The sequence below is a fragment of the Neolamprologus brichardi genome, chromosome 20, assembly GCF_056152115.1.
Source record: "Neolamprologus brichardi isolate AB-2024 chromosome 20, ASM5615211v1, whole genome shotgun sequence".
Taxonomy (NCBI): domain Eukaryota; kingdom Metazoa; phylum Chordata; class Actinopteri; order Cichliformes; family Cichlidae; genus Neolamprologus; species Neolamprologus brichardi.
Genome location: NC_142123.1, coordinates 32,321,394 through 32,465,572, shown reverse-complemented (window position 1 = coordinate 32,465,572; position 144,179 = coordinate 32,321,394). Strand labels below are relative to the sequence as shown.

Genomic DNA, 144,179 nt, shown 5'->3' with positions numbered 1-144,179 from the left:
TATCATGGGCTACGTATATAACAAATTGATCTCAAGGGGACCAAATCAGTAAAACAATGTTGCTATAAGCTATTTTTAAACTTCACACTCAACTCTCACATTTAATGAAGCAAAGTTTTACCAAACATGATAAATAGCCTGAGGAAGAAAAATAAGTATCATTTATGTATTATGAGAGTATGTGCACTTAGTTTGGTAACTTTGTGGAAAGAAAACTGTCATTATTTCTCAGCCTAACATCTTTCAGTTTGGAATAGATTATTGTCTGAATCATTAAAAGCTCATAAACCTGCAGATGATTTAGACCTCTGGCTTGGATGAAGTTAAACGTTTGGAAAACCATTCGGATCAATCCGTCTTTTCTTAATGATTGTGACAAAATCCCAAAAAGCCTGCTTTATTTATCTGCAAGTTTCTTTGAAAATTCCTCCAGTGGGACGGGTTAACCCCTCGGTGGGCCCACCACAGTGACTGTGATCACACCACATCCCCAACAAACTGAGTAAACTGTGAGACTTGGATAAAGTTATGGGACTAAATGGCAAAAGGCAAAAATAATCAACAGATTTTTCTTAAACTTTCTGCTTTGTGAAAAGTCACCTCATGATATCTTCATGCTGACAGTAGCAAAAATGCACATGCGACTCTTCCGTCTGTGATACGCCGTGTTTGGCTGCTGTCTGATCAAACGTGTGCTGTTTGTCAGCGTTGCTGTACAAGTGTGAGGCTCAGCGCTCCAGCTGTGGTCAGTGCCTCAAAGCTCCAACTGCCTTCGAGTGCGGGTGGTGCACCGAAAGCAGGAAGTGCCTCCTCCGACAGCACTGCCCGTCCCCCGAACAGAACTGGATGCACTACACCCGACACAACCTGCGCTGCAGCCACCCACGCATCACCAAGGTAGGGAATCAAACCTGCGACTTGCATGCTGCAGGGTTGAGACTGTAATCAGTGCTGGAAGCCCTCTTCGAATGATCGCAAACAACCAATAATAAAATAATTTACCCATTTTGGCCTGATTTTACATTTCTGCCATTACATACAGTTGTGTGGTAGAACAAGGCCTTTGCACAATACTACACAATAGGGATGCAATGATACCAATTTTTTCAAACCGATACGATACCGATACTTGGATCTGAGTACTTGCCGATACTGAGTCCAAAAACCGATACTTCTACCACACACACACACAACTGCAATGAATTGGAAGACAGGTTTTATTTTATTCTCTGCCGATAAAAAATAAAATCGTAATAAAAATGACCACAAAAAAATGTCAAGTGAAAAATAAGCACTTCTGTTAAATTATTGCAGAGTCTCCACATTGTAATTTAACAAAATATCACTGAACTATTGGCACTGTCTCGAGCTTTCAGAATAATAAATAAACACTTCTGTTTGGAATAAAATAAATACAAATTAGGTTTGAGAATAAAATTAACTTTTAAATTATTGCAGAGTGTCCAATTTCATATCGCGGCTCGAGTATGCTGAGAAGACGGTTCAATCCTATGCTTTCCACGGCTGGCATTGGCTGGTCATCCAGAGCGATAAAATGAGTCAGAGCCTCTGTTATTTAAACTGCTCGTGGATTTTCTCTTGACATTTTTCATCGCTTTTCCAAAACCTGAGTTAAAGTTGGCTGTTCCACACTGCTGACATTTTGTTTAGCCTAGCTACAGCAGCCTCCAGTTTCTCTTTTTTATCTGGAGCCGCCAGTCTCACTCGCCTAACCCTGTGCCTGTTTAGTGCAGGGTGTCCCCCTAGTGGCCAATATAAAAAACTACAACAGAAATGACAAGCCACCCTCTGATTAATGAAATAAGTTAGTATCGGTTCATGGTATCGGTTAACTTTTACGAGTATGAGTACACACACATTTTACAGTATCGGCCCTGATACCAGTATCGGTATCGGTGCATCCCTACTACACAATGCTGTTTGTCCCAACGAGTCACCAGAACACTAATACATAAACAGTCTAATAATGTTGGCTTTTTGCATGTTTTGAGTCCAATATGTTTTAGAAGATATTAAGTCATGTGTGTTGCTTTGCTAACAGATGTTCACAATATTTTGTCTTCCTTGTTTATGTCAAGGAAAGTAACACAACGCAACACAAATGATCCTAAAATTAAAACAACTCCCTAAAATGACCTTAAAAAGACCCTGAGGGTGTACGCTACCATCCCATAGAAACCTGTAGATGTATTGTTTAAGTTTGTGCTGTTTATTAAAGGATAATCACTGCACAGACATTTTTTATCATTTGTGTCTTTCTCTGTTTTGAAACCTATTTAAATATAACTTATTGAGACAACAAGAAAACATGGACAGACAGTAAGTGGCAGCTGCAGCAAATCAAGAAACAGATGTCATGTGATCTCTAAGAAAGGATTGATCTGCTCTGCCCCTCCCCCACAGATCAGTCCTGTGACAGGACCCCGGGAAGGCGGGACTCGGGTGACAATCGAGGGGGAGAACCTGGGTCTTCAGGTGAAGGAGATCGCCCATGTTCAGGTGGCGGGAGTCCGCTGTAACCCCATCCCCTCGCAATACATCAGCGCAGAGAGGTCAGTGGTGTCAGCATGTTGGTGTGAGGACACGTTGGAGTGAGTGAGTGAGTCTGACCGTCTCTCTGTCTGCAGGATCGTCTGTGACATGGCCGAGGCTCTTCTGCCTCACTCTCCAGGCGGTCGGGTAGAGGTCTGCATCGGCTTGTGCAACGAAGAATATCGAGCTTTCTCCAGTGACACGTACGCCTTCGTGGTGAGTGCTTCAGCATCCTGTTACTAAAGTTACCTTTTCGCACTATTAGTGATGGAAACTGAAAGGTTGAGTTATCAGGATTAGATTTCGTGGAATTTCAGACTTTCTTAAATTTAAATCTTCAGGTCTGCCGTGTCTTAACAGCGCATGGAGGCGGCCGAGTTAATTATAATGGACTATAAATGATCATACAGTGGAAAAACTCCTGTATGATACTTGGTGTTTTTTATTCTTTCATGTACCACTGCTGTCTTTTGTGTTTTATTCTCCAGAGCCCGACTTTCAGCCGTGTCCATCCAGAGAAGGGACCTGTTTCTGGGGGAACCAGACTGACGGTGATGGGTCGACACTTGAATGCCGGCAGCTCTGTCACTGTCTACATAAACAAGGAGGAGTGTCTGTTTGTCAAGTTAGTTGGGATCTCTTGACTCTGACATGCACCCAGTAATATATCTGTTGGTAAATAATAACCAGATGCAATGATATATCTCTCTTCCTCCACCAGACGAACTGATCGGGAGATAGTTTGCATAACTCCCAGCTCCACGTCAGGCACGGGCGAAGCCCCCATCCGTCTGAAGATTGATAGGGCCGAGGTTACAAGCACAGATACCAAGTACACATACACGGATGACCCAACCATCACCAGCATTGAACCAAACTGGACCATCCTCAAGTAAATCCTCCACATTCTCCTCATCACTAATCAAATAATCAATCACGATAATGGATCTGTAACCTGTGCGTCTCTTATCTGCGCAGTGGCAGTACGCTGATAACGGTGACGGGAACCAACCTGCACACCATCCAGGAGCCCAAAGTCAGAGCCAAATATGGAGGAGTGGAAACTAACAATGTAAGAACAAAACTCTGACCTCGGTTATTCCCAAGTTCAGGATCGGGACCTGAAACTGTACCGCAGCACTTATTGGTTTTATGCTCTGAAATACAATAAAGGTTATTGGAGTTTTGAGGAGATGAAGTTTGTTTGTGAAATGTTTTAAAGCTCACAATATTCTGAAGTTTTAAACCAGTTTCTGCTGCGACCTTAGCCGTCAGCACTCTGCAGTCACCCTGCATTCTTCGTCCTAACCAGACTTCATGGTTTTCTCTCCAGTACTGCACTGTAGTCAATGACAGCACAATGACATGCTTGGCTCCTGGTCTGGTCTACACTAAACCCGACCCACCAGAGGGGGCGCTGCGGCCCGATGAGTTTGGCTTCATCTTCGACCAGGTATCGCTCACCCACAGCAAGCAGCAGCTTCTACTTTATGACACGCACAAAAGAAAAACCTGAATCACACAGATCAGAGATAAAAACACACGCGGAGCATTTTTTCTCTAAATGACATGTTAACATTACATTAATATTTTCATCCTGTGCAGGTGTCCTCTTTGCTGGTGCTTAACTCCACCCCCTTTACACACTACCCGAACCCAACCTTTGACTCCTTGGGGAACTCTGGGATCCTCGAGGTTAAACCAGGGTCACCCATCATCCTCAAGGTCTGACTTCTCAAACTTGATGCAATCCATATTCAAAGTTTATGTGTGAATGATCCAGCTAAACTTGTCTGTGTGTTTCAGGGTAAAAATTTGATCCCTCCTGCCCCCGGTAACAACCGCCTGAACTACACAGTCCTGATTGGAGAGTCGCCCTGCCTCCTAACCGTGTCAGAGAACCAGCTGCTTTGTGATTCACCGGATATCACCGGAGAAAAGAGAGTCGTGGTGAGTAATCTCCTCTTCATTCTTACCTTAACCTCAGTGATTCATAGAAAACAGCAAGAAATAATCAAGAAAGATTACAGGACACAGGAAAGGGAAGTTCGTTACATTTTGTTTTTAAAGTGAACAAAACTGTAAAATACAAAGAGGAAACACACAACTACAAAGCAAGAAAAGAGAGACAAGAGACCATAACATACAAAAATGAGACAAAACAGTTGCTGAAACCAGAAAAAACAGACAACAAAGATACAAAAAACATTATAAGGATGCTTCAGACTTATAATGACAGACACAGAGATTTAAAAAATGGCCAAAACAAAAAACCACAAAGAGCAAAAACAATCAAAGACACCAAAAAGGATTCAAAAAATGACCATAGAGCCAATAAAAGGGACAAAAACAGGTAAAAACCTCTGCAAACATCAACTTTATATAACAGAAAATGAACCAACCATGAAGCAGGAAATCAATAGATCAACTTATTACAAACAAATATTTTGTGTTGGTGTATGTAAGTTTTTTTTATGCTGAATTTATTTCCTGACTGAGCTTCCGAAAAGCTTTCTGTCAGCTTTTTCCAGACCTTTTAAGAGTTAATGTCTAATGTGCTTATGTCACCACAGAAACGCCACCTATTTATTGTTTATGCCTTTTGTTTGCGAGGGGCAGCCAATGAGAAGAAAGTTGGCTTACAGGGAGAAATGAAAGACACCTAAAATGGCTTGTTTTAGCTAGTAGGTGAACTCAGTATGTGAAAAATAAGGATTATTTTGAACTGTGAATAATAGAAAGCTACTTTAGTACAGTGGAATTATAAAGCTGGATATGAGAATAATAGGTCTCACTCATATTTTGAAGGTTTTTTGAATACCTGTAAGTGGATTTGGCTTTTCTCCTCCATCTACCAGGATTCACTAAAGTATCTCATGAAAAACAAGCCTAAAATAGCTTTGATGTGACTTTGTCTAAGTCATAGACACTGACTGTGTTTACATGGACTGGAGTATCCTGGCTGTGAACTACTTTTTGAAGGGAGAACAGAGACAGGAAGAGGGGGAGTAGGAGGATAAGGAGGAAAAGGAGGGGGTCTTTATAAAGGTGAAAGTCATTAAGTGCAGCCGCAGGGAGTCATGGGTAATTGGTTCAACATCACATATCATAGAGTGACACACACACGCACACAGAGTAATGTTTCCCTGACTTCAGAGGACATTGCACTGCCTTACACTCATTTCCTGAAGACTAAATTTAGCCCAAGCTTAACCATACATAACCGAGAAATACGAAACAAACAAAAGCAAGAACATTTTCAGATATATGAGAAAAAAATGTAATTAATAATAAGAAATAATCATTTCTTTACACATGAATGAGATATACACAGCTCAGCCTGTGGAAGAAATAAATAAGCTGTTATCACTTATATGATTTACCTTATGGGGACTTTTTTGTCCCCACGTAGTGGTTTTGTACATTCATGTCCTCACAACACCATATATACAAACACACACACACACACACACACAGAGCTCTTCAAAGTGAAGTTGGTATCAATGAACAGAACCTCCTACGAGACAAACTATTGATATATTATTAAAAGTATCGATTATCATTTCAGAATGCCTCCCTCCCCTCCGGCGTCTGTTCATATCTTCTTTATCATTTATTTATCAGTTTGTTCATAGTACCTTCATCTGTTGTAGAATCGATATTAAAAGGCTGTAAAGAGGAAACACTTTAATGAAACATTAATACAAGAGACAACAAAGGTAATGAAACACGTGTAACATGAAGATCTATCTGTGTGTGTGTTTATACATTAACTGTATAACTTGTTACAATTGTGTCTCTTTAAAAGACTGAAAATCTGTCTTCTCATGCAACAAAGTATCATTACCAAAGTTACTGTGTAACATCTGCACAGTGGATGGCAGCATTTAAAACTACAGTTTTTCTTTAACCAAAGCTAAACTGTGTTAGTTATGAAGGATTTAACAGAGGGAGGAATTGTACTTAAAGCAGCAAAATGCCTCAATTCAGATAATTCCATACAGTTTTATTCATATTGTGCCAGTTCACAACAGCTTTATATTATAAACTGAATATTAGTGAATCACAACTGTCGGACGGGTATAATCAAGCACATTAGCGTCACAGTTATGGGATCATTCGGGGTCTTCTGATCCAGCCGTAAATATAAGATATAAGATGTGCCTGTCTCCTGGACCCAAATTGGGAGCTGTTTCACAGGAGAGAGGCCTGATAGCTGACGACTGTGTCTCCCATTCGACTTTTGGAAACTCTAGTATAATAGTATGATATCATGAGGTCTTTAAGACATGATGATCATCCAGGGCATTGAGAGCTAAAGGGTTTTAAATGTAACTCTGGATTTAACAGTTAAAAGAGGCTAATATAAGAAAAATATGTAACTTTTTGATCAGAGTCCATTTCATGAAGCTTTCATGACAATATGAGTCTTTATGGCACTTTGAAATAAGGTATGACAGCTGTGAGATAATCAAAAGTAGATAAAAAGTTATGAAATTGATCAAAAGAAAAAAAAAACTTTGATGTTGGGAGGTAACCGTGTCATAAACACGTTTTTGTTCTGTCTTCTGTAGATCTTGGTGGGTGGTCTGGAGTACTCCCCGGGCATGCTCCACATCTACTCCGACAGTGCCTTGACGCTGCCTGCCATCATCGGGATCGGAGCAGGCGGAGGCGTGCTGCTCATCGCGATCATCGCAGTGTTGATCGCTTACAAGAGGAAGACCCGTGATGCCGACCGCACGCTCAAACGCCTCCAGCTGCAGATGGACAACCTGGAGAGCCGGGTGGCGCTAGAGTGCAAAGAGGGTGCGTTCTGCCTTCCTTCCTGACCTCCAGTCCTTCCTTCTGTGCTGATTTGTTTTAATGTTCTTCTTCCTCTCGCAGCCTTTGCGGAGCTGCAGACAGACATCCAAGAACTTACCAATGACATGGATGGAGTGAAGATTCCCTTCTTGGAATATCGGACATACACCATGAGGGTCATGTTCCCAGGGATAGAAGAACACCCCGTCCTCAAAGAGCTTGACGTATGTACAATACGGCAGGATGTTCGGATCTTTGAGTCTCTGGATCCACAGCTGCAATTTTTCCCTGATCATAATAACAGGGTGTGGCAGCAACTCAGCCCACAGGTGGAAAGATTTTCCTAAACTTAGTGAACTATAATTTCCAGAGATTAGTTTTTCTTCCCTCATCGTGGATTTATATTTAAATTATTTCTGTAGATTATTACTGTTTTTTTTAAGGTTTATTCCTATTTATTTCTATTTTTAAAAAAAGACAAACTCTCCTTCTTTCAGGCTTAAACATTTATATTTGTGATCTTTTATTTATATTTATTCTAATTTTATTTGGTTTAACCAGGTTTATTCAAACATTTTATGTTCATTCATATTTATTTCCCCTTTAGGTTTATTGAAATTAGTTTAGTTCTGTTTTCAGGTTTTGTTTTTGACCTTTGTCGGTTTTATTGAAGGTTATTCTCATTCATGTCTTTAGGTTTATTGTCTGTTGTACAGATTTGTTCATCTTTTATTTTTTCCTATTTCAGTTTGGTTCTTTGTTCAGGGTTACTTACATTTATTATATTTGTTCAGGGTTACTTACATTTATTATATTTGTTCAGGGTTACTTACATTTATTATATTTGTTCAGGGTTACTTACATTTATTCCTCATCTGTCAGGTTTGTTCATGTTTATTCAGGTTCATTCTGCTTTTGTCATCTGGTTGAGTTTATTGGTCTTTCCTTCTTTCATCCTTCGGGGCTTATTTATTAAATCCATTTAAATTTCTGATGGTTTTTCAGATTAATAACCACTCGTACAAATTTAGTCTTTTTTCAGTCCTAGCTTGGTTAACTTGCCTTGCTTAGGTTTTGGGGGGTTTGTTTAGGATTTTTCTAGTTTATTTAGATTTATCAACTAAATAATGAATTTATATTTATATCACTGTGGATTTGTTGATGTTTATTTGGTTTACTGATGTTATCTTTAACCTCTGACCTCTTGGTGAGACGACTCTCTGTTTGTGTTTAAATAACTAAGTGCACATGCATGTGTTTAGTCTCCAGCCAATGTGGAGAAAGCTCTGCGTCTCTTCAGCCAGCTGCTGAACAACAAGATGTTCCTGCTGACCTTCATCCACACGCTGGAGGCTCAGAGGTCGTTCTCCATGAGAGACAGGGGGAACGTCGCCTCCCTGCTCATGGCTGCTCTGCAGGTATCTGTCACAGCGCTACAGCCTGCTAATTATGCTGGTTACTACACCTGTAGTGATAGCAGTAGAGGCTTGTAAACCTATTATGAGTTAAAATAATTTAAATAATGGTCTTTGTCTTTGCCTCTTCAGGGTCGGATGGAATATGCTACAGTGGTGTTAAAACAGCTGCTGGCCGACCTGATTGAGAAAAACCTGGAGAACAGAAACCATCCCAAACTGCTGCTGAGGAGGTGCGTTCCCTACCGTTCACTTTACGTTTGACTGTTTTCAGTGTGAGTGGGTGGTCACACGTGAAATATTAAAGCTGATCTGCTGAATGAATCCACGTCTGGCTGAGTAACAGCCTGCACTGAATGTGTCCGATCCCATTTCTAAGAGCTACTTCAGAATAAAAGTCTTGTTTATGAAGCCGGTGTAGCAGCCCTGTCTTTCCTCCTTCAGCCCCCAAATCCCCGCCTCCTGCTCTCTAACTGACCTCATTAAGCTCCTCCTGTCCAATTTGATGTGACCAATCAGGAAAGAGCAGGAGTTAATGTTTTCACTAATGACCTCCGACCTGTATATATGTGTTTAGGACCGAGTCTGTTGCTGAGAAGATGCTGACGAACTGGTTCACTTTCCTCCTCCATCGATTCCTCAAGGTACACCATCCGCTCTGCTTTTTCCTTCCTTCCTTCCTACCTTTCCTCCTGCTCCCCCTAATTGACCTCATTAAAGTCTGCCTCTCAACTCTGAGCGTGACCAATCAGATCAGAGCTGCAGCTAATTTATTCATAGGGAATGAAGGGGATTGGCTTAAATCCCCCGATGAGTTTTGAGGATTAAACTGTAGTAATGAACCTGGCTATCCTCCTTCTCTTCTTTCCTCCTTTTAAAAAAAATCTCCCCTCCTTCCCTTCATTCCCTCCCCTCTTCCTGTCCTTCAGGAGTGTGCGGGCGAGCCTCTCTTCATGCTGTATTGTGCCATAAAGCAGCAGATGGAGAAGGGACCGATTGACGCCATCACCGGAGAAGCTCGTTATTCTCTCAGTGAAGACAAACTCATCCGACAGCAGATCGACTACAAACAGCTGGTAACGCACACGCGCACCCACACCAACTAAAATTAAATACAGCAGTTTGAGCTGTGACTGAGTGCAGCTGTGGTGAGAATAGACTGCTGGTTTCACCGTGTTTTGGTAGTTTTGTTTATTAGTTATAAACCACATTTCCAGCCTTAGCTTTGTCAAGTCATTCCTGGAGAAATATGATGAAATAAAGCACACGGCCGTTTAAAAAAGACAAAAAACACTACATATTTATTCACATTACTTTCCAGTGTAAAGATTTGCAGCTAAGGACATGTAAGCTTCAATCATACATCAGCTTCACTGCAGTAACCCAAGTCCTCGTGGCCCATTGACGGCTAAATGCTAAACATAACAGCGTCCATAATAACATATTATCCTGGAGACAAACTGGGTAATTGATTTTTGACTTGACCTAAAATAACTTCCCAAAAAAAGCCGTCTATTAAAAATTCGCAATGACAAATGGAAATAATTAAATTTGTTAAAAAATCTTATGATTTTTTAAATGAATTCATTAATTTAGATGCCATGAATAATGAAGTGAAGCTCTAATGTGATGTTTCCTCCATTAAATCTTTGTTTTATTGACAGGCACCTTTTGTATCATCACCCAACAGACAGATTTTAAATGACAGCACGCCACGTCGGGGGTTTTTCAGTGAATAGCAGTGTTGAAATATGCAGTATAAGTTTACGCTATAGCAGCACGTTTAACCCAGAGCTCTCAGTCTGTCAGCTGTCTTGTTTGTTTGTTCCCTCCACGTTTACCCAAGGTCAATAATTTGTGTTAATTTAACTAATTTAGACTTAATCTGTTAATAAAAATCAATTTCATAGAAAACAAATGCGATTTTTGTAATTAATAACCTCAAAACAAACATTTATATCACTAAATGAGGGAGTGCTTTCCAGAACAGTCTACGTTAGTCTTTAATTGCGTGCTATACGATATAGCTGAGTAGTGTGTGGGTGTATGAGTGCAATATGTTTCTTATTGTATTTGAAATACACAGCTGGCTACTGACTTGTTCCCCGTAATTGTGCAGCAGGAACCAGCAGTGTTTTATTGGTACCTGATTCATACAATAAACTCACCCTGTAAATTGCAGGCTCCCTTATAACGTGTTACAGATGAGTCCTTTAACTCACCACAAAGTGGATTTTGTTGCGTTCACTGTATCCATAGCAACAAGCATCATTGAAGCACAGAAGCAGGATGTTTACGACCACTCGGTGTTGTTTTCTGTCGGGGGTCTGCGGCGAATGAAAGTTCAGTGTTTGACACACCAGCTGGGGATTATTAGAAATTATGTAAAGAGCGTGTTTGTGTGTGTGTGTGTGTGTGTGTGTGTGTGGGGGGGAGCATGTTAAGTCAGTGAGGGTCCTCGAAAAGACTGTGTGTGTGTGTGTGTGTGTGTGTGTGTGTGTGTGTGTGTGTGTGTGTGTGTGTGTGTGTGTGCGTGTGTGTGTGTGTGGTTAAAAACATCCAATTTAACAGCCAGTGACGTTTCCCTCGCTGTGACAACACTGTGGTAAACACACGAGCAGCAGCTTAATAAAGTTTGGTGCAGACAGATGAGTCTCTGCTTTCTCTCTCGCCGTCTCAGACGCTGATGTGCATCCCCCCTGAGGGTGAAGTTGGGACTGAGGTGCCGGTGAAGGTGCTGAACTGCGACACAGTCACTCAGGTCAAAGACAAACTGCTGGACGCTGTTTACAAAGGAATCCCATACTCGCAGAGACCTCAGGCAGATGACATGGACTTGGGTAACTACTGACAGATATCCTACTTCAAGAAAAGGCGTAGACCATAGGTGTCAAACTCTGGCCCGCGGGCCAAATTTGGCCCGCAAAGCCATACCAAATTACTATCAGAGCTGGCCTACTGGTATTATCCAGCTAATATATATATTGTTTAGTATTAAGCTTTGCTTGTTCCATATTCAGTTTTTCAGCAAAACTTGTTTGAGTCAATAAGAAGAGATTCATTCTTATATCTAGAGGAAGATTTTTTTTTCCAATAAATATTAATATTAGCTCGCAACTTTGTTCCAGTTTTGAATTTTGGCCCACTGTGTATTTGAGTTAGACACCCCTGGCATAGACAGTATAAAACATGGATGTAGCTTTTCATCTGCAAAGTGCATTCTTTCTAATAGCCTGCAGGGGGCGACTCCACTGGATGCAGAAAGAAGTATTGCTGTTTCAAAGTTGTCACTCAGTGTATGGCCTCCGTTGCTGTTTCAAAGCCTAGTTAAATAGAACATGAGATTATTTTGGTAAAAATGGTCGTTACCGGAGTCACAAAGGTGGCTACAGTCGGGTACGTTCACTGGTTTATAACTTATGAAAGGACTTTGCTAACCAATGGATGACATCTCTGTGGCTGTGATGTGATTTTTACATAAACTTTGGATTAGCTCAGAAAATATTTTCTTGTTTAACAGCATAGCATCTACAAATCAATGTTGTTTTTCTCATTTTTGAGACATAATTGCAATTGCTATATGTAAGACGCTACTATTACTCAGTGAGTTTAACGTCACCATCACCAGTCAGGTCCTGTCTTCAGCGTGATGGGGTTTAATGTCCCCAACAACCCGCCAGCTGCTAGTTAGTCCCCAGTTACACAGGACTAAAGACCAGTTGGCAACTCCCTGGCAACCACTGTGGCTAGATAAAAATGTGTTTCCTTAACTGGTTGGCAAGCGGTGGGAGTTGCTGGTAGTAAACAGGCAAAACTGGTGGCAACCGCAATGCAAACCAGAAAGAGGAAGCGTTAGCCTTCAAAGTAAAAGTTCCATCTTTTAAAATGGACTGTTAGTTACACAGCACTACTTTTACTTCAGTTCCAGTTTGTATTGCACCTTTCACAGTTTTGCTGCATCTCAGCAAGTAGTTGACCGATAATTCTATACAAGTTGCAGCAATTGCGAGAAACAACAGCCACTGTGGCTGATTTTACCCAGAGACAGCAGCAAACTCAGCACTGCTTACAAACCAGTCAGGGGATGCTAATTTATCCCTAGTGGGGGAAAAATAAAACACCCTGTACCACCGAGTAAACAGTCACTACGCATGTGAGTTCTTGGTAAATGCATCTTCTGAGACACACGATACCTGCAAAATATACTTGTGTATCTAATAATTGTATTAAATTAGGTGAATACATGAATGAATGACAAAATGAGGAGAATAGGTCCCCATTAATCAGAATTTCAGTAAATAATAAAATGTCAGTAAAAATAAATCAGCAGAGAGTCCTCAAACTTAAACCCAGTTCATTTAAAACATGACTGCAGTTCGGGGTTGGGTGGACAGTTCTCTGATGCTTTGTCTGTGCTCGTGATGTCAGAGTGGCGTCAAGGTCGGCTCACGAGGATCATCCTGCAGGACGAAGACGTGACAACTAAGATAGAGAGCGACTGGAAGAGACTCAACACGCTGGCGCACTACCAGGTACAAACGTGTATTTACTGCAGACATCACTGAAAGTTTGTTTGTTAGCAGTTTCATCCACATGAAACCTTTTAGTAAGAATATAATATTTTCTCCACATTTGAAACATTTTCAGTAAAGAAACTTTTAACTGTTTATCTTATCTAGTTAACATAAATACCATTTATTATTCCTTTCTTTGTTCTTGTCCCACAGTGCTTTAATTCACTCCTTGTATGTATTTAGTCTGTGTTTCTGTCCTCGGTCTGTCGGCTGATTCGGATTTCTGTACAGCCGACACCGTAACCTGCACAAGTGGCTGATGCTGCTGCCGCCAGTCACTTGTGTGCACGATGGAGACAAATAAAATGTTAGGAGAGTGGTATTCACACGTTTTTCCCAAACACTCCAGCAAAAAGTATCCTGAACATCACAGCTGGAATCAATGGTGCTTAACAGACCAATCACAATTGTCGAGAGCTTTAAAAGTGCAGTTACATTTCTACCAGCAGCAGGTCGGGTTATGTTTCCACTATACAGTAAAAAGGAAGGTAGTGTTCATATTTCCACTGATTTTAGCACCATTGTGTTAATAACTGAAGACCTTATAAGTCTTTCATTAATAGCTTAGTGGAATTCCTGACTTTTGCACACTAATGGGAAACATTACTTTGTTACAGAAACCAGCCGAACGTGTTATTTGGTGAAAAGAACAGATGTTTTACTTGAATAAGTCAATAAATCTTCTCAGTTTTCTTTCACAAATACAAGAAAGAATTGAAAATTAGACAGTTTGAAACTACTGACAACCATAAGCCAAACCTTTGAACCCAGACAGCACCAAAGCTTTCATTTACGTGACATTATCCAGGAAAACTCTTATATTTAACATAATGTAATGGAACATATTATATAGTATAAGGCAACATAAAATTCTATTGCATAAAGTATTGTGATATAGTGTAGCTTACTTAAAATATAATGTAATCTAATATACATACAGTATAAGCTCATTTTGAGGATTAAGAAGACTGTTGAAGATGTAATAGAATGAAAGAATGGTCTAATGTAAGTATACAGTCAGTCCACTTCATAATACTTAAACAGCACTCGTAAAATGACTGTGCAGCTGCAGATTGAAAACATTTCCTCTTGCCGATTTATTAAAATCTCAGCGGCCTGTGCACCCTCGCTCGCTGTTTGAGCTCCAAGCGAGTTCGTGTTCTTCATCAGCTCCTGCAGCGGCACGTGTGGATTTTATCAAGATTGTGGACGGGATAAGAATCGACTGGCTGGACGGATAATTAGTCAGCTGATTGATGGAGCGATTGGCTGACTAACTGATGTTTCACTGTGCATTGCTAGGTAACAGACGGCTCCGTGGTGGCGCTCGTCCAGAAGCAGGTTTCTGCCTACAACATCGCCAACTCCTTCACCTTCACCAGATCGCTGAGCAGATACGGTACTGAGCGCGCTCACACACACACACACAGTTAGGTTTTCTTGCTGGCCACTTCTGCATCATGTTTTATTAGCAGGGTTAATGGTTTCCAGACTTTCATATATCAAATGCATCATTCTGGTTTATTTCACCTGACTGTATTTCCTGTTTCTATTACCTCCTCGTAGGTCATGCAAACTTTTCATTCTCTACCACATTGCACATATATCAAGAAATGGAGGAAAGTTTCATTTAGCAACAGTCCAAACATTTTTTTAACTGCAATTTAAAATTTGCTGTACTGCCTGTACACGCTGCAGAAATGCCAGCATATCTGTTTTTCACAAACCTGAGGTAGCCTGGAGTCCTTCAAGTTTCAAGGTTATCATGACTGCCAATGGCATCGCCCATTGGACCGAATCGAGTGCTGGCTCTAAAAGCAGCTCAGTGCATCCATTCAACTTGCTTATAAATCAAAGTAATGAGGGTTTGAAACGTCTTCACAAACTTAAAGAATGCTTTATGCTTCCTCCTTCTTCTGGTTTTTAAACTCGTACCATGATCTGGATTACTGGTAACCTGTACGGGCAACCCAACCTCTACAGGAAGTCTCTCTCTTTTGTGTTTGAGCACAGCAGGAACAAGCAACTATCAAAGTTAGGAGAACAGCATTTTTAGTCTTTAGTCCTTTGATGTGAGTATACGGTGATTGATTCAGACAGTGTGGCAACACCATCAATCACCATCTTCAAACATCTTTTTAGGAAACAGTTGGCTCCAAAACTGGAAGCAAACACAGAGGATTGGACCGACAGAGAAAATCTAACACGATATTCACTCGTCAAAATGAATTTTTTGTTCTCATGTCTTCTCAGCTCGCTACCTTCAGTGTCTGCCCACAGCTAGTTAACGTGAAGAGGAAATAAATGTATTTAACACGTCGGAGAGTCGCAATAACTTTGGAGGTGGAAAGTAAAAGTTAGCACAACTCACTGAGACGCTACAGACGGATTAAAGGGGAACACAGCAGTCAGAAATAATAATAATCTGAGATTGATTTAATCCATAACACTTGCAAGATTACAGCGTTTACATTCCGGTGGTGAAAATAAATTTTACACAGATGTATTTTTGAGGGCGTTACAAGTTATACAGATGTGGTTTGTTGGAAGTTGTGCACAATGACTGTTTACCTTTATAGCTATAGCAGCTGTGTGGAAAACAGTGAAAGTTTAGTTTTTATCCAGGCCAGATGTTGTTGTTCAGTCACCATTAAAGCAAATCAGTGTTCAGCCTCTTCTTTTCTAACCAGATGACTAATCAGGACCATCTTTCTCTGTTTGTGCCATCAGAGTCTTTACTGAGAACATCCAGCAGTCCCGACAGCCTGAGATCCAGAGCTCCGATGATCACCCCAGACCAGGAAACAGGTAATATGGCAGCAGATATACTCAGTTATAGTAGCTTTCTTTACATTAGGATACATCTGTGGTGTTTTCATGTGTTAGACCTTTAACCCTTTAAAACCTACCATAGAACCAAGTCCGCCAGAGCTTATATTATATGTTTACATGCTGTGGAGCCATTTTTGGGAGCATTTCAAGTTGCTATACATCAATACAACCATTATAGCCCAGATTTTAATAATATGTCTGCATTAAGTGCATAGTAATTACATAAATTGCAAAAAAGTGCAATAAACTACAAAAAAATTGAAAATCGTTTTTGTTTTTTTAACATATATTTCTAGTTAGAGAAATTTAAGAGGCGTATCCCTCAAAACTGTAAATACAAAAAAGTTGCACAAAATAGTTTCCTACCACAGGAAATTTATTTTGAGTGTCTTCATAGTTTTATTTTTGAAATACACCAATTTTTATACACTGCAGGAAAAACGAAAATAAATATTATTGTACAAATTTGCCAAAAAAAGCAGCATATGCATCAAAATAAACTCTTTCCAGCAGTGCAATATGAGTCCTAAGCATCCCAGAAACGACACAGAAAGTCATAAAGTCAAACATAACTTTTAAAAACACCAGTATAGGCTCATGAGGCCCTGATGGTTAAAAAAATGACATTTCCGCGAAAATGATGTCACTTCCGGTTTCGGGCAGGTAATGGCGGACATGCAAAAGTTCGTGCTGACGTCTATTCCAATGTAGGAAGTGTTATGAACAGCTGATTGGATCGGCAAAGCGTGTTTCTGGAATATTATGTTTTTGTTGCTGCAAGTGGTTTTTATACAGTTTTTGCAAAGCTATATGTGGAAGGAAACTGTGACCGAGGACAAGCTGATGGCATAAGATGTAAGTACAACTCCTCTGGTTTCATATGCAAAAAAAATTATTGCGCTAGCTTACGTGGTTGCAGAGCTACCAGGATTTAAAAATAGTTACGCAAAACAGAGCGTGCCCGCTCCGACCGGCTTTAAAGGGTTAAGTTTGTTTCAGGTACATCAAAGATGCTGTGAAAGATGAGCAGGATTCATTGCTTGTGTTGAGACAGCATTACATTTAACTTCTGTGACAGCACAGTCATGATCTTTGATATCCTTGGACGTTTTGGATCTCAGACAAAAACTCTGCCAAGAAAAAGGAAATTATATTATCTAGATACCAAAAATGATAATATTAGAGTTCTATAGTTAATGAATAACACCTGAAATAGAGTTTGACACAGGGTACCTACAGAGTGATGCCAGTTTTTGGCAAATTTGCAGGTAATTGCTTCAAATAAATTGATAATAAACCAAAGAAAGGAGTAAAACTGAGACTTCTGTGGCTTCTGGAAAACTGGGATTGGTAATCGAGCCTTCGTGTCTTTCCAGGAACTAAACTGTGGCACCTGGTGAAAAATCATGAGCACAGCGACCAGAGAGAAGGAGACCGTGGCAGCAAGATGGTTTCTGAAATCTACCTGACCAGACTTCTAGCAACCAAGGTACCTCAAACAAAACAGCACAAGCCTTCACAGATGTCAGTGTGGGGCTTAAGATTAAAGTTACAGTAATGCCTTAAAGTATTGCTCTAATAATCATCTTCATTATACGCAGAGACTGTATTATAATCTAGTTTAAGCAAAATAAGTAAAATGTTAATTTTAACCTTCTGAATTTGTCCAATGTTTCTGGTTAATGATCTTTTTTTTCTATTATCTAATTTTTAAATATTTAAACCTTTGTTTTGGTCCTCGCACCAACAGGGGACGCTGCAGAAGTTTGTGGATGACCTGTTTGAGACTGTGTTCAGCACCGCCCATCGTGGCTCTGCACTCCCATTGGCCATAAAATACATGTTCGACTTCTTAGACGAGCAGGCCGACAAACGACAGATAACTGACCCAGACGTCCGACACACCTGGAAGAGCAACTGGTGAGAGAAAGTTGCTCAAGAATGTGGATTTTAAAATAAATTATAAGGTAAAGTCACAGCTGTTTAAATGTTTTTTTAAAACATCTCTTTTCTCTGTTCTTGCAGCCTTCCTCTCAGGTTCTGGGTGAATGTTATTAAGAATCCTCAGTTTGTGTTCGACATCCACAAGAGCAGCATCACCGACGCTTGCTTGTCAGTCGTTGCTCAGACCTTCATGGATTCTTGCTCGACGTCTGAACATCGGCTCGGCAAAGACTCTCCATCCAACAAACTGCTCTACGCGAAGGACATCCCCAACTACAAGAGCTGGGTGGAAAGGTAGATAGCACGCTAACTTATTAACTAATACGTCCTGTGTAAAGCAACTATCTAACATGCTAATTAATTTATATATTTAAGAACAATAAATGAGTGAGCTGGGTTTAGGTGTAAATAACCAGTTAACTAACCTGCTGATATTAGCTGATGCCATGTGACAAGAAAATGACTGATCAATATAACCTGTCAGAATTAATATGTTAAAGTAGTTACTACAGCTTAATTTACATTCTGAAGAGCAGAACTGTAGAAAGAAAGAAAGAAAGAAGAAAGGCTTGCAGAGACTGAGACTCTTGCCTTATTAGAATAATAGTATGGGGTCATAATCACATTAATTAGTGCTGATGATTAATAAGGCCTGCTCATGCAAAATGTAAAAATATTACACCATTAGAGCTGGTGACTTGGGTAATTATCCTGGTAAATTAACCCAAAAGCTACACATTAACTTGCTGATGCAGTTAAAGTCTGAAGTTAGTCACCACAGCTAACTTTGTCTGTGTCCTTCAGGTATTACAGGGATATAGCCAAGATGCCTAGCATCAGCGATCAGGACATGGACGCATACCTGGTGGAGCAGTCCCGACTCCACGGAAATGAGTTCAACACACTGAGTGCGCTCAGCGAGCTCTACTTCTACATCAACAAGTACAAGGAAGAGGTGAGTGAGTTAGTAACTTTGAGGTTTGACATTGGAGTTCGCTACATGACTGATGTTGTAAAAGCAGCTACCGCGACCTTCCAGCTCTTTGGTTCCCCTTAAGACTTGCCTCATCAACTTACCTTACATGGCAGTAAAATAATAAATCAGCTAGTCATCCAACCCTGACCTTGAGCTAGACGATCCTTTCCCAGATCCTCTGAACCACTCGTAGCACCTCTATCAAAATAACATTTTCACTGATGCACGAACAAGTTTGTTTATATCAGGGACATGAAGCAATACCCTTAGCTGATATCATTTCTTCTGTTTTTCCCGCATGTGCAGATCCTAACAGCACTGGACCGGGATGGGTACTGTCGCAAACACAAACTGAGGCACAAACTGGAGCAAGCCATCAATCTGATGTCTGGAAGCAGCTGAGAGAAGGGGAAGGATGAATGGACTGATGGATTGATGGATGGGGGGGGGGAGGGCGTGGGAAGAAGAATGGGGGAGGGGGAAATGAGGGCATTTGGTTTTTCTGAACTGTTTAAACAGTCAGCCGAACTGCTCCATGTTGGACCGAACTGACAGCCGCAGCTCCAGTTGCATTAGCAATCAATCTATCAGTAATTTATTTGTCAGTTGATGGATTGATTGACTTGAAGATCGACTGGCTGGGTGGGACCCCAACTACCTCCATTTGGTGGATTTTTGGGGTGGAAAATTGATTTCCAAACCGATGCGGATACATTTACTACGGAACTTTGAGTCATTTGGGGGCAAAAAATAACCCTTCTAGATGCATCTGTCGGTTTGGATTTGATTTTACTGCAAGCAGGGATCAAACAAAGGGGATGTAGCTGTGGGCTAAAGACTGTGTCACGTTTCTCCGAACAGTGGATGTGACGGGAGAACAAAGTGACCTGACTTCAGCTTGCTTCGGAACTTAACAGGCGCTTGGTTGAAAGGTCGGATCAAGTTTCCATGAAAGCCACAGACTACACTTTGAAAAGCTTGTTCTGTCTGAAGGATCAAGAAACTACGCCTATGGTCAGACAGTCACAGGAAAAACACAACAGGCTGGATTGAACTTTAAGAGCCTCATCATAATCTGAACAAGTCCAGGGCTAAGTCAAGGCCTACCACAGAGGTTCAAAGCCTCTTTACTGATGTCGTAACTTTGGACCACTTATCCTCAACCATACCCTTAGCATTGTCTGGAAGAATCCACTGTAAGGAAGTCAGGTCAGAACTTGAGGCTGGAAGCGACAAAGTCAAGTCACCGATTTGGAATATCTGACCCTACCGTGGACTTTTTTGGATTCAGTAGGTTGTTTTAAGCTTTAATGAAGAAGAAGAAAGCAAATAAACTAAATGTCCAATAAACTGATGGCTTGGCCTAAACTTGAAATCACTGGACGCTAAGAGGATTTGGACATAGAGTAATAAGGACTCTGAAGCGAGATGATATAACTTGACCTTGGACTTGTTCGGCCAAGCCTCATCAGGATCTAAATGTTTCTAAGTTGCTGTTTAAATAACCACTCGATTCTCTGGACAATCACTCTATACCACAGCACACTGAGCCCGATGCCTACTGACAGACCAGTACCTGTGTCCATAACCTTATCCCGTCCTCCCTCTTTTCTTCACCGTCCATCAGAAGTTTACCTCCTAATTCTCCTCGTCCTACTCCTTCTCTACCTTCCTTTTCTTTCCTTCTTCGCTCTTTCTCCCCACCTTTGATTCCTGCTCGTCCTCGACCCTCGACCCTCCATCATTGGTCAGTCATGCTGGCCTCTGGCCATCCTACTGGCCAAGAAGACTCTTTAGTAATGTACTGCCCGACCAATCAAGACTGTGGAATTCGCCAGAATTGTGAATAATTTACTAGAAGTGAATATAAACGAATATAGCATTACGTTTTGAATACATTCCAGCACAGGCACACAGGCAAGGTCTGTAAATAAGTAGGTTGACTGTAGAATTTTTCAACAGAAAAAATCTCCAAAAGTGGAGTAACAGGCATTTTTCAGGACCACAAGAACCTAGACGCTGGGGTCCTGGAGTCAACACCTGAATACAAACTTTGACATTTATTGGTGCAGCGCTTTATCGACAGACCTTGCACATACATATACAGCCATGCTTTACAGCACCATGCTAAACATGCCCAGGGGGAAATACTGTGCAGAGCTACAAGCCCAGTGCCATGTAAAGACCGGACCGGATCACATCAGAACTGGACCGGACTTGGACCAAATCCGGACTGAAAACAACCCGGAATAGAATTTTAGCCGGACCGGACTCAAGAACTCTTAAGACTTGTGGCCATAATTGTAAACAACAAAAAAAGAAAGATAATAATGATGACAAAGTATAAAAAAAGAATACAAAAGAAAGGAAAAAAATATTGAAATGTTAACATGTAATAAGAACTTTGTGGATTTGACGGTATGGATTTTAAAGAGCTGAACTTGTATACTGAACGTTATGCTACATCAGAATCTGGAGGAAGAGCAAGAGCCAGGAGGCAGAGCGACGGTTCAGGCCAAACCAAGACCGTCCCCTCACCATCGGATCAGGCCCAGACCCAACCAAGCTGGATTCAACTGGAGTCTGTTGTGTTAGAAGCTCTGTATGTGGAAGATGAGGAAACAAACTGAAATTTTTTGGTGCTTTTATTTGCCAAACTGGTTGTTTGTTTGAACAGATTTCCAGAGCGGCATTGGATGGAGGTTTGTCCTGAAGGTTTGGGTAGCGTTTTAGGCAGCGTTTCAGATGGAGTCTGAGCTTTTGTTGCCTCATCCAGGGCTTTCACACGCCTATGTTCTAAAACCTTACAAGTAAAAATTATGCTCATGAAGAAGTTTGGAACTACCGCAACTCAGAAAAGCTTTGTGTGAAAAGCTCTTATTCTCTGTGAACGACGGCCTTTCCAACATGGCAACAATGCACCCTTCAACCTCCCAGTCCCACCTGTGTGGTAGAACATTTTCACATCATGAAACTGGCTTGTAAATATTGCCCAAAGGTCAGTTTGGGATGTAGTTTGATTGCATAGGTATTTGGCCTTTTGAGAACTAAAAACACAAACTAACCTCTACTCAACAATGATTTAAAGCATATGACATCCAGCAAACAACTTGCACCAGAACTGTTCGGTCAAAACTAATGTTGTGTAAATGTGTGCCAGTGGAAGACTGGTATGTGTTTTTTTGCTTTCCCCTTTTAAATAAGATGCAAACTGCTTCAGGGCCTTTCACGTTTCAAGCTTCTAATTGGAACAAGATTTTAGGTCCCCAACTTTTTTGGTGTGTTTAAATATAGTTCAAAAACCAGAAAAGTTCAAATTGGCAATCAGTTGTCACTTGCAAATTTCTGCCAACTTACAACTGATTGCCAGAAAATGTCATTAATGTTAATATATAAAAAAAAATGTTTGATGAGAGGTTTGATTGAATGTAGACCATTTTTATACACAAGAGGAAAACTAATAGGTAAAAAAAAGTTGTACACACACATAGTGTTTGAAGATTTAAATTGAGAATGAGAAATAACCCAGAAAGCATATCTTTAGCGTAAGATTATGTCCAGGTTATTAACCTGCAGGTTAGTCCTATATGCAAACCACAGAAAACCTGAAACATCAATGGTTTTACCAAGCTGTGAAAAAAAACTCAACGGGGTTGTCAAAACTTAAAGCCATTTTTTTGCGTGAAAATGTTCTACCACCATGAAGCATCTGTCTTTTGGCTCTCTGCGATGCCATAGAGCAACCAAGCACCTTTTGTTTTTTCTTTCTTGCTGATGTTTCACTGTCGTTTGAATCTTTGGGGCCAAAAGGACCTGAGTGAGGGAGGATTGAGGAAAAGGAGGAAAGGGTCCTGATAAAAGACTGCCTTTAAGATGATTAATTGTAGAACAGGGAGGGAAGCCACTACCATACCAATACCACTGTTCACCAACCTATATGTGTGTGTGTGTGTGTGTGTGTTTTCCTGCTGCTGCTGCAGTGGAAACTCAGCCATTAAATCACTGATCGTATCTGCAGCTCAATTAAAAATCTTTTTCTTTGTAGTTGCACCGTTTAAATCACCTGATCTGTATCTTTGATGCGTTTGAAATCTCAAATCAGATCTCCAGTCTTTTTGTAAAAAATAATGAAAATCTCAGCTCGCCCTTTAAACTCAAAGTCATCAAGAACAGATAAATCGGATATAATTCAGCGCATCGTGTTTGATCAGGCTTCACCTTTCTGTTGATGCGATGAGGTGGAGGAAAGAAGAAAACCAGCGAATACTGGGGAAAAAAAAGGTGCTGGGCGATGCATATAAACTGTAGGGCAGGAGTGAACTCCCTCTGCATGCTGAAAAGTGAGGAAGAGGAGAAATTACTGTTGAACTGCAGAGAGAAGGGGTATTTTTGTGCCAAAAGGTGAAAAAGAAAACCTGAATTCCTTCAAATGTAAATAGGAGAAATAAATGTTAGAGTAACACGGGAGGTTGAGGATGAAAGCGGGAGGTCAGATTCTCTTTTTGCATGCTAAAGTGTGAGGAGGAAGGATGGAGGGAGATGCTGCCGGAATACTGAGAGGGAGGAGAGAGGGAGAATACTGATCAGGCCGAAAAAAGATGGAGGCAACGTCATCCATCAAACCGACTGGGGAAGGAAAGGTCTCTGAGAAGAAGAGGAGGCAAAAATGCTCCATGCTCATTTCAGTTACTCGTGCAAACGTAAAATTCATTCTAGAGAGAAATCAGAGGATGGAAGGAAAAAGTTTTAGGGGCAGGAATGACTAAAGGTGTGCAGGTGCAAATACTAAAGACAGTTTCTGTTATACCTGCACTCCTAGTGTCATGGCAATAGTTAGTAACATGAATCTGTTATTAGCATTGGTGCCAATGTAGCTTTTTTATGTTAGCATGAACACTAAACAGCACAAGATGTGACTTTAAAATTTTAGTTTTATGCTGTTTAGTGAGATGCCCTCAAATTACCAGAACTGACCAGACCATCATCTCAGCAGCTCAGCCCCCCTCTGCTGATCATACTTACATGTGGATAAACAAATTAGCGATCGCTAGCTAGCATGTCAAGAGCTAGCAGTTTGTAGCACGCTAATTACATGTTGCATTTTTGTCTGGGCAGGACTGGTTTGTGGCAGAAACATAACAAGAAATCTCCTGCAAAGAGTCCTGAAAAGATCAGCTGTTGATTGGCTCATTGATCCAAAAGTGCCAATCAACAGCCACACTATGATAACTATGATAACTACTTACTGTAGCAGAAAGGATGGATCTACATACAGATTTTAGTCGTGGTTCCCTGCATGTAGTTTTTATGCTGTCATAGGAATTAATGGTGGGACTGTCTCCACGTTTAATTTAGGGGCTTCAACATAATTGCCTATTGGAGTTTCCAAGATGGCTGTCACAACTTGCTTCTAGAAGGAGTTTTCTTGTGGTTGAGTAGTTCACCAATTTGTATTTCTTTGTTATTTGTCCAGAAAAAACAATCCTCATGCTAATTGCAGCTATTAGGCTGAGTTGCTATGATTAAAAATTCCTACTGGTAGCCTTAAATTGTGGCAACGAAAATAACAGATTTATTTTACATCATGCATTCATGAATTGCCACGAGACTGAGCTCATGATTTTATTTCCAGATGTTCCATTTGCACCAAGGCCAATATTCCACTTTTCTTTGATACCTGAATCCTGCTTTTAGTTGGACAAACCAACGAATGGTAATGGAAGCATTTCGTCCATGAAGCTCGGTCTTGTCAGATGTAATGACACTCTTTCCTGGTGCAGCACTGAACGCATCTCACAAGCTCCTGAGAGGTTCCATCTGATGTCAGCCGCCAACAGATTTTGATACAACGAATAAGAGCAAATAAAGTGAATAGGAAAAGAAAACCTTTACAATCAAGTTTAAATTCAGCTGAGATAAAACGATGCTTGGGTGGGTTTCCACTGTGGTAGCAAGAGTGTGTGTGTGTGTGTGTGTACATTTTAACATCATGTCCATCCTCTGAACACACACGTGCACCTGGGAGGAGCCAACAGAGACTGAAGGAGAGCGAAGTTAAATTCCTGTGACAACAAAACAAAAAACAGATTGATTTACACCCTGTTTTACATCCATCCATACACACACACACACACACACCCAACTCAGCGTTTTTAACATTCTCCAGTAGTGAGATATTTATTATTTTGGTTTTAATTTATTTTTTACAATGGGTTATATTTATTGTTGGAGGATGTAGACAGTTTTATTAGTTTGTACAGCATTAAAGCAGAAGGAAGAGCCCAACAGCATCAGACGTTAATTGCCCACACACACACACACACACACACACACACACACACACACACACACACACACACACACACACACACACACACTTTAACAGGTCATAAAACAGTCCATGTGCAGCCTGGGAAACAGCCAGAACTGTTGGTCACACTTCATATTCATTCTTGCCATTTTAATTTTTTAACTCATTACTTGTTTCCTGCATTTATGTCCAATTTAAGAGCAGTCAGAAACAGGATGTGTCGAAAAACTTTGAGAAATGTGACAAATCGTTCTGGTTCAGTCGGTCATTTCCCATCGTGCTGATGTTCAATTCATCAAATCCATCCGTCTGTCTGTTTCCTCTCAGCCTGGAGTTATTAACCAAGAAGGAGGCAGAGAGACTGATCAATTTTATTGATCAGAATCGCCCATCAGACTCACTTCACTCACACGGCGAACCGTCTGAAGAGTTGTTGAATCGTTCGACTCCTTACCAGACGATGTTCTTAAGGAGTTTTAAAAGCAAAGAAGGGGTTGGGGAAAGACATCAGCAGGGAAATGGAGCTCTCCCACTGAAGATCAATTGGCAAAAATACATTTAGAATAATGGTGTTATTCTTATTTCTGACAGAAAATAAACAAGTTGATTTAATGTTTATCATTTTGTATTTTTTCTTAGGAATCTCTTATTTGAAACTAGTTGCTCCATTCATCGTATTCTTACTGTACACTAATCCCCCATTGGTGAAAAATGGATTTTTCTATTTTTCTGTTATATTTCCATCCATTGTGTTATTTCAAAGAATTGTATTTGAAATCAGTGCTAGAAACTACAAAAATGTCCCCTTCAAACCTAATGAAGAGTTTATCAATACCCAATGAAGAGTCCGACATATTTATCAGATTCTTTGGAAACAATCAGGTCACCATGGAGAACAAATCCACTTTCATGTTATGTATTGTTTATCATTTAGATGAATCTGACCATAATTCTTAACTTTCTGGGAAATCTCTCAACCAACCATTTGTCATTAATAGTATCTTAAGATGCAAGTCACATTGTAAAGCTTTCATTGATTTCATGTGGGAAAAAAAATCCATTTCATACTAATGGGAGATTAAACTCAATGGTATAACTGCCATTAATAATCTGCGGGAGGTTCAGTAATCAGCAGCAGAAGTAGGTCATAGAATTTCCCTACAGAAAACTTGCACTGACCTCCCATTGGAAATCAATGGGAGCTGGCTGACCCCACCTCATTAGGCCCCTCCCACCCCTGCAGACTCCAGACAGACAGTTGGGTGACTGACAGACGAGTTGAGCCAACAGCGGATCCCAGCGGGCTTCATTGTACCATAGCAACAGCGAATCACTGGACTCCCCTCTGAGCTCAAACGGGGGGGTCAGATGTCTTTATTGTACCATAATATGATTATTATTACTACAGTTATAATTATTATTAATATTCTGAGCGGAGGCTTCTTGGTTGCTGTGCCATCAGGATCCACAGCATTCAAATAAATTTTATCTTTAAGCACTTTCAGAATATAGTCCTGGATTTTAAACACACAGTCCAAAAGTCCTCGTCGGGGTCCCTGAACCACCAGTCGAGAAGCGCCGCTCACACTGGATCTTGTGTCTTAGTTCAGGATCTGATTGTTCATTCAGGCGGCGTTTGGGGTGCTGCGAGCGTTGGATCATGAGGCTTCGCCAAGCAAACTTTGATAAATCCCTGTCATCATTTATTAGGAAGCTGACGGTGAATCTAGTCTATGAATCACGGCCGGATGCCACATATTATTATGACAAAAATTTGGTGGAGCTGCAATTTTTGAAGTTCAATAGCAGCTGTCTCATGATAATTATAAAAAGATATAATCAAAAATGCAAGATGTTTATTGTACAGGGCATGGCTCTCAGCATGACTGTAGAAGTCATGTATATCTCTTTTTTAGATATAAAATAAATATATAACCTAAAAACACAGGTGACCATGCGCGACAGTCCAAAAATCACATTATTTCATTAGTAATTACACATAAATGTAAGATTTAAACATTTTACTTTTACAAAATAAAAACATTCCTTTTAACCATCTGCCACAAACAAATTAATAATTTTTGTCCTCCACCATTATACTCATTTTTTTTCAGTTTTGGCTGGAAATAACCTGTCACGAAAACAATGATAGGCTTCTTTCAGTATTTATGTGTTATGTTTTTAGATTTTCACAAACTGTCACAACTTTTAAGCAATCCTGAACTTTTCTGCTACTTTCTTACATGTTTACAACAGTCAGATTAACTGCTAATTGAGGCACCTCCTAAAAGTTACCTTTACTGTACAACTAAACGCCATGTCAGTCGTGTGCTGAGGGAAACTTATTTGTCCAATGAAACACCCTACATTTTAAAAATACAGGTGTAGTCGGCCAGTGTAGGTGGAGGCACAATCCACAAGACTTTAACCCAAGAAACTGGGGACAAACTGCAGTGAGATTGCAATATCTTCTCACTTAGTGTGCTGTTTTTTATAGCTTGAAGTTCCAGTTTTGGTCCACTGTGTGGTTAGGTTTAGAATAGGATCATGGTTTGGGTTTAATCCTGTCACGATGTTAAGCGCATTAAAAATGTCTCCATTTCTAAATTACCAAAATAACTGCCCAGTCAGCAACTGTAGAGCTCGTGAAACCCAATGAGGGCTTCTGCTTGGAGGTGGCTTAAAGCAAAATACAAGTTGTAGTGCGAGAAATGTAAAAAATGTAGTAAGAAGGATAGTTCGATGTCGTCTTTGTTGTGAAAATTAAAAGAAGACTCAAAAGGATTTATCATGTTGCCTTATCAGCATTTATCACCTGTTTAACAAACCTTCTGGTCAATCATTCCACACCAGTTTCCTTTAGAAATGTTTTCCCATCAAACACAAAGAAAATGGTATTGAAAGTATCCACACACAGTCTCGGTTGTAGCTTGACTGAATGAATTATTTCAAATGCAGGGATAAAATCCTGCAATGCAATTTTCAGAATAAATGAATAAAAACAGAAAAATAGAAGATATGAAACCAAATGTAACAAAACAAAATACTATAATATAAACATATCTCTTCAGCAGGTCTTTACATTTTCTCATAACCAGCCGACCTTCTTTTCATATGCAACGCAAAGAATGTGTGAAACCACGAAACCCACCATCGAAGCCTCCTGATCTGCCGCCAGCAGCTCTGCAGCGCTGCCGTTCATCTCTCTGCCTGGAAAAACTGTTTTTGTTCTGTTTGAAAACTAAAAACGCAGAAATACATGTCGCCTTGATGCAGCGCTTTCCAGGATGTAGTCAGGGCCCATTTTTTGAGACCATTCGCCATTGCCTTGTTTTTATTTGTCATTTTTGCTGAATTAAAATGTAATGATGACGATGATGATGAATCTTCATGTAATAGCCTGTGTCAGTTTTTATATCATTGCCATTGCCTTCTGCTGAGTTTGTATATTTGTGTGATTTCACTAAAGTGTAATGGAAAAGTTGGACTGAAGTTTGGTGTTTCTTCTGGTTCTGCTCGGGGGGACGGAGTGTATAAAGTGTGGAAACATCAAAAACAACGTCAAAATCCATAAAGTCGTGACAGAAACGGCGTTCAGTTTCTGTGAAGGTACAGTCGCATTTGTGTCGGTGCCAGTTCCTCACACATCAGACAATTTTCTGCTCGTTTGTGAGATGACTCCAGGGTCGCTCTCCCGCTGTGTCGGCGTCAACCCATCAAATACTGGCAAGGGTACAGGCTAATTAATGGAGAACAATGATCCAGGCTTTGCTGTGCTTATCAGCAGCAGCAAGAAAAGAGTCGTTATCGCAGGTTTTCATTATCAGGAACCATTCTTGATTAAAATCCGCCCGAGGCCGAGAGAGAGAATGAGAGAGATGGAGGGACGGAAAGAGAGCTGACAGCTCTGTCCAATGATTTCATGAGATTTGAAAAGGTCAGCTTTGAGAAACAAACAGAATCAAGGAGAAGAAATTACAGCTTGGTTATTGATTATTGTTGTTTGTTGAAGAGCAAAAAGAGATTTATCTTTACGAGAGCCCTCGTTGATCAAACATATTCCCCAGCAGTAGTGAAGAGAGAGCTGAGCCAGAAAGAAAGCTTTTAATTTCATTTAGTTGTGCCCAGGAGCTCTGGGAAGTGACCGACAAAGATCGCAGATACAAGTACCCAGAATTAGTTTCCTCCATAGGGTGGCTTGGGTCAAACAGATAGGCTGAGGAGCTCAGACATCCAGGGGGAAATCGGAGTGCGGTTGCTGCTCCTTGCTGTCGAAAGAAGCCAGATGAGGTGGTTCAGGCATCTAATCAGGATGCCTCCTGAGCACTTCCCCTTGGAGGTTTTCCCAACTCAGAGGAAACCCTTTGGTAGATGCAGGAGTCCCTGCCAAGAATATATATCTTATCTCTGAGGGAGCACCTCAGAAGAAATTAAAGTTGCAGAAACACTTAGTAGTATATACAAAAGCTTAGTTGATTGACTGATATAATTTGACCTGTGGCATCTGGATTCCAACAGGAGGAAGTGGAAAACAATGCTGGAGAAAAGGATGCCCTGCTTTGCCAGAACCAACTTCGGGTAAGCTTTGGATGGATGTTCCTAACTGGATTCTTTCCTGCACCATAAAACAGAGTCTAAACTCTCATTTCCTTGGTATATAAAAGTATTTGTTATAAGAGGACAAAGGTATTTAAACATTAAGTAGTTTCCATTTAAGAAGTGACATGAACAAGCAAATCAGGGAGTCAGAATGTACCTGAAAAATCTTAAAAAGCCCTGAATTCTGTTTGTTAAGGGACTTTGAAGTTATCACAGAAGTTCCTTGAGAAAGCTCAAGTTTACGTTTGATGCTTCGTCTCATGAACGTGGCCCGAGGACTTTATCTCTCAGGGTTGCTGCCCCTCACGTTCTCATGAATACGCATTCCCTCTCCAGGAATGAGAAAATGTTTAACTTCTGACACAAAACTACATTTGGACTCAGTCTAGGAGGATAAAATAACCACTCATTTAAAGATCCAACTCTGTTATAATTTCATGAATTTGTTCAACAAAATACAACTGGGGGGTTGGAGGGCTGTGATAGCAAGTACATTTTACGCTTTGTTTGGAACTGAATTGGTAACATTATGTTTTCGTGGCCAGCTATTATATTCCTTTAAAGTCTCCATTATGTCCAGGCTCAGATTTGCTGGAGGCAATAAGGGGATTTCCTTGTGGTCTACATGGCTTTGCCTCTGCCTCTGGTTATTTTTATCCCTTAATTTTGCCCCCTACAGTATCCCTTTCACCAAGTGACTTTTAGTGCTGAAACGTTAAACAGACTGCAGTGTAAACTATGAAGAAAAGCAACATCAATTATGGTCTTTTGACCAAAAGCCTGCTGTCTATCTCTGTAAATGGACCGAGGGTGGCCTTCTTTGCTGTCTGCAGATTTGTAAAGAGAAGTAACACACTTCAACTGATCGCCGAAAGAAATGGTAGGAACGCAGAAAAAGAGGCAGTCATAAAAGTAAACGGTCCTTTTATTTTGACAAGTGAAAAGACAGTTTATACCTCAGTAAAGATGAAAAACTATTCACAGATCTGGACTATCACTAATGACGTCCTACACAATTTATTTCCTCATTTATTTGGGTGAAAGCATGTTGTGCTGCTGCATCTTGAACTTACTTTAGATTAAATATTGAAGATGGCTCGCATGACCAAATGACACTAAGTGAAAGATGGATTCAATTCTGCAATGATGAAATAGCTTTTAACCTTTTGCATTATGCACGACTGCATCCTCTGTGTACATGCAAAGGAAACATCAGACTGAGAATATATATTTAATGTTATATATAGATATATAGATATAGACAGAGAGAGATAAAGTTCTGTAAATGCAGTGTTTAAGTTCCAGACTTAATATATTTGAAATTACTCTATAAACTTTGCATAGATATGGATTATTTTCATGAATGAAAGACATTTCATCCCATACCGGGTTTTAATTTTCAGAAATGTATCCTGATTATTTCAAGTCTGGACAAACTGTGGATGCAGTAATTCCAGTTCAACACTTTATTCATATTTGTTTTATTTATTCTTGGAGTTCATTTTAGGTCCTGCTGATACAAACACTTCTAATTTTGGAAACGTAACTTTTTCTGTGTTTTGACCTTTATAGACTTTGTATACGGTGAGGGTTAGGGTCATAATCCCATCTGTTAATAATCTCATTTGCTTTTCCACTGTCATGTGGACAGATTTTTTTTATATGAAAACAGGAAATACTTGCTTTAAAAGAAATACTCTGTACTTGTTGACAGATAAATAAAACTCACTACTTTTGTCCCCGTAAATCTACAACCAGTAACAAGATTATTATTATATCTAATATTTGTTTTAGTTGCTTTTTTAAGGGTTTTTTTGTAGTGGGTAAACAAGCAGAAGGCCATACAATTTGTGCCACTGCCAAAATCTTAGGCCATGACAGTATATGGGGTCAAAAAAGTCTTAAATCTCTTAACCCTCTCATTTGCAACAGTTAAAAACTAACAACCTGATTACCCCACATACATATTTTATGAGTTTTATTTTACTCAGAAGTACCACTGCAGGACTTGGTTGTGCATTAGCAACAAAAAGTTTAATTTGAGCCTGAGAGGAGAGAGAGAAAGAAAGAGGGAAAGAAAAACAGCGGGGAAGAGGAACAGTGATGAAGGGCAAAAACCAACAAAACAAACAGACAACAAATATATATATCAATCACCTGGATCACCTGTTGAGAAAGAAAAAAGAGAAAACAAGCAAAAAAAAGAGTAATACAATAAACAACATCATCGCGATGATCTATGTGAATATGACAGTAAATACTAAATATTAAACATTATTGTGCAGCACGTAAGATCGACAGCACAGTGTGCTTTGAGGTAGGAGCCAAAAAGGGTGTAGTTTGTGTGTGTGAGCACCCGTGTGTACACCTGTGAGCATGGACGCGCTTGTTTTTAAAAGGTTTCTTCATGTAATGATCTGCTAGAGGGTGTGGGGGGCCACAGCCCCGTCCTCCAGGCCATGAAGCAGGTATGGAGGAGATCAAAACTCCAGACATCCAGAGGCCCCCAGAACACAAGAGACCAAGGAAGACCAACAGAGGGGCAGCCACACCACTGTCCCAGAAAGAGCTGAGGAGAGTCCCAGATGAGGGGTCACTCAGCAGCCGCGGAGCAGAAGCCAGGGGGGGTTGCAGCTCTGCCGGCAGCCAGCTGTGCCAGAGTGACTGAGCCCCAGGCCAAGTGGCCGAGGGCACCCCATCTCTGAAGGGGCCCGAGCGAGCCCCAGGCTCCAGGCCCCGACAAGCAGCCACCAGGAGTGAGCCGGTGTGTACCTGGACGCCCATCCCTGGACACAAAAAACCACCAATGCACCGATGTCTGAGGGCGTCTGCCACTGGCAGAGGAAGTGGTGGGGGGAGATAGGCCTCCAAACCCTGGAGGGCCTGAGATGTCCCCAGAGAGGTGGCGTCTGATACCCAACCTGACATATAGACACAGACAAACAGGCACACACAGATACAAACATCCATTCCCTCCCTCATGCTCTCATATGCAATTATTCAACACTCACCCAACGTGGAGACAGACACAAAGAGACACTGTACACACAATCACACTCCCCAAGCGTACTCTAAGCCCCAGACCTAGGTACCCTTGTCCCTGGAGGGGGAAACTGCACCCAGACCCAGGTGGTGTTACCCTCTTCCCTGGGGTCGAGTGAAGCAGACCACCCCGACTCCGCAGCAGCAGGGAGGCCCCACATTCCAGACCCCAGTCGGACGGCCAACTCCTCCTCCTGGCCCCCTGCCCCACCAGGCAACAGAGAACGGGTGTGTGAAGACTCCTAACCTCCCTCCACCCACTCATATGTAGTGTTGATGCATGTGTGTTCTAAGGTGCATTTAAAACCCAGGAGGGCATGGAGCTACCTGCCAGAGAGCAGCAGGTAAGCGCATAGTCCCTCCTTTGACCCTGATTTTTACAATTAAGTATTTTTGTAAACTGCAAACTTACATCAATCACTTGCCTCTCTGCCAGTGACTGTGAGACTGATCGCTCCAGTGTTTTCATACGAAGTAGGCGGGGCCAAATGTCAGCCTCTGTCAGGGCTTCAGGCTCGTTATCATGACAAGCTGCAGTGGAGAAACAAATGAGCTTCAATAAAGCTTTGATTTGATTAAAGCTCAGTGTGTGTGTGTCTGTGTGTGTTTGTAAAGCCCTGAGTCAGATTGTGCTGCCAGTTAAGCAGCTGCTCAGTCAGCATCTACAGGTGTCACACACACACGTTGGTGCATATGTCTTTGTGAGGACCCTTGTTGACATAATGCATTCTTGGGTCCCCTGGTATTCCAAAATAAAAGTATCTTTACATTAAAAACTGTTGTCTGACAATATCCATGCATGTCAACTTTTTCCTAACCACATCTTAAAAAACACACACACACACACACACAAAAAAAAAAACCAACTCACGTTCAAGTCTGTTAACTTTGAAAACTGTCCTTACTTTTTTCTTTTTTTAAACAAATGTTCCCCTTTTTAAAAATGTCCTCTCGTTTTACAGACATCTCCTGTAACCACATATGTCCCCACAATGTCGTAAACTCCCATTGGTCCTCAGAAAGATAGTTGCACAGGCACATACACACCCACAGGGAGCCACTCTCCCAAATTAACCGTTAATCATAAATGGTAAAAAAACGTGCTGAGTCATGAGTTTCCCCTCTTCTTCTGCTGCTCCAAGCCTTGCACACACACACGCACACACACACACACACACACACACACACACACACACACACACACACACAGAGCATTGGTGGTCTAAGTAATCATTTCTTCCGTCAGTGTGTTTTCTTTTTCTGCTGATGTTTGTGGGAGTCCGCAGACGTTTAGATCAAAAAGTTGTATTGTGCAGCTTTTTTCCCTGATATATTGTGTGATTAAATTGTTGTATTTATTTTTTATTTCTTCCCGTCTGTGTAACATTCCAATACTTGTTTCTTTTTCTTTCCACAGAAGGACCACACGGATTGTGCTTGTTGTAAGACGTCTGATCCACTACTGCGGATGTTCATGTTTAACATGAAGCAGCTCAAAGTTTATTTCAAACAGGCTAAAATCAACACGCTTATATTCATGATGCACAATCCACAAACCATTTAAAAGTAAGAAAGTGGACTCATTCTGCCAGATGTTTGAAAGGAAGTTCTTCCATTTAAAGTGAAGCGCTTACTCGGACATTACAGTACCATCTGATCATTGGTGTTCACCAAATAAGAATGACCAAAGTGTTTACAGACTGGGAGGTGAAGGTGCTCCAGGTGGGATTGAGAGACATCATTCATAATTGTGTTGAAAATTTTCTTAAATTATTAGCTACAAAAAACTGAAAAACCTAATGAAATAACAGCATGGTATTTAAAATGTTTCTGTTTTTTTTTTTTTTATCTGATGCATGTGTAATCTCAATCTCGTGTAATTGCTCATTACTAGGGTAGCACGGTGGTGTGGTGATTAGCTGTTGCCTCAAAGCCAGAAGGTCCTGATTTCACCATGATAGCTGTGATAGGCTGTAGCCCCCCCTCTCCCCTGACAAGGATAAACAGAAGAGAATGGGTGGCTAGATGGCCAAAATTACTCAAATAAGTCAAAAACAGACATAAAATTACTTCCAAAAGATTTTTTTAAAGTGCCTGAAAAGAAAGGGAACTAAACTGGAGCAGTGAATGTCAGGTACTGGAAGGAGAGATGTTTCTTAGAAGTAATTTACCAGCTGACTATTCTACAAAACAGAAAACAATCACATATAAGTTAAGTATTAGCCAAAAACTATGTTGTGTGTATTTTTAATTCAGTTGAATTCCAATTCATTTTTATATTGCACCAAATCCCAACAACAGTTGCCTCAAAGCACTTTATGTTTTAAGGTAAAGACCCTACAATAATATAGAGAAAACCCCAACAATCAAACAACCCCCTATTAGCGAGCACTTGGCGACAGTGGGAAGGAAAAACACCCTTTTAACAGGAAGAACCTCCTGGCAGAATGAGGCTCAGGGACCAGCAGACATCTGCCATGACCGTTTGGGGTGAAGAGAGGAAGATATGACAAAACACACATATTTGCACCTACGTATCTCGTCTAACAGTTGCACACATTCCTAATTGGAAGCAAAACAAGAAAAACAAGGCTCAACAAGAAATAATCACCTTGAAGTGACAGTTGTTATAATTTAGTGCTATATAAATAACAGATATTTAAATGAAATTGAATTGGAGCTTATGACCATACCATCTCCACGCCTGATCTCGCCTGGTTATTACTTGAATGGAGACCATCTGGGAATACCAGGTGCTGTATACAGCACAGTGGAGCAGTGGTTAGCTTTGTTGGTTAGCTGGGTTCAAATCCACCATTTGTCTGGGAACTTTCTGTGTTTTCCCCTGTGCCTGCTTCGGTTCACTCCAGGTACTCTGGCTTCCTCCCACTGTAAAATTATAAAATTTGTGTGAATGTTAGCATAAATTATTGTCTCTCTGTGTTAGACCTGTGCCAGGCTGGCGACCTGCCCAGGATGTACCCCGCCTTCGCCTTATCGTAGATGGTTTAGGCTCCAGTCCCCACCAACAGACTGGCAGCTGCCACTAGTTGGAACCCTGCCTGGTGGCTGGTGACACCTTAGGGCAGCAGTCCCCAACCCCCGGGCCATGGACCGGTACTGGTCCGTGAGACGTTTGGTACCGGGCCTCGAGAGTTGAAGCTTTGTGGGGGGGGGGCACAAAGAAGTACTTTTCTTCTTATTCTCATTTAAAATATCTAGCTTTTAATAAATAATTATCTGAATCTTACAATAAACGATTGATAGATTGATACATATATACATCACTGTCACAACAGTGTTTGTTTTCATTCAAGGGCTTTATGATTTTTCCTATAATGGCGGCCGGTCAGCCAAAACGCCCGGGCCGATTTCTTTTGTCCCAGTCCAGCCCTGTATGCAGCTCATCTGCAGTCTGCTGTTACCTACATCTTCCTATTCAGAAGCCAGAATTTCTGAGTTCTGAGTACAATCAAAGCACCACGACTGCAGTTTTCGTGTTGGATGTAAAAAGCGCACATGACACTGTGATGTAGGCTAGAATCATGGCGGCGGTCAACGACGGTCCAGGCGTGGGATTTCTCTCATGGAAATATGCACATTTTCTTTTCCTTTCTGTTGGTAGGTGGCACAGTGTACTGTGGCAAGTAAGCAAGCTAGAAGACTGGCAAAGTTATGGAAGCATAACTTTGCCTAGTAACTAGTTACTTTGAAAGTAACGAGTAACTTGAAGTAACTGAGTTACTTTTGATAGAAGTAACTAGTAATGTAACTAACTAGGGATGGGTACCAGTAAACGGTAGTAACCAGACCGAAAAGCAGCGCACATTTCGGTGCTTTATTTCGGTGCTTTTTTTTCTGAGCTGTGATACACTTTAGATTCTAGCCAATCATTTTACGTTTCTGAGGATAGTAGGCGGGCCCAGGTACGTACGTTCTTTTAGAGCAGAGCTACAGATTAAAATTGCCCGAGGCGAAGCAGTCAAAAGTCTGGCTGTACTTCACAGCAAAAGATGCAAACTCAGCAGCTGCAACAAGTGCTTTAAGCTGATACTGTGATACTGTCAAAGGAGGTAACACCTCAAATCTGATGAAACACCTGGCGACACATAGCGTTTTTTTTAAAAGCCGAGAAATGCGCCGTATTTGATAGCTTGCTGCGAGACCTCACACCGAGCACATCTACTGCGGGTGTGGTGCCTGTTATCGGACCCGGAGTTAGCAACATCCCCCAAAAACCCGAAGAGGAGAGTCCTGGCCCCTAGCCCTGCCAGTGTAGCAGAAATGATGAGGATGATGATGCAGCAGCAGCCGTTCTTCTCTGCGTGAGTAGCTTAATGTTGTTCGTGTGTAATTTACGTTGAGTAGGCTAACCACGTTATTACATTAATGCATGTAAGGTGAACTAGCAAACACCATCATAGCTACATGCGGCTGTCTTCTTGTTTGATGGCAGATACTCCCTTCACCCTGGCCAAAAAGGCTAAAATGACCAAAGAAAAAGTGGAAAACAGTTAAACATGAGAGGTTTTTGGACAAAGTTTGTGTTTTTTCCATTGTTTAAACACTGCTTCCAGCCAAGAGTGATACCATATATGCCCCATAGCTGCAGAAAAGGCTAACATTGTTATCTTTTTACAAAAAAACAGCTGAACATGAGAGGTTTTTGGACCAATTTTGTGTTCTCCATTCTTTAAGCACCAGTTTGAGCACCGTTTAATCACCGGCACCGTTTCAAAAGTACCAGTTTGGCACCGGTATCGGATAAAACATAAACGATACCCATCCCTATAACTAACTTACCCAACACTGGCAGCAGACACACTCCAGGGCACCCATGAAATATCTGTTGTCTGAAGATCTTGAATGAATGAATGAATATATCTACGATTGGATAACTCTAATAAATGCGAGAGTTTTCATAAACCTGATCATTTCCCATCCAGGCTGTATTGTCTGCATCTTTGTCAGAACCTAACGAGCGTCATTGGTTCGTCTGTCTGTCACAGTTGAGGGAAATTCCTGGTTCATGTGCTCTGTTTGATCTCACAGATCATGTTAACGTTAACAATCACAGTGGCTCATTAACTCTTAACGACTGAAGTCACAGCGCCGTCCTCTGCTGAGAATCTTCATAACATAATTGTTTCATCATGAGTGTGTCTGATGTCAGCAGGTCAGATCTGTTTCTGTTAATTACACTGAAGATTTTCTCCCCCAGCAGCTTTAATTAGGTCCAACATTTAGAAACGGATTTAACGGTATCAGCAGGAATTGTTGCTTGTGGCTCGATTCTTATTTTCCAACCTGATGATGAACTTTATGAGCTGAGCTGAAACTCTTCGGGCTGTTTTTTCTCCTCCTGTTTGCACCTCCTCCTCCTCCTCCTCTACTTTCTTCTTCCAGCAGCAACGAAGCAGGTCAACTTTTCATAAGCATGCAGAAGTAAACTGACTTAAGAAGCTGTATAATATATGAGTGTAACTAGTTTGTGTTTGAAAAAGGGCTCAAAGAAGATTTTAGCAATTGAAATCACTAAAATTGTACATATTTCAGTAAGTTTATGTAGAAGTGAGAACCCTTTTCAACCTGATCTGACATCTGATTTATCTGTTTGTTGTGATGACTCTCCAAAAACGTCCAAAAACACTAATCAGTTGTCTTTGTCACACTCCACAGATTTTCATTAGCTCTATTTCTGGATAGTTCACTGCTAAGCTGAGCTTTTTAGGGGTTTTTCTTAACGGTTTCCTGAACATCAATATTTAGATGAATCGCTGTTGGCCTGAAGATGGTCCAGGGGGAGATTACGCTCTGTTGATCTGGTTGGCAAAATAATTCAAAGCGTGCAGCATTACCAGCCTCATATTTGGAAGGGCAGTGCGTTCGTATCCAAATACATATAATACTGCCTTGTCTGCTGCAGCTCTTCATTGCACGTGAGGTGTGCTTTAGTGTCGGTGTTCTGAGACCACTGACAGGTTCAATGGTCGTCCATAAAGTAGAGTAGTGTTCGCAGCCTGTTGGCATGTTTTGTGTCACTTTAGCAAAGACAATTTAACCGTCACAGTAAAACTTAAAAAAAAATGCAGGATCAAGTCCTAAAATTAGAATTTTTGAGCTTGAATTCAGCAGGGTTTAGTTTTTTGGGGGGCTTTGGTTTGATGCCTGGAATAAGACATGTGGTTAAAACAAGCTTTAATGTAACAATATGAAAAATGCAGTTAAATGCCAAATATATATATTTTTATGTGTCCCGGAAAACTTGTTTCCTGGAAGACTATAGTCTTTCTCATCACAGCACACAGTGGGTTATTGATAGTGACACCGGAGTTCTGTGAAGTACTTTTATTTGTTCATAGCCTAAAGTTTTAGCATTTTATTGTCACCCAATTGTGTTCATGTTTTTTTTTTTTTCAAAAACTGGCATTAGTTTGTAGATTGTGTAAAAATGATAAAAGAAAGAAAACAGCCTTTTTAAAATGATGTAAAATAAGCTCTCCTCTTATGTTTGAGGGCTGCGTATTCTCTCAAGCCCTTGTGTGATGATTCAGATCCAGTTAATATTCATGCTGCGTGGAGAGACGGACCTTTGCTGGTTATTCTCTGAAGGACTTTTACAAGCTTTTCCTTATAAAAGTAAACATAATCTGCTGACCTTTGTACAAGTCTGATAGAGACAAACATTAGGGTCATGTGTCGTGTTTACAGCTTTATTTGACGTGCTGCGGGGCATCCTCGACACAATGGTGCAACAGTATTACCTCAGCTGATTCTCATTTGGCCACCTCACAACTTAAATACAAGAATCACACGGTCATCAGCAAATCAATACTTTGATCTCTCAGATCTAAGATGTTTGCTTCCCACACTCATACGCACATGGTATCTCTAATGGCCGATCCAGGTCACAGGAGTCATTCGGGCCTTTCACTCTAGCAGGGTCCCTTCACTACCAGACATCAATATAATCGATGACTCAAAGCATAAAAACATTGAACAGCTGCTGCAAACTGACAGCGAACAAAGATTAAAGTCAGGTCACGTCAATACGGATTTATTTAGGCTAATCTCAGAAATTCCAAGTATGCACCGAGGGGGTTAAACCTATTGTTGGAATAAACATTCACTTTATTGCTAATCGACTGACGAGGCATCAGTTTGCTCATTTTTTTAATCAAAAAACATCACCTTCCTTTTTTTATAGCTCAACGCGATATTTGAGCACATGCAGTGTAATTTTGTTTATTTCTGTTCAGGCTGTCTTATGTTGTCAAGGCACATGACATTGTAGGATAAAACCATAGACCCAAACAATCAGATGATCTCCAGTGAGCAGCACTTGGCAATCGTGGGGAGATCTCCAACAGAACGTGGCTCGGGAGGGGTAGCCATCTGCTGCGACCAGTTGGAGGAGGAGACGGAAGAGAGAAAAAAGGGGGAGCTTGAAGAGACCATGATCAACAAACAGCAGAAAATGCGGTAAATGCTGATGATTTGCAGGAGCACCATGTAAAGAGATCGAGAGCGAAAAGAGCTGAATGAATGAAAAATCTCAAGTCAAGTCAGGTGGCATTTATCGTCATTTCAGCCATCTGCAGGAGACAACGTTCCTCCGAGATCCTGGTGCTACATATCACATATAACAGACGAACACAGGACTACGTGAAGTGCAATTTGCAAACATTGCACAAAACAAGACAAGACAGCGCAACACTAGACAGAACAGGACGATACAGCATTAACTATACACTTTATCAAAAAGTAAGTTTTAAGCCTAATCTTAAAAGTAGAGATAGTGTCTGTCTCCTGAATCCAAACTGGGAGCTGGTTCCCAGTTTGAAAGCTGAAGGCTCTGCCTCCCATTCTACTTTTAAATAGGAACAACAAGTAAACCTGCAGTCTGAGAGCCAAGGGTTTCATATGAAATAGATATGGGTTAATATAACACTGTGAGGTCTTTAAAGTATAATGGGGACCGTTTAATTAAAAACCTTGTATGTGAAAAAGAGGATTTTTAAAATTCAGTTCTTGATTTAACAGGAAGCCAGTTTGAGAAGGTGATATGGGATAAATAGGATCGCTGTTGTGGATCAGCTGAAGTCTTTAGAGAAACCTTTAAGAACAATAATGATAATAAGGACTCAAAGTCCAGTCCAGCCACGGGTAACAAACACATAAACAAGTTTTTAATCCTTAACAACACTGCACAGACGCTATCAAGACATTTAACAATCTAAAAATAGAACTATACTGTTTAAGCTAGAGCGCTTTAGAGTCCTATTCAATCTGAGCCATCGCACAAAAACCTCCCATGAATCATGAAGTTCTTCAGTATTTGGACGACCTTTATGTCTATCTGATTGATTTCTTCTTGCAGTCAGAAGAGCCGCCTTGTTGTAATAATAATTCAGGTTTAAGAAACTGCCCTTATAATATATAAAGTCAGTGTTTGATATAAAAAGACGTTTAGTGCTAACAGTAAATTGATCTAAAAGCCGTTGCTTTATGTTGAGGTGCAAAATGTGCTGACCAAAACTGCTGCACTTTCTGACCGGCTCTGACTTTTGTGTGTGTGTGTTTGTGTGTATTCCTGCACATTCAATCTGAGTGGGTCTGAGTTCATTATGATCGATATCAGTCAAAATATTCAAATACTTCTGGACCAAAACTGCAAAATAAGTCGGTTTGCAAAGCGAGTCCATCTGCAATGTTTGGACCCATGAGAACCTCTGAAAGCGACGGGACCCAGTCAGAGTGAAGGGAGTGGTCTGTGTGAATTATTGATAAATGATGGTCGTCATGGGAGGGCCCATTAACAGCACATTTTAGAGGGACGGAAGAAAAACACACACACAGTATTCAGACAGATAACGCTCACTCTCTCTGTCTCTAATGAATTCTTCTATCTAAGTTTCTTTGCTGTGTGTTTTGGGTCTGTGTGTTTTCCTGTTGATAAAACTTCTGGTTTCAAACTTTGTGTCTGATTAGGAAACTTCTTAAGACTCTTCTTTCTCGGTTACTTCTATTGTTCCTTGGATTTGGAGGAGAATTTATAGGCAGTACAAGATTTAAATAAATCTCTCTGTTTTTCTGTCAGTCCCTTCCTTATCACTATAAACAGACATCTGCACATAAATATTCAGAATCTGCACGACAAGATTTTCGGTAGCAGAAAGTTTCTGGTGTCTAGTGTGAATTCTATTGACCAATCACATCTGAGCACTCCTTGTTTAAATGCAGGTAAACAGTCCTTGTGAAGAGTCTCAGAGTAATATTCTTAGGCATAATGTAATGTTAAAGGCGCTGATTATTACGAATCAATTATTGATAGATGTCTGATAAGTTTTTTAAAATATATCTACATTTGTATTTCAATTCAAATGTATTTATACAGCGCCAAATCACAACACAATCTTTATATTGTAAGGTAGACCCTACAATAATACATACAAAGAAAAACCCAACAATCATATGATCCCCTGTGAGCAAGCACTTTGGCGACAGTGGGAAGGAAGAACTCCCTTTTAACAGGAAGAAACCTTCGTCAGAACCAGGCTCAGGGAGGGGCGGGGCCATCTGCTGCAACCAGTTGGGGTGACAGAAGGAAGACAGAATAAAAGAAATGCTGTGGACAAGGAGGTCTGCCCTGGCTACCCCACATGCCCCGAAATATCAGTCCAAGATGATAAGTTAAGCAACTTGCCAACAGGTTCCCAGACCGATAACTACCTAACATTTGGCTTGGAAACCAATTTTATGACAATACTGACAGGCCCGTTGAGTCATCTCAAGATATGACATCAGTGTAAGTGTTGTATAATAATACTGTGTTAGTAACAGTACTCTTGGTATTGAATTTACTGTTACCAATCAGTGGTATTATCAGAGGTACTGATTGTCCCCCCAGTAACAGACTAGAATAATCTCTCCATCCTTGGACGTAGAGGAAGCAGTTAAATCGCTTGAAGGAGTGGAAAATATATCCGCAGGATTAATAAATGAAGGAGGAGATTAGAGAATAACCAACACCATGGACACAATCCCTAATCATTATTCTACCCAAGAAAGGTAACTTACACCTCTGGAAAACTGTCCTACCATCAGTCTGATTAGTCAGCCAAGTTAAGGTAACGCTAAAGATACCGCTAAAGCAGGTTTCAGAGCACGTTACAGTCCTACCAAACAAATCTGAGGCCGCTATGGAAGAGATACCTCGAACAACTTGTGCAGAACTAGAAGAAAACAAAACAGGAATCCAAAATATAAAGTGCAGGAACTTAAATGATAAAAACCTAAATAGAACCAAAACACGGGATCAGGAAAAAATGAAAATTACTATGAATTCAAACCGTTCTTATAAAATAGTAACAAAAAAATCTATTTATTCAAGTCCATGAACAGGAGTTGTGACATTTATTCCATGTCAAGCATGAATTTGTGATTTCATTAGGAATTGAGAAGTGTATTAACCAGAAGTGCATATTTCTTCCAGAGAAAGCAGGGAGGCTTCTACAGAAAACAAAGCTTTAAAAAATGTGATCTTTGTATTTTAACCAATTTTTCCTAATTGCAACCAGGTTGCCACATTGGTTTTACCATAGTGTGACTAAGCACTATGTCAGTCAACTCACTCTCATTGGTAGTTGCTCCAATGACTTGGCTTAAAGTTAAGAGAAGTTTAACTTGGGAGTCACTCCGTTCAAGTTATTTCAATGACAGCTGCTTGAAGTCACAAAGGGTCATCAACCCTTTATGGTCTCTGGTTGCCACGTTGCTATTTCCTGTCTTGAAGCACCGTAATACTTAGTACTGAACATTTACATGTTGGGAAAGACACCTCAATCTTTGTAGGTCAAACTGAAACACATCCCTGATGTGTGTTTCAGACATTAGTTCACACGTCGATGAACTGAGAGTACCCATGACCACCGCCCATTATTTGGCATCAACACATTAAAGACGTGCAATTGTACACACCTGTGCACAGTTCAAATTTAGATCACACATTGAAAGTTTGCTCCCACTTATACCTTCTTCCTGTCACGTTGTGACTCATATCTGAATTTGGATGCATGGTTACACTCTTTGCATCGTCTGCACATTTTAAAGGTAACTGTTGATGTTTACTCACTTTGGATGAGCTGATCTGACGTCCATATAGCAGGAAAGAGAGTTGGCCAGGGATTATACTGCACTGCACCTTCTCTCCCCCCCTGAGCTGACGTTAATGAGGCTCTGAGTGTTTGTTGTTCAGATGAAAATACCCACAATCCCTCAGGAGAAAATTAACCACCTCCCTTCAGAGATTCAACCAAAAAAAAAAAAACCAGTGGGAAGCCGTTCACTGCAGAAGAATGTCATTTTTAATTATTATCCTCATCATTTAATGGCTTTATTACTTTCTTATTTACATTTTTTGATTTTTGTTTGAATGTAACAGACGCAGACGAATCCCACGTGGACTGGACTACTCTCCGAGCTTCTCAAAAACTAATAATATGCCCTCTCCGGAGAATAGACCAAATCGAGATGTGTTGTTCATCACTGATTTTTTTAGGTCGGGATCCACACATCCCTAAAGAACTCAAATAATGAATAATAGTCATCCAGACATTAGGCACTAACCAGAATTATCAATTCCTCTGAAACGTCTTTGGAGTGCATATTTAATTTAGCCTGTTTCCAGGTGATAGGCATGTCCCACTGGCCCAGTTTATTTACAGTTGATGTCTCTAATAGGAACTGGCAACAGTTGCCATGGAGCAGCGAATCAAAAGTGTCTGCTCTCCAGAGACAAAGCCAGACCAAAATATGCACACCTCCCTGAGGAAGCCTGAGTCCACCAGTGAATATTGTTTAGTTACAGACTAATCCCTGGGCAGACAGAGTTTGATCACTTAGCTTCATGATGTCAGCGCTAACATGTTGTTTAAGAAATAATAAATCCGTCTTAATCTGTGCTCTAAAGTTTGACGTAGAGCTAAAACAGGGGTGCATTCTCTAATCTAGATTTAACCAGGATTTAATCAGGGTTTAAATGGTTAGTTTTACAGCTAAATCCAGAACTACTTAAATATTTCTGCAATAATAGAGTTCAAACTCAAGCTTGCCATGTTGCTGGCATGCACATCCAACGCGTTTTTGTGGAAAATTAATCTTCAAAAAATACTCCAAAAAAAAGTTGCCATCAGGCCATGATGAGCTGGTCCGGATGTTTCCAACAATTCCCAGGAGACGACAGCAGCAGGGAGAATTTCATGATTGATCCACGAGTTTAAACAGCTTCTTTTGTGGATCTTTCAGGATGTCAGTGGGGCAGTTTGGCTCTTGTTGGCAGAGTAGGGCCCACATGTGAGAAGGCAGAGAAACCATTTCAGACTGCTGACTGACCCACGGCAGCCTCTAGCTGAGTGTCTGAGGTAAAATAGTATTATTTTACTATTTGCATATCATTAAGTATTTGGTACCTGTACGCGATTTGTGTAACGAGTGTGCCTGTTGCCAAATGCAGTGATCTGATTGGTCAGATCTGGTTTTTGGTTCAGAAAAATTGAGCTTGGTTTTAAAAAAAAGTAAATACCACAAATTCATCCAATGAAATTACACGGTTGTGAGGACAGGTGTATTAAGAATAGCTTGGTCCGAAAAATATTTTTAATGCATGAAATATTTGCACATCTGATGTGTAAAGGCCTTAACTCAGGAGTCATTTCTATCTGAAATGCTACAATACATGATTATTATATAATGTAAATACTCTGATCCAGTAATAATCTATTTTAAATATATATACTAATATATATATATATATATATATATATATATATATATATATATATATATATATATATAATGTATATATTTGTAATACTGTAAATCATCTTATGTTCAGTGTATTTAAACTTCCATCTTACTTACTGCCTGAATACTGTAATCCAGGACTAATTCCCAGCCTAAGTGCTAAATCCAAGAACTAAATTCTCTAATAAAGGATTTGCTCTAATCCAGAACGCCTGCAGAATTAAAATGCTGAAACATAGAACAAACTTACAGCATAATCGCTCTGATCCAGGATTATCTTCGTCCCCAGGACTCTAATAGTTCTCTAGTCTTGAACTAGTTGAAAGATAAATCACTCAAAGTCTGAATACTCTTAATACCCAAACCCAGGAAAGCAGGGTTAATCCAGAACCTAGCTATTATAATCCTGGATTATTTTAGTATTAATGACCTTTCACAAATCCATACCTAATAAACAGCATAAATATCTAATCCAAGTTTTAAAAAGGTCCTATTCATTATGTCTGACAGGTGTATGATGGGAAGTGAAGTACCTTCTATCTGCTCAACTCTTCACCCTCTCTATCTCCTTTCATTTTCCACTTTCTACTAATCAATTGACTTATTATTATTGATATCTGTAATAAAGGGAGTAAAAGAAACACACACACACACACACAGTCTTGTGTCAGTTCAGTCAAACACACACACACACACACAGAGTCCGGTCTTTAAAGCTCCAGCCAATTAGCTAATGGCTCGTTAAAGATGGCGTCCATTAGAGCTACTAATCAATCAGTTAAGCAGAACAGATGAGGATTTAATTGATCTGCTTCAACTTTCCTGACCACATGATGCAGTCGCCACGGCAACCACATGGGACAAAAATGATAATGAGGCTGAGTCAGCACGACTGTGTGAGTGTGTGCATGTAACACACGCTTTGTTATATAAATTATGTGTAGATATTAACTGTTGAGGACAGGTTAATGTCTCTTTTCCAGGAGAGGTTCACTTTGTTTAATGGAGACATGAAAGGACCACTAAAAGGCTTTAGTAGACACTGGTCCAGGAGTTTGGGGGCATTCGGTCTGTTTCTAGTTTTAGTTTAACACTGGATAGGAATTTATGAGCTATGCTGCAAAAACAAACACTAATGCTAAATGTGACCATAAATACCCATGAAACAGAGAAATCACTTGAAAAATAGCTGCACAAATGCCACAAAATTACAAACAGTTAGTTCAAAATGCAAAATTACTAAAACAGAAACAAGTGAAAATGTTGCTTTGAAGAGGGAAAGTCTTGATGCACCCTCAATCATCCAGGTAAGGAAATCCCAGAAGGTTGATTCTGTTCATCTGGACGTTTTCAGTGGGAGGAATTTCATCACTCGTCCAAGTGACTTCTTCAGTCTCAGCTGACTGCAGGTTTCCCCAACCTTATAAACAGGACATTTGCACAATAACTGACACTAGCACCACTGAATGAACAATGGGCTGGGAGGTCAGGTCCTTGATCATTAATATGCAAATTGTTATGACCATTGATCAACAACCACTGATCAAAGCACATTGATCAATGGCCATGAGTACCATTGAAGAAGAGAGGAAGTTACTACAAAGAAACACACATTTGCTACAAAGATTTATTAAACTGCTCAAGAAAGACAAAAGGTTGCCACAAAGAAACAAAATTAGTTCAAAAACAGAAAAAATAAAAACATACACATTTATAGCAAAAAATTCAGCAGAGTGACACAAAATTAATACAATTCCTTCATAGACACAGAAAATTACTACAAAGCAATATAAAATTACTACAGGCATGAAATTACTCCAAAAAACAAAACAAAACGCAAAATATACAGCAAATTAATCAAAAACTTTGAAAGGGGAAACTTACTCCCAAGAGACACAAAAATGCTACAAAGATTATATTAATTTGAAAAACAAACGTTTGCCACAGAGAAACACAAAAAGAACAAAAAGTTTCTACAAAAATACATAAAATTACTCCAAAAAAGACTAAAAGATGCTACAAGGAGACATAAAATTACTACAAAATGGAAAAATGTTTCTATAAAGAGATTCAAAATTCCTCCAAAAACACAGTTTGCGTGTTCTCCCCTGTTTCCTGGGTTCTCTCCGGGTACTCTGGCTTCCTCCCACAGTCCAAACACATTAGTGTTAGTGGGGTTAGGTTAACTGATAAGCCCTGCGTCAGATTGGTGACCTGTCCAGGGTGCACCGGGCCTCTCACCCTGCCGTAGCTGGGATGGGCTCCAGTCCCTGTGACCCTGACAAGGATAAGTGGAAGAGAATGGATGTCCAAAATTACTCCAACAAGTCAAAAACAGACACAAAATTACTCAGAAAATATATTTTTTAAAGTTCCTGAAAAGAAAGGGACACAAAATTTACTATATACACAAACTTTCCACAAAGAGACAGCAAATTAGTAGGAAAAGTTAGTTGTTTTTAAAGTTTCTACAAAGTGAGAGAACATTAGTGTAAACAGATATAAACAGACAGTGTCTACAGGGTCTGGACAGGACAACATAGTTTGGATAGCGCTTTACTTTAGCATTCTGCCCCGTCACACTGAAGCCTGGACCCCAGATATCTTCACAGTGGCAGTATGCTGTTTTCAGCATCAGTGAGCTGTAGTTTTATCAGCACGGACAGCAACAATACAACAATACAACACAGCCACACAATGAGAGCAACCACATGTGGAGGACGGGTTTGTGTGTACGTGTGCTTTGACTCTGGGACTGCTGCCCATGAAGTCTCATTAATTTCATGGCAACAGGCCCACTGGACTACAGACAGAGAGCTAAACCTTCTGCTGATGAAGCTGTGTTCAAACACCAGCAGACAAAACTGTTCCACTGTGCTTCTCTGGTGCTGGCTGCTTCCACGGTGTTTGTTGGTTTTTGTGAGGACCTGTTTTACACCAGTTTTTCCCCCAGCCATCATTTTTTTAAGTCTTCTTTTTTTTCTTTTTTCTATACACAAATCCCGTGTTCAGAGCCAAACTGGGCACCAACCAAAGAACATCACAATAGATTTTTAGGAGCACACAGAAGTGATTCAAGAACATGTCTAAAATTTTCTCAAAGTGAAACCAGACCTGTCAAAAAAAGTGCACATGCTGCTGCAAAATTGGTATCATTGTTTGTTTTTGCTTTATTTTCTGTCATATATAAACTGTTGCAGTGCTGGATATTAATATGAAACATGAACAAAGTTGCAGTGGCAATAATAAGATCATCTCAGGCACACAGCTGTAGCAGTGAGTGCAGAAGTCTTTGTTTGCAAGCAGCAGCCAATCAAACGAAAACTGGCTTAAAAGGGGAGGAACTAAAATAGTTTTTTCAGACTGAGGCGCTGCACCAAGGCCCAACATCTGCAAATCATGAAAAGCTACTCTAATGGAAATCCAATGAGAATATAAGGAGAAAAAAGCGAATCCGAGTATTTTGTAGAGTTGGTTACTCCAGGGTCTTCAACTGTGTGTTTAATTTTACGTCATAATTCACACTTCAAAGTTATCACTGAGCTATGACTGCGCCAAGGACTAAGTAATGTGACACCAGCCACAAAATCGTAACAAGCCTTAAAATGCAGGGGTAAAAAGGGCAGACCTGCTAATAAACGATGCTAATAGCAGACTAATAAAATACATTAATTTCACTCACCAAAACTGGAACATGGACGTCTTAGGCAATCAAATCACACAGCAAATCATTTTATTTGCCAATTAATTTAATTAAATTGTGCAAACAACACCAGCTGTCTGTGTCTGCATGTCCAGATGAGTGACTGAAAAAAAATCACCCACCATAAAAACAACAATGAAAAAAAACCGCCACAAACATATGTTATGAAGGTACTTTTTGTAAGTATGCTATACAAATTAAACCAGGATGTTTTCAGGTGAGTGGTCATCTCTGTAGTAAGAAATATGAAGCTGATTTGATTGGTTGGTTTGAGCTCCTCCAGTGTATGACTCCATTCTGTCCAAAATCTCTCAGTTAAAAGCCAACTTATTAGCAATGTCTTACTGGTGGGGAAGAAGATTCCAGATTATTCAAAAATTGTTCTAATTGCACATTCTTCCACTCACCAAAACTGAAGCACAACCTTCCTGTACCCAGTGTTGGGGAGTAACGGAATACATGTACCGCCGTTACGTATTTAAAATACAAAATATGAGTAACTGTATTCCGTTACAGTTACCATTTAAAAAGGTGGTATTTAGAATACAGTTACTTTGTTGAAATAAATGGATTACACGGCTGTATTTTCCTGTTTCATATTGTCGCGGGTCAGGACTGTTTGGGTTTTGTTTGACAGCTACGTTCTGTTGTTCCAGGCAGTGTTGCCAACTCCTCAGTAAGAAAAATCGCTATTGGTTGTCCTAAAAGTCGCTAGAAGTCGCCAAATGACGTCATCACCTAATTTGCATAATTGGTCATGCTAATGTAATTGTAACCTATGCTGCTGGAGAGAGAAATAACATCGTGGAAGAGACATAAAGTGAGCAAAAAACGTCCTAAATGCAGTTAGAATTTATTTAGAACTACAAATTAAATTTCTTTTAGCAATTATTGTTTTTTTTAATGTCACAATTCCAACCCTGCTCCTTTATCCGGGCTTGGACTGGCAAAAGTGACCTGAAATAGGCACTCTGGTGGAGTTACTTTGTGTGTGTGTGTGTTTATAAGTAGTTTTAAACCTTGTGATCCACAAAACAGCATAAGAGTAAAAGAAGAACTGACTGCGTTACAGCACCCGCTGCTTGTTGAGAGTAAAAGCGATATGCGCTTTCACGACTTTTTTTAGAAAAAAAAAGTCAATAGGGGGTCTGAAAACTCGCTAAATATAGCGACAAAGTCGCTAAGTTGGCAACACTGGTTCCAGGCAGCAGCGTTACGGTTGCCATGGTTACAAGGTGACGCTCTCTCTGCGACTGTGTGTTTCCTGGGTGAGAGAGCGCCTTTTTGTTGTTGTTGTTGTGGTAAGCTAAAATTCAGAATGCTACAGGCATAGCCCTAAAGAATGTAGCTTCATAGGCAGTGTAGTCCGTGCTGCAGGGAGAATGGACTGCCATACACGTTATGTGTCTGTGAGCGAGGGAGGGAGAAAAAGGAAAAGTACGAGCTGTCATTGAGCAGAAACGGGAGCTGGAAGCATGTAAATATAATAATAACCACTGCAGCCAAGAAGAGAGCCTGACGAGCCCAGTTGTAAGTAAGCTATTAAGACTCACTGTGTTCGTGTTTTCCTCCGAAACAATAAGTTCTGTTGGAGCAGCCTTTCAACGCCTCTCTCTGTCTCAAACTTGATCCAGACAACAAAGTAAAGCTATTTTTTGGCTACGAGCCTGACACGAACCCACCGTATTAGCCAGAGGTCCCTTTACTACGGTTCGGAGCCGCGGACCTTCAGTAACAGTAATAAATCACAGCAATAGTACATTCATGTAGTTGTAAAAAGCATGATAATATATTAAGTAATCCAAAATATTCAGAATACGTTACTCTCATTGAGTAACGTAACGGAATACGTTACAGAATACATTTTGGGGCATGTATTCTGTATTCTGTACTGGAATACATTTTAAAAGTAACCTTCCCAACACTGCCTGTACCTAACGAGCTTTAATATTAATGAGATAATTCCATTAAAAATGCTCCAAAAGGCACCATAAACATGTTGGACAGCTTTATCAGCTACAGCTGCCTGTGACGGGATACCTGCCAATGGATGTGGCCACAACCTGAAATATATTCAGCCGTCCTTGTTTTAAAAAAGAAGAATCTTTCTAAATCTGTGTGTACCAGCAGGTGTCACCAACGCTGAACCCTCTGATGCTTCAGTCCAATCTGGACACGTATGACTGAGCTCATGTTGTGTCTGAGCTTGAGAGGTGACATCATGGTGGTGGTGAGGTCATACAGTAGATATTACTGATGGCGGCAGTCACTGTGCCAACATAGAATATTCTATTACAGGGTGTGTGCGTGTCCACTCAGCTCTCTCATCTTTAATAGATGCCATCTCTTCCACTCGAAGAGTTCCTGCCGTCTCGCCTCCATCAGACACATCTGAGGACTCTAACCTGAAACGCTGCTTTCGTGAAATTTAAAAACATCTCTGAGGATTATTGTGTTTGTTGTTCAGTTCTGTGATCCTGAAGCTTTCACAGGGAATGTTGATGCCATTTCTCATTTGGTTTTAGTTAACTGAATATGAGTCATTCAAACACGAGCTTCTTCCTCAGCACTGTTTTAAGAGGTTCGAGGGTTCGATATCGTTACCTTCACGTTCTCTGTGTGTCTGCGTAGGGTTCCCTTAAAAGCTTCATCAAAGACATGGTAGCATAATTCTCAGAGGATTAACTGTATGTGGGCTTTTATTTTGAAGATTTGCTGGAGTCTGTGTTTTGTTCCTGTGTCTGACTTTCTGGGTTCCTCGGCTGCTTCTGCACAGCTTGGAACAACAAAAGTGATGGTTTGGTGTGGTATATGGGGTACAACGATAGTGGGTCCATTCTTCATCAATGGAAACCTCAAGGCCACTGGATATTTGAAATTGAATCTTTATGCACTGAAGCTGGCACGTTCCCTGAGTTTTTCCAGCAAGATGGTGCACCACCACATTATGGGTGCCAGGTCCGAGCATTCCTAGAAGAACAGTTTCCTGGAAAGTGGATTGGTGGTCGTGGGCCAGTTGAATGGCCCCCAAGGTCTCCCGATCTGACCCCCTTAGACTTTTATCTTTGGGGTCATCTGAAGGCAATTGTCTATGGTGTGAAGATACGAGATGTGCAGCACCTGAAACTACGGATACTGGATGCCTGTGCTGGCATTTCTCCTGCGGTGTTGCTATCAGTGTGTGAAGAGTGGGAGAAGAGGGTTGCATTGACAATCCAACACAATGGGCAGCACATTGAACACATTTTATAAGTGGTCAGAAACTTGTAAATAACTCATGAAAGAATAAAGTTACGTTGAAACCAAGCAGACCATTGTTTTTCTTGTGACATTACCAATAAGTCTGATGTGTCACATGGCCCTCTTCCTATTGAAAAAACAAAAGTTGTATCCAAGATGGCCGACTTCTAAATGGCCACCATGGTCACCACCCATCTTGAGGAGTTTGACCCCTCACATATACTAATGTGCCACAAACAGGACTTTAATATCACCAACCATTCCCATGTTATTACGGTGTATCCATATAAATGGCCCACCCTGTACTTTTAAGCCTGCAGCCTGAGTGGGAAGTGCTGTGTTGTGATTGTACTGTGAGGTCTTTAAGGTACAATGGGGCCTGGTCACTCGGGGCTTGTTGAGGCTCCGGACAGGAGCAGCTAGTTCACAGGAAAACAAGATCATTCGTCTCTTTGTGTTGCCCCGGAGCCACCTGTCAGCTTACAGAGAATCTTTCCTGTCAGATTTTGCTCCTGTAAATCAAAAACAGACTTGAGTCTAATCGGGTTTACAGCGAATGGCTGAACAGAGCGTCAGTTAACCACAGACCCAATTTAATTCCGTTATGGAAGCTAATAATGTGAGTGAAGTCATCCATAACAGCCAGCAGTGATATTTCTCAGATGTCTCTAGTGATGTTGAGGTCATTTATTGTTTGTTTTGTTTTTTATTTTGCTGTGTTATAAGTGAACGCCCTTCTCTGTGTCTGACGTGTTGTGACTTTTATTGTGAAATCCCAGAGAGGCTGCAAATAGTCCTAATGAGCCGCAGAGGTTAAACCACCTAGCAACAGCCGGGAAGCTTTTGCATCATTTATGATAGGTTCTGAGCTGGTCACATGATGCTACGTGTCATATTTAATGAATGAAGTCTGGCCATCATATTAAATCTTCACGTTTACAGCAGAAGGAACTCAGTCTAAAGTGTTTTTATATGGCCAGCTGTCTCGTGACCACTTCTTCTTTTGAAATATAAATGAAAGGCCTTAACACCTGAGCACCACAAAGATGCTCAGGTTTGCCTTTTTCCTTCTTATAGCTTGAAAAAAAAGATTATCTTGCATTTGATGAAAAGTTCACAAAATGATTTCTAACAATGTCGGGAAGATTAAACAAAATGTACCAAGAAAAGTCTTTAAAACCCTCAAAGGTACCGTCAGTTATTATATAGAAAAAAAATGTTGCTCTCATTAATGTACATTGATTAGAGTGTAGTTACATCTTCCAAAAAACTGATATGTTCTTATAAACTTAGGCGTTGGCACCAGTTTGTGGAAGTCGCCATGCTGAGCCGCCATCTTGAATACAGTGGCTGAAACGGGCTTCGCCCTTCCACCTAATCGCATTCATGTATGTAGTACAAGTATAAGTTACTTTTATTTTAAAGATCACAAAGAGCTCTTTTAATTTATAAATAAAAGTGTAACATTTGGACATTTGATTTTTACTTAATTTTGCTTTTTTATGAAGCCAGCAGGACAACGGCAGGATTCTCCGTGAGGTCTCCAGTCTGGTTATAAGATTCATGATCCAGTATCCATAAGCCAAAGTCCTGTCCAGGAAAACCAGGAATGAGAATTGTAAAACATTTTGCATATAAAGGAATAGATGGAATAGGGTCAAAGGTCATACTCAGCCAGTCAGTGCTGTTCCTTCACCTGTCACAGCAGTATAATCAGCCGTCTTCTCCTGTTAATCTGGAACATAAGGAGTTAATCTGTGACTCACAGCATCTCATTCATAACCGAGACCATCAAAGACTTTTCTTCATCCTGTAATCCCTCGCTGTTACTAATCCCTGTCTTCTCCGCTCTTCTCCATCTTCCTTTATTTCCAGTTTTCATCATTTATTCCTTTTCTGCTGGATCCTTAATCTGCTTCTCGCTCCGCTCACATCGCCGTATTCTCTCTCCTCGCTCTGCGTTGGCTTCTTTCGTCTTCTGTATTTTTATACCTCTCATTTCTGTGCGTCTCCATTTCCTTTATCTCGTCTCAGAGTGCTGAAAGTAACAAACCGTCAGGCTTTCAGAAAATGATCACAAAATTATTTGGGAGATGCTGGTTTGGACTGACATGTTTTCCCTGATGAAACCCACCTGCTTCTCTTGTCTTCCTGTCAGCAGTTGGTCTGCATCTCCACATGTACAGTAATTCTTTCTAATAGGGATGGATTATTTCCCCGTAGTCCTTCTGCAGAGCAGCAGGATTCACACAGTGAGAGCTAACCGTTCCTGACGTGCTGTTTGTGGTTGTTTCATGCTTTTGTGGCATGTTGAATTATATTTTGTTTTGCGAGTTTGTGGTAAGCAAACGACTGAAAAATTAAGCCAAAGCCTCAATGCCAAAAAGCTGCAGCTCCTCTAATGGCCACTAGAGGCTCTCTGGAAAGTGAATCAGCCATGAAACTACCTGCTGTAGAAATCACTTTTGATCTCTTACTACTAACATATTTGCAGGGATTTCCTTTAATAAGTATCTGAGTTTTTTTAAGGCTTAATGTTTCCGGTGTCGTTGACAGGTGTACCTACACTGACTTGAGTCACTGAACCTTTCCCCTTTTGGAGAATTTTTTATCAAATTATCTGACGAATTATGTGACTTGATGTAGGGTTCGAGAAGTCTGTGCTTCAGTTTTGGTGATAAAATTCTTGTATTTTATTAGTCTGTTGCTCAGCCCTGATTGGCAGATATCTATACAGTTTAGTTTATGGAAGCTGCTCTCAGTAGCAGAGCCAAACTATTTACTTATTTATGTATTTGATTTGCATATGGCTGTAGGCCAAATATTCTTGGTGTTTTTTCTTGCTCCTATGTGCAAAGCAAGGCTGAATTCTATAAGCATATATGAGGTTATATGATATATTATCTGATTAAACAAAAATCTGGAATCCTTTTGCTGAAAGCTAGTTGCAGTCTGAGCAGGCTGTTGTGCCCATGTGTAAAAATGCTTCTGCAAAATAAAGAAATAAAGAATGTGTGGTAGCTGCTGTGCCACACATTGAGCCATGGTCTTGGGGAGGTAGGCTGTTGTTTCTCTCTGTGTAGCTCTGGGCACTTTCATATCTGGCACCAGCTTTGAGTGGGTCAGCTCTGCGTTCACCCCCCACACACCTGCAGGTTGTTTCCAATTGTGTGGCTGTGTGTTTAGGAGCCAGCTCTGGTGATGGAGCTCCACCTGATCATTATTTCCACCACGGACAATTTGGCTCCGTTCTTCATCCTCGTTTCCCCAAAGTTGCTTGTCGTCAGGATGTTTGTATGTTTCACCTGTCAGTCCAACCGAACATAATATAAACCAATACAGAGGAATCTGAGGGGGATTTCTGAGAATCTAAAAAAGCCTAAAGAGCATCTGAAACTTGGCTCGCTGTGTCCGTAACATGAATGATCATGGAGTCTGTTCAGTGCTCTGATAGCAAAGATGAGGTACCGCTCGTGTCAGCACTGTGGACCGAGCCGTCATTGGAGTTGTAAAGTTGTGTTCAAATCATAATTTGGGGCAAAACCTTTATATTTTTTGAAGCACTGGCCTCTGAAAATGAAGTTGTTTCTTTGTCCCTCTCATTTCACTATGGGCTTCCAAATAAATGCCTGGATTTTTTCCAAGATGGCTGCCTAGCTGTGAGACTTGCTTCCAGCAGGACTTTGCTCTGGCTCCAACAGACCAACATGGCTGAGGCCAGAAGGCGAATGTTGAGGCTTCAAAATGTGGAGCCCAGAAAGCAGTGGGGCCATCATGTGTGGTTACATCATTATCTCCATCTTTATCTTTCAGATCATTTTCTAGAATATCTTCTCCTCCTTTCATCCTTTCACGCCCTCTCGTCTTATTTGCTACTTTCCTTTTCCTTCATCCTTCTCTCCTGTCCAGAGTCCATTTTTTCTTCCTCCTCTTGCCTATATTTCACTAATCGTTTTATCCATGCAGCATGACTCTCTCTCTCTCTCATGCACACACACATGCACACAGCAGAAGGACACATTACCCCCTGTATGAACCGACTCAGCTCTGCCAGGATCAGGGGGGCTGCACAGTGCTGATAACACTCTCTCTCTCTGGAGACTTCAGCCGTCTCTGGTTTCATGTTGCGGCCGATCGATGAGTCTGAAGAATATTTCTGTCAGAACGCAGGAAGACTTAAAGACAGAACCAACAATGAGATGGCGAATACGATGAAGCATGCGCGGCAGTTAGACGTGATGTGTGACGAGAGGGAGGCCGAAGCCTGAAAGACCTCAGAGCATCAGAGTCTGCTTCACGTCTGCTGGTGTCAGTTTATCAAACACAATCCAGCATCGTGGGAAGTGCTGCCAGCGCCCCCTGCAGGCTGAAGGCTTCAGCTCATCTGAAACTGGACACATCTCAGTCCCTTCAGCTGAACCTCACTCTGCTTTTTTTCATATAAACATTGTTCCAGATTATCTTCAACTGCTTTCTTAATATTGTTTCCATTTCATGCATCAGGCTGAGAGTTACAAAGAGAAAAAATGGTGTAAGCTCCCCTACAGTCTGCAAAAAACATAGCTTTTCACAGGTGTTTGTGTTGTTCTATAAAATCTATAAGTAGCAAGGTCCTAAATCTGTTAAAGTTGAGGCAACATTAGTATCTGAAACAGTAAATCCTGTCAGCAGTCATGCAGGGTTAACAGTTTGGATTGGTTTGCTATAGTTTGACTGAGATGAGACAGTAAGAGGTTTGCACCTTGCAGGACTTAAATACCGGAGTACCTGTTCAGCTCCTGCAGCCACGGTTGTGCAGACACAGACCACAGGAAGAGCTAAAAGGTTTATTAACAACACAGAGATTTTGCTGTAAAGATCATTTCAGGGCTCCTCTCAGAAGTGGAGAAGAGAGGGCTGCAAATTTAACAGGTGAGTGAGCAGGAAGCAGGTAAGTGATCTGGTTTTGAATGAAAGTCCAATTAATTCCAAACAGGTGCTGAGACAAGTCAACTGAGCTGTGAGAGAGCACACCAATAGCTTCTTGGAAAAGAAGACAAGCTGAATACCAAGAAACAAGACCAAGAGGAAGAACTAAGTGAGCCTGATGTAGCCGCTGACACGGCTGTATGATCAGGTAAAGCTGGAGACGACTAGTGCTGCAGGTGATCGGCAGATGTGTATCATTGAATTGCACAGCACCATGCGGAGACTGGCGCTCTCAGCGATCTCCATCATCAGGCCGGAGACTTTATTGCAATTTATAGTTTGTGCAGTTCACCTGGTAACAACCCTAACAGGGTTTAAGGTTAGGCTTTGCTTTTGCTTTAGCAACATGCTAAACAGGCTAATAACCTTTAAATTAAAGAAGAAGAAGAAGAAGAAGAAGAAGAAGCCATCTTTCATTTTTCCATTTCGTGTTCAAAACAGGACAAGACTCTTACCTTTATCTAAAAGTTATGCCCTTTACATTTTTACATAATATGGTGACATTTTTGGAGCATTTCAAATTGCTTTACATCAATACAACCATTAGATCCCATATTTCAATAATATTCATTGATTAACACCACAGTTACAACATAAACTGCTAAAATTCACTATAAAGGGGTAAAAGGGGGCTGATATGGACAGCTGAATGATCAATACCCCGCACGCCTATGGTGCATGAGTTCAGCAAAGGTCCTCACAAAGATATAAGCACAAACCTTTGTGTGTGTGTTCACTATAATGACTTATTAATCTGTCCATCGCTCATCCGCTCGCTTTAGCCACTTTTAAAATGCTGCACTTTCAGTCGGGTTTCAATTGGCTGTTTAGAAAAAGCCATCATCCAATGAAGCATGCTGCTGCCTCTGTGTGTTTCTGCTCCACCCGACGACTGAAGGAAACCTTTTAAAGAGTTTAATGTGTGATTTAGGATGTCTGAGCTGGGCTGAGGAGTAGAAGTAGGGAGGGGGAAGAAAACCAGAGCGAGAAGAAGAAGAAGAGAGAGTGGTGGAAAATTCTAAAAACAGACAGAGAGGGAGATAAACAGTCTTTATGAGCGCTGACATTTTTATGAAGCAGAGTGAGTGTGTGTGTATGTGGTCTTGTTTTTCTGTTTTTATGGAGTCTGAGATTGTGTGTGTGTGTGTGTGTGTGTGTGTGTGTGTGTGTGTGTGTGTGTGTGTGTGTGTGTGTGTGTGTGTGTGCTGCCCTCAACAGCTACTGGCTGGTACAGCAGCAGAGGTACTTTTTGTAAATTCCTGTTTAAAAATAAATAATAATTTCAAACTTTCCAAAAACAAGTAAAAATATCAACAGAATGTAACAACCAGTTAATATCATTTCATGTCCCAAATGTCTAGTATAGTTTCAATAGATCTGAATATGAATTAAAAACAGGCCCATGCTAGCTTTCATGCAATACCAATGTGTACCACAAGAGGGCGCAGCAAGTCAATGTAAGCATTATTTAATTAGTGAATTTATTATGAGCACATCTTCATTTATAATGTGGACCTGGCAAAGACGAAGCTGCTCAAACAAGTCACACATCCACTAGTAAAATTACAAAAACTGCGTAATTACGTCAAATCTTAGTGCAGCATATCCAGAAACATGTACAAAAAAATGTCTAGCAAGGTTTATATGTTGTTGTTGTTTTATTTTATTTATTATTTGTTAAGACAAGATAAGATAACTCTTTATTGTCATTGCACAGTCATACATAGTACAATGGTACAATGAAATTGGAAAACTGTCCCACGTCGGCAATACGTACAACACAACATGACACAACACAACATGACGCCGTAACTTAACTTAGTGGTGTGTACAGTCCCGTACAATGCTGCGTGCCCTCTTGAGACAGCGAGTGTTGTACAGGTCCTTCAAAGAGGGAAGAGGATGTCCGGTGATTTTTTGGGCCATATTAATGACCCTCTGAAGTGCAAAGGTGAAAAAATCTAATATATAAACAAAATTAAGAAAAATTCCTTCCTTTTCTGGGACTGATCTTTTAATTGACTGAAGTTAAAAACATGGCCTGTGGTCTGACTAATCAATATTTTAAAATCCTTTTGATAATCACGGATACAGCGTCCTCCAGGTTAAAGAGGAGAGGGACCACATAGCCTATTAGAGTCCATTTTTTCCTTTGGTATGGGTAATATGCACCTCTGTGAAGGCACCATTAATGCTGAATGTTAGTAAAATAACAAAAAACAAAAATGCGTGTTCCAAACTGGCCCAACTGTCCTCCAGACCCAATGAAGACATTTATTACATTATGAAATATGACAAAATGTTAAGCAGCTGTAATATCCCAACCATTTAAACCATTGTGATGACCTAAAGATCATGTTAGAATAAAATTAAAAACCCCAAAACAAAACAATAAAGTCCAGTATTTTCAAAGGTGTAATATTGTCTTTTAATGATTTCTAAATTATTCCATCCTATTTTTAGTTTTTTTAGTTTTTTTAATTCAGCTGTAATTTAGGCCTCATGGCATGAAAGTACTTTCATTTTGACTAAAGAAAGATCAGTAAGGATTATGAGAAAACATTTTTGCCATGGGACCCTCGGTTCATGCAGGTCTTTATCCAGTCACAGGCCAATGAAAACAAAAAAAACAAACAATACAATTAATGTGAATCTGATATACTTCAGACATAGTTGTTTGCATTTATATTATTTAATTTTTATTTATTTTTTTAAATACAAGTTCCACATGTAAATAATTACCTGTGGAAATAGAACAGCAGAGAGCAGGCTCTTGTCCTTGTTTTGAAGCAGGCCTGATTTTTATGGACAGTGTCTCCCTCTGTTGGATAGACAAAGGAACTACTAATTAAATGAGCGTTTAATCTGTATACTACATATTTTATATGTATATCGTATCTGATACAAATAAAATGTAACATGCTGCAAAACAGAGTGGTCTAAATTTAAGTTAAATTTTTTTCAGAGATTAAAATCTCATGTGCAGAGACTACACGCAGATCGTAGTATTTCATTAATTCGTGGCTTATGTGCATACACCTCCAACAATATGTTGTTATGAGGGTCATGTGTACCAAAAAATAAAATACAAATTTACACAATAAATGGTGAATTAATTGAAATGCAATTAATTATCACGTTAAAAAGCAATGTAAGCTACTAAAGGAATTTACTGGAATTATCGCATGGTATTTTTCATTCAACAAAAGATGTAATATCACGTGAGGTACAAAAAGATAATAATTATAAATTCATTAAATGATTACTATAGCACAATAAAGTGACGCAACGATAGGTCACGTGCCGCCGCCCTTCCGGCTCCGTGTCCAATCATATTTCAAGATGAGCTGGCACTAAAATACCCGGAAGTGTTTACAGCAGGAGGCTAAACTAACAGCTAACAGCAGAATCAGTGGAGAATTGAAGCTCCTGGAAGTGCAGTGCGGACACATCTCTTCCCCTGTGTGCGGTGCTTGTTAAGGTGAGTCCCACCTGTTCACTAACAATCAGCACCCCGATTATTTCCAGCTTACCGAGGCTAACTGCTCCTAGCAGCAACCAACAGTTAGCTTCAGCGAGTGGCGCGAAATAAGTGACTTGTTTTTGGAAACAAGCGCTTGGAATAGATGTGAATTTGAAACAGAATGCTCGGTTTTCCAGAAGATAGACTGAACCTTCAGTAATAACCTGGGTAATTCTAAAAAAAAAAACGTAACTAGTAAGGGGAAACTAGCTAGCATGCTAGTTAGCTAATGTAAAAAAACAAACAAGTTTAATTACTTACCAGCACATAGACATTTTATGGACTTTAGTTCCAGCAGATACACAGACCTGCAAATTTATCAGCTCACTGGAGAGTCTGCAAATTGGGAAGATGTGGAATGAGTGCTGGTAGGAGAGTAAAGTTTTTAGGTCAGACAGCTGAGAGTTTTCAGGACTTAATCTGTGTGTCGCAGCTGGTAAAAATGTACTGCCAGTGAATCTTTGTGGTTTGGTTTGGTTTGTTGGCTGAAGTGAGCTGTAACAGGGAGCACAGTGTTGTGGGATCGATGAGGGGCGTTATCGGTGTTTTAATGTTTAAGGAGGCGTGATGCTCCGCTGTGTTTCTGCAGTTTTTGCGGAGCCGCAATGACACAGCTGTTCTGAGCTGCCATATCTGAAGCAAATCAAACCCCTCACGAGTGCTCACACTGCACACAGCCAAAGAAAAAAAAAAAGAAAACACTCAAATGCTTTATTCAGTTTTTGTTTTAGCTTTTGTCTTTTTCACTTATTGTTGTCAGGGATCGTCTACAAAGACGTCAATCTCAGAATAAGGAGAAACCTCCGGCCTCCACACATCGGGTTACTCTAAAGTGGGCTGTGTTGCTTTTCAGTTTTGTGGAAGAAGTAAATGAGTTTATTAGATTTAATCTTAGAACAGGATTAGGAGTGCATTTTTAGAAAAATGTCATTAAGCTTCGCTGAAAGAAGCCATACACTGAAAATCCACTTTCATGGGGTTGTAACATTTTTTATAAAGTATGATCTGTGAAAATCTGGCTTCCACAACATCAGCAACATGACAGTTACCCATTTACATTTTTTCTTTTTTAAAATTTCATGCAGAACTATGTGAAAGTCTTGAGCCACTCCTCGCTTCCTTTTCTGTAGTTTCCAAAGAGTCAGAGTTTTTCAAAGTGGTGTTAAAGTAATAGTTTTCCAATCTTTCAAATGTTTTTCTTTGGATGTTTGTTCTGCCTTTTCACTCATTTTCAGTCCAGTTCATGTTCCATTTTCAAAGAATTTTATTTTGGTTTTCTAACCTGTGAACTATTCATTATAAAAAGGCACCTAATTCAAGGGGCGAGCCAGTGTTGTGGCTACACGTGGCTGACAATTCAATTTTATTTTATTTATATAGTGCCAAATAACGAAAACTGTTGCCTCAAGGTGCTTTATATTGTAAAATACAGACCCTACAATAATACAAGAAAACAGAGAAAACCCCAAAAATCAAATGACAATGTGCAGTGTGTCCTTAAAAAATGTGAGGAAACTGGGCAAAGTGTCGTGCCTAAAAAGCTATGTCTACCAGGTGAATTCAGAAATGGTCTCAATGAAAGGCTGGTTGTCAAGAAGCCATTCTTCAGGAAGGGAAACTGGGAGAAAGGTCAGAGGCAGATTACACAAGAACTCTTATGGAGCAATGGATCCAGATATGATTTTTTTTTGTCTGGAGGTTGGGAGAGCAGTACAACAGTGAGTGTCTACAGCCAGCTGTTAGACACAGTGGAGACTGTCATAGTTTGGAGCGTTTCAGCCAGCAGTGTGTGGTTCACCACTGGATTCATTTTTCAGTAAGACAAAGATCTCAAACACACCGTCAATACAATAAAATGCATCTAAAAGTAAAAATAAAATAGATGTCAGTTACTGACCTCTATACAGGCAATCACAAGAGACTCCACCCGTCCTGCGTCTCACCTGTTTGGCCTGCTGCCCTCAGGGTGACGCTACAGGTCTATCCAGACTCAGGAACAGTTTCTTTCCGCAAGCCGTCATACTGAGCACAGATACACACACGCCCCACCTCAAAACACACATCTCTCTCATGCATACACACAACAACATACATATTAGCACCCTTGCACATCTGTATAAACGTTTTGCATTTATGTTGTTTGTATTTTTATATTTGTTTCTATTGTTATTTGTTCTGAATTTAATGATTGACTCTAAATTGCCCACAGGTGTGAATGTGAGTGCGAGTGGTTGTCTGTCTCTGTGTGTTTGCTCTGTGGATGGATCTATTCTAAATGCTGCTCACAGGAAGTTGCTTCTGTATTTGTTAAATGTCTGATGTTTAATGACAATAAAGGGATTTGAATTCTGATTGGCCTCCCTGGAAAGCAAACTTCAACATTATTGAAGTGTGAGATCATCTTTATAGAGAGTGGAACAAACGGCAAGGCAAGTTTATTTATATAGCACAATTCAACAGCAAGGGGATTCAAAGTGCTTTACAAAGACTTTAAAAAACAGAAACAAATAAAAAGCATGATTTAAAATGGAGAAACAGGAAGGAACAGTAGATAAAATCAGTAGTTAAATGTAAGTTTTGAAATTTAAGCTTAAAAGTAAAACACTGTGGATTTGGTGCTTTATTCAAATGCAGCTGAGAACAGGTGAGTCTTCAACCTGGATTTAAATAAACTGAGTGTTTCAGCTGATCTGAGGCTTTCTGGGAGTTTGTTCCCAGAAACCAGCTAACATCCAGAACAGAGCTTTGAATTTCCTGGAGAGTCTTTCCTGAAGACCTGAATGACAAGAAAGCTGACTAAAAGAGGCTGTGTTTAACAATAAAGGCAGTTACAGCAAATATTGACTTTCAAGCTTATACAAATATGTTTTTTGCCTTAATATACTTATGTTTGCATGTGTTTTGTATCTATAGTATTTCCAATTTTCCTAGCAAATTATAAAGAAAGACGGTTGGCTTCACACTTTTCGGTACTGCTGCAAACCAGGAGGAGCTAAAATGCAATTGGTGCTAAGCAGAGGTGCTGTGAAGCTGCCACTTTCAGTTTAACTGTTGTATTTAAAGTTTTGTTAGGGTCTGAGTTTTACGTGCACACTGTTCCTGCCTCGGTCAGTTGGGTAGTTTGTGTGACTGGTATGTTATCACGTTAATTCTTAATCTGATGAAATGAATATATTAAACATCAGAGCAGCACATCAGCCAGAGGCAGCCAGAGCACTGATGGATGAACGTGTCTGATAACTGGGTGGATTAGAGTCATACAGTTTGTTCTAATGTGCACTAACTGCTGTACGTTCTGAATGGCAATAAAGTAGTTATTCTGTTCTTCTGCTTATTGAGAACGATTAACTGTAGATGTCATGATCAAGTGCCATGTGATGGTGTTTTTGACATGTGAACCTGCTCTGTGTTTCCTGTTCAGAAGTCAGGATGAGTCTGCAGTGGACTGCGGTGGCCACCTTCCTCTACGCTGAGATCTTCTTAGTTCTGCTGCTCTGCATTCCCTTCATCTCACCCAAGAGGTGGGTAACACCTGACTCACACACACCTGTCTTGGCATCAAGCTTTTTCCAGCTCAAATCTGATAGCTTACCTTGGCTTAAGATATCTGCCAGTACAAACTACTGCCTGGAAAGGTCAGTAGTTTGTAGTAAACTAGCAGCTGGAAAGAAATGACTTTCCATCCATTTCACTTTTAAATGAGAGAGATTATCGTCTAAGCTGTCAGTCAGCTGGGTTTGACCGCAGTTTACAGTCAATAAAAACATTTGCAAACATACAAACAAGGTGTTGGCGCACCAGTGTGGAATATCTCCAAACTGCTGGCACTTTTTTGTTCCACCCAGTTTATGCTTGCCGTTGTTTGAGTTGATGTATCAGCTGGAGCTCAGAGCGCCACTTTACAGAGAGGGAAAGGTGATAAGGCTGCGGTGATTTCACAGATGCACATGACACAACCAGTAATGTCGGCTCATTGTTGCCGAGCTTTTGGGCTGGTAGGGGACCAGTTTTGATGCATGCATCCCTACACCGATCCTTTTGTAGTTTAGTACACCTTGAAAACAAAACAAAGTATCACAATCACAAGAAAGTACCTCTATATAAATCTCTGCAGACATTTTAACAACCCTGCTGATGGACGTGTCTTTCATGGGAAAAATTACAGACAATTAGATAATTCTGGATATTGAATGTTTTCTCTGCCTTGCTGAAAACTTCCCCGATCATGGATTTTCGATACTGTCACACGACAAACAGACGGCGAGATAAATCTTGGCCCATCTGGGTTTAAAGCAGCCAATGCAAAGCATTTACAACATTGTGTCCGTGTGCTGTTGGCTCCATGAGAGGAAGCTTTGGCCGTTAATTTTTAGCTGGAGAAGCGTGAAGCTCGCTGATGGAAGCAGCAGAGTTCAGTTTGTCCTCAAACAGAGCAGCTCTGTGTGACTGTGATCACATTAAAAGACCTCCTGACTGCTGACTGATGAGCTCTGATTAACTCCGCACACACGGCACAGCGCTGATAGGAGCTGAAATCCAACAAAGAAAAAAGTCAATAAAAGTAGAGAAGTTTTAGCGCTTTTTAAAATTATTTTATCTGACTAGATATCAAGAATTAAAAATAGCTTTTGTTTTGTTATTTTCATATGTGAAAGAAAGTTTATCATTTTTATCTGATTGACTGTTTTTAGCAATGGTGTAACCTAACATAGATAAATGCAATAACATGACCTCTGCTTATGTAGGCTTTGAGCAACAGTTGCGTTTGTTGTTACATTAACCCAGAAACAATAAGGATAAGTAGTATTGTTGTTCCTTTTAGTCAGTTTGACACCGAAATATCATTGTTCTTGATTCATGACTCCACAGATGGAAGCAGGAAACAAAAACTAAACTTACTTAACACTTTTGTTGCTAAACATAATTAAAATTTAATAAAACAAGGTGTCGACATGTTTTTTGTTTGTTTGTTTTTTAGACAACAGAAATAAAAATAAAACAAAATGAAATTGTACTTAAACTGTGTAAAATGAAAATGTGCGATTTTATATAATAACGATGTGGTTATTCAGACTGAAACTTTGGTGTTTCCCACTTCCTCATATGGAAAAAAACCCCAAAATTGAAACTGTTAAAAGTTCTAAAAGTACTAAGAACTGACTCTAGAAAATGGCTCAAACTAAAGCAAATTAAAAAAAAAACATTCTATCTAATATAAACTAAAATAAATATAAAACTGTACTAACTATATTCTTAATAACCAGCTTCCTGCAGAGGTCACTGCACAGTTGAGCTCATGACTGTTTTTGTTTGGCCCCTAGAGGGGGCTAGAGCTCCAGGTTTAGTTGCTGTGTTGTAAAACATTAAGATCACCATTCATTCGTCCATCCTTTCTCTTTTCCATCACTTCAAGCACACTTGGATCACTTTTGGCTCCCAAAAGATGCGATAAGATGGATTTTAATTATCTCAGAAGTTCAGTTCCTGTCCTGCAGCACCAGTAGTGTCCAACACAACATTTAAAAATCAAATAATGGCTTCATAAAGTAACAAAAAGCTCATTCAGATTACTCCAAACAAAGAGTAAAAAAATAAATAAAGAAAAGTGACTCTAATGTCTCTATAATGTAAAAATGTATAAAAGTGAACCTGTCTTCTTCTTGTTGTTGCCGACTGATTTGTGTTTTATTCTCCTGGTTGTTGTTTTTTTTAGGTGGAACTGCATTTTCAAATCTCGCATCATAAAGGCCATCACTCTCTATGGAAACACCGCCTTCATGGTGGCCATCGCCATCCTCGTCTTTCTGCTCATCGGTACGTCTGCAGTGCTTTTGTTGATTGGTTGGGAGGTGGCCTTTAGCCAAAGTGTAGTCGATTGTCTGCATTCTTCCAGTCTGTGGAGGACGCTGCTGTAGCTCCATTTCAATCAAGTTTAATGAAGCCTGGGTAAACAACGGCACCATCAGTTCCTTACTTTGTAATAACAGCGTGTTCAGAGTCCAGCGGATGAAATGTTGCCAAACTCTTTATCAAAGGAGTGTTAGGCAGAAATAATGTGTGGCTTTTATAACATTTAAAACTAAATGAAAGTTCGGCATCAGTCTGTGATTTTGTAAAGCATCAAAGTAACTGCAAAATTTTCCCAGATACATAACATCTGTCGTAGTCGGATCACAGGGATTCGAGATGTTTCCATCTAAACATAGAAGCTACTCATTTGGTTGTGCAGAAAGACAGCTTTATTTTTTCATATGCTTAAATGTTGTTTAGGAAGTACAACTGTAATTACATGTTGTATTGTGACAGTGTATCCAGTGCTTCTCTGCTCAGTAGCCACATTTATCCGCCCAGGTTTACCACACATCGTGATTTGAACTAGCTTCTAACATAAACCAGGTTTTTCCTGCCAACGGCCTCACAGAGAGTTTACTTAGAGCAAGAGGTTTTCTACTAATAATAATTATTTTAAGCAGTTGTTTAAGTTCGGGTTTTAAAAACACCCGAACTTAAACATTAACAGTTCAGTACCTGTGCCAGAAATCAGTTCTGTTGTGTGCGTGTGTGGTAGGACAGTTTGCTCCCAGTAAGCACCGACTTTGTACCTCAGCCAGCAGGGAAGCAGCAGAGCTACAGTGCAGCTACAAAATAAGTTTACTGTGAATTAAAGATGCAGAAAGGTGACGTTTCCGTGTGTTTCCTGTACAGATGCTTTCCGTGAGGTGAGGAAGTACAGTGTGACGGAGAAGGTGGATCTGGCGAACCACCCGACAGCCATCGAGCACATCCACATGAAGCTGTTCAGAGCACAGAGGAACGAGTACATTGCTGGCTTCGCCCTGCTGCTCTGCCTGTAAGACACACACACACCCCTCACCTCAAGCTGTTTAAGTTTTAGGATCAGCCACAGTAGCCTCACTTCACTGGAAAGACTTTAAACCAAGGATACAGCTGTTAGCGTTCGTGCTAGCAATCGGATAGTTGCTCAGAGAACGACCTAAACGGTCGAACTAGATCGGCTTCATAGATCGGCACATCGCCACTAATATCTGATCGAACTTTCTGGATCAGGATGGGAACGATACATGATGCTGCCTCGTGCATCTGGAATACTCGACCTGGTTTCATCTTCTTTGCCCTCCCACTCCCACGTAAGAGTCTCTTTCTAAAGGGAAGGGTAAGATAAGGTGCTGTGAACTAGTTCCTAGGCAGTGTCCCATCCAGGTAGTAACCAGGCCGAGCTCTGCTTAGACTCAGAGATCACAAAAGATCAGCTGTGTTCAGGGTTTTTACAGAAGATGCAACATTTCTGAACTGCTGCAATTTTTAAAATTAAAGACACGGTCTTCTTATTCCTTGTTTTTTGTTAGATCATTAAAAAAGTATTAATTAAATTAAAACATATTTCAAAAATAGATCCAAAATAAAACAAACAATGTAAATAAACGTACTAAGTTTTAAAAGAGGGAAAGAGCTGCCTGATCCTGTGCTAAAATTGTCACAATACCGAAGTCTGTTTGTGTTGTTGGACACATGGTCACTTTTTTGTTACAGACTTTGACTCTGTTGTAATTCAGCAGTAATAGTTTTCGTGTCTGCAGCACGTATGTTGTCCACATTCTCCACCAAAGTCTGTCATCCTGCTGTAAAAGAAAACAGCAGTGAAACCAGGAGCTTTTTCTACACCTCGTCACCATCCTGTTAACCATTTATCTAATTAAGTGTCACATGGGGGGAAACTAGTGGTTTTTAATGCCTAAATCTAACAGTTTCAACACAATTAAAATCAGGAGCTGAAGTGTAAAATTGTTTCCAGCTGTGTGAGCGGTGAAATCATTCACCACAAACTCCGAAAAGAACTGCAAATTAAGAGATTTAATGCCATGAAGATTCCACAGACTCTTGAGTTTCCTCCATTTTTGACACAGAGCGGATGCTGCACTGTAAGAGTGTTTTTAATAAGCCTTCATCAGTGTTGGGACGACTTTATAGCTGACTTTCCCTTAAGGCTGATTGCTTGGGAGTGCTGAATCAGTCGAAGCCTCCACAGGAGCATGCAAACACAAACAGAGCGAAAGGGTCGTCAGTGCACTGAGGAGTGAGGAGACGACCACATATGGGAGTTAGGACCAGCGTGCAGCTCAACTTCTCTCTGAACTTCTGTCCTAAAGCGAGCTTGCAGTGGGATACTCAGTCGCACCAGAATAGACCCAACAGGCCGACTGATCTAAACTCAGAGGAATTTAAAGTCTGGCGGAAAGAATGAGCAGCTGACCGTGTGTGTGTCTGTCAGTGTGTGTTTCCACTGTACAGTGCAAATCCCCATCCAGATTGGACAGAGACCTCACAGGTGCGAAGCAGCCTGATTGGCTGACCCACTCAGAGTCAGGCGTGACTAACCTCAGACTTCAGCAACATGGCATGTTGTTACTGGTCTGACAGCCTGTTGTTGGGCTGAAAATCCATAAAGTTACCAGTGAAATCTGTCAAAGAAGAAGGCTTGTTTCATTCGCCATCCTCGAGATATATAAATAGATTTCCCTTTTTACAGAAGGAAAAACTGCAATTACCCATTCCTTCATTCCTGAGGTGAAATCCTCAGATCCATTGTCTTAGATCATTTCTGATATCGTGTCTTATTTGGGACAGGGTGAGGAGGGAGGTGTATGATCTGCTGTGACCCCTAAAAGGAACAGCTGGAAGTAGTATTTACTTTTTGTATGAATCACAGTTATTGTCAATACCTGAAATTTGTCTGCTGTGTTCATCAGAAAGTTGCAAAACAAAGTGTGACTTTGACCAGCCTGTCTGAATCCTGAGTTTTCACAGTATTCGAATGCATAAAAAGCCTGATCTGAATGCACTGATCTTACACTAAGACTGCGTCTTTTTACGGGAGGGTAAAATACAGCAAGCTCTCAAATCAACACCCTGTAGATAATTTGAGAGATTTATATTAGTTTTGCAGCTTTACTTGAACCTTAGAGGGTCTTACTTACGACGCAGCAGTTTGTGAAATTGATGCCATTTGCATGCGTATTTTGGGGGCTTTTATTGATAGCAATTATTTGCTGACGGTTCAGTTTACTTGAGTTGCTGCTGCTACAGTCAGCTGGCTTCTCGTGAGTGTTGTGTGAGATTTTATTTTGAATCTTTCTAAATATTTAGTTGAGCAGTCAGGGGTCATGTGACCCTGACGGATCCTGGTTGACCTGCAGCTGGTGGGTCTAAGGGACAATAAATCAGGACAGATCAGTTTGGTGCAGTTCTGATTGCAGAGTTGTTCTGTGCCCCCCGGTCGCCTGCAGGGGGCAGCAGCATGTCCTTCTTGTTGCTGCTCTTCTGGGGTACTTTTTGCTGTGCAGCAGCTGCTGCTCTGTGACTCACCGTGGCAGCGCAGCATGTGATGCGACAGCTGCTGTAACGCAGATGCCAGGAGGAAGTGCTCCAGCGTTTAGACCGTGCCCTCCGCTGCCAGGCCGCTGCGATCGGGAACTCCAGCTCAAGAATTTCCAGCCTGAGCCAAGAAGAAGACTGTGGAAAGGCTGAAGCTCTGGCAGCTGCCTGGTCAGATTATTTCAGGCCTGTGAAGTAACTGACGGCCATATTTGGAACAGACAGTCGCTCCTCCTGGAGACACTTGAGATGGAGAAATCTCTTTTATTCCTCGTGTAAACTACTCCACTTTTGGTCACCTTGAAGCAGTTTACACACCGATCCAAACAGGCTGCTGTGGTGTTGCAGAAGATAAATCAGACTTACAACCTGATGTATCTATTAAACCGCTAAAGACACCAAACTTAAACCTAGCTACACACACACACACACGCACATTCTCCTGCTGCAACAAATATGGCATCCAGTGACATGTGTGGAATAATCCACCGCCGTTCCTGACTAATGCACTGTTTTTTCAACATTTTCCGTGTTGCTATAGTAAACATTCAAGGCTGGGGAAAAAGCAGTGAGGGAATTTTAAACCATGAACAGTGATGTTGCTAAAACAATCACTTGGTGCCTTTGCAGAAGTAAAACATTGCTTATTAACTACTTAAGAAGTAATGTATCATCCTGCGTGTCCCGATACCTTTACAATACTCTGCACCATCAGCTGAGCTGTGTTGTGGTGTTATTAACAGTTAACAATATATTTTTCAGCCTTACTTATGCTAACACAGCAGCACAGATCAATAAGGAGAACATACTAATAGGTGTGGCTTTTCAGGCAAATTTCGTTTTCTCTCGTTGTTACAGTAGTGCATATTTGCCTCACCATAAATGCCCAGAGTCACCCAGTGTGATTCATCTTGAGCAAAACAAAGACTCTTTGGTCTAAGTGAATGTGTCCCGCTGAGTCTCTCACCTTGGTCCCCTTTCAGCACCATGTGATCAGGCTGTTGGTCTCCATTTGGCTACTTTGCAGATCTCCTCTATGAATCTGTCAGAAACCAACTGTTGCCCTTGCAGAGACAGCCTTTGTGGTTTAAATCGCCTGCTAGTTTTAAGTGTAATTCTCTACCAAAATCGACTATCAAAATCGTCGACGACGAATTTGATAGTCGACGCGTCGTTTGAAGCTTTGTAAGATCACAAAAGACGCAGGAATAAGTAGTAGGATTTAAGAGTGTAATACCAGACTGAAACAGAAGATGGCAGCACTGCATGTACAAGGATACCAGCTGCCGTTAAGCCCCGAAGAAGAAGAAGTAGCGTCCCAGAATCCATAGCGCGGCCCAGCTCAGTTTCCAACAATGGCGGCAGCTAGTTAGTTTTAATATTACTCTTATTATTCTTTCTGGGTCACAAAATAAACGTTTAACATATTTTCAGGCGAGAATGTAGCTGTTTAAACCTCAAATATCTGCTCAGTTTATCAAGACACCACATATTTTCAAAAGCGCTCCGACGTTTTCGGAGACGTCTGTTAGCCACTAGCTCGATAGCTAGCCGGGGTTCAAGCCTCAGTAGAGCCGAAGAGAACACCGGACTCCCGGCAAATCGTTTTCAAACCCACCGCCGTCTTTTGCTACTCAGGTTAAACATGATATATGAGTCACTTAGATAACTTAAAAATGTTATTGTTTGGCTTTTTCAGTATTTTATTTGTTCCTGAGTAAATCGGCTGAGTTTATTAAACTCCACCGAAACAATCTGCACATTTAATTAAAATTTAATAAACTACCATCTTGTCTTTATTTTTAGTTAGCACATACCTTAAACACTTAAAGCTGTAAGCTAATGATAGTTATATAGATGCATGCTGGTGCAATAAGCTGTAGTTTTATGTACAATGGATGCACGATCTGATTAGTCGACTAATCGCAAAAATAATCGGTGACTAGTCGACTATCAAAATAATCGTTTGTGGCAGCCCTAAATAATAGTGAGACTGGTTTTTGGGCATAATCGATCAGAGTGAATGTGTATTGGGTCACTTTTGCAGCTCACAGAAACTGGTCAGTGTGTATTTGACATTTTGTCAGCGCTGTGTGTTGCTGGGGAAGTTTTACACCCTGAAAATAGCTGCAGGTTGAGTGTGAGTCAAACTGCACAGACAGAACCTGCTGGTTTCTGCTGTTTGTCAGAATGTTCCTGAATGCATCACCAATGAGATATTTACAACTGGCACATGGCTTCAGCCTCACATGATGGTGAACCAGCAGCCATGAGGTAACTGCTCACCGAGGTGGTAAATTTACCCCGAGCAAGCTTCACATCTGCAGGTTTTTTACAGAGTGAAGTCAGCTTCTGTTTCAGCGTCCTGTTACTCATCTCTGCAGGAGAAGCCTGATTTTACATTCCTGTGTTTAATGCTTCATTCAAATAGGTTATTCATAACAAAAACACTGAAACTAGGCAAACTGTTGTGAAGACTTAAAAAAAATGAATTAAAAGCAAAAGTAGAAAATACTATTTCAATTCAAATCAAATGCTAAACTGTCTGCTTGTTAACCTACTGTATGTGCACTAAAAGCATCTCAATACGTGTCATTTTGTCCACAACCAAAGATGGAGCAGGTGGGGATCTTTTCACATCAAAAGTCTCCGAGTCTGGAGTCTGACGTGAGCTGAGAGGAAACGCACGGTTCATACTTTAATTTTATTTTTCTGTCTGATAACTATGTTGGCAGAAGTGCTCTGAAACTTTCCAGCCCACTCAGAATAAACTCTGGACTGCTCCTTTAATCCAAAGCTGCAGCTCAGTGATTCTCTCCCACAACTTACACGAATGGGGGCAGATATTCAGTGTACCTGCCCCGCCCTCCACCCACAGTGAGCTACAATTACATCACCGCCTGTCGACGCCACACACAGCACGAACGCCTCACACAGCACGTGGGGAAATGTCAGGGGTCACAGTGTGTTACTATGCATGTATCCATGCGTGAAGCGACTCCTGACTTTGTGATGTCATAATCCCGGACCTCTTTACTGGGAACGGATCTACCTCTGATCCTGATCTGATGATTTCAAAATCTCTTTACTGCGTTTTTGTTTCTGTTCAGAAGCTGCAGTCAGATGACCTCGTGCATGGTTTACTAACATTCAATCCTCTTTAAAAGATACCTGCAGATATACTAGACAACTCTGTTTTTAAGTAATTCAACGTTTATGTAATTTTTCTGTGGAAAATATCAATGAACCCCTGGAATCTGCTGCCCCTCTTTAGCAGGAATATCTTGTGATGTTTTGTAAAACTGATCACTAGTTTTGGATACTTCAAATTCAAAGCTCGTTCATTTGGAAGATATTTAATGGTTCTCCTGTGGGTACTGCCGACTCTCCAGGATGTTTACTGATGAGTTTCAGGTGATGCTGAAACATTTATCAAATTAAAGGAGGCTGATAAGCAGTCTGTTTAGTGTGATCACACACTGATGTTTTGTCTGTTGCAGGTTGCTGCGTCGCCTGGCCACTCTGCTCTCCCAGCAGGCTTCACTCATGGCCTCCAACGAAGCCTTCAAGAAGCAGGCGGAGGGCGCCAGCAATGCCGCCAAGAAATACATGGAGGACAACGAGACGTTGCAAGAGGTGAAAAAAAACACACACACGGAGTTTTGAGCTTTTCAAGTTCTGCTGGTAGAAAACCAGTCGTCAGAGGTCATGGGTCACACTGCCGTCATGGTGATATTTGGTAAAAATGAGGATTGGCTGTTTCTGGAAAAGATGTTTTTCACAATAAAACTCCATCCAGCTTCACTGTTCTGCAGAAACTCCAGACTGGAAGAAGCGGATTCCCGAGTTTCAGTCCTGAGTTTTAGAAGAACAGACACAGCATGTCAGGCACATTTTATACAGCAAGATATTCTAAAAGCAACTACAACAATTAAAAAAATTTGGGTGCCGCTCAGAGAGGGGAAAAGGCAGTATTTTTAGGTCTGTGTGATTGAGAGGCAGACCCCACAGGAGCCATAACTTAATAAAAATGACTCCCGGGTTTCTTGAAGTGGTTGCGGTGGAGCATTTTTGTGCAGGAGACTGTTCACTTCTCTTCTTTGGAGTTTAAACTTTGTCTTGTGAGCCAGTTATTGTTTTATACGGCTGAGAAGCTGCAGTTTGGCTCATCCCAGCTGCATCCCTGACAGTTCGATTTTATCCTGCATGTTAGTTTTAACGTGTTCTTGCTCTAGTGCATCCTCTTTGTGCTGATTTCTATAGTTGCACTCCTGTTTGATGCAAACACCACATGCTCATGACGGGAAGCATCATCCTTCATCTGGAAATTGATTCAGCACATTCAGAGTTCAGTTTGTTGAGTCATCACGCCGATTTGTACAAGGCACCGAATCTCTTTGCTTTTCTGCACCAACATGGCAGATTTTCTGCTGTAAATCTCAGAAATGAGCCCTGAATTTTGTTTTTTCTCCTTCCTGCTTCACAATAAGGCAACACGTATCCCTGCAGGCATTATGGAATTTATTTCCTGCTAGTGTGTCCTTAGGCCTCTCGGGCCACAACCTCAGTGGATGTAACACTCCCATTTAAAAAAAATTAAAAATTATCAGCAGTTACATTTTCCGCAAAATGAAACTAAAAGAACTCAGCAGGTTATTATCTGATTGTGATTGTACACCCGTCTGAGGAACAATAAATGGTTGTGGTCAGCAGAGTATACACAAAGTTGGGACTTTTCGTGAACCAGAATAAAGTAGTGAAGTAAATGTATTTTTCAGGGATTCTGACAGGATGGTAAATGGCCTGTATTTGTAAAGTGCTTTCCTAGTCCTTAAGGACCCTAAAGCACTTTACACACCCATTCACACACTGGTGATGGCAGCTACATTGTAGCCACAGCCACCCTGGGGCGCACTGACAGAGGCGAGGCTGCCGGACACTGGCGCCACCGGGCCCTCTGACCACCACCAGTAGGCAACGGGTGAAGTGTCTTGCCCAAGGACACAACGACCGAGACTGTCCAAGCCGGGGCTCGAACCGGCAACCTTCCAATTACAAGGCGAACTCCCAACTCTTGAGCCACGATCGCCCCAGGATACAGATTCTCTCAGTAAAACATCAGCTGCTGGCCTTCAGTTTCCTCTCTAGAGAAAGTGTAAAGTAGATCTGCTGCTCCTTGGTCACCTGACAAGGATGCCTACTAAGTGAGGCATTTTAGGCGTGTTCAGCCGGGAGGTGGCCCAGGACAAGCTGGAAGGCTCTGTGCCCCGACCCCAGAACAGCTGAGGTTATCGAAGTCTTTGCTAAAACTGCTGCTAAGACAGAAATGTTGACCCTGAAATGTTTTTAGCCTTTTTGCAGTGTCTCTTTTCTATCAGACGTTTATTTTTGATCACACGTTTAGTTTGAGATGTAGTTACAAGACAGGAACACTAGAGGGTGCTCAGCTAACAGTAACTGTGGTCACCCTCTACTGTTCAGTTAGTGCAGGGGTGGGGGGGACTCCAGGCCTCAAGTTCTGATGTCCTGCAGGTTTTAGATGTGTCCTTGATCCAGCACAGCTGATTTAAAGGCTAAATGACCTCCTCAACATGTCTTGAAGTTCTCCAGAAGCCTGTAATGAACTAATCATTTGATTCTGGTGTGTTGACCTGGGGTGAGATCTAAAACCTTGAGGCCTGGACTTCCCCCACCCCTGAGTTAGCAGCTTCACTTGCAGATTAACTAGCATGTAGTAGGTCTGCTGCACAGACGCTGTAGATGTTGTTCGTTAAAGAGAAATGTGCCGCTCACTGAGTGTCCTGCTCGAGTCATGATGATACACAGTAGAGCTGAATAATAACAAAAAATGTTAATCGCTAACATTGAATTTGACTCTTGTGTTAGTTTAATAAGATGTAACCAAGTTAAAGTTGTAGCTGTTAAGCATTTAAAGCAAAGGGTAAACCAGCTGTCTGGTTAAAGTAGTATATTCACATCGTTTTAATATTGTTTTAATTCTTGAAAAGTCTTTGAAAGACTAAATCTGAGTTTTGAAATAGTGCAGTGGTGCAGGGTTAGGTTTAGACAGGAGTTTGTTAGTTCTGGACAGATAGTGGTGCTACCTCACTTTGTGCATTATTAAATTGAATCCCATCCTGGTTCGCTATCACAGCAGCCGGTTCTAATAGTTTTCTGCCAGAAACCTCGATGATTGATAATAAGAGTTTATCAGGTGGCTGTTCGTGCTCATACTGTGTTGTGCTTCGTATCCCCCCCCTCCCACGCACACACACACACAGGATCCATGTTTGACATTGAACCCCACTTCAGCTCTGTTCCATGAATGTGTTTACACGTTCGACATTTCAGGAATATTTGGCGGCAGCGGGAATTTTTCTCAGTGACTCAACAAGGATTTTATAAACTGCCTTGAATGTTTCCCAACAACACGCTGATTGATCTCATCAACCAGAGAGGCAAAGTTCAGCTTTCTGGCAGCTGTGCAATAGGTAATAGTAAAATAAGAGAAAATACATATTTTAAGATTTTTTTTTTTAAAAAGTATTCCAATGTAAATTATTGAGTTTTTAAATGTATGACGTGGGCTGAGAATTGCCCTCATTGAGCATAAATGTTCTTTACAAGTGGCAAAGACTGCAGTTCCGTAAATGACCACTGGAGGCAGGCTGTAGAAGTAAGTCAGTCCTCCCCATACAGCCCTATATTAGAGATGTGCTACAGTCGGCTACAGACGCAGTTTTGGCCAAAGGGGACAGGTTTCTTCCTTCATAACTCTGTTTGTTTTAAATAAACCGTCATGTTGGAAGTGGTGAAACTGCTGTGAAGCCTCACTTCTGCTAATTGCAGTCGGAGTGTTGATGTTGAAGTGGTCCCACCTTTTGTCTTTTATGCCTTCTTTCTCAGTGACTGTGATCAGAAAGTGTCAGATGCTCGTCGGAGTGAAAACGAATTCATCTCATTTTCATTTCCAAAGTGTACTGTTGTAATGGGCTTAGGGAAGTCATTTATAATGTTAAAAACAATAAAACAGCCATGATATTTAAAAATGATATGTTATACTTTGATTCTGGCCTTTTCTTTTTTTAATCTTCAACTCATCTAAGAGTCAGTAATACAAAAAAAGTTTAAATGAATCGGTGACAACACTAATAAGTAAAAACTTGATGTTATGCTCATGTGCTCACAGGTTTGAGTAGGCCACAGGAGATTCTCAGATTTCATAACGAGCTGTGGCCGTCTTTTTTTTTTTTTGTTGTTAGGATGTTTTGCTCCGAGGAGTCTTCTCTTAAGACCGAGCGTTTGTGTAACTTTATGTATGAAACGTGTGTGTGCAGCCCCAAAGGTCAAACGTACACGAGGAGTTACAGGAAGTCGTGCAGCACTCACTGATTTGTCAGGATGGAGTCACTTTACTGCAAACACAGTTATACAGGTCACAGGTTACACTGAGGGTGTGTGTGTGTGTGTGTGTGTGTGTGCCTGTTTAGATGTCTTTGTGAGGACTGAAAACTGTAATGTTGCGTTACTTGTGGGGACCAACGTTCACTTATGAGGACAAAAGTGTCCGGCATTTTTGAAACTCAATGTGGTTTTAGTGACAGGGTTACAGTTAGGTTATGGTTAGGTAGGTCAGGCTAAGGGTTAGGTTTAGGTTGGTGGTTAGGGTAAGCGACTAAGGAAAGCATCAATGAGATGTCCTCACTAAGATATCAAAACAAGAGTGTGTGTGTGTGTGTGTGTGTGTGTGTTGCTGTAAAGGCCAGTAAGATGATCCTGGGCACCTGCTCTGCTCCATGTAATCACGCAGAGGGACTTCTAACTTCTAATGTCAAAATTGCAAATCTGAGATCATTTATTTGCTCTGTAAGATCTTTTTTTTCCCTGTGGGTCCACGAAGCAGGCAGAATTTTCTTTAAAAAAGAAACCTATTTTGAGTTATTTTGTCTTTGGTTTGGTGTAGACAAAGAATTAACTCAGCAAAGAGTTCAAGGTCGGTGTTTATCAAACACGAGAGGAAGAAATTGCCAAAAGTCCTCAGAGCGTTGCATTCCTGCTTTTGTTTGTAGCAGCAGATTAAAAGCTTTTATCCTTTCCCACTGACAGACTTTTTTAGAGGGAGTCCTGAGCTGAGAGGAGCTGCAGGAGGTCACATTCTTGTAGAGATAATCTATGAAGGCAAAGCCTGGCACAGAGACACAGAGGGCTGTAACACACTCCTGCCAGCAGCCTCAATGTTAATGTGCTGTACCCGAATACAGGAGAGAAAGGGCTGTTCCCACAGGCAGCGAGTGAAAGAATAAGCAACAAGCTGATTAGCTGCCAATAAATGTAGCTGTCGATGTGTCACAGCCGCCCCGAAAAACATTCAAAGCGCTTCTTTGGGCGCTGGTGGCTGCTGTGTTCGCTGTCAGAGTGATCCCACGCTGCTTCAATAATGTTGAAGTTCAGGCTCTGGGGAGGCCAGTCCCTGCCTGATGGTGTTTGTTGTGTGTTTTTGAATATCCCTGTGCTTTGTTTGGGATCGTTGTGAGGCTGAAAAATGAAGATTTGCCATTTAGAGACTTGCAGACGCTCACTGTTGCACCGCTCTCCTCTGTACATATTGATGAGCAAAAATGTAAAATGTGACTCATCACTCCATAAGATGTGTTTTTGCTGACTCTCAGTTCAGTGTTTGTGTAATTTGGAGTACCTCTCCCTTCTCTCCTGGTTTCCCCTTTCCTAAGAACGGCTCCTGAAAGCGTCCATCTACTGAGACGGTTTCAGATGAGGCGTTTCTTTTCTGTTTCTGTAAGACTCCCAGCTCCTCTCCATCTGCTCTGTATAGTTCAGTGTCTTTTAGGTTTGTCACTTCTTATTTTGTCCTCTACTTTTTTCCAGTTTTCACATTGATATTTATTTATTTATTGTAAGGACACAAATGAATGAAAAAAGCCAATTTCCTGAGACCATAATGTGAAAGGTCTTGAGAAAGCCAGGAGAGCTTTGCCTAATAGCACTTTAAAATATTACAAGATCGTCTGTCTCCTTTGCAGCAGAGTATAAAGAAATGGGGAGTTGGCTCAAGACTTCTGGAAAACACTGTATTTCCTTACAGTGATGTTGTGACATAAAGCTCTGCTCTGCACTGTTTGACCCTAAACTTACTCAAGCTGTGTGTCAATGACTCAAAAATACTTACTAGCAAAATTACAAGAGAGGAAATTAATTTAATTGAAGGGCACAAAACTAAATCAGTTCAATTAGATTTATAATAGCATCAAATCAGTTGCCTCAAAGCGCTTCATACTGTAAGGTCAAGACCCTACAATAATTATAATAATAATAATAATAATGATACAGTTAGAATTTTTTTTGTGTGTATTTTTAAAACTAAAATGTTTTGTCACAGCTAGTTTAGTTCACTGTAGTAACCTTGTTAACCTCCTATGATGCGTGCCTTTTTATGTTTACATCTGTTTCTGCATTTTAAAAAAGCAGTTTCACTTTTACTGTAAATTTATGGTTTTTGACTCGACCGCTCGCTGCTCTGTGATCTTTGGTGCGTCGGTCTGATGACCTCATGCCGTCGGGTTCAGTTCAGAGCAGTGAAACCAGGTTTTATGGCCTCGTCAGTTATAGGACTGAAGCTCAGCAGCTGTTTAACTCCGTCACACTGAGCGAACACGCCAACGCATCGGTCTGACAAACTTATTGATGCTCTGAATATTTCGCAATTAGGTTCTGTCTGTTTCCAGCTTACAGCGAGTCACAGAAGATTTTCCACCGTCTGCTTTTTTCCGATTTTCACATTGATATTTATTTATTTATTGTAAGGAAACAAATTAATGAAAAAAGCCAATTTCCTGAGACCATAATGTGAAAGGTCTTGAGAAAGCCAGGAGAGCTTTGCCTAATAGCACTTTAAAATATTACAAGATCGTCTGTCTCCTTTGAAGCAGATTATAAAGACATGGGGACGTGGCTCACCTCCCCATTTCTGCTTTTAAAATTTTTTTAAAATTCTGCTTTTAAAAAAATTACAAAACTGATCGAATGAATTATGAAATTAAATTAATCCAGTAATCCTCAGGACTCCAGTTCCTTCCTCAGCAGAAATGGAAACTGAAGATGTCACCACCACTTTGGTCACACACACACACCTACACACCGTTATGGTTTCATAATGCAGCGTGAATCAAATTTGAAAATGTTTAAACGAGCATGAACGCTGATTTTCCTCACGTCACCCTGCATGAATTATTGTTCTTGAGTAGTTTGGAGTAGGGCTGGGCGATATGGCCTAAAATGCATATCACGGTTTGAAGCATGCACGGTAACCATATATATCGCAATATATTCTTTTCTTCTGTATAACATATTTTACACACTATAAGGCACACTTAAAATCCTTTAATTTTCTCAAAAATCGACAGTGTGCCTTATGTAGGAATTCTGGTTGTGCTTACTGACCTCGAACCGACTTTATGTGGTACACAAAAAATATTTAGCACGACTTTGGTAAGCTATGAAGGCGCACCGCTTGATGGATTGCCGGAGCGTTACGGCTACCGTAGTCAGGAGGGTTGCGGAGTATTCCAAAACTGGGTCCAAAACTCCGTCTGCTTCAGGTCCCAAAGTCAAACGAACTCTGCGGCATCACTGAGAGTTAAAAACTGTCTAAATTCTTTCACCTTTAATAAAATGATCAGCGTTGCAGCTTTACCAGGTGTAACAATTAAGTTTAACATCCAGGCATCCATGAAAACAGAATTTATTAAATTTAATGGTGTTAGAAGTTAGCAGGAAGTTAGCCCGCTGGCTTCCAGCTAAACATGATATAGCATGTTCTGACTGAGAGATTTCTGAAAAAATTTAAACATACAGCTCTGCTGTCACTTCCAACATAAATGAAGACAGAAAACTAAACAGCAGTGACGTTTGCAGTGTTACTGAAGTTGGGCTAGCTGGTATATAATGTTGTGCTACGTAATCGCTAGCAACACAGCTATGTTAGCATAACAAACACAGTGAAGCTGGAGGATGAACGCTAACTTTTTCCCACGCGATAAAAGTTAACGTGAGGGATTCTGGTGGTCAGGGACAAATGCAATCACATGACAGGATGCTGTACACGGACCAAACTTCAGTCAGGAGAACAACTGAGATCATTCATCCACAATACGAAGTTAGTTATTAATATACTGCAACAACATGGGAACAGAGCAGCTGCGAGAGAATTCAACATTAATGAATCAATGTTACGTAAGTGGAGGAAGCGCAGTTTTTGCTTTCCCCATATTCCAGAACTGCTTATGTGTCACTGCCAAAACCTTCAGCCATGACCGAGCTCCTGATGAATGAAAAGGTCAGGTATGGACCAATGAGCACAGTTGTGGTATGAAGCAGCGGTGCACAGCCGGTGTGTTGCTGTAACGGTTCTCTGGACTCAAACTGGGTCAAAAGTTTGGAGTTATCTGTGTCAAACGGAAAGATTTCAAATATGCATCAGGCTTCTTTCAGCTCTCTGGAGACTTTCAGATCTGCACCAGAATCTAAATAGTTTTGTGAATTAGAGCAAACATCTGGCAGATGTTAAATGGCTCCTTTTTAAAAAAATATTTGTTTGTTTTTCTAGAAACTGCGTGAGGCTGGTCTTGAGCTGCCGGAGGCTGGGAAGAAAGGACCAGGACCACAGGAGGAGAACAAGACTCTGAAGGAGGAGGTGAAGAGCCTGAAGGAGGAGCTGGAAGCCACCAAGAAAGGTAAGGTGGAGGAAACGCAGTCAGTAGGTAAAATCCACAAGAGATGATGAGGAGAAGATGTTAAAGGATGAAGACTGAGACACAGAAGATGAGATCTGAGTGAAAATGAGAAATCTGTTTGTTTCACAGCTCTGCAGAAGTCGGACAACGACGTTCGTGCCATGAAGAAACAGTCTGCGAACCTGACGGTGGAGTACGACAGACTGCTGGACGAGCACAGCAAACTCCTGGTAACACACACACACACACACACACACACACTCACACACACTAAAATCTCCAAAACAAGAATTTAAAAAACAGGCAAAAGCAGCAGGAACCAAGGCACAGAGCTTTGACGGCCCTCGTTTAGAGTCATTGCTTAAACATGCATTCACTTCTATTATCCACCAGGGGGCGATACCTGGGGTTGCAAAAGGTTTCTGGTCCTGTAGAGGTTAATGGGAGCGATGGCGCTCCGCCCTGACCTCTGTAAACATTTACTGATGAGTTGATGAGCTCAGTCACTCACTGGAGGCCATAAATAAAATACTTAGTCCACTTTTCTTTAACGTTGGTCTTTCTAAGTGTGAAGACGAGGATTATCCAGGATACACTGAGCGGAGGGCACAGCGAGTTAAAGATATATTTAGCATGTGTGTGAGATCAGTTACAGCAGCTCGTCCAGCTTAAATCATATACAGCACAAACTCTGACAGCAGGTTTGTGTAACATACATGTAAAATCACGTGATTTAATCTCGAGTTTCGGTCTCAGCTGCTCGTGTTCTGGATCCAGTTCAGGCTGAGCTGACGATCTAACATGACGTTATATTTATACGTCCTAATAAGAGACAGTTTTAAATAAAGGATCAGACTCCTGCAACATTGTTTTCATATTTTCACATTAAATTTAGTCACAAGTTACACTCGGATTTAATCTGAAACACGGCGTATCGGCTTAAAGAGCTGACGCTCTGTGATGATGCTCATCGTGAATTTGTTTGTGATGTCTGTCTTTACCCGACACAGTTTGACGTGGTTTGGCTGCATGTTGTCATGGCGATCAGCTGTTTTTATGTTTTTTTTTTATCTGCAGGCGAAGAGCGACAAGAAATCAGACTGAGGAGGACATCGACGGTTCCCGGCTTCTTTCATCTTCATCACCGTCCTCAGCAAACTGTCTGCTGCCTCTGCTTCCACCTCCGCGCTGTGATGTCACCGACTTTTGGGCCAGCTGACATCACCGATGGCTGTGATTGGTTAATCAGACTGTCTGAGCTCCAACATAAGAATGTCGGTTTACTGTCAGACTTCCTGTGTCACTGTTTACGCCTCTGAAGTGTTTCTGTTTTCTCTCTTCTGTCCACTTTGCTGTTTAAAGGCCAGCTTTGGGGTTTTGTTGTCCTTTAAACAGCTGACCTTTTCCTTCACTTTCCATAAACTGTTTTCTTCTGAGGACATTCCCTGATTAACATTTTTGGAGCAAAGTAAATCCAAATAATGAATCCTGTTCCCTGCAGGAAAAGACCATCTTCATTCCAAAATAAAAGCATTTTGTCCTCTCTGCACATTCTGGGTTTAAATCAGGGTTAAAAAAGTCCAAAGGATGGCTGTGCTGTCAGATTTCCTTCTTTCTTAAACTGTAATTTCCATCGAGACTCTTGTGAATATGAATGTTTGGAGCTGCAGCAAAGATCACTTAGTACGAGCAAAACAAGACTCCGACGTCTCCTCTGGTTTCTTCTTCTGGTTTGCCTGAACTCTTCGTCACTCTTAGCCGTGTGCTGAACACACTTTAGATTTTGGAGCTGTTTGATGCTCCACTCTCGGTTATTCATTACAAAATGTTAAGTAAAGAAAAGAAAAGGCACCCGTGTCTGTTCTGCTTGTGTGGCGTCATCAGATTTTTGTTGTGTCTTTACTGACGTGTCACAATAAACATGGATGATTTCAACAACAGTAAGACCCCGTGTGGTGCAAAAGGGTTTCATATGTCAGGTTTTTATAGGCTTAAAAAAGGAAATTAGTGATGGGACGGGGGCTGATGATCAGCTGATCATGAAACCATTTTTTTCTTTGCTTGAAGGAAAAAGTGCTTTTATCTCTGAGGATGGATCAGAGTCACCACCTTATCCCTCTATAAAAACACGAGCAGGTTTTTCTGAAAAGGTTTAATCATTATTTTTCTTGTTTATGTGGAACTTCTGGTTTCTTGTTTTTTTTTTTGTTGGGGGAAGTGGACGCAGCTTTCACCTCAGTTTACCGTTTGGCTACATCGTTCTCATGTACGAGCGTCGCTTCACGTCTTTACTCGGGTTTTGTTTTCGTTTTAATTCTCATGAGGTTTATTCTGCAATTAATGGCACTTTTTTTTTTTTAAATCACAATTTTGATATTTTAATGCATTATTTTGTTCTTTCTTTAAAAAAAATAAAATAAACATCTCATTTTGCCACATTTCCACTTGGACTATTTTGAAGCCTTTTCTCCTTTAAACGCACTTTAATTGCAGTTAGTCTCCAAATCTCAAAGGCTGCGTGTCTGAGTGACGTCACAGAAGGAAAATATTTTCTGTTTGAATTCAACCATATTGTGACCGCTCTGTTGACATGGGTTAAGGAGCGATCCCCTAAATCAGGGGTGTCAAACTCCAGGCCTCGAGGGCCGGTGTCCTGCAGGTTTTAGATCTCACCCTGGGTCAACACACCTGAATCAAATGATCAGTTCATTACAGGCCTCTGGAGAACTTCAAGACATGTTGAGGAGGTAATTTAGCCATTTGAATCAGCTGTGATGGATCCAGGAAACATCTAAAACCTGCAGGACACCGGCCCTGGAGGCCTGGAGTTCGACACCTGTGCCCTAAATATTAATATGTAAAACAAACTGTGGTGATGGATGAAAGTGTTTTATTTAATCACCTACAATATATCTGGAGTTTTTCTTTCCCACAATGAACAAAATGTTCTTTAAGTTCTTATGAAAGCTTCTGTCGTCTATTTTATGAGTGAGGCTAACTTTTTTTTTTTCCTCCATTTGAAGAAGAATTTGAACTTTATATACTTTAATATCAATAATATTGAATCACTCGTGGGTTTTTTGATGCAGTGAAACGTTTCACTCGATCTTTCCTGTAAAAAATAGAATAAATTGTTTCTCCCAATGGAAAAAAAATCAAATTCAGGATCTTAGTAAAAATGGAAAACGTCAAAACTTTCTCTGATTCTGATTCTAAAAGAGTCGGAGGTTTTTCAGAAGCATATGTTTCATTTTTCAAATAAAATTTGAGGACTGTTTCCTGGAAGTGATCTGAAAGCAGACCCTGTAAGTTAAAGTGTTACCACCTCAATCAGTGGTTTAAGATCTCCTGCACGTGTTTCTGTTTCAGTCACAACCTTCAATAAACTGACAAACTCGGACAGAGCCCTTCATCAGGACGATTATCTTCAGATCAAACTTGGTGTCGATTCTTTTTCTTTCTCGTGGCTAAACTTGGTGTCGCATCTTCACCTCCTCTTCACACTTAAAAAGGCAGCTGTTGGTCTAAATGGGCGTTTGGCATTAGAAACTGGTTTGAGCCGCACGGCCGAGCCTTCCCACCGTCCCGCTGGCTCAGCTTTCTCCATAGACCCAAGCGCCGACTTTTTTTAAGCCTCCAGTATTTCTTGTCAGCTGCTTCCTGGAAGTTCAGACTGTGTTTGAGCCGTTCAGGCCTCAGTGAATATTTATAATGATCAACAGACCTGCTGCTTTCATGGCCACAGTGCATGCAGTACAGCAGTACAGTACATCTGATGTCCTGCTGGTTGAAGATCTGGTGTGTTTCGTTAAATATCGTCTGATTGAATCTCCTTTAACATGGACTGTAGCCTGCTTTACTTTTCTTAGATCACATCACATGACCACAGGAGGACAACAAGACTCTGATCACAGTCATAAAGTTACAGTTTGGAAACGAGGACAGCTATAAGGATATTCTGCCATAAGTGAAAAACTGATCAGAGTAAAAACATTTTCTTAAAAGTTTGTGTCTGTTTCAGGGTTTAGGTTTGATGGGACAGAATTAGGTTCAGGGTACAGGACTTGGCACGCAGTTGTGGTTGAAAGTAGAGTTAAGAAACAAATGTCCTCAAAGATTTGGGCTCCTCCTCAGACACAGGATTTTGCCTCATAACACTGAAACGTTGTGGGGTCTCTGTGAAAAAGTTCGAGAACCTAAATTAACCTAATAAGTGTGTATTTTGGACTGAGAGGTGAAACCTGAGTACCGGGACCCGAATACAAACAAATATACTACCAAAAGTTTGGACACAAACAATCATTGTAGATTCTTACTGAAGGCATCAAAACTATGAACGAACACATGCAAACGTACGGAGCAAACAAAAAAAATCCTACTAAATTAGTCTTAATATGTTTTATATTTTAGATTCCTGAAAGTAGCTGCCCTTTGTTGTGTTACCAGCTGCAAACCCTTGAATGTCTCTCAGGCAGCTTCATGATGAAGTCACCTGAGATGGTTTCACTTCACATCTGTGCTTTGTGCCTCATTTGTGGTATTTCTTGCCTTCTTAATGAGGTTGAGAGCATCGGTTGTGTTGTGCAAAAGTCCGGTTGGCAGACAGCTGACAGCCCTGTTTGACAACTGTTACAATTCAAGAACTGAAGTTCAGTCAGTCCAGAAAAATTCTTAAAACTTTGAACGAAGCGCAGTTTATGACCTCAGACACAAACTTAACTGAACTGAATGAAACATTTAGTCCTTTTTTTCTATGTTGGTCTCCAGGATACACTGAGTGGAGGGCACACCGACTTAAAGGTATATTTAGCAGCTGCTCGACTCGTGTGTGTGATCAGTTACAGTCAGGCTGAGCTTCTAAAAGCGTTTTCAGATATTTGATTTGACACTTGAAGCTCGACAGATGCAAAGTGTCATTTTATATCCACACAGGTCACAAGTTGCACTCTGTTGGCAGATTGAATTACAGATATGGCACACAATATCTGAGTAAGAAGAGCTCTGTGATGATCTGGAATAAATCTGGATAACAAAAGGAAAATAGATCAAAGTTTGTCCGAGTGATGTTTGTCACCCCCAAGTCAAAGTCCAACCAGTTTAACGCCGTGTCCCTCCTGAGAGTAAATGGATGACAGAGTTTGGCTGCAATTTACTGAAGCAATCAGCTTCAGAGGAGGACGCCGACGTTTCCCAGTTTTGTTCACCGTCATCACTGTTCATAACAGTCTTCTCTTTAAATAAAATAATTACACACTAAAAAATCTTCAAATCAGTGATCACTGAAGTCATTAGAAGTAGACCATGATTGATTTTAATGGATCACTGAGGCAAGCGTACGTACACCTAGAGTTCTAATATTTCATTACCTTAACTAAGCACAGTTTTTCTTTCTTCTGAAATTTAAAGGTCTGCTTCTCAAACTCATTCATGATTGGAGTGGCCATCATGGATCGGCTCGAGATAGTTTAAAATATATCAAGCTTCCAAAGCAATTGACAGTGCATGAGAGTGGGGAAGAAGAGAGCACAGACAGGGTGGAGTAGGTGGAGACAAGTGTCTGGAGCAATTTGTTACAGAAGGGTGGCAGCAAGAGTGGAGCAGAGGTTTACAAGGTGGTAGAGAGACCTGCTGTGATAAATGGTTTGGACATAGTGACACTGACAAAAAGACAGGACGTCGAGTAAGAGGACGGACGGGGCAGGAGGAAAAGAGGAAGACCGCAAACATTATGCATGGATATAGTGAAGAAGAGCAGCCAAAACAAGTCATTCTGCAAACGTTTATTTTCCCCACAGAAGTCGGATTCATAGAACATCATTCATTCTTAATTCTATATTTACTCTCCCCCACCTGTGGGGGCTGCATGACCCTCAGGTTTCATTTATTACACTAGTGGTCTTTAAACTATTTTATGTGAGAAATTGTTGAAAATGGAAGATTTCACAACATGATATGCTCTACCAGAAAGTGAGAGACTATGGAGCACGATGGGAGAAGAAGGAGACTTACAGGTGAGCTGTTCAGCACTGAAATGGGCCAATGACCAAACTCAGTACATAAAGCAGGGGTGGGCAACTCCAGGCCTCAAGTCCCGGTGTCCTGCAGGTTTTAAATATCACCCTGGGTCAACACATCTGAATCAAATGTCCAGTTCATTACCAGGCCTCTGGAGAACTTCAAGACATGTCGAGGAGGTCATTTAGCCTTTAAATCAGCTGTGTTGGATAAAGGACACATCTAAAACCTGTAGGGCACCGGCCCTCGAGGCCTGGAGTTCCCTCACCCCTGACATAAAACCATATCTCCCCTCCTCCATGTGGTGACAGCAGATGGTTTGGTCCAGCTCCGCCCCCTGCTTCCTGTTTTGTTCACCTGGAGCAGCACACAGGTAATGAAGTTTAGTGTAAACCAAATGTGACGGACTGAAATGCTGTCTAGTTCTTAACTGTTTTTTAAATTGTGTGCTCATGGATAAAGCCAAGGACATTTCAGTGCACGAGAGTGGCTTCAGTGTAAGCAACAACCTGCAGGGCTGAAAGATTAAGCTAGCATACAAGTACTCAAAGCTGCAGTTCCTCTAGTTACCACTTGAAGCTGCCTCCATTGGAGTTAATAGAGACAGACTCTTATTTTAAAATATATAAATTTAGAGATGAAAATAACATGTTTACATCCAGGTGCAAATGTTTCTTCTTTTAAATTGTTTTTGTTGTTCTTGTTTTTTTCTGGCTTATTTCTCCCATCATAGCAATTGTATATTGGGCTAGTTTTCTTAATAACTTATCCATATGGGTAATGTTAAGGTTTAAAGTTATAGTTTGGAACTGGACCCCTTCACTGTGCTGGTACTTTCTGCATCATTTTTATGGAATAATCTGACATACTGTCCAACAAGTCTGCCTCCCAGCGCTGCTGAGTGAAATGCTGCTACTTAGTTTGACTAATCTGATGCTTAGTATGGTAGATGTGGTTTGCTAACAAATTAGAAGTCAGTAGGTGACATAAAAATGGGTATTTCTACAGTCTGTGCTTCATCAAATACAAACAACCCCATCTACAGACAGATGCTACAGATGTTTTATAAATTTGTAATTTAACTGTCTTAGATGGGCTTGTGCATAAAGATACTTGGGTGTCATCTGCATAGTGAAGGAACTGTATGTAGTGTTTGGCTGTATTACAATTGTCAACAGTTTTTCAGAAGTCATCTACTTCCAAGATAACATTACTCTTTTTTTGAAGAGCTGAATCCAAAAATATAACATTGAAAATAGCCGATTCCAAACTATTTAATGTTTAGATGAGTTTTAGTCATAAATGATAAGCTTCTTGTCTTCTCACCTTTTAATTGTCGTTTGATATGTCACCTTTTTTGTAATTATTCATAAAAAGAATGTCATTATAGAGTAGACATCTTATAAAATATTAAATTATGAGAATTATCCCCTCTCAAAGGCTGCCAGGAAAGTCAAGGTGTGTGAGGTTAGGATGTTGTGACAAAGCATCAGTTTCAGCATTTACCCAGAATATTATACATGTAGATATGTTGGTTTCATCACTTGGCTACATGTCTGTGTATGGATGAAGACATCAATCCATCCAATTTATGCCACATATTCCCAAGTCCACCAAGTGATCTCTCAAGAACAGTACTTTCAAAAGCTTGTTGTGGAAGAAAAATAAAAACATTACATGACTGAAAAGTTATCATTTGTCAATTGTTATAGTAAAATTAATACAATCATAATTTCATTAAAATTGAATGAGTTGTTTAAGAAGACTGGCCATTTAAAATTAGCATCTAAGCTTTTCTAAAATTCAGGCGTTATGATGTATATGAAGTAGAGCTGCCACGATTAGTCGATTAGTCACGATTACATCGACTATCAAAATCGTCGACGCCTCGTTTGAAGCTTTGTAAGATCACAAAAGACGCAGGAATAAGTAGTAGGATTTAAGAGTGTAATACCGGACTGAAACAGAAGATGGCAGCACTGCATGTACAAGGATGCCAGCTGCCGTTAAACACCGAAGAAGAAGAAGCTCTGTCCCAGAATTCATAGCGCGGCCCAGCTCAGTTTCCAACAATGGCGGCAGCTAGTTAGTTTTAATATTACTCTTATTATTCTTTCTGGGTCACAAAATAAACGTTTAACATATTTTCAGGCGAGAATGTAGCTGTGTAAACCTCAAATATCTGCTCAGTTTATCAAGACACCACATATTTTCAAAAGCGCTCCGACGTTTTCGGAGACGTCTGTTACCCACTAGCTCGATAGCTAGCCGGGGGCAAAGCTCACTAGAGCCCGTGAGAACACCGGACTCCCGGCATGTCGTTTTCAAACCCCCCGCCGTCTTTCGCTACTCAGGTTAAACATACATAAGTCACTTAGATAACTTAAAAATGTTATTGTTTGGCTTTTTTTCAGTGTTTTATTTGTTCCTGAGTAAATCTGTTTGGCTGAGATTAAAGTTATAGTTTTTACACAGCTGAATAAATGTCAAGCAGACAGCTGATTATCAGAAGTGTGAGATGCTCGAGAATATACTCCGGTGTCCCGTTATATTCTAGCAAGGAGTTTATTAAACTTCACCGAAACAATCTGCAAATTTCATTAAAATTTAATAAACTATCATCTTGTCTTTATTTTTAGTTAGCACATACCTTAAACACTTAAAGCTGTAAGCTAATGATAGTTATATAAGAGCAGATGCTGCTGGTGCAATAAGCTGTACGTTTTAAGTCCAATGGATGATGATCTGATTAGTCGACTAATCACAAAAATAATCGGTGACTAGTCGACTATCAAAATAATCGTTTGTGGCAGCCCTAATATGAAGACATTTTCCCACTTTAAGTTAAGAACTTTCGCTTTCAGCACTGAAATAGCAGCATCCCATTAAAACTGGAGCTAAGTAATAGATTAAAGCATCAGTTTCAGTACCACAGTCACCAATGTTTGACTACATAAGTGGTAGAAGCATTGTGGCTGTAGAGCAGTGTTGTGTGAGGGAGTGTGATGGTGAAAAAGTATTGGCCCCAGCAAAGAACCTTGTGGAACTCCATCATTAACTTTTGTTTGTCTTTATGTAAACAAATGAAATGTTCTCCTCTTGGTCACAGAGAGACGTCCATTGACTGAATCGGTCTGTTTTTTGCTTTAGGTTCCTGAAAATCTGAGTCTGTAATTGACAAAATAAAAAAGTGTGAATAAAAGAAGTGAAGTTTTATTAATGTGAGCGTAAAACCAGTGGGATGTAACCAGTTAATAACTGTCCTTCAGTGGACCTTATATACTCCAATAACCACACAGATAGATCAGCTGTTTGTTGTGACATTAGTTTTATTGCTGTTAGTTTATTGGGTGGTTAATGAGCACAGTGATCACAGCAGCTGGCAGCATGGAGACCCTCGCAGGGGTCAAAGGTCGATGAAACACAGGTGACACCGACAGGGCTCAAAGTTAAGTCTTTAACATTGACTCTGCAAATTTTTGGCTGGTGACTCTTTAACTGAAGCCCCCGAGTTACGTTATTATCATTAGTACGGCTACTAGTTACTTCGTTAAGCTACTTAATCAAGAGTCTGCTCTACAGTTATGTATGGAAGACTGTGGTTCACACAAATCACAAAGACACAGTTACAACACTGAGGGCACCATGTAGCTGTGTCTGAGCTGGGACAGAGGCAGGACCTGTTGGCTGAAGTCTTTCCTGTCTGTTGCGTGTACACGTTCACTCAGAATCTGTTACAGTGAATGGGTTCAATTAATGAGATGATGTTTAGCTACGGTACTTTTGCCTGACTGTGATTGGATGGTTGTTTGGTTTTGTACTTTGCCTTCAGTGGAAACTACTGTGAGTCATTTCACTCACTTGACTTCCAATTATTTTAGCTTGATCTTGTGTACACGTCAGTGTTTTTATTGAACCCTTAATTGATTTCAGCAGGTTTTAATTGTCAGGGGTCTCTGTCTCTGTTTCCAGCCCAAACTTGATGACATTTCCCAGGGGAGGAGAGCGCCTCCTGCTGGTTCCACTGCTGCAAAAATCCCACCTGAGGTCAGCTTCCCAAAAAAATATTTCACACAGTGATATTTTTGGTTGTTTTTCCACAGCACCAGTTATTTGCTTTTCCCAGAAAACCTTCCTGTTCTGTCAAGAAACGAAACCTTAATGCATCGTCTCGTTTCTTTGCGTGTTCCCTTTTAGGCTTCCGTAGTTCTGGTTTATTTGGATGTTAAATATTTTGGCAACTTGTTGGCTGTAAAATAACCGCTAAACATTCTGCTAACATCTCTGCTGTGAGAGTTATCTACTTTACACGGGTCTGAGAACAGCAGGAGGATTCTGGGAAATAAACGCTCTCCACTGAAGGAAACCAGCTGAGCGAAGTATCATTTATCAAAAACCTGAAGTGAACAATCGGACAGTCAGAGCAACATGGACAAGTTCAGGGATTTTTAAAATTTAAATGTAAAAAAAGCATTGGTTCTGTTCTCTTTCATAAGATTTTAAAAGCAACGTTTTAACTTTATTGAATTAAAATATAAAACTTAAAAACTGAACATAAAAGCCTTTTCTGCTCTGCTAGTTGTTCCATCACCAAGTTTCAGGTGTGATTTCTGTTGTCCTTAATACTACGTTTCTGATTTTATTTTTACAACTGCAAATTAGCATTGAAATTTTCGGCACAAAAAAAATCTCAAAAAAATGTAATTATGGATACATTCTGGATGTGCATTTCAAAATGCTGCATAAAAGTAATTTGCTAAAGATTTTCACATTCTGAGTACAACACATTGATGTTTGACATGAACTTATTTTTACTTTATTTTAGTTCTTACTCTTAAATACTTGTCTGAAAATGAAAATAATGGCAATGCGGGCATTAAAAAGTTTGATATGTAAAAGATCAGTTATTGTTTATTTAAAAAAATAGTAAAGTGTGGCTTCAGTCCAGATGAGACCAGAACATTTCTCACTGTGAGAATCCAGATGCTGCATTGGGTCATTTTTGTTGTCTGAATGTCTGATTGTTCGTCCAGAAACACGCAGGCTGAAGCACAACCGTTTGCATAGCATGTTCAGTTCACACCATCATCTGTGACATCACTCACTTCATCCTGAGTGAGGAAAACTAAAAAGAGCCGCCTCCCTGCACCTGTGCAGGTGTGTTTTGCAGCATCCAGCCTGGCCGTTTCCAGTCACAGTTTTGGATTAATGACTCTGTCACAACATGTGTTTTGGCAGAAGAGCACACACAAACTGACATGAAACAACATTGATTTTGTAACATACATGTTCATTTTCTTAAATGGCTGTAGATTCTTTTTGTTTTTTCACACTCTGACCCACCCAGGCTCCAGTCCGGAAACAAGACGAGAACACTACAACACAACTTTTTAAAAAAATTTAACATTAAACATTAAACTGTGAGTTTGATTGGTTATTGCTGCAAGTTTAGTTTTATTAATGAAATAGCAGTTATCAGTGACATTAGTTACTGATAACTTAGTGAGTCATCTGTACATTTTAAAAATTAGAAACTTTGTCTTTGATCCGTTCTTGAATTAGTTGTGTACAATAACTGAAAGAAGGGTTTGTATTGAAGTATTTTTGAGCAGACGACTTTTGTTTTGGCTCCTAGAAGACGTCCCAGCACACTGCAGCAGAACACTGCACAAAAGGCATCCTCGCTTTGGATTCTCATTTAAATATGAAAAGTTTGATCAACAGAGGAATCCTAAACATTCTGGGAACTGGCTCATCTGAGCTCTGCACTCTTTCCCTTAAACCCCATTTAAGGTGGTTTGCTCTTTGAGAATTATAAGAGAGTCTTTTGTGTATTTGGGTAGTAACTGTAAAAGTTCCAACCACAACAAGCTCCTCATAAGCAGGATACCTCTTCTTTCTCTAATTTAAAACCCTTCTTTATTTTTCTCTTAAACATTATTTTTTGTTCCCTTATTTTTGATTTGTTCACGTTTTTGTCGGCGAAAAGCACAATTATTTTTAGGTCACTGATTCTGAAGAAAATGGGAAGATTCTCAGGCTAACTATGGGCTTTTTCTTAAAACATCAAACTTTTAATATAGATTTACATCAGAGGTATTGATATAATTGAAAAGTAGAAGTCATACCAAATCCAAAGAATTGTTTTTGAAGCATTTTTTATGCAGATGATGTTTGACTTTACAGCCCAAATACTGTTTTTTAAGTCCCTTTGGTTGGTCTTCATAATTAGGTTTCCATTTGGTCTGAAAATGACTGAGTTTGTCTTGTTTGTGTCCATTATGCTATGTTGACTTCTTACTTTGCATAAACCAAACATGATAGAGGGCGACTGTTATCATTGTTGTACAGGATGCAGGTTTTTGAACTCAACCATTTCATCCGACTCGTTTATTTGACTGGATTAAAAACTTCCATCCGTTCTGACTGAACAGGGCTTTAAGGCAGAGATTAAATACAGAAACCAGATTTGTGTCTGTTTTGCTGATTCTGCTAATGCTGTTCTTTAAGTTCTTGGGTATCTGGCTGTAATTAAGGTCTTAAACTAACCGGTGGAGTATCTTAGTGTTTGTTTTGTTTATATTTTCAGCTGCACGCATGTTGGCATTGTCACTTCAGGCCTGACCACCTCACTATACTGAGATAGTGAGTGGCAGGAGCTTCCTAATTACCTCAAATGGCAGTTACAGCAATTATCAGCAAATTTACTTTAAAGGATTGTTTGTCATACTTTTCTATCAAACTCAAGTAATGACGTGAGAGCCGTGGGGGGGTCGTTGGGAGAACACTGATTGATTAAAACACAAAGAATAAAAATCATCTAAAGCTAAAACTCTTCAAACACTTGAGCACTTTGAACATTAGAAGTCAGTAAAAGTAAAAGAGAGAACCCAACAGATTCCCTTTTGAAGTTTGCTCAGATCCACACGAAACCTCGACAGTCTTCATATCACTGCATCGCAGCAAGCCCGCCGGAATAATAGCCCCGCCCTACGCTGGTTGTTCACGTTAGCTAGTCAGACACCTGGTCAAAGGCCTCGCAGCATCAGTGTGTATCAGCAACATTCAATTTAAAAAAAAAAAAAATTCAACATAAAAATCCCCAGTTTAAGTTGTTTTAAAGCATCACTTTTTGTTTTCATTGGTGTCGGAGAACTGTCAAGGTTCCCACAATCCCCTCCTGCTACCAGCCGGTACTGCTGACAAAACTTTGCATAAAAAGCCAAAAGAAATTTGCTTTGAAAGTCTGAATGAGGAGTGAGGTAGCCTGAAGCTCGAGGCACCGCTTTGCTTGTGCTCGCCAGCTAAACGTGAACAATCAGCCAGAAATCATCATCATTATCGCAATTATATACTGCATCAAATATAGATAACACACAAAGATATTCAATATATATATATTTGTCATATTGTATGTATCAGCAAAATAAAAGCCTCCATAAAATAAATCTCTGATTCATCTTACAATATGTAAAACAAAACGCGATTTCTAACACGATTCTTTTTTAAAAGTGCTAGCAACATTATTTCTGTTTTTTACAGTAATGTGCAAATGTAGGTAATTTTCGCATATTTGACATTCTAATTGTTATAGTTCCCCATGATGGGTGGATGGTGAGGGGTTGCTAGGAGACAGAGTTATAGACACGCCCCCGCAGACTGCTGATTGGTTTGAAATAAACCAGAGCCGTACACAGGACGTCCTGTAGGGCTCTGGGTTTGGCTAGTCAACCGTTCAGGCTCTAGAGTTAAGACAACAATGTAAGGCAATGCTTGGCACCACACTGAGTCCTCCGGCTCTCATCTCTCCACCAGCTGACCGGACGGCAGGTGAACACGGACTCGGTTTTAAAGTCAAATCAGGTCTTTTTCTGGTCTCCAGACTAAAGGTGCATTTTGGGTCCACTAAGCAAATCAGTGGAAGTCCTGTTGATAGTTTTTGTAGCTAATTTTGAGGTTCATATTTCACTTCAGCAATTTTTCTTAAATTTAAACACTTTTTGAAGTGTATTTCAGTACTTTAGTGTCTGCTCATCTGTATGGGGCTTTTTTGTGCAGACGATTTGCACAGGGTTCACACATTTCCAACGTTATAAAATCATTAACACTAGAAGTTAGCCCCGTGCTATTTTTCAGTTAAAGAAAAAAAAAAAAAAGCACCCAGCTAAATCATATTTATCAGTTTAAGCAATACAAATGACCCCTTCCTGTCATTTTCTGCTGTTAATTTTATACAAATAATATTTAAGTGTGTACAGTTACATAAATTTGTCTACGACTGACAGTGTGTGTGATTTCTTGTTTTAGTTTATTTTTGTCATTTAAAAATGTGTTTAAGTGTTTTAAGTTTCAATTAATTACAATACTTTTGTGCATATATTGCAGTCTAACTTCATGAATGTGAGTTAGTGTTACTTGGTTGATGCATTGTGTAAGGAAGAGCGCCGATGTACTTATATTACCATTTTATTGATGCTAGTTTTCTTATTTCAATTCAGAAAGTATTCTATTCAAACCAATCTCACATTGATATTTCTTTTTCTTTTTCTTGAGGAATCTTAGAAACCTGTTAAATATTTTGTGATATTCACTAGAGTGCGAATGTCTAATTTCCATTACTGTGCGGAGACGAGGTTAACCACATACAGAGGCAGCGTTGCTTGTTTGAGGAGCTACACCCAAAGGGAGGCCCTTAAAACAAATGGCTAGAATGATATGAACTCTGATCACACAGGAGAAGTTTAGGTGTATGAAACTATGAATGTGAGATGGAAGGTGCCACGATCAGTGGTTCAGTAGGAAGAAGTGAGGTTTGGATGGAGGACTGCAGCGTCGATGAGACTGAGAGACGAGGCAGAGAGAAGAGCTAACAGGTTGATTTTGGCAGCCTGGAGCCCTGGTCTAGGATCAGCCCTGCAGGGCGGGCAGCGCCCCATTTGGCACTTCAGTCGACCCGGGGGACACTGAACGAAGCCCGACCTCTGACCTGATTCGCACGCAGGCCCGAACCTCCTCACAGGGAGGTCAGACACATGACAGGGAGGGGTTAAAGGTCAGATCCAGTGAGATTTCAGTCTAGTTTCAAATCAGTTTCAACAGCTGACGGCATCTGTGTGTTTGCATCTGGTTGGGGTTAAAAGCGCTGAGGAGATTTTACTGATCTTATTAACTGTTTTTGATCAATTTAAAGCCCTTGTTATAACTGACTGAAGTCTCTCTGGACATTTCCCTCTGAGATCAGATCTCTTGTTGCAGATCAGAGGTCAGCGGTCAGAGAAGCACGACACTGCTCAGGAGCCAGGACTGTTCTGGGATCAGTAGTAAAAAGCTGGTGGTTTGTAGTATTTAGCTTCAGCAGAGCTGCACCGATATAGTGAAACGTTCAAAAGGAATCAGGGCAGCAGTTTGAGTTTTAGGATTTGGGCCTCAACAATCAAAGTGCTCAAAGGGTGTCTGAGGGTGTTTTCAGGACTCTGAGCACAGTCTGGCTTCCTGGACCGCTGGTTTGCTTGATAACAGGAAGTTGAACTTTTTACTCTCCAGTCCTGGAGATCGTTCAACCCGATAGTTCTGGTTCTCGGTTTTCTTCCATTTTTATGTTTGACGACGGGACTGAGTCTCAGACTATTTCCTGTCATTTATTAAATCCTGTTGCAAAGCAAATGACCTCTGTTAATGTTCTGGGGGTCAGTCAGTCAGTCTGTCTGTCTACAACTCTGTCTGTATGAATAAACGGCCATTTTTTAAAATAAAAATCAGTGAGCACAAGTCCCTTTAACATTTAATAATGAGATGATTGTATGTAATGGCAGTTTATTAGTTAACGTTTCATCCCACCCACCCAGAGAGGAGAGCATTGATACTACCGATCATCGGTGATGGAGGAAACCTGACCTCCGACTTCGACCTCGACAGCAGACACTCTTTTGTTTTGTTTTTTTAGAGAACACAAAATGATTCTGCCTTTAGTGAAAACTTTAGATTACCCTTATTTTATCCACATTCATGGAGAGTATTTCTTTTTCCTGGTTGTTCGAGGTTGTTGGAATTATGAAAAGCTTTCTGAAGGAGCTGTGTCCCTCCTCTTCTGCTTTGTTCTTTTCTAGGTATTAAAAAAATCTTTAGCATTGGTCGTTTTGGTGACATGAAGAGACCAACTGATCAATAGGTCCAAGGAGACCCATCAATCAATTAATCGAAGGGCAAAGGCAATCAATCAGTCCACAAATCTAATCAATCACTTCGAGTCCTTCCTGAGGCCTCTGTATGGGTTGGAGGTAAAGCTGAAGGTCGAGTGTGGTGCTGTCGGTTGTCTGGTCGGAGGTGGATGGATGGACAGGGATGGAGTCCTGCCTACATGACACTCTCGAAGATGATGACTTTGTTGTCATCGGTGCCGGGCGACATGGAGCTCAAGGACTTGATATCCGGCGCCATGTACTCCAAGTGATGGGCTCCCCACACCGGAGTGGTCAGGTGGGCCCAACGCTGCAAGACATCAACAAACGCGTGGTCACACAGGTGAGTCATGTGATCTGGAGGAATCGCTTGGTTTGATTAAAGCTTTTCCTGTTTAGAAGTTAGACATGCTGACCTGGACTGTGCAAACTAAATTATCTCCATTTCAAAGCAAATACTTACGTCTCTAGCCGTATACCCAACAAAATTTCCTTAGTAAGGCCTCAGTCACAAAAATATGTCTTGCTATCCTCCAACTGGTTGGTAAGAGGTTGCAGTCTGTCACTAGGTCTCAAAGACGATACTGTTCCTAAAACATCCTTGTGATTGCTTTGATAACTAGCTGATGGCCATGGTCACCTAAAATTAGCATGGAAGATGACAACTTATCTGCAAATGCTCACTAGCTACTCGCTAAGTGGTCGACAATAAAAGCAATCGCAAGGAGAACTAGTGGCAGCCAGCACCTCAGGGGAGCAACCGGTAGTTTGGTGATTTTCTCCAACCAGTCCACCACCTAACCTTCTATGTGCCCCTCTGTTACACTAATAAGTCAAGTTAACCCATTTAAGCAGCGGTGTAGGTGCTAGCTAGAAAGCTCGATGTTTCCAGACTTTCTACAACAGCACCAGTCCAACCGTACTCGCTCTCCCCTCTCCATCGAACCGGTCACTTCCAGATCCTTGAGCTTATCATGATGCATGTTTATTGACTTATTTGTATGTAATACAGCGGCGTTAAAGTGAATTGTTCTGCAAAACTGTAGCAGGTGATTAACTGTAAAATAAAGTTGGTTCAACAAGCTTAGAAACCAGAAAGTTCAGAGAAGAAAAGTTAAATTAATTCATCTGTAATGTTGCATGTGTTTTATTATTCATTTAAGGTATATTTCCCAGAATTTAAAGGGTAACATGTGTCACCACGTGTGCTTATGTTACAACAATGACTCCATATAAAGTTGGACAAAGTGATGTGATATCTTAGAAATGACCTCTGCTGTCACTCAATAGGAGCGTTTGCATTAGTTTAAGTCCAGTCACATGTTCTGCTCTTCATACCAAGCTACGAGCGCTGGGACATACATTACAGTTACATAACACCTTATTTTAAACCAAATTTCAGGTAGACTGAGGTTTGCCTTTTACATTTTTACCTTATAAAATCTAAATGTAAACTTTTTGTGGTCTCGTGAGAGAAAAATGGCTAATTTTTGTATCTGGATTGTAACTACATCAGTTTTAGGTCAATTTAAAGTTGCATGTGAGGTAAGTCTGTAACTATGCTTTTTAAATACATTCATAACCCTTTGTTTCAGCGTGCACGTCCAGTGTGAGCTGGCGCTTACCTCTTTGAAGGTTCCCTTGGCTCTAAAGAGTTTGTAGAGAACGCTGACAGGAATGCACAGCATGGAGGACAGAGCCAGACACCAGCCGATCACCTCGCCCCACCATGGGTACACGTACACATTGTTGTAGGTCAGGGGCTTATAGTTCACCAGGTGGAACAGAAAGATACCCTACGGGAAGAAAGAGGAGATTAAAGGGGAAGATTGGCAAAGATTTGGCATCATTTACATGATTTGTGGTGTTGATACTGTGAGATTTTCATTATGTTGTCACAGCAGAACTGATGAATTATGTTGGTCTATGCCTGTTAGTTTTAATATGATTCTGCTGTATGCTCAAGAGACAGCAAAAGGTAAATATAAGTGTACAATCAAAATAAATATTTTCTGAATTTGTTCCTCTACAAGAATCAAAAATGTACGTATGCGCTCTGCTCTTATTAAACTGGTGTTAGTGCCTGATAGCCTGGAGGAAAACTGGTGTGTGTGGTTGTGGGTTTCTATTTCTGGATGGGATAGTGTTGTTCAGTCTTACGATGCAGACACATGGAGTTATAAAAGACCAGCACCACTTCATCCAGGGGAAGGGCCGGTAGCCGATCATACGAGCCACATCATCCATGAAGCGGTCAGCACCTGCAGTTCATTAATCAGCAAGTCAAAGACAGGAAGATGCTGCGGATTCTTCCCCACTCACGACATAAAAAATTCTCCATGATTATATTCACACTATGACATAGCTTAATAGTCTTTTGTTGACATTATTCTGTGTATTTTATATTAGCTTGTGACAAAAACACGTTGACCTGTGACCTCTAATGTCACATCATCTGAGCTGATTTTCAGACCTATTTTGAGATGGGTTATCTCACTGACAAACTTCACAATGGCTCTATTTACGATCACGTTGCTATGAAGCACTACACTGCCCGTGTGTGTTTGTGTTTATTACATACCGTAGACCCAGGCAACTACTATGCATTCCCAGAATGCTTGCCACAGCAGAGTCATCCCACTGGCCGAATAGTAGTCAAACAATTGGAAGACGTACATCCCTCCCTGCAGAGGAACAGACAGCTCAGTGAACAGTGTCGATTTAGTAAAACAGTTCAAGATGAAGTGTTTCGTTCTCTCATAAGCTCCTTCACATGTTATGCGTTTTCATTTTTGTTACTACGAGCTACTAAGAAAAGACAGTTTATTTAAAAATGGTATAAATCATCAAAATTTTAAATTTTTGAGGGAAAAGTCTTTGTTCATCCAACCTGTGTCACCATGGAGAGGTCAATAATGAAGCAGAGTAAACAGCATATCGCCACGGCGATCTCCCTTTTGTAGCGATGATAATGCTTTCCAGGAAACAGATCCAGAATCCCGGTAACAAAACCCTCCACCCCGACAAACTGCAGGGACAAACATGGAGAAAGAAACACAGTGTCTTCAGTGTCTCTTTGCTGAACAGAAGTGGAGGAATAAAAACCAGTTGAAAACCAGTTAAAATTTCTCTCCAATCATTTGCTTCTGTGGTGTCCCCCAAGGCTCTGCATTAGGACCACTGATCTATTAAACATTTACCAAAATCCTGCGCGAAATATCATAAATTCAGTTTATAACCACACGACACCCATATTTATATATATTTATATTTCCATGTTACTCCTGCAAACCTATTGAGAAAATGCACAGCTGATTAAAGGTATGATACAGAGTGTGTTGGTCACCTGACTGTCCAGTCCGAGCAGCAGCAGCATGAAGAAGAAGAGCGCCGCCCACAGCGGGGCCACCGGCATCAGACTGACTGCCTTCGGATATGCAATGAAGGCCAGACCTGGACCTGCAACACACACAGACATCAGAGACTTCACAGGATTTTAATATGTGGCTCAAGGTTTGGCTCATACAGCATGTTTTTCCAACATGTGCACAGAAGATGTAACGTGTGCAGAATTTAAAGCTGCAGTGACACCAGCTCATTTTCTGGCTCTAACGTATAAATATGAAAAGAAAAGAGTCATAAATATGAAATTGGTTGGCCAAGCGTTTGACTATGATGTCATGATGCCACGATCAAGGTTGACTTGACCATATCAAGTACTATATCACATGAAAGGGCGCAGAGAGAGCTGTACAACACCCATTTTAGTTTTTCCACACAACACTGCGATGTCACAATGAAGCAATAACAGGCTGACGTCATCATGCTGCAACAGAAACATCATAAAACATCCAGGTTTGAAAGTAGGTTGTTCTACTTTAAATGCTTGTTTGTCCTGATTATGAAAAAGTCTCATCTGCTCAGCTTCACGTTCCACAAAATAAATTTGCTGACATGCAGAAAGATTAAAGGTGCAGGACAAATATTTACAGCAGGACAAATCACGGCTTGTTTCATCAGCCTGTGATGCCAGCACAGAAATATGCACCGGAGAGCTGTCGCATGCGAGGTGAAAGGCCTCGCTTAAATAATCCGACAGTTAATACTGCACGCACACAAACACACACACGCGCACACAAACACACAAACACACACACACAAACAGTGATGCTAATACTTTAAACCAGTATAGACGTGTCAGATTGGATTCAGTAAATTGGATTTACTTTTGTTCTTTTTACAGCAAGATTAAATAAAAAGATTCCTGTCCTCACACACACACACACACAGACGCACGCACACACAGACGCACACACACAAACACAGACGCACACACACACACAGACACACACACACACACACACACACACGCACCATTCCTGAGTACACCAACATATTTTTAGGCAGATGAAATGAGAACGTGATGAAGACTTTAGTAACTCATTAATGCACATTTCGTTATAGTCACACACGAGAGGAACACGGCGATCCATCTTCTGTTTTGTTTTAGTTTATTTGTTTGTTTTACGTTAAAGAATAACTTTATTCGATTGACTGGTTTGAATGTTGTTCTACTGAACGTTATTTAATCTTTTACTTATAAAGCAGTTTTATTTCTGTATGACCGAGCTCCTTTCTGTTGTACAAGTTCCACCTTATTGAGCCTTTTTATTAAACGTTATTATATTACTTTTATTGAGCTATTATAGATTATTGAAGCTAGTTTCATACGGGTGTTTTGATTGATTTGGCATCCCAGTTTTTCTGATAAACAGTGCAGGATAATTTGGGATGAAGTGTATATATAATCTTAACTTGTACTTTACCATTAGAGCAACTAGATAAAATAAGATGCTTTTAATGCCACAGCTTGGATGAGGCTTTGTTGTAGTGTTGTTGGTTTAACCTCTGAGGCTTGAAAATTTATGAATGAGAAATTGAAATACAATAAAACTCATTTTGATTATTACCAGCCCAGATTTTTAAAAATCTCCATAATAATATCGATCACGCTGCTTTCACCTGACCAAAGTCATAAGAAGGTCGATAGCAGCCATAAATCAATGAGTCAGCAACACTGATGTTATTGAACCTTAAATGAACCTAAATATTCTCAACTGCTCATAAATCTGAACAACAGAAATGAAGCGGACTGAAAGATTGAGCACCTCCAAGTCTCAGAGTGTGATTGTCAGAAAAGGGTGGAGTTACTGCTCCAAGTGGAAGAGTTGAAATATCAAAGGCAGGCTGACAGCGTGTCTATCAGATGGCTCGGGAACACTTCAGTATCAGTAGAAGAGCTGGAGATCCGGGCATCAGAAGATGGATGGAAAAATGATCAGTTTTAGTTTAACAGTGTTACAGCTCAGCCTCCTGAACACATCAACAGCATCAAACTGAAAATCCTCATCGCTTCGTTCTCGAGTTCTTGCAGTTTTCAGAATTCTTACTCTGACCTTGAGGTCGAGGTCACACAGATTTTTAGTAGATACACCTTTGGTATCAAATTGCATGAAACCTGCATTTGGCCCTTTATCATAAACTGTATATTTATCACAACCACGCCTCCACCAGGACTGTTGCTCTTTATCTGGGGGCTGAGGAGGCCAGGTGTAAATAGCCAAAGAACTGTCATGTGACTATTCTCACCTGGCTGTAAACATTCGCTCTGTGGTTACATAAAGTCTTCATTAAGTTTGAATGAAAAGCTTTGATCCGAACAGCCGCTCAGAGCTGCAGCCTTCTGTGGACAAGCTAAATATAACGGTGTGTTTGTGATGCTACGTCACGTGATGCTTGGCTATTAATACACACACACACACACACACGCACACACACACACACACACACACACACACACACACACACACACACACACACACACACACACACACAGGTTCATTCAGGTCTTCATTACAGTGAAGTGAATCCTTCTGTAATCATTATTTTTATAACCACCTTTTGAAATCGTTGAGGCTACACAATTATCAGCTGACCTCATGTGACCTGATGCTTTTTCCCCTTCCTGTTTTTCCTAGAATCTGGATTGTGATTGGCTCTTAAAACAAGGATTATCAAAGCTGGAACATGCACCACAGTGGATGGAAGCGCTGCTTCTATATGCATGTATAGCACATGCAAAAGTGTGAGACAGAGAGTAAAGATTTGGATGTTTTTTTTGTATTTTAATGCATTTAATGCATCGTTACAGTGAAACTCTCAGAGATACAGAGATGCTGCTCATCCTCCGTCTTTACAACTAACAATCTGACTTCTAATACTTTCAGATTCACTGTGTTTCTCATCTGTCTTGCTGTCACAGTTACCCTCGTTATGCTGGAAAACCGAAGCACAGAGTGGTGGCAGCAGCTCAGGTGGTAGAGCTGGTCACCTACTCACTGGAAGGTTGGTGGTTCGATCCCCGGCTCCTCCAGCCTAATGGAGTCTGCCCAAATATCCTTGGGCGAGATACTAACCCCATGTTGCTCTCTGATGCACTCCATCGGAGTGTGAATGTGAGTGAATATATTTAAAGCTCAGTATGAGGCATTTTTGTTAAACCAGCCTCAGAGGCTTTGGGGTCGAAATAGGAGAGCACCACCAACGACACCGTTTGTTTAGATGATCTGATTTTTTTTATCTCATGTTTCGTGTATAATGTTACTATGTTCTATGTTTATATTGAACATGGTTCAAGGTTCAAATAGCCCTGTGCACTTATGTAAAAGTAATCCCCATGAGCTCAAAGCTCAGGCTTCAGCCTGATCTTATTTCTTTCTGCGCAGCAGGGACACCAGTGCTCAGTGCTGCCCCTCTGTAGGCTTCTGGAAGTTTGCCAATCAGATGGATGTTAGCTTTTTGGGAGGAAAACCTCCCAGCGTTTATAGGGAGGAGCTAAAACAGCAGATGAACTGAAGGTCTACTGAAGGGCAGCGTATTAAAATAATCATTTACACTGTAAATCGTGTAAAATAGAGCCCAAGAATAAAAAAGTGCATAGGAGGAAATTATCAGAACAGGTCCGGTGTGAGTATTTACCTGATTCAGCAACCTGCGATATGTCGACTCCCTGCTCCGCAGCCATGAAGCCGAGAATAGAAAACACGACAAAGCCGGCGAAGAAGCTCGTCCCGCTGTTTATGAGCGCCAAGATGAAGGCATCTCTGTGAGGAAGAGGAGAGGAAACAAGGTGTTTAAGGTCACAATCAGGTTTAAGCTGGAGTAAATTTAAAGATTTACAGGGTTTAGATATGATGACTGAGGTTGAAGGAGTTGGTGAAGTGTGTGTGTGTGTGTGTGTGTGTCGTACTTGTAGCAGTCGTTGTTAAAGCGGTTGTAGCTGCCTAAAGCGGTCAGAGCACCAAGGCCGATGGCGTAGGAGAAGAAGATCTGAGTGCCAGCATCTATCCACACCTGTGGAGTCACATGGGTTTGATGTTTGATGCAAACATTTAATGACAATAACTGATCAATAATTGATGACAAACACTGCAGCATCTTGGATGCTCAAGCCATAAAAAACAACAGCCAGCCCGACAGCCTAAAACCTCCCACTCGTGCACTTTCAGGTGCTTCACCCACCGAACAGAGGAGCGAAGTAACAAAGTACAAATACTGCAGGTATCTGTACTTTACTTAAGTATTTCTTTTTTTCGCCACTTTGTTACTTTTATGTTTTAACACAAATATCTCGGCTTTCTACTCCGTACATTAGGTTTAAAACTTCCACCTAAACAACCTAAAAACAATCCTGCTGGTGTATTCACCATGAACCAAAAACTAAAATTCATAATTTTATAATGAAGACTCTTTAATATCAGAGGCCCAGTGATTCAAACTGCCCCATGCAATGACAAAGTCTGCCTGTAAGTGAGATTTCAGGATGATGAACTGACCTGAGCCTCCTCCAGTTTGGACCAGTTGGGTTTGATGTAGTACATGATGCCATCGTAGGCTCCGGGCAGGGTCACCCCTCTGACCAGCAGGATGATGAGGACCACGTAGGGAAAGGTGGCCGTGAAGTACACAATCTGAAACACAACCATACTGTCATAAAACACAGAAGACTTGTTTCACTGAATCCATCAGTCTGTCAAAGCTTCAACTAGAAACTCCAACTCTTTGTTTTTAATCAGCTGCCTGTGAAACAAGCAGATTAGACTGTCTCATTGTTCACCTGCAGGTAAATGCACAGTGAACTTTTGTGCGTTTGACGGTTTTATGTTTGCAGAATTGGAGTAACACAAATTCATTTACCTAATCAAAATCAGGTGAGTGAATTTGTGTTACACAAGGGGAATGAAGAAGAAGGGGTTTTGTTTCCTGACCTAAAAATCTCCAGGGGGTTTCTGCCATTAAAAAAAAAAATCCGTGAGAATCAGGTAACGAAAACAAATGAGAGGAAAGCAAAATGAACCTGATCTGAGACCTGCTGAGACAGAACACACACACGGAGGAATGTGGCATTTCAGCACCACGGAGAGCGTCGGGCCCCAGTCAGGGTCGAGTGTCGGTGCAATCACAGCGGAGCAGCTTCTCAGGTTAACGCACGCTCACAGCGTGACGCTCAGGTCGTTCGGTTCAGTGTGTTAAGGAATCAGAGAAAACATTTCAGTCGTCTGTTTGAAACGTTTCTCAAAGTGATTCATATTTTTAAAGCTTGCACATGACCCATTGATCTTCTGCTTATTCAGCCATTTCTGGCATATTATTCTCATTTTCATTGCATTCGTTCATCACGGGGAGTTCTTATAATCCTGATACTTTTATGTAAACTGATATAAATTTGATCTCACTGATAAATCAACAGATCTCTGTATATGCAGCGTGATTAATTAATCTGTTGGCCGGTTTGCTAACGAGTCGTCTCACTTTGGGTCTTTTAAAGAAGCCTGTTCATCTGACAGTCACGTGACACTAAAGAGAGAAATCTCTGGATGTAAGGACAAGGTCATCCATCCATCTTCATCCGCTTTATCCGAGGCCGGGTCGGGGGGGCAGCAGCCTAAGCAGAGAGGCCCAGACCTCCCTCTCCCCAGCCACCTCCTCCAGCTTATCCGGGGGAACACCAAGGCGTTCCCAGGCCAGCCGAGAGATATAATCTCTCCAGCGTGTCCTGGGTCTGCCCCGGGGCCTCCTCCCGGTGGGACATGCCCGGAACACCTCACCCAGGAGGCGCCCAGGAGGCATCCTTGTCAGATGCTCCTTTCGATGTGGAGCAGCAGCGGCTCTACTCCGAGCCCCTCCCAGATGGCCGAACTTCTCTCCCTATCTCTAAGGGAGAGGCCAGCCACCCTTCGGAGGAAGCTCATTTCTGCCGCTTGTGTCCACGTAAGGACAAGGGTGTAACAGAAACATGTTACAAACATGTAACAAAGACAAAACATGCATGTAGCCACCGCGCCATCACCCAGGGGTCTGTTTGTGGCTCCACATATCCAAGACTCCACTTCAGCTTTAATCCCACTGCGATCTTATTTTCTGGGGCCGAAGGCGACTGTGGGCATTTCTCACCATCAAATACTCCGAGGTCACACTTCAGTCAAGTACATAATCATGTCAGAACTCGTCTCGACTGTCTGCTCTGCCTGTTTACTTTACTGTAAACAAGATTAATATCTACAATGAAAAAGTCGAACATTATTAAATGTGGGTTTTTAAAAATAATTCAAACTAATGTTTCCTTTGAGAGCAGACATCTTGCCTTTGTGACTGGACTGGCTGTCTGTCTCTCTCTCTTTTCTCTCTGTGTGTCTCAGGCTGTCTCGCCCTGCTCTGACCTGATGCTCAGCTTTCAGCCTCCTGCTGAAGACAAACAGCAGATAATGTTTCTGGTGGTACTGAGAGCCCTGCGAACGCGGCTTGACTTGCCATGAGACTAAAAACACAAACACACACAGACTCCTACATAAGAGATACCGTATGTGTGTAAACTACCCCATGAATGGAGCTCTGACGTTTAGATCACACCGTGTGAACCTGTGTCCCAAAACTAACATGTCAGGATTTGGTTTTGAGTGTTTTCAACAAACTTTCCTCTCTTCACGCGTAAGAAATGAACCGTCACAGCCTGGCTGCAGCGTGACCGAACAATAAGACTCAGAGTACAAGCGTGAAAACAGCTTCCTCTGAAAGCATCAGCGCTCTTCTTCATGCATCTCCTTGCTAGCAGACGTCCCAGGCTCTAGTTCTGCAGGCAGCTCTTTAGTGTATTTACCCCCCATCATAACTGAATCAGCACTATCACCATGTCTCGCTGGCAGCTGCCTACCTCAACATAGAGAAAACGTTAACTTTGGACCCGCCCGCTCTTCTTTCCTCAGATTTTTACTCACATCACATGGCCCACGGTTGTTACGTCACTACTTCTCTCATCCTGTGTGGATGATCTTTGCTCAAAGCAGAAACCCCACCCCACCCTAAAGAGTTGGAGGAGGTCTGAGCATCGCTGCAACCTGACCCGGATCACGGCAGAGCATTTCTATCTATAATTAAATAAAAACCAACAGGAAGTTCCTGCAGAGTCCAGCCAGGACTTGAAAGCCCTTTCACTGAACATCTTCTACATTCACTTCATCAAACTGCTGTAAAGACACAGCTGACCCAGATAATATGAGGAGGTTCATGAATGCAACACAGAAACAAGCCGCTGGATTCGTCTCTATTCAGGTGAGCGCAGAGGTTTCTACTGCACATGCTCAGTCTGATAAGTGAAGCTGTTTTTGATTGGGTCATTTTGGCAACACCCTAAACCGAAGCAGTGAAAACAAGAAAAAAAAGAGAAGAAAAAGCCATTTATCTGATCCTGGGAACGTGTGTGTCGAGGGTGTGCGAGTGTGTGTTTACAGATGTGTGTCAGAGGTTAATGCGGTTTACGTGCTCTAGCTTTGCAGCAGCTTAGTGCGACTTGCTTTTCAAAATGGAGTAATAACAAAACTGATGTGTGTTTGCTTGTTATGACGACCTTTAACAGCAACGGTTTTCCAGCTTTTCAGAAACACTCCTACACTGTTAGATGTTCCTCACATTAATCACGCTTTTAACACCACCTAACAGCAGCTGGTTAGTTTTCAAAGAGCATGATTCACTTCCCTTTGTTCTCTGGGTCAAAAGGTCTCCGAGCTCACAAAAGGTCTGTCACATTTTTACGTAAACACAGAAATAAATGAAAATATCCAGAAACAAAAGAAGTCCTGATCTCTGTTTCCAGGTAATCAATGAAATAAGTCTGAGCCCTTCCACTGACGCAGCGCTCAGATAACACCCGTGCTCTGCGTTTAAAGCAGAACTAAGAGAAAGTGTCACAAGTCTGACTGTTATTCAGAGAAAAGAGGAACTTTTCTTGTTGGACTGAAAGTTAGTGAAAGTGTGGTGCACAAAGTTCTCAAACCCTGGATCCAAAGCAGAGGTGTAACACAACTAAAAGCTTCGGAGAACTGCGGAAAAACCAAAGCGTGCTGGCTCGTTTCTCTAAAACTCTAAAAACACTCCTGACATCACAAGAAGCTCCTTGGAGCCAGATACTGTATAAAAGGGGGGGCATAGCCACTGTGACACCACCCATTGGTTCTGGATTCTGCATTTGAACTGCAAGCACAGATGTTTTTGCTGCACAGCCGGCCAAGAGATGATTCCATTAAAAATGCTTCAAAAGGCTCCAACAGCACAAACACAGCGGAGAAGCCAGGAGGTGGAGATGGATCATATCAGGTGCCAGCTTCCTGTTTTTAGCACATCAGACACACTTTACCTCTAAATCACAACACAGACCAAATGAATCAGCTGCAGAATATCGCCTGCGGTTTTCTGCGCTTGCAGAAATCGTTTTATTTTGTTGTCAGATCGTGCAAGGACAACATGATTAGAGCTGGTACTGTTCGTGCAGCTCTAATACTGCTGACATTAAAGGAAAAAGGGGGTGGAGCAAACAGCGGGATGTCCTGAAATTCTTCCAGATCTGTCAAAGACTTAACGGTCAGCTGGCGTTTTCAGCAGGAAGTAAATATTTTGGGATTAAAGCGAAACAAATAGAAAACAGCAGAATTTTCAGTGTTGATCTCAGACTTTTTAACACCATGAAGTTTTATTTTAAAACATACAAAGAAAATATTAAAAACCTTTTAAGGTTCTATTTGTGGGTTCCAGTTAAATCCATCCTGTATCCTGATGGTTTTTCTGTTATCTGTCCTGTTAATATCAGACATCAAGAGATTCACAATTTTACTGTAAGAGATGAACAAAAAACAGCATTTGCATATCTTCTGTAAGACTTTAAGTTCTTCCTTTAACTTATGTGCATTAAAAATCAGATCCTTGGTGCTCAAAATAAATTTTGCATGGTTTCTTATGTACTCTAAGTTATCAGCTCCTTGAATACCTCTTATCTGCCGTCCCATAAAGAGAAGACACTTGGTGTACCTGTGCTTGTACTTCAAAAAGTGTCTTATCATCCTTTCCAATTAATGATAAATGGAGAGCAGTCCAGATAATGGTGAGATGTACTCAAGTGCATATAAAATCTACTTGAAGTCGTCACTATCATGACCTTGAAGCTGGTGCTTGGGAATACGTTGTCATTGCTGTAAAAGGGCCCAATTTAACCCAAACCAAATGCAGTAACCAGGCAGCCAAAGATGCCAGCTGGGTAAAAGTCACCGAATCTATGTCACCTTTCCTGCCTACCTGGAGAGACGTTTGTTCATCTTTCAAAGGAGAAACACTCATTTCTCATTCCCATTATTCCCGTTTAGTTTACCATCAGGTCCACCATGAATTAAAGTCATTAAAACTCATTAGCCTCCTTGTTTATGAAAGAGACAGCCTGCTGGTGGTGCAGGAATGATAACAGCCATTCAAAGGGCTGCTCTGTTTCTAAACTTTATGAGTATGTATCAAAAAGTTGTTTGATACATACTGTGTTTTGGTGTTTTGGGATAAATGGCAGTCATGCACTCAGGCTTTCAAATATTTATTCTCATCTATTCTCATTTGATATTATTCCTGCCAAGTCAGCACACGAACAGGCGCGACTCACTCCTCTGTGCTGATTTGTGTTTGTCTGCTTCCAGCGTCAGAGGTCTGATGTCAGGCTGCTTCTGTTTGGCAGCTGTTTGCCTCAATGTTACATTTAGTTTTATTTGATGAGAAATGCACTTTTATACACCAGAGGTCTTTCACAAGGATTTCTGCTCATGTTCAAAACATTGTGCACAGTCATAGAACAACAGATCCTCTGTAATCTTTAGGAAACCACAGTCATGAATCTCAGTGCAAACCAGAAGGCTGGGTAACATTTCCCTCAGGAGACACCAGCAAACTAGCTACTCTTTCTTCTCTTTGCCCTAATATTAAAATTTCCTCCTTGTGTCCTCCTTTCTGGCATCTTCATCATTTGGTACACTCGACCAAAAGAGACGACACATCATCCTACTGCTGACCAAACAACCAGATCCAGGGTCAAAAGAAAATCAAAGCCACCAAAAATGCAGTTCCTCTCATGGCCACTTGAGGCAGACTCCAGCAGTGCTGAAATATCTAACCTTACAGTAAAAATAAACATGTTTACAGCCTGCTCTTTCAAAGGTTCATTTATTTGTAATAACTTATCAACCCGGATAATTGGATTAGGGGCGTGGCCACTCTGAAGGGCGTTCCACCGCAGCCATGGCTAATAAGCATCCTCTGGGCCTCTAACTGGCAACAGTGAGCTGTGTTACTGTTCGGTGTTTATGCACGTTTAGTAGTTTTCCCTCATGTAGAAAACTTTATACGTGGTTGGGGGCTTCACCAACTCCAGCACAGTTTATTTGTCCTTCTCTCTTTCTGTTCCTGTCTCGTCTTTATTTTTGTCCAGACCTTAAAGGCTAAGGCCCCACCTTACTCTGTTTTTAAAGGTGCTGTTTAACCCTCATGTCCTCCCGATTTCCACTCACCTGTGGTCCTCAGGGGTCAAACATGTCCCCACTTCATTTGAGTGTTTTTTAAAGTATAAATTGTCAATCAATTCAGTGTTACACCTGAGTTTTACTTGAGACCAACACATTAACACAAAATTTAGCCTACATTATACATTTTAGGGCCACCAGACCTTGTTTACATAAAGTACACTCTGCTTTTGAGCAAAAATAAAACAAGAAAATTAAATATTTACTTGTTTAGATCATTTTGACTATCTGAGTTCTGTATGTTGAACTTTAGTGAGAATGTTTTTTTTGAACCATTTAAAATTTTTAAATGAAGTTTGTGTGATTTCACAGCTAAATCATCTGTATGATCATCAGTGATGCAGAGAGAGCTTGGTGCTCCTGCGCTGCAGATCTGGGTCGAATTCCAGGACAGATTTTTAATGTCCCCGTTTGTCCCCGAGTGGAGTTTTCCTACAGTACAGGAAAGGGGGGCATTCGCTCTCCGAGTGGCTCTCAGTCACGTCCCACTGCAGTCAGCTGCCCTCCTACCAGACAACCAATCACATGCCGCCACCTCACACACCCCCACACTCTCCTCCCCACCACCACTACCTCTAGGGTAGTCATAGCAACTCTTAGCCTGCCATCTGACGGCACTGTGTACAGTCTCGTCATCACAATCCGATGACACACACACGCCGTTTGAAGCCTGTAGTTTTAAAGGAACAGTCCCGTATTTTTTCCACCTTCCTGATCGTCACAGTGTGATGTGGGAATGACATTTTAACTCAGGATGGTCACTTAGCTTCAGGGAACAACGTTTCACACATATTTTCTTAGTTATGGGACATGGATGACAACAGGAAGTCTTCTCTGTTCGACTTCTTTTTGTAAAGAATTATTCAAACAGTGGCTTTTTAAAGTCAGACAAGATCTCCGTATTTTCAGTTTTATTGCAAATTTTAAAAAATAATCTAAGAGAATGACTCAATCTGACCTTTAAGGAGAGAGGACACTCGTTTGAAGATGCTAAATTTTTTTAATTTAAAACTGGGAAGATGGTTTGAGAGAGGAGTAAAGAGGGGCGTCTATGTCCACTGTGAAGGACAAGTGATGAGCAAAGATGGCGGCTTATTAAACAAACCTTTAGCCGTCTACAGCGAGTCTGAGCACTGTTCCCCGGTGACAGGGATAAATACTGGGAGTCTCCATCAGCTGTTAGTCAAACATCACGAGCCAAAGAGTCCAGCTACTGTCTCTTCAAGCACTCAAGATCGAGTCTATTTCCTGATGGTGAAACAAACAAATCACCATAGCGACTAAAATGACTGAAAGGGTTCATAAATGCTGCAGCAAGAATCCTGACAGGGACTAGAAAGAGAGAGCAGATTTCTCCTGTTTTGGCTTCCTGTTAAATCCAGAATTCAAAATCCTGCTCCTCACATACAAGGTCTTAAATAATCAGGCCCCATCTTATCTTAATGACCTTGTAGTACCATATCACCCTATTAGAGCACTTCGCTCTCGCTCTGCAGGCCTACTTGTTGTTCCTAGAGTATTTAAAAGTAGAATGGGAGGCAGAGCCTTCAGTTTTCAGGCCCCTCTTCTGTGGAACCAGCTTCCAGTTTGGATTCAGGAGACAGACACTATCTCTACTTTTAAGATTAGGCTTCAAACTTTCCTTTTTGCTAAAGCATATAGTTAGGGCTGGACCAGGTGACCCTGAATCCTCCCTTAGTTATGCTGCAATAGACGTAGGCTGCCGGGGATTCCCATGATGCATTGAGTTTTTCCTTTCCAGTCACCTTTCTCACTCACTATGTGTTAACAGACCTCTCTGTATTGAATCATATCTGTTATTAACCTCTGTCTCTCTTCCACAGCATGTCTTTATCCTGTCTTCCTTCTCTCACCCCAACCAATCACAGCAGATGGCCCCGCCCCTCCCTGAGCCTGGTTCTGCTGGAGGTTTCTTCCTGTTAAAAGGGAGTTTTTCCTTCCCACTGTCGCCAAAGTGCTGCTCATAGGGGGTCATATGATTGTTGGGCTTCTCTCTGTATCTATGAAGCGCCTTGAGGCGACTTTTGTTGTGATTTGGCGCTATATAAATAAAATTGAATTGAATTGAATAAATGACATTAAACATGTTCCCTTTCTTCCTCCAGCACTTTCTACTTTATGTTGATCATAACCGTTTCATTTCATCGTCTAATATCAATAATCATCATTTTCAGTCAAATCCAACTTCCCAGCTTGGTGGCAGGAAACGTTCTGATGACTAAAAATGTCACAACAAGCTGACTCGGTCACTCGAAGGTTAAACTGGAACACATTTTTAACGTTTACTCGTTCGACACGTTTCAGTTTGTGTGTCCTTCGTGGGACTTTTCTGTTTATTCTTAACTGTATAAACTTTTCCTGGGACACCGACCAGAGTTGTTTAAGTTTTGTGGGTTTTTTAAATTTGTTATTGTGATTTTATTCTGACATTTTGACTTTGATTGATTGTCAGTTCTGTTAGTTTCCAGAGTATGTTTGCTCGTTTCAGTTCACTTTTGTGCTGAGCAAACATGTTTAGTGTTAGTCTCTTTGGGTAGTATAGAAAAGTATTGTAGGGTGTGTTTGATGGGTGCAACGATCGATGTGAGACACCCCAAAGATGCACCAAAGCCTCTTCAGGCTGGATGTGTGGTTTTTCACATCTAGTTGTGATTTTTAATTGGTTTTGGTTCGTTATAATAATCTGGACACAGACTCATTCACATGCAGATGTTCTGATCTGATCCTCAGTTAATAATATTAATATGTAATATAACAGGGAAGGTGACACAAAGTGCTAGACACAGGTTGGGTCTCCATTTAAAAAAACAACGTTTTACCTTCCCGGTGGATTTGACTCCCTTCCAGACGCAGAAGTAAACCAGAACCCAGACAGCCATCAGACACAAAATGAGCTCCCAGTTCATCTTCCCCGGTTCGTCCAGACCAGACGAGATGTTCAACACTTTGTTTCTGCGCAGAGAAGATCACAAAGAGCCCAGCGTCAGAGTCACAGAGCAGATCGGTGCTTTCCACAGGAGCAAAAAACAGCTGGCGGAAAACTTTGAAAACACTATGCAGATGTTAAAAAAGACTAAAGGGGGCCTATTTTCTCTCTCGCACACACACACAGCACTCATATTTGGCTGAGACAGCAGCGCTTCCTCCAACATTCAGTCTTTTAACATCATCGCCACCTCGTTCCTCAGAGACGGCGCGCTGCTGACTGACTCGAAACTGAAAATCTAACGAGCTCAGTCACCTGACAAACATCTCTTCACCTCATTAGCTGCTCTGTTGTGTTAATAAGGTGCCAGGACGACACAGCCTCACCACAAACAGGAGCGCATGTGAGCCTTCATCATGATCGAAGAGCTGAAAATAGCTCCAGTGGCCATTAAAGGAGCTGCAAGCTTCACAAGCTGCACATCACGTCTGTGAGCGCCTCATTCTCACCTATAACTACAGGACACGTCTGCTGTTATTTTCTCTGTCATCACATTCACACCAACACTGTGTCAGTCCATCTCTAATTCTTACCTCCCTGCTTAGTCTGCAGCTCTCAGCTGCATTCAGCCATTATAACACGTCACAAATACTTCTGTGAATATTCTATAAAACAAACCTCAGTAACAGGAAATAGTTGGAGATATTCAGATTTAAAACTCACTCCCAGAACTCGATGATGGGCGATCGCGCGTCGGCCAGGTCGGCACAGGTCATGTTGCTGCTGCCGATGGTGATGTTGGCAAAGCTGGCGTTTTTGCAGTCTTGGTGATGGAAGATCTCGATGCAGCTGGGCGTGTTCCACTCGTTGTTGCAGGAGGACCACGGGAGCGTGGCGGTGAAGGACTTGATCAGGTAGTAGAAGCCCCAGGCCAGCACCATGATGTAGTAGGTGTTACAGAAAAACACAATCACCATGGAGGCATAACCCAGACCTGCAGAGGACGAGAGCACAGGGAGAGTTTAGCAGGTGGAAAACAACACGTTTATTAACAGAAAGAGATGAAAGCATGAGATCATTAAAGCTCTTTGTTGTTTTTTTGCTGGTATATGATGCATAAAGATGCTCACTCATACTTTCTCCTGGTTAATCAAAGAAAATGTGTCATTTAGCAACAGATCCTTTTGATTTGTTGTTTCTTCTATAAATGCATCAAAGATATTTTTCTAATCTTCTCTGACACTGCGGGACACTGAGAGCTAGCCTGCAGCTGCATGCATGCATGCACTTCACTGAAACGTGTGTTATGATGTTGAACTATCCATCCATCCTCTTTTGCTTATCCTCATCAGGGTCGTGTGGGAGGCTAGCCCAGCTACCACAGACTGAGGGGCAGGTCGCCAATCTGACGCAGGCCTGGCTTATTAAATTCTTTTATCTTTTATACTTTGTAGTTTTTGTGTGACTATTCTGACACACTGTTAAACACTGTTGGTCTTCAGCCTGTATAAACCATCCGACTGCTGCTACAAAGACTGAAGCACACAATAGAACATTTTTGTTTCTATTCTTGTACATTTGATGACTTTCATTGCACAATAAATAATTATTTCATAGAGACTCGAGCTTCTGTTTGTACAAACATTTGAGTTTATGCGTGTCAGTAAAATCCAGACTGCACTGTGAATTAAATAAACTCTACTATTGAACTGAACACAAGCTGAAGGTGGCCCACATCCCAGCACCACGTGTTTTCTTTCTGACGACCAACAATAAACTGAACCACATCCAACACACACGTAACGGTCTAACCTGAAAAACCCACAGTTTCTGTGTGAGGACAAAATCTGATCACACGGGATTTTTCAGTGACTACAGACAAACAACAGCAACGTTTTTGCCATTTTTGCTAAAGTTACTGCCAAACTGTGCTGAATGATTTGGGGAAATCGAATTTACAGCATGACATTAGTCAGTTTTTAGGAAAATATGAGGAAAAATACAAAAATTACTCCCATTATAGCCTCTTAACCCAGAGGTGGGGAACTCCGGTGTCCTGCAGGTTTAACACACCTCATTCAAATGATTAGTTCATTACAGGCCTCTGGAGAACTTCAAGACATGTTGAGGAGGTAATTTAGCCTTTAAATCAGCTGTGTTGGATCAAGGACACATCTAAAACCTGCAGGACATCAGAACTTGAGGCCTGGAGTTCCCTCGCCCCTGAGTTAACGGTAAAGAAATTTAATCTACAGAAAATTTGTTATAGAGGACATTGAAAAACAAATGCTAATGTATAAAATGACAGTTTTGAAAGTAGAGAGAAATGTTTCCAAATCTTCTTAAACTCACAAAGACATAAAAGGCTGAAGTACTAAACCTTTAGGCTCATTTTTTCATTTAAAGACTACATAAAGAAATTAGAAGAAAAGGGCTTCAGGCAGAGCTGCAGAAGAAACGTGTTTATACCAAATATTGACTTTTCATGTGTTTCCATGTATGTTTGGACATCTGTTTGCTACTATTTGCATGCATTTATTTTATTTTAGGTCCATCCTTGTATTTTCTAATATATATAACTAAATCTGCTGTGATTGGCTCATTCTTTGCTCTGCTACATGCATCCTCGTGCTCCTCCTGCTGCTCCATATTTAGCTCCATTCCTGCTGAGACTCTCAGAACAGATGAATGAGCAGTTGCTGTTGACTGTTGGTGTTGCTCCCTGTAACTGTATCAGACTGAATGAATGTGAAGGCGGAGCTCTGTCAATACTGCACTAAAGGTCAAAGGGAGGCCGGTGTAGTAAAGTTAGCTACTGATAGGGCTGAAGAGTCATGTGGTCCGCTGTAAAGATCAGCCCTCTGATAAGTGCAGTGTGCAAGCGTTATTAAGAGGTACAAGATGTGCATTATTACTCTGTGTGTGTGTGTGTGTGTGTGTGTAATACTCGCCATAAATATAGTTAAATAGTCACATTTTGAGGACATCATGATGTAAATGATTAAGTTTTATGGTAAAGAGATGTTTATGGTTAAGTTGAAGGTCAAGTTTAGTTTGAGCACATTCACAAATGTACAGTCTGTGTGTGTGTGTGTTTGAGGGGGTGTGCGTACGTGCAGTTTTCCAGACGGGTGTGGAGTCACGTACAGCAGATCTCAGATTAGCACCTGCAGATAAACCTCCACAGAAAGCTGAACGTGCGCTCACAGACTGACGTGTCAGACTCACCCGCTCATAAGGATCGGCCAACAACACTTCTACTGACCGAAATCTGACGACATGGCGCCTTTATTCAGTCTTTGAATGTAAAATTATTAAATATCTTTGGTCTGTTTGTAAAGCCTGACGACAGGTTTGCACTTGAAGCCAACAGCTCGTTGAGTCAGATGGTCGCTGTCTGCAGCGGCACACCCAGGACTTTTGTTTTTCCAGTGAGATGATTTTAGGAATAACGAAATCTTCAGAAATTAAAAACAGGGAAGGAAAACTTATGAGATGCTTGTGATTGTGAACAATCGAACAAAACCTTTGGCCGTGACTGTATTTATGCTCTGCCCTTTGATCTATGACAGACATTCTGGTTTTCAAACATTTCAAACTCATCTCCTTCGTTTGGATTTTAAGGCTTCTGCAGCTGCATATCTCATTATTATTCACTGAAAAGCATGACAATGCAGTGATTAGCAGTGGAATTTATAATCTGATCAAATCTTATAATGGTAATAAAAAAAAACAGCAAGAAAACTTCCCATGATCAGATTAATGGGCCAAATATTCCAAAGGCTGCGCTGCAGAGGTGGAATTATAAAATTTCTAATGTAAAAGTAGTTAAAGTCCTACTAAAGAGTTTTGTTTTGGTAAATGTAAAGTCCCACTTTGTGGCGTACTGCACCTTTAAACAGCGGCGCGATGTTCCAGACGTTGATGCTTCCCGCTTTCATGAACTGACCGAGAGAGATCTCTAGGAAGAAGATGGGGATTCCTCCAACGAACACGATCAGCAGGTAGGGGATCAGAAACACACCTGTGGGAGACAGAGTCGTCGGTGATGACGTGTTCAGGGACGTTCAGACATCTGAAAACCGTTCTGTTACTGTTGCACAAGAAAATCTTCAAAACCAAGAGTTTTCTCGCAGCATGTAGATGCGCTGCTTATTATATAGTTTCAGTTTTCCTGTTCATGAAATTTCAGCAAAAACCTGCAGTTCTTCTAACGGCCACCTGGGGCTCCAAGAACGGGTCGGTACGAGTCTTCTCACAGTGGAAACATGTTTACAGCCTCATACACAGTTTCTGCGTTACATCTGCACAGTGGATGATTTTTTAATAGCTCAAAGACTTTTGTGATGTTTGCTTTATTGAGCCATTTTATTCCATAGAGCCGTTTGGTTTTGTCATAATCACCTTTTTTCCTTCTATATTTATATTTTTATTTCTGGAGTTGCTTTCTTTAATTATTGCTTTCTGCTTAATTGGAATTTCTTTTATGGAATTTTAAACATATTTAACCTTTTGATTTTGTCGCATTGGATTTTATTTAACTGAGATATTCTAATTCGTTTTAGTTTGTTATAACTTGTGTTTAGAGCTGTTGAGATAAATAAACTATCTTGTTTGATTATTTCACAAGTTTCTGACCTAAAATAAAGAACTATTCAGTCATAAATAATTTGTTTCTACTTGAGATTCTCCAAATGTTAATGTTTTAACAAAAAAGGCAATAATCTTCTTTAAAGTTATTTTAAATCAATCAATAAATCTTCATTTCTGAATGTTAGACTCAGGCTACGTCCACACGTACACAGGTATTTTTGAAAACGGAGATTTTCCATTTTCGTTTTAAAAAATAATCCCGTCCACACGTAAAAGCAGAAATGAAAGAAAACGCTGCTAGGAACATGCCAAAGCAACAGGTGGCGCTATAGTCCTAACCGTGTAGAAATGTTGGCCAATCAGAAGTCTAGAAGCCTCGGTGGGAAATAGTAAACAAAGTTGGGGCATAGAAGCAGAACCGAGTCGTATGTGTGGAGGGACACGTAAATGCAAAAACAGAGTTTAGAAATCTCAGTTTTCAGTGACCGAAAACGCCGTTTACGTGTGGACGAAAGGTGCAAACGCACAGAAAAATCTGTGTTTTCAAAAATACCCGGGTACGTGTGGACATAGACTCAGCTGCATGATGTCTATAATCATAAAATCAAACATAAAATTATTTTGCTTCTCAAACATTTTAACGAATAAATCTTTCATTTGTTTTCTTTTGAGCAGAAATCGTCTCCTGTACGATGTTTTAACGTGACTGAATGAAGTGTAACATGAACCGTACATGTTAGAATTACATTTTAATGCTTTGGCTGTGATGAATTATTAATGGATCTAAAGAAACAGTGAATGAATGAGTTTCCTCTCCTTCACTCTGAACTGCAGCGAGAGACATGAATGAACAATTATGCTTCCTCTTCACTCTCTCGCTCCGACTTTGGTATTTTAATTGGCGTGATGGAGGATCCACACACACACACACAAATATATATATACATACACAAACAGCAAGGGGTAACTGGGTCACACTGCCACCAGGAACTGGTATGAATGGAATCAAACTGGCATGACACTGGAGGGGTGAGAGAGAGAGCAGGGGGTGCTGTGTGCCAGCAGTTACATAACAGCGGCTGCCATTACGCTCTCAGCTCTTACACAAGGAGAAAGAGGGGTGGCCACTATCATCATATCATAACTGCAATGTTAAGGGACCAGCTCAGTGGTACTTTATTATGTTTACAGCCAGTGTAGATGGTTTCTCCCACAGCAGCACTCTGATGGCAGCCACAACATTTAGTTTTTTCTTTATTTTTCAAATGAAAAATAACATTAAACAACATTAAACATTATTCAGATTCTCTGTTTTTCCTGTCATAACAGGGTTCAATATACATGTGGTTAAAGTTTTAAACAAAGAGGAGGGTAAAATAAATTCCCTGTGAGTCACAAGATCAGTTTTATGTGGAGTTTTCAGTACTGTGCAAAAGTAGCTCGAGTAGCACGTGCACCTTAAGCTGATTTAGCTAGATCAGGCACAGCTGCAAGCTTCTTTGCAACCCACGTTCACCCCAGCTACACCTGTTATGTTGCATCTGATGTAATCAATGTGCATGGAAGTGTGGGAGATTTAAATATTGATCTTGCTTTGACTTTACTTGCAGACTGAAATAATAAAGATTAGGGATGGCCATGATGGTACCGGTTCTGACATAAACGGTAGTAACCAGACCAAAAAGCAGCGCACATTTCGGTGCTTTATTTCGGTGCTTTTTTTTCCTGAGCTGTCATACACTTTGAATTCTAGCCAATCATTTTACGTTTCCGAGGATAGTAGGCGGGCCCAGGTACGTACGTTCTTTTAGAGCAGAGCTACAAATTAAAATGCCCAAGGCGAAGTGGTCAAAAGTCTGGCTGTACTTCACAGCAAAATAAGCAAACTCAGCAGCTGCAACAAGTGCTTTAAGCTGATACTGTGATACTGTCAAAGGAGGTAACACCTCAAATCTGATGAAACACCTGGCGACGCATAGCGTTTTTTTTTTAAAGCCGAAAAATGCGCCATATTTGATAGCTTGCTGCGAGACCTCACACCGAGCACATCTACTGCGGGTGTGGTGCCTGTTATCGGACCCGGAGTTAGCAACATCCCCCAAAAACCCGAAGAGGAGAGTCCTGGCCCCTAGCCCTGCCAGTGTAGCAGAAATGATGAGGATGATGATGCAGCAGCAGCCGTTCTTCTCTGCGTGAGTAGCTTAATGTTGTTCGTGTGTAATTTACGTTGAGTAGGCTAACCACGTTATTACATTAATGCATGTAAGGTGAACTAGCAAACACCATCATAGCTGCATGCGGCTGTCTTCTTGTTTGATGGCAGATACTCCCTTCACCCTGGACAAAAAGGCTAAAATGACCAAAGAAAAAGTGGGAAACACTTAAACATGAGAGGTTTTTGGACAAAGTTTGTGTTTTCCATTGTTTAAGCTGCTTCCAGCCAAGAGTGATACCATATATGCCCTATAGCTGCAGAAAAGGCTAACATTGTTATCTTTTTACAAAAAAACAGCTGAACATGAGAGGTTTTTGGACCAATTTTGTGTTTTCCATTCTTTAAGCACCGGTTTGAGCACCGGCACCGTTTCAAAAGTACCGGTTTGAGCACCGGCACCGTTTCAAAAGTACCGGTTTGGCACCGGTATCGGATAAAACCTAAACGATACCCATCCCTAATAAAGATACACAGTAAAGAGCAGTGAGGGAAAGCTATGACTATTGATTATTTATTTATAGCAGTTTTCCCTTCAGAGAAATCACTTGGTGAAAGTCGTTAAATGAATAAGCCTAATGTGATTTACTACATCTTTCAGTAGTCTGTTTACTGCTAGCTGGACCATTATTCATGATGAAAGCAAAGTTTGGGCTTGATGTGCCTGCAGTAGTTTCTGCTAAGAAGAGAACAGAGTGTGTGGAGAAAACACTGGGTTGTGTTCATTTACAGGAACGTTAGAGGGAAGCCTTATCAGAGCAGATTGAATGTTGTTCTTAATTTGTTTAATAAAATAAAGAAAACACAAAACTTCCAACTAGAAAGAGGTCGTGCAAGAGCAACGGGACCAAAACTTAATGCTACCCTTCAGTTTTTGGCCTCTGGTTCTTTTCAAGACATAATGAGGTTTTATGTTGTCCCTCAAACCTTTGCAGATATTTGACTTAATGACATTTAAACTGTCAGCACCACTGACTGTCCACGAGATTTTCCTCAGATCATTGATCCTCATTGGGACTTTAATTTCTGACTTTAATTTTAGAATTCTGGAAAAGAAAAAACAAAAACGCGCCTACTTTTTTTTCCCAGTGGCCCTAATCCTCCTCCTCCTCCTTCCATAGACCTACAGCAGTGTACCTTATGTAGGCTTTGCAAGCAGACTTGATGATTTTCAAGTATTTCACCAATATTGCTTCATTCCAGCAGCTAACACCTCCACTGACCCTACCCCAACCTCTCCTTCTGCTCCCTCTCGTTGGTTTGCCATGCTTCCAATGATTGTGCAATCACAAAAAGGTACATTAAAAAAGTCCAATATCGAGTTTTCAGACAGACACAAAATGAGATTAGATAGTATATAAATATTAATCTTGGATGTGTGAAGGTTCTCAGTCATCTGGGTCATGGTTATCTAAGGAGCTTGGAAAGAAAATGACTGGACTTTCATTTCATGAAGATTAAATTTTAATCCTTAATCTTGGATTTTAACAGTTTTGTTGTTTAAGTTAAATAAACAAGTCGCATTGTCTAGCTGTTTTGCACAAAAACATATTGATTTCAGATTCTCCAGCCGTCAATCCTTCAATCGTCTTCATAAAACAAAAAATATTAGTAAATATTGAACATTCAAGTTCATAGTAAACTCTTTCAGTTTGCCGTCTCTCTATGAAGAGATCTGAAGTGCCACCTGACTGTACGACCTTGATCAACCGTTCTGTCCAGGGTGTGCAGGTCTTTTAACCGGACCAGCCATCTTTTAAAGCAAAGCACGGCCACTGATTCGGTTTTTACAGTAGAGCTTGCTATAAACCAGAAGAGGAGCAGGTAATGTGAGGTAGTGAGGAATTAACCTTGGCTGACTGCACCGTGCTCAGCTGCTACAGTTACATCATTCCAGGTCATGTCACTTAAAATGTAACCTGCCTGTACAGCTGTGAGACAAACATGAGAAAACCCTGCCTGAATAAACACACCTCAGGTCATTATATTTCAACATTAAAACCTTTATTATAAAAAAAAAAAATCATAAAAATGCAATTGTGGATTTAGCCTGATTGAATACAAAACAACAAATATTTAAGTTGAGGTCATCTTTAAATAATAATAATGCTCTAGATCGTTAAAAAGCTGTAATCATTGTGTCCATTCAAAGAATAATGCCCGTATGCTTCATACACACACATATGTGTTATTCTATCACTGTGAGGACCCTGGCTTACACCATGCATTGCTAGTATTCTAATCTATAAAGCCTAAAAATAGGTTTGAACCCTCAAACAGCTCAACTAAATGTTGAGCTTACATATTTAAAACTGTATATCCACAGATGTCCAAACAAATGGAAAAAAAAGTCACAGTATCCATCATTCCCTAAAAATGTCTGTACTTTTAAAAGCTGTTCACAATGTTGACAAATGTCCTCGCAGTATCTAAAACTGCATGTCTACAAGATTTGTCCAATTTTCACCAATGTCCTCACTGTCCATCATGTCCAGCCCTTTGATATTCACATGTCCTCACAATAATTGGAAAAAAAAAAATGCTCACAATAGCTTAAACTTGATCCCCACTATTAAAAAATAATAACAAGGCCTTTGATGTAAGGCCTTTCCAAAGATGCCCTCACTTTCTAAAACTGTCCACTGTGCTGACAAATATCTTCATTATCCAAAACCGTCCACATTTTTCACAAATGTCCTCATAATATCTAAAACCTCCACTGGTCCTCACAATGACACACAAACAGGTGCACACCACCAGCTCTCAGAGTGAGGCTGCTTCCCATGCCGCTCACATCACCGCTGATGACGTATGAGACGCACGACAGGTCGAATGACGCCAGCCTGATGAATGACGCAAGCCCGAGTGAATCAATGTGGGTTAGCGAAGTAAGTTAGTCAATAACTGTTCTGTTGTGTTAGCCAAGGTTAGCTTAGCATGAAAACACACAAGCTGCTAGTGAGTCACGACTGCAGAGAGAGAGAGAGAGAGAGGAAGGGGGAGGGTCGGCTATGCCAGCAGCTCGATAAAAATTCCCCTCACACACACACACACACACACACACACACACACACGGTCAGAGCTAAGTGGTGTAATGCTGTTAGCTCATCAGTAACTCAGTGTTAATGGGATTACAGAGTACTATAGCCTCATCACAGTCAGCTGCACTGAAACACACCAACTGTTAACTCTGCATTAAGCAATGTGATAATAAGATGCTTCATTTAAATTTTAAAGTTCCAGGCGTTTGACGGCTCCAAAACATTTTTACAGATTGTTTGTACTCTGTTGGTCAAAACTCAGATTACGCATTAAAAAAATAATTTTGAAGGAAGATTGAATACAGTTTGCAGGAGATGTGCAGATCAAAGCGAAAAAGCTTTTTGAGAAAATACCATTAGAAGAAAATTAAATGTAATATTTGAACAATTATCAGCATTGAGCAGTTCGGTCAGTTTAGTAGATCCAGCTAGCGAAAGTGAAGTTATTCTAAAACAACAGTTCGATTTTAAATCATCTTCTATTCTGATTTTCAAATTGAGTTAGAGCTGCCGCAGATAAATCCTGATCAAAGTAAGCTGGGCCGAGTTTGTCTGTCAGGTCATTTAGTTAGCTGACAATGAACCACCAGTCAGCGAGAGTCGATTTTTCAGACTAATAGCATCAAAGATGGTGGAAGTCGCCAGCAGTGCATAAACTAATCAATCTGACGAGATTCAAGAGTCCTGCTGACGAGATTCTTCAGTCCAGCCTTCTACCACTGATGAGATTCTGTCGTCTAATCTTTGGAGATTCAAGAGTCCAGCTTTTGACTACTGATTAGATTCTACAATCTTGCCTTTGACCTTTCTGTATCTAGAATATAATTCTAGAATCTTATTTTACCTTGACATTTAGCCAAACTGATGATAACCCACAGCAGACACACACATGCACAAAACTGTAGCTACACATGGAAACACATTACCAAAATGTTAGAGGCAGACATTAAGTTATGTCGTTGGGAAAACATCAAAGTGTGTAAAATTTGTATAAATGCTTATTGCTCGTTGCATGAAAGTCACATATTAGCTTTTGTTCAGTTGTTTGCAGTTCAATCAATTACCAAGATTTCGGGATGATTACATGAGTAATCACAGGACTGACAGTTAAAAGGTCCAACGTGAAAAAGTGCAGAATATCACCCTGTGCTGTGGCAGCGTCACCTAACGTGTCCCACACGTGGTCAGTTCAGAGTTGAAAGTAAGTCAGAAACAAATAGAGCCACAGCTGCAGTTACCTCGCTAAGCTGCAGCGCTACAGTTAGCTAGCTAAGCTGGTTAATCCAAGGTAAGTCAGTGGGCTAAGCACTGACGTGCTGAGGGACTGACAGACTGATAACAGGGCTAATGACAGAGCAGGAGATTCGTCATTGCCCTGATAACTTCCAATTCGTATCTGAATGAATTGAGCAGGTGCATGTGTCTCTACTGTTCACTAACACACCTGAGGAAAAACACTCCAACACTTTTAATCTGTGGTTGTCTGCTGCTATGTTGACCTTTTAGACAAACAGTTAAACTTCCATCCATCCATTTTCTTAGATAAGCCTAAATTCAACTGATTTTCCAAACTGCAAACACCAACTGATCAAATATTTGAATTTCTGTCATACATGAAACATTTCAGTGAAACATCAGTGCCGACGTTTGGTTTGTCAATAGAAACATCCTGAACACGTCTGGTAAAAATGTTTTGGGCCTCTTTCACAACTGTGACATTTCTTATTATTATAGATTTTGTTTGGAGGTTAAATTAGTTAATACAAAAAGAGGGAAAAATATAGATTATTATTAAATAATTGCACATGACTTAGTGAAAGTATGCTCACATGGAAAGAGTTCGTTAAAATAGGAATATAGATTTTATCCTTGCAGTACCTGGTCCCAAGTATCATTAATTCGCTCAGAATTCTCTATAGCTGATATCAAACATACAAACCTCCAGCTAATTGACTCGTCAGTCACTTTGATTGCATAAAACTACACACACAGTGAGATAACAGATTTCTGTCTACTTGCCAGGAGCCTCAGTGACATCACACAAACACTAGCTGCCAAATTCTAACCTCAGCTCGGCTGAAATTAGACTCGTCTGGCTGCAGATCTGCTGGCCCACATTACCTGAGCAGAGAAAAATCCATAACATGACTCAACGAACAGCTGAAGGCCGTAAAAAAATAAGAAAAACATTGTAGAAATCAAATACCAAACAATTCTGTGTCTAAATCGAGGTTTATATGAGTTTCATAAAAAAATTATAAAAAGTCCTCATCACTGATGGAAGTAATTTCTGTACCGGACCATCAAGACCACGTTGAGCCTTTGGAACATCCTGAAGAAATGTTCAGGATGTTCAGGATTACTACTTCTTTCAGGAAACTCTGACTTGCCGAAGCACGTTTCAGGACTTCAAAGAACATCATCCTAAAAGTCCCTCCATCTGCAACCACTTCAAAAGTGAACATGAACATTTTAACTATTCTATTCAATACAGTTTTGTTTATAAAGCTTAATCAAGCTTAGTTGTAAAGACCCTACAATAGCACGGAGAAATCATCAACAATCATATGACACCCTATGAGCAAGTATTTAGTGACAGTAGGAAGGAAGAACTCCCTTTAAACAGGAAGAAACCTCCAGCAGAACGAGGGAGGGGCGGTCATCTGCCGTGGGGGTGAGACAAAGGACACATTGTGGAAGAGAGCCAGAGATTATTCATAATAACTATTGATTAAATGCAGAGAGGTGTATAAATGTATAAACACACAGAGACTGAAGAAGAAACACCCAGTGCATCATGGGAATCCCCCAGCTGCCTACACCTATAGCAGCATAACTAAGGGAGGATTCAGGGTCACCTGGTCCAGCCCTAAATATATGCTTTAGCAAAAAGGAAAGTTTGAAGTCTAATCTTAAAAGTAGAGATAGTGTCTGTCTCCTGAATCCAGGAGAGGAGAGGAGAGGAGAGGAGAGGAGGAGCGAGCTCTGTCAACAGGATTAAAAGATTACAGGCCACTCCTGTTAATCTCAGGTCCACGTGGTGAGAGGGATGATGATGTCACATTTGGCAGGGAAACACACCCGCACACAAAATCTGTATCCAACGTTGACTTCCGACCCTGACCCCTCACCAAAAAACGTTCCCATGGAGACATGAAGCAGAGCAGGAACAATCACGTCTGATCAGATCAGACTGCTTGACTACAGAGCAGATCAATACTGCAGTAACTGGAGAATGGTCAAATAAACAGCTGACCTCTCTGTTTCCAAACAAGCTTAATTATGCAGTTTGTTTATTATTCCAGGGTCTTTTCCAGCATTTGATATGTTGTTTATTTATTTATTTATCAGATATACAGAGTTTAAATGATTAGCAAATAATTGCATTTTGCAGGACCCTTGAAAAACCTAAATGTTCCAGAAAAATCTTTCTTAGGTTCTAGCATAATCTCAACCAACCTTGCAAATGCTCCCAGGACCACCAAAAACCACAGCAGCACCATTGGAGGCCTTTGGTTGAACCCTGGGAGAATTTCTGGGACTTATGGAGTCTCAAATCAATAGCACCCTTAGAAAACCATCAAGAACTCCTGCAACATTTTCACTGACCTTTCCAAGTCTTCTACCTTCAACTCAATGTCCTTCTAAAATTAAAACACTGAAATGTCTCGTATAACATCCGCAGCATCCTCCTCAATAATCTGTGGAAGCTAGAAGTCATCCTTTGAAAGATCCCAATGCTACCCTGGAACACCTTCAAGGACCCTTGGCACATTTTCACTGACCTTTGGTAAGTCTTTAGGCACTCGGAGAATGCCCTCAAGGATCCCGGTACCCTCTTCTTAACCCTTTCAATTCTACAGAAAGAATTAGAGAAAGGGAATTCATAATATTCATCACCAAACTGAACCTTGAAATGAACCACTTCTCATGCACACAAACGTTCACAAACAACGGATTGGACAAAATGTCCTCGCTGGGAATATTTAAAACTACAGCCGGTCCTCTCAAAGACAGAAGAGGCGCACACAGACGGACGAGCGATCTGAAGGACAGAACTGATCTGTGAAGATGAAACTGAGCTGCAGGTCATTTTATAATCACTGAAGCAGAGAATGATAGTGTGAGTGTGTGTGTGTGTGTGTGTGTGTGTCCTTGGTAGGGTGACTGCAGCATGAATACGCTCTGCAGGATAATAAATCTAAGTGACTCTGAGTTATTGGACAACGAAGACAGAAAGGACAGAAAAGGATAGAGGACAGAGGGAAGGAAACAAAGGAGGAGTGAAAGGAAGGATGTAAAACACGTCTGTGTCAACATTTACTCAGATAAAAGAAGAAAGTAGCCTCCAAAACATTTTTATTTAACATAAAGAAACTTTGCCTTACTGATAATGGAGGAAACTGCCATTTGTCCTTTTTTGTCTAACTCGATGACCGTTCATCTGATCCACCTTAAACTTGGCAGGTTTATCTCTGGGGACGAGAGTGAGCTCACTACCATATTTGAGGTCGTTCGGATGAGGAGTTTTCTCATTTTTGCTAAAAGTTTCTCATGTGACTGTTATCTGTACTAGAAATTCTATTTAATTCTTTGCCAAGCCTCTTAACACCCAAGATTCACCTCATTTTACCTTCAGTCATCTTAAACTGACCTAACCCTAGCTGACCTCAACCCTCAACAACAAGACCTTGAAGCAGTGTTTAAAAAAACCAAAGGCTGGCCGAACAATTGTTTTATAAAATTTTGTCCGTCTGATGTAAAACTCAAACATGTATCTCACAAAGATATTTGGGAATATTTAATTCATAACGTGCGTGTTAGCTTCCTGGATGAGTGATTCTGCAGGTTCTGCACATCAGCGAGTGTCTTTTTAGCCGACCTCTTTTTGAAACAGTAACTTTGCGTTTGTCTGCATGTGACACGTTTATGGGTCGTCCGGATACTGTAGCTACAAAAACCCGGCCGTAGTCTACAGCTTAGTCTACGCAACAGTAAATCGAGACGAGATCAGTTATGAATATTTAACCTTCTTCCTCAGAACAGCTTTAAAAGAATAAAGCAGAAAAATTGATAAAACAACTACAGACCAGACTGTAAAGCTGAATGAATAATTTAACCAGATACTGTTAAAGATTAACAGGAGGAATAAACAGCAACAAATATTTTAAACAAAAAAAGGAGAGCTGCACATGTTTGCAGGGAGTGTCACGCACTAACACAAAATACTGCATGTGCGCATTTTCCCATAGACAAGTTACAAGCGATTCGGCTGATTAATCGTAAATATGCAATAACATTACAAGACCGTCCAGTTTACAGAAACAACACAAGAGCACCAAGAGAGCGTGAATGGCGAGGGCCGATGCCAGCATTGGTAAAATGGAAATCTAGTGTAGCACGTTAATCTTTTTGTGTCTTATAATGGTGTATACCCTTGTGTGTCCTCGGGTCAAAAATGACCCCGGGTGTATGGCAAACAAGTGTATGGAAATCCCGAGGACATTACAAAATAATCCGATCAAAGAAAGCGTTTATGCCGATCAATGGCTGATGTATTGATTTAAAGTTTCGAGATGATCCAATAGAAACTAAAGCTGTTTCATAATTCATGTGAACCATGAAACTTTATTTTATTATTATTACCTATATGATTGAAGCAGAATTGGCTAAAATCCTTCTATAAACTGTAAAAACTTGAGATTTTATTATCTGTTCATGCAGTGTGGGATGTTTGCAAAATCGCCTCCCGAGGTCTTGTTGTGAAGTTTGAAGATGATCCATAAAACATTATGGGTAATATAAAGTTTTATGTTGGCCTTGACAAGATTTACACCTAAATTAAATCTGCTCGAGCTGTTATTGATATCTAGCATCATACAAAATTTGACCGTGATATCTTGAAAACTGTGGATGTTAGACTGTGAACGAACAAACGAGCAGACAGACAGAAGCGATTGCATGGCCCCTCCCTTCTTGTGGAGAAAACAACCTTTAGGAAAATCAGGTCTTTACAGTTTTCAAGATTTGGCTTCAACACTGATCACATGTCCGCCTGATGGGAACGTCTCAGAGGTGCAACGTGTGCATAAAGTGCTGATTTCACATCTTAAAGCAGAGTCAGCAACTAAACACAGGAACGACCTGTTCAGACCAAACGCGATGGAGCATGTGTGCAGCGCGTTTACCTCGTGTACTGATATGAAATGCTACACCGTGATTTGCATGCAAGTTACAATAATCAGCTGAAGGTGCACAAAGTCACCAGGTTTACACACAGAGTGAAACAAACTAAATGTGGAGACGTCATCTGAAATTTTAATATCTGCATCCTACAAAATAAACCGTTTATGGAGGTGACAGGTTTGGCTTTTTGTGTTTTCTTAGGACAAATGAATGTAATTTAGCTTTCTCTGCTGACTCGCTGAGCAACATTTGGTTTCGTGGTCTTTTTGATGGTCTTCTTAGACTCGCACATTCCCTTTTTAAGCTATAGTTTGCCATTTCCTCTCGTTTCCTGATTGCAAAAGTCAGAAGAAAGAAAGTTAGCCTAAAAGGGAGAGGAGCTAAACCAGGCAGTGTGACAAGGACCAGCATAAGGCAAAGAAGGATGATTTTGAGCAGTGAGTCACACAAAGCTACTCTAGCAGTTAAAATTTTAAAATGCTTAAAGTGTCTCTGGAATGCTTTTTTTCATTAACGATCATGTTACTAATTAACCTAATCAGCTCTGAGATGTTCTACCTGGTGTTTTTTTAATCATTACACAGCTTTTACAGTCTTCTGTTGAACCCCGTGGCTTCCATTAAACATTTGTTAACACACAGTCGTCTCTCAAAGACGAAGGCAATAACTGAGGCTGCTGACAAGGCTGAAAAAGCGCCAGAATGATCCTTTAACTTTGGTTTCAGATGTGAAGCAGGTGACCTTTACAGAGTCACAAGACGACGGTCTGCAATGTGAGAGCTGAACTTCTTCTCTTCGCTCTCTGTGATTTAAGTCTGACCCCCTCCTCTTCCTCCTCCTCTCTGCGAACATTCAGACCTTTCCCGTCTCTCCTCCTCTCCGTCCAGCTCAGACTGGTCAACTGTGTGAACGAGACCTTTGCAGGTGAAAGGATCCAACTTTTTTCTCCTCTCTTTCTCTGCTGCTAAAGTTCAGCTTTGACAGAACAAACAGAGGTGATGAATCCACCTGCTGACACTTCCTCTACTCCCAAAAAACTTCATTTGAATTAAATAGTTTTTAATTAAACTGGGAGAAAAACACCTAAAACCACGTCTGTAAGTGTCCAACGAGCCCAAAAGAATTCAGTTTGGAGTGACTTAAAAATAAAGTAATCAATTGTAATCAATTTATAAATCTACGATCAAACAAAACAGAAAGCGAAGCTTTACAAACGTTTTTGTGACTTTATTGATATACGTTTAGATTATTGATTAATGCGTCTAAAATTTGAGGATTTGCTGAATTTTAAAGCGCCTGAGCTCAAAGCAACTAGATTTATTTTAAGATTATCGACAGACAGTCCTGGTATTTAAATACCAGTGCAGATGTGTAACTGTAACCACCACTGGATGTGAGGCTTGGAGATTCCTGGGTTTATCCATGTTTTTGCAGCCTACTTGTTGTTCCTAGAGTATTTAAAAGTAGAATGGGAGGCAGAGCCTTCAGTTTTCAGGCCCCTCTTCTGTGGAACCAGCTTCCAGTTTGGATTCAGGAAACAGACACTATCTCTACTTTTAAGATTAGAATTCAAACTTTCCTTTTTGCTAAAGCATATAGTTAGGGCTGGACCAGGTGACCCTGAATCCTCCCTTAGTTATGCTGCAATAGATGTAGGCTGCCGGGGATTCCCATGATGCATTGAGTTTTTCCTTTCCAGTCACCTTTCTCACTCACTATGTGTTAACAGACCTCCCTGCATTGAATCATATCTGTTATTAACCTCTGTCTCTCTTCCACAGCATGTCTTTGTCCTGTCTTCCTTCTCTCACCCCAACCAATCACAGCAGATGGCTCCGCCCCTCCCTGAGCCTGGTTCTGCTGGAGGTTTCTTCCTGTTAAAAGGGAGTTTTTCCTTCCCACTGTCGCCAAAGTGCTGCTCATAGGGGGTCATATGATTGTTGGGTTTTTCTCTGTATCTATTAAGCGCCTTGAGGCGACTTTTGTTGTGATTGGGCGCTATATAAATAAAATTGAATTGAATCATTTTTCCTGTGTTGCTAATTCCTTTCTTTTGAAATAAACTGCCTTTGAATATAACTCTTGCTTTCTTACATTTCACTGAGCCCCTTCAAACTGGAGAGAAGGTGACAACGTGCACGCAAGCGTCCGTGCCCAGCCTCACGTTTACAATGTACCCTGCAGCAGCGTGCAGGAGCATCAGGCTCAATAAAAGTCAGTTAACTCGAGGCACTCACACACACACACACACACACACACACACACACAGAGTTGTATTATATATGGTAAAAGGCATCAAGTGTAGTAACAGTATCTCCCTCTCTATGCCTGCTGTGGTTCTTTTCTCTGCCACACACACACACACACACACACACACACACACACACACACACACACACACACACACACACACACAAACAAACACACACACACGCACACACACACGTTACTGCGCTGGAAGCTGATCGGCTGAACCTGCTGCTGTCACTCTGATCAATAACACACATGTCGCTGCCACCATCCAAACACATGCAGCCAATTATGTCACTGAGAAACTGAGTCCAAGCCTCTCCACAGTAAACCACGCCCCCTGGCATTCTAGCTCCTCCCCCATCAGCTACAAATGTAATTATTCTGTAAAATAATCTGAGATTCAAACAGCTGGTTTGACTGACATAAGGAAAAGTTCTGATTTATTTTTTTTATTTATGATGTTTTTCAGCTCCAGCGCTACGCCACAGTTAGACTGAACTTCCTGTTCTGTCCTGGACTCACCTGAAGGTGAACTGAAACCTACACTGACCTGTGAGCAGGATAAAGTTCTGGATGTTCTCTGACATCAGCACAAACATAGAGGATGAGTCATTTTGGGGAGTTGGATAATGCTGGCCCACCTCATTTCTAAAGTGAAAAGACTTTTAAGCTTTCATTTTTCTCTTAAGCTATTATTTATCTACAGCTTCAAACATGCAGCATGTGTGTTTTAATCCCTAAAAATGTGTCTGGTGGTGTCCAGCCTTCGAATGTGAACTTTTAAAAGTGGAAAATCTTCACACCCATGTACACAAACGTGAAGCTGTGGAAAAGATCTGCTTATCAAATTAAAATAAGCGTTCCCATTCACATCCAAGAGCACAAAAACTGGACAGTTTGTATCCACAAGCACAAATCTAAGAATCTGTGCTTGTGGATACCAGTAAAAAAGTGTCTGTCTCACTGGTTGTCTCACAGCAATCTTGCAGAAACCATTAGGTAAAGTGAGGATGTGCACATGCCCCGTACAGGTGTGTGTGTGGTGCATCTCACCTCCTCCGTTCTTGTAGCACAGGTAGGGGAACCTCCACACGTTCCCGAGTCCTACAGCAAAGCCCACACAGGACATGATGAAGTCCATCTGTCGCGTCCAGGTTTCCCGCTCCTGGTAACCAGGCCCCGCTCCGTTGACCACGCCACCTTTTTTGTCCTGTCCAACACAAGCAGTGCCCACCACTCCACCAGCGACGCCTGTCCCCGCCACCGTCAGCGGGACGAGGCTGCCATTAGCGGCCGCAGGGGTATAACCACTGCCACCGCCCCCATTAGAGAGAGTTATGGGGCTCTTTTTGGTCTCTTCCAGGAGAACCAGAGAGCAGGAGGAGGCTGGAAGAGCCTGCTTCTCCATCATTCACAGAATGGGAACCAGTCAGGAAGTGCTCCAAATATTCAGCCTCTGTATCCCCTTTAATTCCTGCAGGTTTTGTCTGCAATATCTCTTATTTCTGTTCAGGTGTTTCCCCACAGTTCCCACTCAGGTTAGCAGTCAGACCAGTAGGAAGAGTCAGCAATGGTTCCCACTTAGAATCCCTTTATTTTCTTCAGATTTCAATCTTTTTAATTCACTCCTAAACCCAGACACCAGTTAGATACCAGAAGGAATAATCAGCTGTGATTTAGAGTGTTTTAATTCCTGCAGATTATAATCCTTAAAGTCAGTTTCTCAGTCCAAAAAAGCAGTCAGATACTAGTCAACAAAGGCTGGGTGGTGTTTTCAATTTAATTTGGCTTTTTGTATTTTTAGAAGTCCCCAAAACTCAAGTCCAAGCAACCAGTCAGGTACCACATAAACTAGTAAAACACCAGTCCACCTCAGCGTGCTTTTATTTTGAAGGTTTTGTCTCTTTATAGACTGAGTTATTTTTCTCCTTTTAGTCTCACAGTCCCAGTTTTCCACACCTCGTGTTCACCTCCTCTCAGACTCCCACTAAACCAGCCAGCTGCCAGTTACAGACCAACAGTCACTGAGAGACAGCGGGTCAGGACCTTTATCCTCGGCCCCTCTCTCACTCTTCCTCACTCACAACCAGAAGAAACGTGAGTCTTCCTCTGTGCCGCCGAGGATCCAGACTGTGGTCTTTTATTTATGACGCCAGCTCTTTTTCAGATTATTTAATAATGTTTTTATTTTTATTAATTTTTTAAAAAAAAGAGGTCACAAATTCAGAAAGTCTATTATTTAAAAAAAGGGGGGGGGATTTTTTTCTCGAATTACAGGGGTTTAATTTGAAAAATAAAATAAAAATAGAAATAAAAGAAAGGGAATTACACCGACGATCGGACAGCGACCTCAAAAACAATCCACGAAACACTTGAATGTGAGTCTGAAGAATCGCATGGGAACAGAGAGTCACGGAGGAGACGGCGGCCTGCTGGAAGACAGAGAGGACGGCGGAACCGAGAACAGTCCTATTATTCCCCTAAAAAATAATCAAAAAAGAAAAAGGAACCGGAGCTGCTCACGACTTCAGTCCCGGCGGCGATGCAGACTGTGGAGGAATTGCAGCAGCCGCTCCATCCGAGGAGGAGGAAGAGCGCGTCCGGACCGAGGAGAGTGCGTCCCGCTGCGCAGAGCTGTCAGAGATCCCGGCGGAGTCGGTATTTAAAGTCTGTCAGTCCGTCAGGGACCAGCGGCTTTAAAAGGAGAAGCTGCCGCTCTGGGTGACGTCACGACAAACACCACGCCCCCATTCCTCCCCTCTCCATCTCTACCTCCCTCTCTCTCTGACTTTCCTCCTTGTCCCCTCGCTCTTCTCCCCCTGTGCCCTCTCTCCTTTCCTCCTTCCTTCCTTTCCTCTTATCCTCCCCTTCTCTTTCACTTCTCCACTCCTTTCTTCCCTTCACATCTTTCTCACCTCTTCTCTCCCTTCCCCCTCGCTTTTTCTCCCTCTTCTATTTTTTCAATTCAATTTTATTTATACAGCGCCAAATCACAACAAAAGTCGCCTCAAGGCGCTTCATAGATACAGAGAAAAACCCAACAATCATATGACCCCCTATGAGCAAGCACTTTGGCGACAGTGGGAAGGAAGAACTCCCTTTTAACAGGAAGAAACCTCCAGCAGAACCAGGCTCAGGGAGGGGCGGGGCCATCTGCTGTGACCGGTTGGGGCGAGAGAAGAAAACAGAACAAAGACATGCTGTGGAAGAGAGACAGAGGTTAATAACAGATATGATTCAATGCAGAGAGGTCTATTAATACATAGTGAGTGAGAAAGGTGACTGGAAAGGAAAAACTCAATGCATCATGGGAATCCCCGGCAGCCTACGTCTATTGCAGCATAACTAAGGGAGGATTCAGGGTCACCTGGTCCAGCCCTAACTATATGCTTTAGCAAAAAGGAAAGTTTGAAGCCTAATCTTAAAAGTAGAGATAGTGTCTGTCTCCTGAATCCAAACTGGAAGCTGGTTCCACAGAAGAGGGGCCTGAAAACTGAAGGCTCTGCCTCCCATTCTACTTTTAAATATTAAAAGTAACTATTTACCCTCCGTGTCTCGCATCATTTTAACCGTGTAACCGTGTTCCTGGAGGAGTCTCTCAGATTAATTCACATCCCAGACGCCACATTTCTCATGAAGATTGAGTGATCTGTGGCTTAACCCAGACCTTCCCAAAGTGTGGGGCCTGCCCCCTAGGGGGGGCGCAGAGCCATGGCAGGGGTGATGCGGTATGAAAAGGAAAAAACAAAACGCTTGGGCACTGCTATCACGGGGCGCCCACAGAAACGCAAAGCAGGAGATGAAGCATCGCTGAATATGTTTCCAAACCAACTTCATTCTAAACCAAAGACTAGAAAATCTGGTGAAGCAAATCTGCCCTTTGGCTTCACCTTTACAAGTGCCGAGGTAGGTCTCCCTGCAGGATTGGTTTTCCCTTCATCGGGAGCAGCGCTGGGCTGTTCAAATCACGGACAAACAGGATCCCACAGTTGTTTATGTTTTTAAACCCATTTTGCACAGAGAAGCATTTTTTGAAAAATGTATTGATAGCAATGTTGAATATAATTACACAGAAAAAAAAAACAACTACAGTAAAATAATTACACCGTGACGCCTCTGCCTTTGTAAATGGAGGGACAGTAACTGCTGTAAAACCTGCAGACAGTCAGATTAACAGTGTTTTGTCTCTATCTGCCATTCTGCAGTTCATCTCATGTAAACAATAACGTGGCGCACGGCGTGACGTGAAAAAAGGCACATACCTTTGACGTTGCGTGACGAACTCTGTATTCCTCGTCCACATGTAAACACAAAAAAAGGGTTTTAAAAAGTCTCAGTTTTCGGTGATTCGAAATGCAGTTTACGTGTGGACGAAACAGCTGCGTGTTCAAAAATACCCGTGTAGGTGCTGACGCAGCGTAAAAGAGTTAGTAGTTTATTTTATTACTACCTGTAATTTACGAGAACATTTTTCATGTAAAACAAAGGGGGGCCCAGCAAAAAAAGTTTTGGAACCACTGGCTTAACCTGAAGCTGGAAAAAGCTTCAGCGAGGAGAAACTAGGTCAAAGGCTTGAAGTTCTCCTGCATGACCGAACCACACCCCATCAATATAATTCACTCACTATAAACACAAATATAACACAAATATGGAAAACTGAATTAGTCACCTACGTTTTTAATATTAAAAAGATAACTGCTTTTAGAAAATAATTATTTTGAGGAAATGTTTCTCAGGTTAGGACATGATGACCGACCTTCTAGTAGATGACCAACAGTCATTTATGGGGATAAAATGCATTTTTGAGGCTCAAAATGTGGTTTAACCCTTAGATGCACACGTGGGGTCAAAAATGACCCCACGGGTTGATTTTCTTCAAAATCTTTAAAATGCAAAGTTGTAATATATTCATATTCCAGGTATTCCTCATAAAATATGTTTGTAACATGAGGCCATTTGCATTTTTATTTATTTTTTCATTAATTTAAAGAAAATGCAGTTTTTGTATCACTACCCCACTCTTCCACAACTGGGGTCAAAAATGACCCCAAGCAGTTCCTGTGGAAGCTTCTATGAAACTTTCATTCTTAGAAACTCTGGCTGTCCCACTTACACTTCTGATGGATCAGGAATTAATTTTTACACAGTAACATACACAATTTATAGTCAGGGCTGCACATAAGTGGTCCGCAGGTGTGCATTTGCTGTCAAAAGTATTCCCGGAAATTCAGAGAATACACGCTTCTTTTGCGGTGGAGGAAAACCAAAGTAATTGCTTACGGAGCTTGCTTCTTCAACATCTTTAAGAGTTCTGAACAAATATCTGTCTATCTATCTAACTCCAGAAGATTTAATGTACGCAAACAAGCGTTGCAACTTCTTATCTGGTATGCATTTATTTTGACAGCAAATGCGCACCTGCGGACCATTTATGTGCAGCCCTGTTTATAGTTTCCTGTGCATTTCAAACATCGTACTTTCTGATGTTCTTTTTTAAATATTTAAAGTAACATGGCTGCTATGAGGCCAGGACGGAGGACCCAGACTATTGTCCCCCCCACTGAACAAGGCCAGTCAGACACAGAGGAGTCCTCTGATGAGTCCTCTGAAGAGGAAATGGATATTGAGTCTAACAGAATGAGCCCATCTTACTGCTCTAGCCACAATATTCTGAATTAGTCGCCCAGGGCTTGCACTTGGGGTTAGTACTGTCTCCCCAATAGATGCATGGAAGATGTTCATGTCTAATAATATAATAGAAGAGGTGCTGACATGCACAAACATGGAGGCACGAAGAGTAGCCATAGACAGGGGGAAAGAGTGGAAAAATGTAATCAAACATAAGCTCCTGGCCTTCATTTGATTGACCATTCTTGCAGGAAGTGAGAAGAACGGGGATGTACCAGTCGGTGTGTTTTTTGGGAGTCCTCTGCAGAACCCATGGTACAAGGCCACTATGTCAATTCAAAGATTTGAAGATATTCACCGTTTCTTGCACTTTGATGACAAGAGGACCAGAAAACAAACCACATGGCAGCTTTCCGCTACATATGGGGCCTGTTCCTGGTCAACTGCAGGCAGAAATTCATCCCTAGTGATTGTGTTACAGTGGATGAACAACTTGTGCCTTTCAGAGGCAGCTTAATTACCTGGACGCTGGTCATATTGGCAAGATTCTCGTCACTTCTCTGCAGTCTAATCCTCAGAATCAAAACTACAAACCATTTTCCCCCACCTGTCCGTCCTGTGGATCATCAGGAAGATAAGGCTGGGACCTCATTCACCCACTCACCTTTCAGACGCTCATTTAGTTCTCCTCCCCAAGGCTTCATGACCTCTACCTCCACCAGTGAGCCCCTGAGATCAATATTCCTCTCACCTCCTGGTATTCACTCCTTCCTCCCAAGTCTAACTACACTCTCCCTCTGTTTGAGTGCCTTCATTGCTATCTTTGTGTTTATTATAAACTTGTAAATCACTGTTTCTGTTTGGTGTCTTTGCTTGGGTCCACTCCTATGGACTGGCCTCTGGGCTTTACTCTAACAGTGAGGGTATCTAGTGGCTTGGTGGTGGGGGGTAAACTTGTAAGAAAGACTTCAGAAATTTCATCATGTGGCAGGAGTGCGCAGGCAGTTCCTGGAGTATGAAGGAACTGATACCACCGACTCACCCCCACGCTTGCATGACATAAATCTAACAGAACACCTCTGGGACATTATGTTTCATTCCAACACTGCCAGGCTGCAAATGTTACATTTGTACTTTATCTGTCCTGAACGTCTTGCATCTGCCCCTGCCACTAATAATAAAAATACTAAAACGCTAAAAGTAAACTGCAAAGAAAAGAAACACTCTGGAGTGTAACTGCAACTAAACCCAACTCAAAGTTAAAAATATAAAAATATAACAGCTTTGGTCTCAACTAGGGCTGGGCGATATGGCCTAAAATTCATATCGCGATATAATTTGAAGCATGTGCGGTAACGATATATATCACGATATATTCTTTTGTTCTGTATAACGTATTTTCCACACTATAAGCCACACTTAAAAGCCTCTAATTTTCTCAAAAATCGAGAGTGTGCCTTATGTATGAATTCTGGTTGTGCTTACTGACCTCGAACCGATTTTGGCTGCAGAAATCTGTTAAAAAATGTTTTAGTACAACTTTGGTAAGCCGCACTGCTTGATGGATTGTCAGAGCATTACGGCTGCTGTAGTGAGGAGCTTCACGGAGTAATCTGGGTCCAAAACTCAGGTCTGGAACGAACACTAAGAGTTAAAAATGGTCTAAATTCTTACATCTTTAATAAAATCATCAGCGTTGCTGCTTTATCAGGTGTAACAATTAAGTTTAACATCCATGCATCCATGAAAACAGAATTTATTAAATTTAACGGAGTTAGAAGTTAACAGGAAGTTAGCTCGCTAGTTTACACCTAAACATTTCATACCATGTTCTGAGAGATTTTTGAAACTAATTAAAACGTACAGCTCTGCTACCACTTTCAACATAAATGAAGACAGAAAACTAAACAGCAGTGACGTTTTCAGGGTTACTGAAGTTGGACTAGCTGGTATATAATGTTGTGCTAGCGATTGCTAGCGACACAGCTATGTTAGCATAACATTAGCACAGTGAAGCTGGAGGATGAAAGTTAACGTGAGGGATTCTGGTGGTCAGGGACAAATGCAATCACATAGCAGGATGCTACACACAGGCCAAACTTAAGTCAGGAGAACAACTGAGATCATTCATCCACAATACGAGCTTAGTTATTAATATACTGCAACAACATGGGAACAGAGCAGCTGCGAGAGAATTCAGCATTAATGAATCAATGTTACGTAAGTGGAGGAAGCGCAGTTTTTGGCTTTCCCCATATTTCAAAAGTGCTTCATCTCTTTGCTATGACTGTCGCCTGCCATAATTTGCAGATGATAATGGTTGTAGCCGCTGCAATGCTTTCGACCAAAACAGGTGCAGCTTGATGACATCATCAACATGCGCTATCGCGATAGAGCGGTATAGTCAAAATCTCTATCGTTGGCCAAATTTATATCGTTTCTATCGTATATCGTTTATATCGCCCACCCCTAGTCCCAACCAACTTTTCATTCATTAAAACTGTACAAGCTCAGATCAAAATCTCAGGAAATAAACAGGAACTGGGATGTGCACTGCTGGATGGAAAATATTAGCTCCACCACGAACAGGTGATAAATAAGTGCTTTCTCATTTTACTTCAGAGTGAGAAGCTCTGAAGCTGAACTTGGAGCTTCTGAGCAGCTCGAGGATGTTTTTCTGTGGATGCTTGTGTTTCAGAGAAACGGCGCCGCCTGTTAGTGGCCTGAACAGCTCTGACTAATACTTGAAACCGTGTTGCTGTGAAAAACACCTGATGTTGTGAAAGAACTTGGAGAAACCCTGAGGAGAAATGAACGACGTCATAGCTGTCAGAAAGTGACAGACTGGAGACCAACAGCTGGGTTTTCTGAGGAAGGGTTCACTGACCCTGAAGCATCCTTCATGAGAGGAAATGAAAGGAGACCATCACGCTGTTCAGGATACGACCTTCTGACTTGAAACTTCAGTGGCAGGCTGTTCTATGTGATATACCTGGACACTTAATTAGGCACACCTTGCTGGTACCGGCTTGACCCCCTTTTCTCTTCACATCTACAATCATTCGCACAGATTCCACAAGGTGTTGCTTCTTCAGTGCACCTGTCCATTTCACCTCTCACAAACACGTGAAATGGACTGGTGGTTCACGAGAAGAACACGAGGTGAAGGACCTAAGATTAGTATTTGTAGTCCAAGTAATCCAAGTTAACAGGATCCGTTGTCACCTCAGTCTCGTTCTTCAGCACTAAGCTTCTAACTTCTTATTAAGTCCCTTTTACGGTTTTCCTTTTCAACACAGGAGAATGTTTGATTGAAACCCTGACAGGTGACTTTTGCTCATTAGTAACACCTGCTGTATGTGACAAATATAAAGGTCATAAGGTCATATGTTCTGACAAACAGCTGTAGTTTCAAGTAAAAACGAGGTGAGAGAGGCCTCAACTTGAACGTGATGCAATTTTTATTTCAAAGCACCGTTTATCCTCAGGCTACGTGAGCAGGACATCTGTAACTTACTGATTGATGAGGTTAAAATACTGAGGAGACACTACAGGAAACAACTTGAAGCTGAGTGTGGCGGGGCGTGGCCTGCGGTGCCGTGCAGAGGAGGCGGACGCACCTGCACGGCATCCGCAATCGCGCCCCGCCGAATTAAATATTGTACTGGGTCCTGTGGTTGGCGTTGTTGTTGTGGTAATGTTGAGCGGGCAGCGGGAGAGCTGCAGCTCTGTGTGCGTTGTAAACTACGGAGCCCCGCAGGGGACATGGGAGAAAAAAAAAATTAAGACGGACTTTTGCGAGATCTCGCAAAACAAACTCGGGATCTCGCAAAAGTTTTAGCCGCATTCTTCGGATGCCGCCTGCTCGAAGCAGGTCGAGGTCGAGGCACGATGTGCCGGGAAACCGGTGTTCCTCCCGGCTGTAGTAGGTCTCGACCTCCCATTAGCTTCGAGCTAGTGGGTGTCAGATCTCTGAAAACGTCGGAGCACTTTTGCAAATATGTGATGTCTTGTAAACCGAGCAGGTATCTGACGTTTACACAACTACATTCACACCTCAAAATATCTTAAAAGTGTATTTTGTGACCCAGAAAGAGTAATATTACAACTAAGTAGCTGCCGCCATTGTTGGAATTCAACTTTTGCGAGATCCCGAGTTTGTTTTGCGAGATCTCGCAAAAGTTTTGCGAGATCCCGAGTTTGTTTTGCGAGATCCCGAGTTAGTTTTGCGATATCTCACAAAAGTCCGTCTTAATTTTTTTTTCTCCCATGTCCCCTGCGGGGCTCCGTAGTAAACAGCAACCGGCTAAGTATTAATAAACAGTATCAAAAGGCCACTGGGTCTGCCGTGCCTCCCGTCCTGGGTTTCGGCACCACTGTAAACATACACGGCAGACCCAGTGGCCTTTTGATACTGTTTATTAATACTTAGCCAGTTGCTGTTTACAACGCACACAGATGCTGCAGATTTATCAGCTGCAAATTTCTGATGTGAATCTCCTGCTCCAGCACATACCAAAGGTAAGAGATCAGGTGCCTAATAAATAAAAAGACAATAAAAGAAACAGTTAAAAATCCATTTTAACCACGAAAAAAAAAGGTTTTAACAGCTTTTCAAAAGACTGCAATGAACTCCCATGTTCAAGAATGCAGTTTGATCTGGGCTGATCCTGCTTGAAGCAGGCGCCACAGTGTAGCTGGTTACATATTCTCTTGGCAAGCGAAAGGTTGCTGGTTTAATTCCAGCCGGAGAA

The 144,179-nt window shown here is 41.0% G+C and overlaps 3 protein-coding genes across 5 annotated transcripts in view; 2 read left to right on the top strand and 1 right to left on the bottom strand.

Annotated features, from left to right (window-relative positions):
• Positions 1–24,028, top strand: part of plxna3 (plexin A3) — a 157,530-nt gene extending 133,502 nt beyond the window's left edge. For all 3 annotated transcript variants that reach the window (XM_087833900.1, XM_087833902.1, XM_087833901.1), the window contains exons 15-38: positions 707–897; positions 2,425–2,573; positions 2,649–2,769; positions 3,042–3,178; positions 3,275–3,445; positions 3,532–3,625; positions 3,887–4,006; positions 4,159–4,278; positions 4,360–4,503; positions 7,128–7,362; positions 7,441–7,583; positions 8,622–8,777; positions 8,907–9,007; positions 9,352–9,418; positions 9,704–9,850; positions 11,455–11,614; positions 13,203–13,306; positions 14,651–14,747; positions 16,079–16,156; positions 17,557–17,669; positions 17,931–18,100; positions 18,206–18,418; positions 18,929–19,079; positions 19,407–24,028. In XM_087833900.1, the coding sequence (XP_087690026.1) occupies positions 707–897; positions 2,425–2,573; positions 2,649–2,769; positions 3,042–3,178; positions 3,275–3,445; positions 3,532–3,625; positions 3,887–4,006; positions 4,159–4,278; positions 4,360–4,503; positions 7,128–7,362; positions 7,441–7,583; positions 8,622–8,777; positions 8,907–9,007; positions 9,352–9,418; positions 9,704–9,850; positions 11,455–11,614; positions 13,203–13,306; positions 14,651–14,747; positions 16,079–16,156; positions 17,557–17,669; positions 17,931–18,100; positions 18,206–18,418; positions 18,929–19,079; positions 19,407–19,502 (3,278 nt within the window). In that variant the 3' untranslated portion in view covers positions 19,503–24,028. The remainder of the gene's footprint in view (positions 1–706; positions 898–2,424; positions 2,574–2,648; positions 2,770–3,041; positions 3,179–3,274; positions 3,446–3,531; positions 3,626–3,886; positions 4,007–4,158; positions 4,279–4,359; positions 4,504–7,127; positions 7,363–7,440; positions 7,584–8,621; positions 8,778–8,906; positions 9,008–9,351; positions 9,419–9,703; positions 9,851–11,454; positions 11,615–13,202; positions 13,307–14,650; positions 14,748–16,078; positions 16,157–17,556; positions 17,670–17,930; positions 18,101–18,205; positions 18,419–18,928; positions 19,080–19,406) is intronic.
• A 37,065-nt stretch (positions 24,029–61,093) lies between these two features.
• bcap31 (B cell receptor associated protein 31) lies at positions 61,094–84,369 on the top strand. Its single transcript, XM_006803724.3, has 8 exons — positions 61,094–61,247; positions 64,711–64,810; positions 67,003–67,103; positions 67,995–68,139; positions 74,183–74,318; positions 82,303–82,429; positions 82,559–82,659; positions 83,507–84,369. Exons 2-8 carry the CDS (start codon positions 64,719–64,721, stop codon positions 83,531–83,533), a joined length of 729 nt encoding a protein of 242 aa, XP_006803787.1. The 5' UTR covers positions 61,094–61,247; positions 64,711–64,718; the 3' UTR covers positions 83,534–84,369.
• Positions 84,370–91,753: 7,384 nt separating this feature from the next.
• slc6a8 (solute carrier family 6 member 8) lies at positions 91,754–136,486 on the bottom strand. Its single transcript, XM_087834315.1, has 13 exons — positions 134,851–136,486; positions 119,405–119,536; positions 116,236–116,506; positions 115,406–115,538; positions 106,518–106,652; positions 105,932–106,035; positions 105,661–105,785; positions 101,969–102,081; positions 101,513–101,650; positions 101,204–101,306; positions 100,783–100,883; positions 100,248–100,418; positions 91,754–98,932 (listed from the first exon to the last, which is right to left on the bottom strand). Exons 1-13 carry the CDS (start codon positions 135,206–135,208, stop codon positions 98,798–98,800), a joined length of 2,019 nt encoding a protein of 672 aa, XP_087690441.1. The 5' UTR covers positions 135,209–136,486; the 3' UTR covers positions 91,754–98,797.
• Between the last annotated feature and the right edge of the window lie 7,693 nt (positions 136,487–144,179).

Bases quoted from the DNA above. Each gene is read 5' to 3' on its own strand.
- bcap31 (XM_006803724.3), top strand. From the start codon at position 64,719: ATGAGTCTGCAGTGGACTGCGGTGGCCACCTTCCTCTACGCTGAGATC. The intron at 67,104-67,994 runs GTACGTCTGCAG...TTTCCTGTACAG, and splicing joins CCTCGTCTTTCTGCTCATCG to ATGCTTTCCGTGAGGTGAGG. The intron at 74,319-82,302 runs GTGAAAAAAAAC...TTGTTTTTCTAG, and splicing joins ACAACGAGACGTTGCAAGAG to AAACTGCGTGAGGCTGGTCT.
- slc6a8 (XM_087834315.1), bottom strand. From the start codon at position 135,208: ATGATGGAGAAGCAGGCTCTTCCAGCCTCCTCCTGCTCTCTGGTTCTC. The intron at 100,884-101,203 runs GTATGTAATAAA...AATGAACTGCAG, and splicing joins AGTAGTTGCCTGGGTCTACG to GTGCTGACCGCTTCATGGAT. The intron at 100,419-100,782 runs GTAAGACTGAAC...TTCTTCCCGTAG, and splicing joins TAACTCCATGTGTCTGCATC to GGTATCTTTCTGTTCCACCT.